We start from the raw sequence: 132,852 nt of genomic DNA, 5'->3' as shown, positions 1-132,852 counted from the left end.
GTTCTAAACTCTTTGACCATCATCTTATATTAGTTCTCTATGAAACTTACACTAAAACCAGATTTTCATATTTTTGATTTTTTTTCAAAATCCGTGGGTTAACCCCTTTCAAATAAATGAGTTTTCGGTAAATGTTTCTATATACTGAAGTTTATACTCTTTACTTTGTTTAAAATTTCAAACCACTTTCTACATTTTAATTAATGCATTCTAAACTATATTTCTTGGTATATAGGAATCATTCTAATTTTTAAAATTTATTTTATTAAAATTTTATATACTGCCTAGATTATTGGATTACCAATATAAGATCTTCATTATCTAGAGAAACGGAGACACATGGGCTCTAAACTCTTTGACCATCATCTTATGTTAGTTCTCGATGAAACTATACACTTAAACAACATTTTCATATTTTTGAAAATTTCCAAAATCTATGGGTAACACTTCTTCTAAAATAATGAGTTTTCCGTACATTTTTATATATGCTGAAGTTTATACTCTGTACTTTTGTTTAAAAATTCAAACCACATTCTACATTTGAATTAATGTATTCTAATCTATATTTCATGGTATATAAGAATCATTCTAATTTTTTAAATTTAGTTTATTTAAAATTTTATATACTGCCTAGATTAGTTGAATTAGATTTAAAATCTTTATTTATCTAGAGCAACGGAGACAACAGGGGTTCTAAAACTCTTTGACCATCATATTATGTTAGTTCTCAATGAAACTATACACTAAAACCAGATTTTCATTATTTTTGAAAATTTTCCAAAATCCGTGGGTAACCCCTTCTAAAATAATGAGTTTTCGGGTAAATGCTCTATATACTAAAGTTTATACCCTTTACTTTTGTTTAAAAATTTCAAACCACTTATAAATTTGAATTAATATATTCTAAACTATCTTTCATGGTATATAGGAATCATTCTAATTTTTAATATTTAGTTTTGTAAAATTTCATATATTTCCTAGATCAAATGGATATAAAAATCTTCATTATCTAGAGAACGGAGACTACAAAGGTATTAAACTCTTTGGCCATCATCTTATGTCAGTGCTCGATGAAAATATACAGTAAACAAGATTTTCATATTTTTAAAAATTTTTCAAAATCCATGGGTTAACCCCTCTAAAATAATGAGATTTTGGTAAATCCCCTAACAATATAAATTCTGAATTACCCTTTACTTTTGTTTAAATTAATAAATTTCAAACCACATTCTACATTTAATTAATATATTCTAAACTATCTTTATGGTATATAGTAATCATTCTTTTAAAAATATTTAGTTTACTAAAATTTTATATACTGCTAGATTTGTGAATATCATTATAAAATCTTCATTATCTAGAGAAACGGGGACAACACAAGGAACTAACCTCTTTGACCATCATCTTATGTTATTTCTCGATGAAACTATACACTAAAACCCAGATTTTCATTTTTTTGAAATTTTCTAAAATCCGTGGGTTAACCCCTTCTAAAATGAAGAGTTTTCGGTAAATGCTCTCTATACTCAAGTTTTATACTTTACTTTTGTTTAATTTTTTCAAACCACATTCTACATTTGAATTAATGTATCCTAAAATATCTTTCATGGTAATAGGAATAATTCTAATTTTTTAATATTTAGTTTATTAAAATTTTATATACTGCCTAAATTAGTGGAATTAGCATTATAAATCTTCATTATCTAGAGAAACGGAGACAACAGAGGTTCTAAACTCTTGACCATCATCTTATGTTAGTTCTCCGATGAAACCAGATTTTCATATTTTTGAAATTTTTCCAAAATCCGTGGGTTACCCCTTTTAAAATAATGAGTTTCGGTAAATGCTCTATATACTGAAGTTTATTACTCTTTACTTTTGTTTAAAATTTCTAAACACATTCAAAATTGAATTAATGTATTCTAAACTATCTTTAATGGTATATAGAATCATTCTATTTTTTTAATTTAATTTATTAAAATATTATATACTGCTTAGATTAGTGAAAATTATCATTATAAAATCTTTCTTATCTAGAGAAACGGAGACAACAGAAGTTCTAAACTCTTTGACCATCATCTTAAGTTAGTTCTCGATGAAACTATACACTAAACCAAGATTTTCAATTTTTTTGAAAATTTTCCAAAATCCGTGGGTTAACCCTTTTTAAAATAATGAGTTTTTGGTAAATACTCTATATACTGAAGTCTATACTCTTTACTTTTATTAAAATTTTCAAACCACTTTATACTTTGAATTAATGCATTCTAAACTATATTTCATGGTATATAGGAATCATTCTAATTTCTTAAATTTAGTTTATTAAAATTTTATATACTGCCTTGATTAGTGGAATTAGCTTTATAAATTCTTCCTTATCTAGAGAAAACAGAGACAACAGTGGTTCTAAACTCTTTGACCATCATCTTATGTTGTTTCTCGATGAAACTACACACTAAAACCAGATTTTCATATTTTTGAAAATTTTTCCAAAATCCGTGGGTAACCCCTTCTAAAATAATGAGTTTTCGGTCAATGCTCTATATACTGAAGTTTAATACTCTTTACTTTTGTTTAAAATTTCAAACCACATTTTACATTTAAATTAATGTATTCTAAACTATCTTTCATGGTATATAGGGAATCATTCTATTTTTTTAAAATTTGGTTTATTAAAATATTATATACTGCCTAGATTAGTGGAATTAGCATTATAAAATCTTCATTATCTAGAAATAGAGACAACAGAGGTTTAAACTCTTTGACCGTCATTTATGTTAATTCTCGATGAAACTATACACTAAAACCAGATTTTCATATTTTTTGAAATTTTTTCCAAAATCTGTGGGTTAACTCCTTTTAAAATAATGAGTTTTCGGTAAATGCTCTATATACTGAAGTTTATACTCTTTACTTTTTGTTTAAAAATTTCAAACCACATTCTACATTTGAATTAATGTATTCTAAACTATATTTCATGTTATATAGGAATCATTCTAATTTTTAAAATTTATTTTGTAAAATATATATACTGCATAGATTAGTTGAATTAGCATTATAACATCTTCATTATATAGAGAAACGGAGACAACAGAGGTTCTAAAATCTTTGACCATCATCTTATGTTAGTTTCTCGATGAAACTATACACTAAAACAAGATTTCATATTTTGAAAATTTTCCAAAATCCGTGGGTTAACCCCTCTAAAATAATGAGTTTTAGGTAAATCCCCTATATACTGAAGTTTATGCCTTTACTTTTGTTTAAAAATTTCAAACCACATTCTACATTTGAATTAATGTATTGTAAAATATTTTCATGGTATATAGGAATCATTCTAATTTTTAAATATTTAGTTTTCTAAAAATTTATGTACTGCTTAGATTAGTGGAATTAGCATTATAAAATTTTCATTATCTAGAGAAACGGAGATAACAGAGGTTCTAAACTCTTTGACCATCATCTTATGTTAGTGCTCGATGAAACTATACACTAAAACCAAATTTTTAATTTTTGAATTTTTTCCAAAAATCCATGGTTTTCCCCTACTAAAAATAATGAGTTTTCGGTAAATCTTATATACTGAAATTTATACTCTTTACTTTTGTTTAAAAAATTAAACCACATTCTAAAATTTTAATTAAGGTATTCTAAAATATCTTTCATGGTAATAGGAATCATTCTATGTTTTTAATATTTAGTTTGGTTAAATTTCATATTACTTACCCTAGATTAGGGAATTACCATTATAAAATATTTATTATCTAGAGAAACGGAGACTACAAAGGTTCTAAACTCTTTTGACCATCATTTATGTTATTTAATTCTCGATGAGATTATACACTAAAATCAGATTTTCATATTTTTGAAAATTTTCCAAAATCTGTGGGTTAACCCTTTCTAAAAAAATGAGTTTTCGGTAAATGTTCTATATACTGAAGTTTATACCTCTTTACAATTATTTAAAAATTTCAAACCACATTCTACATTTGAATTAATGTATTCTAAGCTATCTTTCATGGTATATAGGAACATTCTAATTTTTTATTATTTAGTTTACTAAAATTTTATATAGTGCCTATATTTGTGGAATAACATTATAAAATCTTCATTATCTAGAGAAACGGAGACACAGAGGTACTAAACTCTTTGACAATCATCTTATGTTAGTTCTCGATGAAACTAACACTAAAACCAGATTTTCGTATTTTTTGAAATTTTCCCAAAATCCGTAGGTTAACCCCTTTTAAAAATAATGAGTTTTCGGTAAATGCTCTATATCATGAAGTTTATACTCTTTACTTTTGTTTAAAATTTAAACCACATTCTAGATTTGATTAATGTATTGTAACTATCTTTCATGGTATATAGGAATCATTCTAATGTTTAATATTTAGTTTATTAAATTTTATATACTGCCTAGATTAGTGGAATTAGCTTTATAAAGTCTTCTTTATTAAATCTTCATTATTTAGAGAAACGGAGACAACAGAGGTTCTAAACTCTTTGACCATCATCTTATGTCAGCGCTCGATGAAAATCTACACTAAAACCAGACTTTCATATTTTTAAAAAATTTCCAAATCCGTGGGTTAACCCCTCTAAAATAATGAGTTTTCGGTAAATCCCCTGTATACTAAAGTTTATACCCTTTACTTTTATTTAAAAAATTTCAAACCACATTCTAACTTGAATTAATATATTCTAAACTATCTTCATGATATATATGATTCATTCTAATTTTTTAATATTTAGTTTACTAAAATTTTATGTACTGCCTAGATTAGTGGAATTAGCATTATAAAATCTTCATTATTTAGAGAAACGGAGACAAACAGAGGTTCTAAACTCTTTTGACCATCATCTTATCTTAGTGCTCGATGAAAACTATACCCTAAAACCAGATTTTCATTTTTTTGAATTTTTTCCAAAATCCGTGGGTCCCTTACTAAAATAATGAGTTTCGGTAAATTCTCTATATAATGAAATTTATACTCTTTTACTTTTGTTTAAAAATTTCAAACCACATTCTAAATTTTAATTAAGGTATTCTAAACTATCTTTCATGGTATATTGGAATCATTCTATGTTTTTATATTTAGTTGGTTAAAAATTCATATACTTCCTAGATTAGTGGAATTCCATTATAAAATCTTTATTATCTAGAGAAACGGAGACTACAAAAGTTCTAAACTCTTTGACTATCATTTTATGTTAATCTCGATGAAACTATACACCAAACCAGATTTTCATATTTTTGAAAATTCTTCTAAAATCCGTGGGTTAACCCCTTCTAAAATAATGAGTTTTCGGTAATGCCTCTATATATACTGAAGTTTATACTCTTTACTTCCTCAAAACATCTTTGTTTAAAGGTTTTTTTATATTTATGTCTCTAATAACCCAATAATTTTTTATCAATAATTTTTTTTATCATTTAGAAATCAGATACACAACATGATGATCATAAAAAGATTTGCACACGACATATAAAGGTTTATAAGATCAACAAAGAGGCAAATGCTGATCAATCAGAAGAAAAATTCCTTGTCAACAAACCTTTTTATCATTGCCATTATCTTGCCGTGAAGCCGTGCCATTAACCCTGCCATTACGTATCATTGCCATTACCTTGCCAAGGGTTTGCTTGCCAACGGTTTGCCATTAGCTGCCAATTATGAAGGGTAGCGCTGGTATTTTGAAAAAGGGGACCTCGTTATACATTTTCCTTTCATGGGGTACTGACTTCACATTGTTCCCGAAAAGTGTGGCACATCGGAAAATTCTTTCATTTTATATACTGCCTAGTTAGTGAATTGCATTATAAAATCTTCATTATCTAGAGAAAGAAGGAGACAACAGAGGTTTCTAAACTCTTTGACCATCATCTTATGTTAATGCTCGATGAACTATAAACTAAAACCAGATTTTCATATTTTGATTTTTTGAATTAAGGTATTCTAAACTATCTTTCATGCTAATAAGAATCATTCTATGTTTATAATATTTAGTTTGGTAAAATTTCATATACTGCTAGATTAGTGGATTTACCACTATACAATATTATTATCTATAGAAACGGAGACTACAAAGGGTTCTAAACTATTTGACCATCAATCTTATGTTAGTTCTCGATAAAACTATACACTAAACCAGATTTCATATTTTTGAATTTTTTCCAAAATCTGTGGGTTAACCCCTTTTTAAATAATGAGTTTTCGGTAAATGATCTATATACTGAACTTTATACTCTTTACTTTTGTTTAAAAATTCAAACCACATTCTACATTTGAATTAATGTATTCTAAACTATATTTCATGCTATATAGGAATCATTCTAATTTTTAAAAATTTAGTTCATTAAAATTTTATATACTGCCTAGATTAGTGGAATTATCATTATAAAATCTTCATTATCTAGAGAAACGGAGACAAAAGAGGTACTAAACACTTTGACCATCATCTTTATGTTAGTTCTCGAAGAAACTATACACTAAGACAAGATTTCCATATTTTTGAAATTTTGCAAAATCCGTGGGTTAATCCTTCTTAAATAATAGTTTTTTCGGTAAATGCTCTATATACTGAAGTTTATACTATTTACTTTTGTTTAAAAAATTCAAACGACATTCTACATTTGAATTAATGTATTGTAAACTATCTTTCATGGTATATAGGAATCATTTAAGGTTTTATATTTAGTTTATTTAAATTTTATATACTGCTTAGATTATTGGAATTAGCATTATAAAATTTTCATTATCTAGAGAAACAGAGACAACAAGGTTCTAAACTCTTTGACCATCATCTTATGTTAGTTCTCGATGAAACTATACACTAAAACCGTTTTTATATTTTTAAAAAATTTCCAAATTCCGTGGGTAATCCCTTCTAAACTAATGAGTTTTTTGGTAAATGCCTCTATATACTGAAGTTTATACCCTTTACTTTGTTTAAAAATTTCAAACACATTCTACATTTGAATTAATGTATTTTAAACTATCTTCATGATATATTGGAATCATTCTAATTTTTTTATATTTAGTTTAATAAAATTTCATATACTGTCTAGATCAATCGAATTAACATTATAAAATCTTCATTGTCTAGAGAAAGAAGGAACAAACAGAGGTTCTAAACTCTTTGACCAACATCTTATGTTAGTGTTCGATGAAACTAAAACTAAAATCAGATTTTCATATTTTTATTTTTGAATTAGTATTCTAATATATTCTTTCATGGTATATAGGAATCACTCTATGTTTTTAATATTTAGTTTGGTAAAATTTCATATACTGCCTAGATTAGTGGATTTACCATTATACAATATTTATTATCTATAGAACGGAGACAACAAAGATTCTAAACTCTTTGACCATCATCTTAAGTTACTGCTCGATGAACTATACACTAAAAACCAGATTTTTATAATTTTGAAAATTTTCCAAAATCCGTGGGTTAACCCCTTCTAAAATAATTATTTTTTGGTAAAATCAATTTATATACTGAGGTTTATACTCACTTTTGTTTAAAAAATTCAAATCACATTCGACATTTTGAATTAATTTATTCTAAACTATCTTTTCATGGTATATTGGAATCATTCTATTTTTTAATATTTAGTTTAGTAAAATTTCATATACTGCCTAAATCAATCGAATTAACATTATAAAATCTTTCATTGTCTAGAACACGGAGACTACAAAGGTTCTAAGCTGTTTTATCATCATCTTATGTCAGTGCTCGATGAAAAATATACACTAAAACCAAATTTCATATTTTGAATTTGTTTCAAAATATGTGGGTTACCCCTTCAAAAATATTGATTTTTCGGTAAATCCCCTATATAATGAAATTTATACTCTTCACTTTGTTTAAAAATTTCAAACCACATTCGACATTTGAATTAATTTATTCTAAAATATCTTTCATGGTATATTGGAATCATTCTAATTTTTAATATTTAGTGTAAAAAAATTTCATATACTGCCTAGATCATTGAATTGGCATTATAAAATCTTCATTATCTAGAGAAATGGAGACAACAGAGGTTCTAAACTCTTTGACCATCATCTTATGTTAGTTCTCGATGAAACTATATACTAAACCCAGATTTTCATATTTTTGATTTTTTTTCCAAATCTGTGGGTTAACCCTTTCTAAAATAATGAGTTTTCGATAATGTTCTATATACTGAAATTTATACTCTTTACTTTTGTTTAAAATTTTCAAACACATTCTAAATTTGAATTAAGATATTCTAAACTATATTTCATGGTGCATATAGGAATTATTCTATGTTTTTAATAATTAGTTTGGTAAAATTTCATATACTGCCTAGATTAGTAGAGTTACCATTATAAAATCTTTATTATCTAGAGAAAAGGTGACTAAAAAGTTCTATAATCTTTGACCATCATCTATGTTACTGCTCCATGATATTATACACTAAAACCAGATTTTTATATTTTTGAAAATTTTCCAAAATCCGTTGGTTACCCCTTCTAAAATAATGAGTTTTTGGTAAATCCTCCATTATATTGAAGTTTATACTCTTCACTTTTGTTGAAAAAATTTCAAACCACATTCTAAATTTGAATTAAGGTATTCTAAATTATTTTTTAATGGGTATATTGGAATCATTCTTTTTAATTTTTAGTTTAGTACAATTTCATATACTGCCTAGATTAAATGGAATTACCATTATAAATCTTTATTATCTAGAGCGGAGACTACGGTTCTAAACTCTTTTACCATCCATCTTATGTCAGTGCTCGATAAAAATATAAAAATAAACCAGATTTTCATATTTTTTGATTTTTTTTTCAAAATCCATTGTTTAACCCTTTTAAAAATATTGAGTTTTCGGTAAATCCCCTTTATACTGAAGTTTATACTCTTCACTTTACTTTAAAAATTTCAAACCAAATTCTACATTTTGAATTAATGATCTAAACTATCTTTCATGGTATATATGAATCATTCTAATTTTTTAATATTTAGTTTACTAAAGTTTCATATACTGCCTCAATTAGTGGAATTAGCATTATAAGATATTCATTATCTAGAGAAACAGAGACAACAGATGTTCTAAACTCTTTGGCCATCATCTTAGCTTAGTGCTCGATGATACTATAAATTAAAACTAGATTTTCATATTTCTGAAATTTTTCCAAAATCAGTGGGAAAACCCCCGTCTAAAATAATGAATTTTCGGTAAATGCTCTATATACTGATGTTTATACTCTTTAATTTTCTTTAAAAAATTCAAACCATATTCAGCATTTGAGTTAGTGTATTCTAAACTATCTTTAATTTTATATAGGAATCATTCTAATTTTTAATATTTTGTTTAATAAAGTTTCATATACTGCCTAGATTAGTGAAATTAGCATTATAAGATCTTCATTATCTAGAGAAACGGAGACAACAGATGTTCTAAACTCTTTGACCATCATCTTAGCTTAGTGCTCGATGATACTATACATTAAAACTAGATTTTCATATTTCTGAAATTTTTCCAAAATCCGTGGGTGAGTTTTCGGTAAATGCTCTATATACTAATGTTTATACTCTTTACTTTTCTTTAAAATTTTCAAACCATATTCTGAATTTGAATTAATGTATTCTAAACTATAATGGTATATAGTAATTATTCTAATTTTTATATTTAGTTTACTAAAATTTCATTTACTGCCTAGATTAGTGGAATTAACATTATAAAATCTTCATTATCTAGAGAAACTGAGACAACAGTGGCTCTAAACCCTTTGACCATCATCTTATGTTAGTGCTCGATGAAACTATACACTAAAACCATATTTCATTTTTTTGAATTTTTTTCCAAAATCCGTGGGTTAACCCTTTCTAAAATAATGAGGTTTCGGTAAATGCTCTATATGTTGAAACTTTTACTCTTTATTTTTGTTTAAAATTTTCAAACCACATTCTAAATTTGAATTAAGGTATTCTAAACTATTTCTAATGGTATATAAGAATCATTCTATGTTTTTAATATTTAGTTTGGTTAAATTCATATACTACATAGATTAGTGGAATTACCATTATAAAATTTTTATTATCTAGAGAAACAGAGACTACAAAGGTTCTAAACTCTTTGACCATCATCTTATGTTAACGCTCGATGAAACTATACACTAAAACCATATTTTCATATTTTTGAACTTTTTTCCAAAATCCGTGGGTGAGTTTTCTGTAAATGCTCTATATACTGAAATTTACTCTTTACTTTTGTTTAAAAATTTCAAACCACATTCTAAATTTGAATTAAGGTATTCTAAACTATCTTTCAATGTATATAGAAATCTTCTAATTTTTTAGTATATAGTTTGGTAAAAATCATATCCTGCCTAGATTAGTGGAATTACCATTATAAAATCTTTATTATCTAGAGAAACGGAGACTACAAAGGTTCTAAACTCTTTGACCATCATCTTATGTCAATGCTCGATGAAATTATACAATAAAACCAGATTTTCATTTTTTGAAATTTTATCAAAATCCGTGGGTTAACCCTTTCAAAAATATTGTGTTTTCGATAAATGCTCTATATACTAATGTTTACACTCTTTAATTTAGTTTAAAAATTTCAAACCACATCCTACATTTGAATTAATGTATTCTAATCTATCTTTCATGGTATACAGGAATCATTCTAATTTTTTAATATTTAGTTTACTAAAATTTCATATGATGTCTAGATTAGTGGAATTAGCATTATAAAACCTTCATTATCTAGAGAAACGGAGACAACAGAGGTTCTAAACTCTTTGACCATCATCTTATGTTAGTTCTCGATGAAACTAAACATTAAAACCAGATTTTCATATTTTTGAAATTTTTCCAAAATCCGTGGGTTTAACCCCCTTCTAAAATATTGAGTTTTCGGTAAATGCTATATATACTGATGCTTATACTTTTTACTTTTGTTAAAAATTTCAAACCACATTTCTATTTGAACTAATGTATTCTAAACTATATTTCATTGTATATAGGAATCATTCTAATTTTTTAATACTTAGTTTACTAAAATTTCATATACTACCTAGAGAAGTGGAATTAGCATTATAAATTTTTCATTATCTAGAAACGGAGACAACAGTGGTTATAAACTTTGACCATCATCTTATGTTATTTGCTCGATGAAAATATACACTAAAAACCAGATTTCCATATTTTTGATTTTATTTTCAAAATATGTTGGTTACCCCTTCTAAAATAATGAGTTTTCGGTAAATGCTCTATATACTAGAAATTTATACTCTTTACTTTTTGTTTAAATTTCAAACCACATTCTAAATTTTATTAGTATTCTAAACTATCTTTCATTGTATATAGAAATCATTCTATGTTTTAATATTTAGTTTTGGTTAAAATTTCATATACTGGCTAGATTAGTGGAATTACCATTTAAAATCTTTATTATCTAGAGAAATAGATACTACAAATATTTTAGACTCTTTGACCATCATCTTTGTGTACTATCGATGAAACTATACACTAAAACCAGATTTTTATATTTTGAAAATTTTTCAAAATCCGTGGGTTAACCCTTCTAAAATAATGATGTTTTGGTAAATCCTCTATATACTGAAGTTTATACTCTTCACTTTTGTTTAAAATTTCAAACTACATTCGACATTTGAATTAATCTATTCTAAACTATATTCATGGTATATAGGAATCATTCTAATTTTTTAATATTTACTTTTACTAGAATTTTAATATATGCGTAGATTAATGGAGTTACTATTATAGAATCCTTATTTCTAGAGAAAAGAAGACAACAAAGATTCTAACTCTTTTGCAATCATCTTAAGTTACTGCTCGATGACTATACAGTAAAACCAGATTTTCGTATTTGTAAAAAAAAATCCAAATCATGGGTAACTCTTTCTAAAATAATGAGTTTTCGGTAAATCGTTCTTTATACTGAAGTTTATACTCTGTACTTCCGTTTAAATTTTCAAACCAAATTAGAAACTTGAATTAATCTATTCTTAACTATCTTTCATGGTATATAGGAATCATTCTAATTTTTTAATATTAGTTTGGTAAAATTTCATATACTTCCTAGATCAAAGGAATTGCATTATTAAAATATTCATTTTATCTAGAGACAGAGATTACAAAGGTTCTAAACTCTTTTCATCATCTTATGTCATTTCTCGATGAAACTATAACTGAAGTTTATACCCTTCAAATATATATAGTTTTCGGTAAATGCTCTATATACTGAAGTTTTATCCCTTTTACTTTGTTTAAAAATTTCAAAACACATTATACATTTGAATTAATGTATTCTAAACTATTTTTCATGATGTATAGGAATCATTCTAAATTTTTAATATTTAATTTATTAAAATTTTATATACTGCCTAGATTAATGGAATTAACATTATAATATTTTCATTATCTAGAGAAACAGAAGAGAACAAAGGTTATAAACTCTTTGATCATCATCTTATGGTACTGATCGATGAAACCATACACTAAAACCATATTTTCATATTTTTGAAACTTTTCCAAAATCTGTGGGTTAACACCCCTTCTAAAATAATGAGTTTTTGGTAAATGTTCTATATATTGAAGTTTTACTCTTTATTTTTGTTTAAAAAAATTTAAAACACATTCTACATTTGAAATAATGTATTCTAAACTATCTTTCATGGTATATTGGAATCATTCTATTTTTTTAATATTTAGTTTCCTAAAATTTCATATACTGCCTACATTAGTGGAATTACCATTATAAAATCTTTATTATCTAGAAAAACGGAGACTACAAAGGTTCTAAACTCTTTGACCATCATCTTATGTTAGTGCTCGATAAAATTATACACTAAAACCAGATTTTCATGTTTTTGAAAATTTTCCAAAATCTGTGGGTAACCCCTCTAAAATAATGAATTTTCGATAAATGCTCTATATACTGAAGTTTATACCATTTACTTTTGTTTAAAAAATTCAAACCACATTCTACATTTGAATTAATGTATTATAAACTATCTTTCATGGTATATACGAATCATTCTAATTTTTTAATATTTAGTTTATTAAAATTTTATATACTGCCTAGATTAGTGGAAATAGCATTATAAAATCTTCATTATCTAGAGAAACGAAGACAACAGAGGTCTAAACTCTTTAACCATCAACTTATGAGTTACCATTATAAAATTTTTATTATCTAGAGAAACAGAGACTACAAATGTTGTAAATTCTTTGACCATCATCTTATGTTACTGGTCGATGAAACTATATACTTAGACCGGATTTTCATATTTTTGAAAATTTTCCAAAATCCGTGGGTTAACCCCTTCTAAAATAATGAGTTTTCGGTAAATACTCTATATACTGAAGTTTATACTCTTCACTTTATTTAAAAAATTGCAAACCACTATCTACATTTGAATTAATTTATTCTAAACTATCTTTCATGGTATATAGTAATCCTTCTAATTTTTTAATATTTAGTTTATTAAAATTTTATATACTACATAGATTTGTGGAATTAGCATTATAAAATCTTCATTATCTACAGAAACAAGGAGACAACAGATGTTCTAAACTCTTTGACCATTATGTTATGTTAGTGCTCGATGAAACTATACATTAAAACAAGATTTTCATATTTTTGAAAATTTTCCAAAATCCATGGGTTAACCCCTCTAAAATAATGAGTTTTCGGTAAATGATATATATACTGAAGTTTATACCCTTTACTTTTGTTTAAAAAATTCAAACCACATTCTACATTTGAATTAATGTATTCTAAACTATCTTTCATGGTATATAGGAATAATTCTAATTTTTTAATATTTACTTTTACTAGAATTTTATATAATGCCTAGATTAGTGGAGTTACCATTATAAAATCTTTATTTTCCAGAGAAAATGAGACAACAGAGATTCTAAACTCTTTTGCAATCTTCTTATGTTACTGCTCGATGAAACTATACACTAAAACCAGATTTTCATATTTTAAAAAAATTTCCAAAATCCGTGGGTTAACCTCTTCTAAAATAATGAGTTTTCGGTAAATCCTCTATATACTGAAGTTTATACTCTGTACTTTCGTTTAAAAATTTCAAACCAAATTAGAAACTTAAATTAATCTATTCTAAACTATCTTTCATAGTATATAGGAATCATTCTTATTTTTTAATATTTAGTTTGGTAAAATTTCATATACTACCTAGATCAATGGAATTAGCATTATAAAATCTCCATTATCTAGAGAAACGGAGACAACAGATGTTCTAAACTCTTTGACCATCATGTTATGTTAGTGCTCGTTGAAACTATACATTAAAATAAGATTTTCATATTTTTGAAAATTTTCCAAAATCTGTGGGTTAACCCCTCTAAAATAATGAGTTTTCGGTAAATGATCTATATACTGAAGTTTATACCCTTTACTTTTGTTTAAAAATTTCAAACCACATTCTACATTTAAAATTTTGAACTAATATATTCTAAACTATCTTTCATGGTATATAGAAATTATTCCAATTTTTTAATATTTAGTTTACTAAATTTTTAAATACTGCATAGATTAGTAGAATTAGCATTATAAAATCATCATTATGTAGAGAAACGGAGACATTCGATGTTCTAAACTCTTTGACTATCATCTTATGTTAGTTATCTATTAAACTATACATTAAAACCAGATTTTTCATATTTTTAAAAAAAATTCAAAATACGTGGGTAACCCCTTCTATTGTGAAAAGAGTTTTTAAAATAAATCTAAATCATTAGAGTATGAATTATTTAAAATTTTGAAACCGTAAATAAGATTATTTAATTGAGGGTTGGGGCGAATATCGTTCAAATTGATAAACAGTAATTGGTCTCATACCAAAAAAAGAAGATTTTAACCAAAAAGGTATTATTATTCTATTATGTTTTCATATGATATTTTTTTGGTCAAATCATATGATATTTTTTATGAAAGAAAACCAATTGAAATTTGATAACTAACCGTGTGGAGTTCTAAAAATTGTGTCAGAAGTTCTGCAGTTAGATTTCATTTCTATTCTCTCTCATGATTTTTACATTTTCTTGTTTTCTTTAATCTGAGATATTGTGTTAGAACTCGTTAATGGAGGTGCTCTAAAGAAAGGTGACAACTATAAATCACCAACAAAAGAAAAGCAAATACGATAGTGTGCTGGATTGAACAGAGAAAAAAGGGGCGAGGAAGAATATTCTCTCCACAATGTAAACATTAGAAGCTTGAAAAAATTCAAAAGTCGAAAGGATTGTCATCAAAGGCAGAAATATCGTCCATGAAAATAAAACTTCCAGGTGAAAATGGAGGAAACTGATACGCCCATAACTGGTCATCATCCACCAAAAAGCTCGTTAATGTCAAATTCCAGGTTCGTGATTTGGTCCGTGTCTTGTTCGATGGTAATTGCTTCTTGTTCTACTTAAACGAGCTGAGGCATAGTAACAGGGTCAGGCATGGTGGCTTGGTCTAATGTGTCGAACCGAATCATCTTGAAACAGATTGCAATATCGTCATTAGGCTCCGAAAAAGCATCAACTTCACAGACGTGTTTTCCGACATAAGTTGTCCTGTAAACGGAAGGAGTGTCTTGGATCTGTTGCACCCGCTTCGTAGCGTTGCAGTTTCTGTCTTTGGAGTAGGCGCAGCGATAGTAACACCAGTGTATTGGTTGGAATTGTTTTTTTTTTATTTACTTTCGTCTTAAATTGTTATTTAATACAATAAAGTTGAGAAATCTGACTCCTTATGCTGCCACCTCAGCAATAGGAATGGGGCATTTTGTGACACGTCAGCAATGTTGTTTTTATGTATTTTTCATTTGCGAAAGTGAGTTTCGTTCTTGAACTTTATTGGGCTATGTTTGTTTAGTATACTTAAATCTCTGGAAACAAATCAACAAAAAAGGCCGACTAATACATTCCATCTAACCTAACGCCTTCTTTCTTCTTCCATCTTCGTGTCTGTTGAATGTTTTCTGACTTTTCCACTTCTTCTTCCATCTTATTCTCCTATTAACTCAAACCATTATTTCATTCATCAAAACAAAACAGCTTAACTCACAACACCCTTCCACTTCCCTATCCCACTTTATATAAAATGATGTCACCATATGAAGCCCTCACACTGCTCAAACCACCACGAAAAAAACACCTTAAGCTACATTGGCGAACCCATAATCTTAAAGTTCCACAGTTACATGTGAAGAATTTATGTCCAGGAGAAGCGACTGGTTCGTTTTCCCCAGAGCTCAGGAACGGTGATGATCGTAAAGAATTACTGGTACTTTTTAACAGTTCCTACAATCAATTTTTTCTCATTAATTATTGTCGTTGATGGCTCTGTTTGCCTAAAATATATATGCCCTATGACAATTTTACCTTCTTAATGAACTCTAGAAAGAACCACTCTTGATGTCTTCTTGCGATGATTAACTCATAAGGAACTTCATGCAGGTGTCTGATCCCGAATCTTTGCAAGATGGAACACCTAAAGCCTTCCGACAATTGGGTACTGGTAAAAACTCTTTCTCTGGCCTTTTTATCAGTCTAATCCCTTAAATTGGATATTTTCATCTGTCAGAATTATCCGAGACCTTTGTTAAACATGTTCACTTTTCTTTGGCAGTTGAAAAGACTACCGCATAGCTGTTTTTTCCCCTAGCATATATCACCAGACTCCATTCAGTAGGTATGTGAACATGCCAATGCAAACATCAAGGTAAACAGAGCTATGATCCTTCATTACAACCAAGTTCATTGATGCTGCTCGCATATCTGGCAGGTGATCACGATGAACCTTCATGCTCAATTTATCTGTGAATTCTTGAAAGAGGTTCAAGAGCACGATGAACCTTCATGCTCCTAGAGTAATCTTACAGAGTTCTCCATGTCGTTACCAATTCCTAATACTCTTGCTTGAACCAAGTACATGGAGTATGTTCTGGAATGAGACTCAAGAACTTTCTCTAGAGTTCACGGCTGGGAGGTAAATTGCCATATTTTCACCTTGTGTTTTAAAAAAAAAAAAGTTTAAACAAAGACAATTTAGAATTAATCTGTTTAGTCATATTTTTTATAAACAATACAAGACATTGTTGTGGCGGATCATGTGGTTTTTCGCCAACGATGGAAAGGTGAAGAAGTACCCAGTCATTCATCTCCCAAGGAGAAGCGGTTTTAAGAGGCTATGATCTCAAAACCAGAACCTGGGGAAAAAGATAACTTGGAGATTAAAGCAGTGGGAACAACGGAGGAACGTAATGCGAACCTTAATTATGCATGCGGTACACCTACTTCTATTAATCTGCTCAACCCAGTTTTTTTCAAGACTAAGTATAAACAAACACACTACGACGATCTCCCCTCCAAATGTGTTTCAAAGGTACAAGTTTAACATCTTCTACCCGGATTTGGCGGACAAGATAAAGGCTCCCATTTACAATCTAGAAAAAATATGAGACCAGCGCTGAAACTTATATAAAACGGTTCCATACTGGTGCACTTTATGGAGACATTGTGAGTATTCAAAACCACTAATTCTGCTTTTTCATCATAACCCATGTGTTATCTTGGTGATCAATTTTTCCCCTTTTGTGCAACTGAGTTTTGTTTGTAGCTTCATTTGAGTTATTGGGTTAGGTTTTACATACTCAATCTGGGGTGGCCAAACATTAATATAGTTTTGTATTCGCTGATAACTGTTAGAAATTTATAAATATGATGGTCAAAAGCATGTTCATAGCCACTGCTGTGAATCGTGAGAAAGTTTTGTTGCATCAATTGTTTACTCCAACTGCAAAAAGTCAGTTTTCAATAAACTATAAATGTATTTAAAGATATATTTTTAAATACATTTATAGTATCTTTAAAAAGAAAACAACGTATCTGTCATTTATAGTATCTTTAAAAATGTATCTGTCATTTTTCTGTCATTTGTTGCATCAATTGTTTACTCCAACTCTAAAAAATCAGTTTTCAATAAACTATAAACTTTAAAAAGATACATACATTTATAGTATCTTTAAAAAAAATTAAACCAGAAACTACTTTAAAAATTGTTTACTTTTTGTTTTTCAATAAACTATAAATGTATTTTTTGAGATTAACTATTTTCTATAGCTTTTAACCAATAAAAATTCAATAAACACTATTTTTTTTTTGAAATTTACAATTTACCATTATTATTTAATAAAAAATACATAAAGATATAAAATATATATCTTTTAGAAACAAACATTTTCTCTAAAACGTAGACTTTTTGTAACAAAAAAAATACGTACTATGAAAATGATACTTAATAGTATATTTATATTACCTAAATTAAATATATATATTCACTACTCAATCCATAACAATCTCATCATCAGCGCACAAGCCAAAATGTTGGCTGCTGATTTTCATTAACTAAAACAACAAATATTAACCTCCATAATATATAAAAAATTGTACAACATAAACAAAACATTTTATAAATACAATAGATTGACCTCCGCGCGTAGCGCGGACAAACGCTAGTTATAAAATAAAACAAAACTACTAGACCATGTGGGCGGCGAGAAGAACTAGCTAGTGACGCCAGTGTTTACATCACTTCCTCACAGAAAAAAATATAGTCAACAGACAAATATTCCAGGTGTTTATCCATTACGATTTTAAGACAAATCTTTAGGTCAGATTTATAGGATTTCCTCTAAATCTCTTTCCCACACAATGATTTTCGTCTAATTAACAAACGAATTGATAAAGAGAAACTCGAAAATCACTTCAAGGTACTCATCATTTCTCTATGCATCCATATGCTTGTTATAACACAGTATCAGTTTAAGATAACACTAATATAAAGCAGAATAAATAAAACTTTGTGACACCAGTAAATACTATAACCAATTGTGCTGGCTGTGTGCAAAGTGTTATATTTTTTTAGTAAAAGAAAAATGGTAAATCATTCTCCAGAGAGAGAATGTGAAAGCCCCGGTGACCACGCATTGTAGAAATGTGGTGTAGTGCGGATTCGAATTCGGATCCTTTAGAGATCCATGGAACGTCTTGACCACCCGACCACAGACGCGTGGTTTAGATTTTTTGTATAATAAAACTAGGTAGAATAGATAATTGAAGTGTTTAATTTCATAATGTTCATTATAAATTTTCATAAATACTAGTAGCAAATGATCCATTCATTTTAATTATTCAATAAAAAAAATTAGGGATGGGCGTTCGGGTACTCATTCGGGTTTCGGTTCAGTCCATTCGGGTTTCGGGTTTTCGGGATCAAAGATTTCAGCCCCATTCGGATATTTCTAAATTTTGGTTCGGGTTCGGTTCGGATCTTTGCATGTTCGTTTCGGGTTCGGATAACCCATTTAAAATGTTTTTAAATTTTCAAAATTCATTATATACTTTAAATTTTCAAAATCTATAAGAAAGATAATATATTACATATAAATTTTCATAACATATATGTCAAAATACCTTAATTTAACATATACATTGGTTTTCTTTGAATATTTGGATAAAAAATCAATAGATATTTAACTATTTTAGTGTTTTCAGTATACTTTAGCTATTTTAAACATTTACTTTTGACTATTTGCATATACTTTAATTTGTAATAACAAATATGACATTAATGACTTTTTGAAGCTCTCTAAAAATGTGTATTATCAAAAAAAAATTATATGGATTTAAGCGATCTTGTATCATACATATTTTTATTGGTAAATCATACACATATTCTTCTCTGTTACACCAAAAGGAAAAAAAAACTTAGTGTCTATGCAATCGTAATATTGGTTGAAGATCTAAAGAGAAAAATATATATGATGAAAATTGATATATTTTTCCTATAGTGATTATATTGATTTAAGTTAATGGGATTACATTGCAGATAATACCAAAATACAACCACTAAGGATGAAACATACCACATCTATGCTCCATACAAACAGTTCGGAATTGAGATGATGAATGTTATTACCGACAGAAGATCTTTAACATGTCAGGTGAAGTCAGCAGGCCATTTGACAAAAAAAAATTGAAAATTGATATGATCTTATAATATTATTAATTTTTTTTTTTAAAATAAGTTCAAACTTATTAAAAGTGAGATGCAATCAAAACAATCGTGTCTGTTGACGCCAGCAAGAGTGCTCAAGAGAACACGAGCCTTACGTAATGAAACGGATGTCATTCCAACAAGTCAAATCAACAAATCTTATGAATATGCTGTTGATGGTTTCTTCTGCTTTACTGGCCTTAAAACTTTTACAAGGCCCAACCTATCCCTTGGTTGGTGTCTAAGTTACCGTAATGTCAAAAATCTATTTAATTTGTAATCTCTATTACAGCTTGATGCAAATTGTCAATAAGTGTTATTTATTATTTTGTTAATCAACAGTTGTGTGGTGTCTAAGTTACCGTAATTTCAAAAATATATTTAATTATACTTCCTTGTAGTTTCAGTCTTTCAGACAAGGTCATTTACTTTGTTCCAAGTTTGATGATATATATCATCAGATGTTTGACAAACAAAAAAAACGATTAAAACCTCAATAAAAAAACTTGAAGGTTTGTTTGATGATATATCAATTATATGTTTGAGAAGCAAAAAAGTAAAGACTGAATTCATTTAATTGAATTTTTTTTAAAGAATCGTCTCCATATATTAAAGAGCAAACGGTACAAAACTTCCTCTATGAACTGTGATAGATTTCCAGTCTCATCTATCGAATTGACAGCAGTATCTTTTGATTATCTCACTATACAAATATACTTATACAAGAATCTATTAATAATTTTACTTCCCTCCCGACCATTAAATTGCATAGTGCGTATAAATGTATATATACATCAGAAGAAACAAAATACGAAAATAGTAAAATCATTATTCGAGGAAATTAATTACTTAATCATGTAGTAGTTGTTTTGTGCCTATAAAATGCTTCCGAACACACACAATTTTCATACAAAACTCTATTATCTTTCGCCGTAAAATGGAAAACACCGTTGATGCTAAACGTCTCCAACTTTCATTTCCGTTAAGGTCCGGCGTCGAAACCCATCAAAGCTTAGAAACGTATGGGTTATACAAAGATACGCCGTTAGTGTGCATGCCCTTTTCAGGATCTAAACCTCCGTTTTCAAATCTCACGGTGACGGAGCCCTTTAACGGACCTGACACGTTCGATATCTCTTCTCTTTTCTCTCCTGACCCAAAACCCGTACCCGCAAGTCAGCGTCGGGTTATGGATGATTCCATCGCGGCCATAGTGGGTGAAAACGTACTGTTCGGTAGTAACAACATAAAAGTCTCCGAGCAGCACTTCGCGGCGACGGAGACCGAAGACGGCGTGAAGCGGTGGAGGAAGATGCCGGAGAAGAACGGAGGGTTCAGAGGAGTGAGAAAACGTCCGTGGGGAAGGTGGTCCGCGGAGATAAGAGACAGGATAGGGCGGTGCAGACACTGGTTAGGCACGTTCGACACGGCGGAAGAGGCTGCACGTGCGTATGACGCGGCGGCGATGAGGCTTAGAGGGACCAAAGCCAAGACTAACTTCGTGGTTCATCCGGTCTTTCCGGAGGAGATTGCTGAGACTCAGTCCTCAACAACGGAGGAGGATAGGAGGAGGAAGAAGAAGAAGAGGGTGAATGTGAGGAAGTGTGTTAAAGTCACATCAGTTGAACAACTGTTCAGTGATACCACTAGGAACTTAACTTCGTCTAGTAATGATGGAAATGTGATTTGTCCTTTTAACAATCTTAAAAAATGGGCTTAGAGGTTGATTTGAAGTTGGGTTTAGGATTATTTAGAAACTCTTAAATCATTTATTGCTTAATAGTTTCGTTGTTCAATGTCTTTTTGTTGTGTTATTTTATGAATATGAATCTGAATGAAGTATTTTCTTTTGATCGTTTGTGAAATGTAGAGGATATGTTCTTGGTCTGTTGGACATATGATTCTTAACTTCTTGTTATGTTCATGCATTATCCCTTTGTTTTACTTTCGGGATATGACTATTCATTGAGGTAGTATTAAATGAAACTGACTAACTAAAGTCTAAAGTTCCAGTGTCTATGTAAAATATGAATTGTTGGGTCGGATAGAGGTAGTTATTAACATAGGACATAGAAGCTGGGTGCATAAATCATGGGATCAGTGTAGCTTTTTGTGAATAGTTATATAGGTTTTGTTTCTTCTACAGAGGAACTTTGGAATTGGGTATTAGCTTTTAGCTGAAAGTATGAAATCTAGAAAAGCTGAGCAAGTAAAGACTAGTATGGAACTTCTCTCTACGTCTATACAGTTATGCGTGTGCATAGTGTGTGAACCATTGAACATTTTGTTTTGTCAACCCATTGAACATTTTGTTTAGTTCTGCATTTGTATTGGGTAATGAGAAAGTCTTATCCAGTCTCCATGAAACCTGGGTGAAATAGGAAAGTTCTTTTGAAAAGTATCCTTAATTTATCTTTAAGAGTTTCTCAATATTTTGTTAGGAATATAAGATTTACTGGTATTTATCTAATACAATAAAGTAGACATATCTGCCTTCTCAATGTGTCCACGTCGCTTTTGGAGGCTGGGGCATTTTGCAACACGTGTCGATTCGCTGGGCTATCTGTGTACTTCACGCGTTTACTTTTTTCTAGCCATCTCTTTCCTTCTTCCTCTTCCAACGGCGAACTCCTCGACGAGATTTGCGATAAACTTCAAACGAGCTTTGATATCCGTAACGTCTCACCAGTCCTTGAATTCCCTTGATTAATCCACTCCTCCCACTTGAAGATTCGATCTACCTCTTCGTTTTCCTCAGTAACCGCCTGGAGCTTCAGCTATAAATCAAGGGAAGGACCTTCCTCAGTATTCAATCAAAGGATACCATTTTGTCATCTTATTCGTACACTATAAATGTAGATCTGAAGAGAGAAATTTCTTACTCTCGAATTCTAAACTCAGTAAGAGCCTCTTCGATTATGGCCAACCCTCATCTGCTTCTGTCTGATTTAAAGGTTGGTCGTTGGAGGGAGGCCGTTGTGACACGGGTCCTCCGTTGTTGGAAAGCAAGGAACTTGAAAAAGAGTGGAGATAGACATAGTTATGAACTTATGATAGATGAGAAGGTATTTGTTCATCTGAATCTATGATAGCTTCAAGGCTTTGGCAGCAATTATGATTAATGCAAAATGTTTGATTGTATTTTCTTCATTGCAGTCGTTATAAATCTATAATCAACTGATGATACTAACAAACACCCTACTACCTTTTTTGTTCTTAAGTTTCCTAACACACTACTCAATTTACTTACGTATGTTTTGCAGGTACACTTTTCTAATGGCTTAACCTTATATATTGGATATTGTAAGAGAGATTATGGGAATCAAAACCACCTAGAATGATGAGATACAGTTAATTAAGCGTAAAATGGCTAATCTATGAATTGACCGGTTAGTTTAGTTCTCTGTTTTATTATTATAGATGAGTAGCTAATTTATATATCCCCATTTCTGAAATGTCTCCCTTCACATTCTGTAGTGACCTACATTCTGTGTCACTATTTTTGATGGCCTCTGCCAACATACTTCATGACAAATTTGTGGTTAATGGTGTTGAGCATAAGTTCATAGTAGCCACGACCATTAATCCTAAGTTAGTAGGAGGTATGGGTCTTCTTAACAACTAAGTCCAGTTAATGAACTTTGCTTATTTAATCTGTTTGTGTATATGTTTTGCTTACTCCCAGGCCGGCTATTACTAAACTCCACCCCAGTCAGTCATTTTTACTTTGACAAAGAAAGTGTTGTTGGGCAGACCATACTTGATGCGTAAATTGAGTACTTTCATACATTTACTCAGTAAAAAAATAGCTTTATACCCTCCTAACCCTCTTAAATGTTTCATTCAGCAGGAACCGTTTCAGTGATGATGCTTCTTCCTTAGGTCCAACAAAATATGAAGATATTCAAAAACTTGAAACCGTTACGGTGGCTTAGCTAATGCTTGTGTTCTCAACTCTGATCCCCAGGTCCGGAATAAACCTCATCTCTTACTGCTTAATCTCTCTACAATTAAGTGGTTTTCCATGTATTGTGTGGACAGACTGTGAAGTTTCTCTGCATATGGGTGGTGCTACACCTCAAGTTTAAAAGCACTAGAAAGGTTCAACGTGGTTTCTCAACATCCACATGTGCAACATGCAAGAACAGCAATGCCGTTGGGACTCAAAGGTGATCCTTCCCAGGCTCCTGTTTACTGCTATTTGAACTGCAATTCACAGCCATTTTTTACCAACCACCGTTCGCTAATGTCAAGTCTGTTAATGATGGTACTGTGTCCAGTTGTCTGTCTCAGATGGATCAGAAGCGGCTTTGTTTGTACCTTTTGATGGTCAGATTACAAAGCTCACCAATGTCTGTGCTGGACCTGCTGGTGATATTGTACAGCTAATGGTAGTACTGAGAAATAAACATTTCAATGAATGTGTTAAATTCTTGACAAGCACAACCACTGAACCCTAAGTTTGTTTTGTTTGGCAGGAGCAAGGTATAGTCCTGCAAGCTGGAATGCTCAGCTTCTTTTTTTCAAGAAATGACACATTCAGGACACTAGGACAGCTCAGAAAGTTCAGCAAGGACACAAAATTTGTGTCTAAGGTTAGTCATTTGGGTGGCAACAGAGGACCAACAAAAACTTAATTTATGTGCAGATGATCGATGCAACATGCAAGATTTCAAACTTGAAAACTTATAAAGAGGAAGATATCCAGATATATAAGATCAGTTCAACATATCTAATTCAGTTGACTCTTAGTTTAGCTTTAGTCCGAAGTAAACATTTGGAACAAGTTGTCAGGCTCATTAGCCCAGTACGACATCCACAAAAATTAAGGAAGTGCAAAAAAATTTACGTTTAATTATATGATTAAATCAATCCCAACAGTTTCATAACGTCCAACTCTGACCAACAAAAAAAAATCTACAACCTTCTACACCTTTAGGATATGAGACAAATAAAGTTGAGCTTTTCATAAAATTAACACATGTGCCTTTGCCTTGGCGATAATATGGTGAAGAGAAATCATATATTTCAGGCTAGAGGCACACTCCTAAACTCCAAAGAACCAATACGTTGAGGAACTCAGCAGGGACGCATAAACTCACCATATCTAACACGAACCTGGACAGAAAAAGAAGATACTTTTTTGAGATTCATGGTGTGACCAGAGAAGCCCCTCAGACAGACGGTGGGATTGATGTTGTTGATGGTTGAAAGAACTGCAGCTGTCACTCCAGCTTTATCAGAGCATAAGTTATTTTTTTTATATAAATAAATCATATTTATAGTTAAAAATTTATTTATTTATATTGCATTACGTAAATTAGTAAAGTGAATCATTTAAAGCACACAAAATAATTTTATTTATACGATTAGTATATATCTTTAGTATTTTTTGTCAGAAATATATATGTTTTTTTGTTGAAATAAACCAAAATAAGCTAAATACAGATCTATAAATGAGTTTCAATAAACACAAAAATACAATTACATAACTAAATAAACAGAATTCCAATATAAAAGTATTAGCAAGCTAAAAGATATAAAGAAACAATGAGCCAGTTTGTAAATAAGTATATCAACAGAATAATAAATTGCAACGAGTTAACCTTTCAAACTAAAATTAACTAAATAGCTTTCATTAATTGAGCAACAATCTATAATATCCTTATTTAATTGTAATCAAATTAGAACAAATAATAAAATTGCAACTACAAAAAAAATATTGAGATGACGACAACGAAACGACTAAAGAAACTGTGATTCTCACATTGTCGACAAAGTGAGCTGAATTGGTACGTTTCAATCGTTTCATCAATTGTGTGTGAAGAAAACTTAATAATACATGAAGTTTTCGAATTAAAATTTGGAAGTTTCGTGTTGTTGTTCTTCGGATGATACATTTGAGCTTGCTTTGTTGTTTGAATCCAATATGGAGTGAAGAATCAGAAACACAAAGCAGAAATTTCAGGAAGCTTTACTTACTACTTACGGATAAAGATGAACTAATAATTAATTTACTTTTTGGTATTAAATTTAGATTAGTTTCTAAAATAAATTTCAAATTTTGTTCCTTCTATATAATGTCTACATGATACTTAATAGTATAAGTATGTTATTTAAATAAAATATCAACTTCACTATATGTTTAAATTCCAAATAAATTAACTTTGTTACAATAATGGTTTTTTATTCTACTTTTATTGAATAGATTAGTCATAACCAATTATGCTATTCTATTTTGAACTAAGCAACTACAAAATAACGTAATATATTATTGTTGCTAACCACTATTAAATAGATCGGAAAATATCATTTTCTTTTAATATATTTTCATTTTTATATTTTTGAACATATATTTTTTACTAAAACTATTAAATAATTTGTAAATTTATATAAAAATACAAAACACGAATCCGGCGCGTAGCGCCGGAATACCACTAGTATATCAAAATGAGGTTAGAATGGAAAACTAAGTAACAGACATGATTACGCCACGACGACACGCCTTTTTTTATCGTCAATAGCCAATAAAATGGTTCACGGAACCTTGTTTGAACCGATATAATGCATGTAATTGAAGTGGGTGTTTTAGGTAAAATATATGGGACAAGACTTGGGCCCCTATGGTGAACCTTTAAATTCACCACCTCCTTAATAACCAACCAAAGTGTCAACTAGATTAATGATAAAAAATATTAAATAATTTTTTAAAAAACCAAAATAATTAAAAAAAATAAATAGTGTCAATTTTAATAATGCTAATGTCACTATCTAATCTATAAACTCAAACTCTATACCATAAATTCAAATTCTAAACCCTAAATTCTAAATTATAAACCCAAACTCTATACCCTGAACTCAAATCTTATACCCTAAACCCAAATCTTATACCCTAAACCCAAAAACTTTAACTCTAAACCCAAACCTAAACCCTAAACCCAAATCCTAGACTCTAAACCCAAAACGTAAATACAAAACCCAAACCCTATACCCTAAATATTTAGATTAATATTGATGTTGTTCTTTTGAAATTTAAGATTAAGAATTAAAGTTTGGATTTAGAGTTCATGGTTTGGGTTACGGTCTAGGGTTTGGGTTTAGGGTCTACGGTTTAGGTTACGGTCTAGAGTTTGGGTTTAGGGTCTACGGTTTGGGTTTAGGGTTTTTGGTTTGGGTTTAGAGTCTAAGATTTGGTTTTAGGGTATAGTTTTGGGTTTAGAGTTTAGATTTTTTTTTGTTTATGATTTATGGTTTGGGTTTAGGGTTTAAGATTTGGGTTTAGGGTATAGAATTTGGATTTATAAGTTAAAATTTAGGGTTTAGAATTTGAATTTAGGGTATAGAGTTTGAATTTAGGGATTAAATAGGGACATTAGCATTATTAAATATGATATTATTTATTTTTTAAATTATTTTATTATTAATTTAGTTAGCATTTTGATTGGTTATTAGAGATGTGGTGAATTTAAAGGTTCATCATAGGGGGTGAACCCAAGTCTTGTCCAAATATATGCATGGACATGTTGCCACCCACGTATAATTCAAAATTCGTTTGATTGTTTTTTCTCTTTGATCAATATTAGTTGGATTGTTTTTTTTATCAATATTAGTTGGATTTTTTTGTACATATAAGTGTGTTCATAGAACATGCTTATATGTATAATTTTCATGGGGAAATTTATATTGTAGAATGACTGAAATGGTGAGATCAATATTTGTGAATTGTGATTGTACAGTATGCAAAGTATGCATTACATTGACATGATGATGCTTAAAATCTGTGAGATGTCCTATATACATACATGTATGATGTATTTTGATATTCATAATATCATGTATAAAAACATATATTTGGTACTTGAAAAGTATTGACGAAAAAGAAAGATAATGCTATGTTTTTTTCTTTGTCTACTCGGATAGATTAGGTAATGGGTCCATGTCCATCATCAAGCAAATAAAACAAATTTGTTAATTTCCTAAGCTGTCGAAACTTGACAAAAGAGGGTAGAATTCAATAATATAATTCAAGTGTCTGTTTTATTATTAATTGCCTTCGAGATCCAGCGAGAAGGTCACTAGCAAAGTCATGACTAGCACAGAAACAGGCAGCTCCATAGTATTACGAGTACGGTAGTCAGCATCTTGACTCTTCACTCGTTTGTAAAAATTCCAACAAGTCCATATCAGTTATCATCCATTAGTTTTTTTTTTGATCAAATCATCCATTAGTTTATTTGACCTAACGACAGAAGTAAGCACATAGCGAGAGACTTGGAAACCTTCCATTTCCGTTATACATTCAACGCTGCAACAAGCAAATGTGATAAAATTAATGGAATAAAATGAATGTAATATAAGAAAAAGGGAATAGATTTATTTTATTTATTCATCATCAAATTTGTTGTTTTCTTCCTATTTTATTTATTTACTTATAGAATTGATTGAATAACGTTTTTATTCTATTCGATTTAAATAATAATATCTAACTAAATTAATAAAATAAAATATTAACATTGATGAATTTTGTGGTACATTTGAAAATGACGAAATAACAAGTTTTTAGCAATATTGATGTTAATCTTTGAGAAGTTCTGAAATTAGCAGAAACAAACTTTTTACCTCTTATTCCAAGAAGTTTGGTGTTTTACAGATGAATCATGGAAAGACAAATAGATGTATTCGGGACAAGATCGGTAGTACACTACAAAGTTTTGAAAGACTAATAGAAGTAAGGAATACTAGAGCAAATATTTTACTTCTACAATCAGAGAGAGAAGAGTCCAGGCGAATGAGAATATGAAAAAACCTACATCAATATTATTACATTAATATTATGTTAATTTTGCGACGGATTGTATTCAATTTGTGAAAATGGTTTTTAGTTAGAACATAAGAATTTGTGAACTATTTAGATGATGTCAAATTTTTTCGAGAAAGTTTACAAGTTCAGATATCATCCATATACAAAAAACGCTAAATATCAAGGCGGACACTCAAATAAGAAATGCCGAAAAACAAATGTCTTTCGTTATTCATGTAGATGCAGAACTACCAGTGTAATTTACAGAATTTTCGTAGAGTCTGTTTTAAAATGTCGACAAAAAAAAAAATACATTGATCATTTTCTTCTAAACATCGAGTTGTAGTCTAAATGTAGTCTCGCCTATGGATGTGATCTTTCTATAAATCATTTTAATTGAATCAAAAATTTAGTTTCATTTTCAAATGTCGGCTTGAAAACTCATTTTCTGTTATATTCTATAGAGCAATTCTCAACGAATATAATCTAGACTAGTAAATTAGAGTCAAATGACGCGTTTGACGTGCTATATAAACACTCGATATAACGTTATATCATTCAAAAGATAAACAGTAGTTGTTTACAATATTTGAATCAAGCGGAGACAGATACGTCTCAACGCTGACGTAAAAATGGTGACGCGAGAACGGTGTCACCATTCATGAATCTAAACACACTCAAATATAAACTAAATACAAAATATAGCAAGTACCATAGTACGACATAGGGGAAAATGGCTTATTTCTCTACAAACTAGTTGTTTCCGGCTTTTTCACACACGAACTTTTAAACCATGCCAAAAACCACACGAACAACTTAAATATTGCTTATTTCCTTATAAACTAATTATTTCCAGCTTTTTCATACACAAATTTTTAAAGTTTGCCAAAAACCACATGAACTACGCTATTTTTTTAGTTACATACACAAACTATCAATTTTAAGCTAATTTCTCCTAAAATCATAAATTGTGTTATTTAAACATTAACTTAGTTTATGATAGGTAGATAGCCGGTTTAATTTGGGTTGATAAAAAAGATAATACATCGTTTTGTTCTTTTTTGTTTCTTTTTGTCAACTGCTCTTCTTCTTCAAAAATCGTTTTATTTTTCACCATCAATTAGGAATAAAATTTATTATTTTGTAAAAGATTAAATGTTTTACATGATGCATAAAAAAAGAGAGCAGCAACTACTAGTTTACCAATCTGCTATGTTGCTGCTCTTCTTTCTTTATGCATCATGTAAAACGTTTAATCTTTTACAAAATAATAAATTTAATTCTCAATTGATGATGAAGAGTAAAACGATTTTTGAAGAAGAAGAGCAGTTGACCCAAAAAAAAACGATGTATTATTCTTTTTTATCAACCCAAATTAAATGGGCTATCCACCTGTTATAAACTAAGTTAATGTTTAAATAAAACAATTTACGATTTTAGGGGAATTAGCTTAAAATTGATAGTTTGTGTATGTAATTCAAAAAATAGCATAGTGTATGTGGTTTGTGGCAAAGTTTAAAAAATTGTGTGTGAAAAAGCTGAAAATAATTAGTTCATAAGGGAATAAGCAATATTTCCGTTGTTCGTGTAGTTTTTGGCATGGTTTAAAAGTTCGTGTGTGAAAAAGCCGGGAACAACTAGTTCGTAGGGGAATAAGCCATTTTCCCGTACGACATAGTCTACCCTCTATGTGAACATAAGAAAAAGCTTGAAAAAGGTGCTTGTTCAAAGGTGGAAAGGATTGTAATCAAACTCAGAAAGATCGTCCAAGAACATAAAATTTCCAGGAGAACATGGAGGAATCTGATACCCCCACAACTGGTCATCATCCACCAAAAACTCGTTACTACCACATTCTAGGTTCATGTTTTGGTCTGTGCTTTCGATGAGAATTGCATCTTGTTCTACTGGAACAGGTTGAGGGATAACCGAGTCAGGCATGGCTTGGTCGATTTTGTCGAACCGAATCATCTTGGAACCGTTGCAAATATCGTCGTTAAGCTGGAAAAAAGCATTAACCTCACAGATGTGTTTTCCGACATAAGTTGTCCTGAACAAAGAAGGACTGTCTTCTATCTGTTGCACCCGCTTTAAAGCGTTGCAGTTTCTGTCTTTGGCATAGGCGCACCGGTAGTAACACCTGTGAAAGTTACCAATAATGCTTAGTTAATAAAACAGAGCATCTTAAAACAGAACAATACTCTGTTTTTATTTTTCTTTTTTCTTTTTAACCTTTGGTGGGAAGAGGTTTTTATAGTTTTTTGTCCGTACTTCCTCCAAGAAAACCCGTCGTTGTGGTGCGGATTTGGTGAATCATGACTGTATTGCTCTAAACCTTCTTCTCCGTGGCTATTTCTGAAATATTAAAACGATCAAATCACTCATCCCTTAATCATATAAGAGTTTTTTTTTCTCATTTCTTATCGTTGATTGCTTACTTCTTGGGCGATTTTCGAGCCACCACGGGGGTTGGCTTCCTCTGAGAAGACTCGCGGTGTGGTGGTTGAGTGTTAGAAGATGAAAAAAGAGAGAGAGCAAAGGAGAAGGAATGAAGAACGCTATCGAAGAGAGGCTCGGTTGGAACTGAGCTTGCGTGTTCGAGCACCGTCTTCAAGCGGTAAGCGCTTTCTTGGCCACGAAGCAACGCCTCGACCGCCTTGTCAACACCGTGAGACATTTTGAAGCTTGTGGAGGAGTCTCAAGACTCGAAGAGCAAGAAGAGTTTTGTTTCAAAACTTGTTTTCTGTTATTTTTTTGAAGCTTCGTTGCTTTTATAGACGGGGGAAAATGTGGAGGGCGGACCATTGCGAGGAACCTACCTGCCTATATTTCTATTGGGTGGGATAGATTTTTTGTTGGCGTTACTTTTTTGTTAAGTTGGTAATATAAAAATAAAACTCTTATGCCGTTGGGCGGTCAGAAGAACTACTACACGCCGTTATAATTTAGCAATAATATATCATACAAAAAAAAATGAGTCTACAGAAATATTCAGTCAATTTCTCCTACACAATAATTTCCTCTAGTTAACGAATGAATTGATAAAGAGAAATTCGAAAATCACTTAAAAGTACTCATCATTGCTCCTGGATGATGCATCCTAAAACATAGTAGGAATTTAAGATAGCACTAGACTCTGACCCGCCCTAAATTTTTATATGTGTTTTCTTTATTATTCGAAATTAAATTTTTATACAGAGGGGGGGTATATTTTTGTGTTGTATATATTATTTGAAACTAAATTTTTATATGTGTTTTCTTTATTATTCGAAATTAAATTTTTATACAGAGTGAAGATGTTGTAGTCATATTTGTGTAATTTTTTTAAATATTAGTAACAGATTTTGAAAATTGTATTGAAATTGATTATACTTTAAAAATATACATTTTTGTGTCAGTCTTTTGACACATTAATATGGTACTTTATTTTCAAATAGTTTTTTTTAAATAACAAAGTATTGTTACAATTTTGTTTGGTAATAAAATATTAATTAAATAGATAGATTAAATAGATAAAAATATATGTGTTCACAAAATTGACATGATTTAATTTCCTATAAAATTATAATATCATTATTATTACACATAATATTGCACATAATAATTTGTATAGCAATTAAAATGGGTTATATAAATCAAGGTCCATGGCCCAATTTTAACGGATTTTGTAAATAAATGTCCATGGCCCAAATTGTTTTATCCCCGACAAAAAAACTTATGTGAGCTTCTAGTCACTACAAGAAATATCAACATTGTTAGCTCACGATAAACGCTATCGTAGGGTTTTCATAGCGTTTTACGATCTGCTATGTCATCGGCAGCCATCATAGGTACCCCTTCTACGATAGCACTTTTCAATGACGCTATTTAATGTTTCATACGATAGCGATAGTTTAATGCTGTTATTAACTTTAATATAACATTATTTTTTGTTACAAATTGATTACGATTCATATATTTGTGCTATGATAGATCTTTCTATAATAAATCAAAAAATAATTATAATTATAATAAAATAAAATAATTGAAAATTAAATCAAAAATTAATTTATACTGAAAATGAAATAAATTTTATTTATAAATTAAAATTGGGTTACAAATTAACTTGGGTTTACATTACTAAACCAGAAATTAAAAATAAATTTAGACCACTACAATTTCCCCAACCCGGTTTACACTAAACCAAATTTAAAAAGAAAAAAAAAACTAAACCTAAAAAACTAAGACTGCAGCCGCCGCCTCCTCTACGGCCTTGCAGCCCTTGCCCCTCTTCCAACAGTCATGAGTTTGCCTCCTCCTGGCCGCCGTCCTCAAGCCGCCATGAACCTTGCCTACTGCAGCCACCAAGATCCTTGACTCCTCACCTATCTTTACCAAAAACAAAATAAATTCAGATTCATAAGAGGAAAACAGATACGAAAAGGGAGAGAGGGAGAGAAGGCGAACGTGGCGGTGGTGGGAGGGCGAACGTGGCGGTGGTGGGAGGGCGACCGCGGTGGTGGTTGTGGGGGTGCGATGCGATGGGAGTGATGGGAGACGAAGAGAAGATGCGATGGGAGAAATATGGGAGAGATGAGAGAGGCGTGCAAAGAGATAGGAGTGATGAGAGAAACAGTAAGCTTGGAGAGAGATGGGAGTGATGAGAGATATGAGAGATGAGAATGAAGAAGATGAAGTTTCAGATCTGTCGTGGAGAAAAGAGAGATAGGGGGAGAAAAAATAAAAATTAAAAGGAATAAATCTCAACCCTTAGATCTAATTTAATCTAATGGTTCAGAAGTGTGATCCGTGTATCTCAATCTGATTGGTCAGAAAATTTTGTTTTTTCTTTTTCTATTTTTGTTTTTGTTTTATCCTTTAATATTTTGATAATTTGTTTTGCAAATAATTTTTCTTAGTTATGTCTTATTTCAGGTCGGGTTGTTCGTAGCCAAGTGGCTGCTGAGCTCTGCCTTCGGGCCCTGACGTCGGGGGTTCGAACCCCACTTACCTCAGTTTGAGGATTAAAGGTCCAAAAGTGACCAGTTGACAAAAAAAAAAAGTTATGTCTTATTTCAGAATTTATATTTTGTAGGTTATAATTTAAATCTAAAGTTTATTTTTGAACATAGTAAATTGTTATTTATTTAGGAATTGATGTATAATTAAGTTCGAATATATATTAGATTAATATCAAAATTATGATTTTGGTGATCATTTTAAAAATTTATATGCTTAATTAAGTTCGAATATATATTAGATTAATATCAAAATTATGATTTTGGTGATCATTTTAAAAATTTATATGCTTACACAGAAATCTGATATATAATTCATTTATAAATTTGTTTGTTTGATTCAAAAGTTGAAATTTTTTAAATTTAAATTTTATGGTTTATAAAAAACATTATGATTAAGAGTAAAGTTTAGTTTTGTGATTTAAGGTTTGGATATTGGAAATGAGATTTAGGATTAAAATTTAGTATTTTGGATTAAAATTGGAAAATAATAGATTTGAAGACTAGATACAATATTTATAGTCAAATATTTAACAATCTAGATTATAGGTTTATATTTAGAGTATTGAAAGTATAGTTTATGTTTGAAGTTAGGAGTTAGGATATAGAATTTGATTAAGGATTAAAGATATGTGTTTAGGAGATTATAGTTTTAAAATTAGAAATATTAAATTATGAGTTTAATTTTAATATTTGAAGTTATAATATGAAAATATTAAATTTATAAGGGTTGTCTTAAGAGTTAAGGGTTTAAAACTATGCTTAGGGTTTAAAACATGTTTAGGGTTAGGAGTTCGAATAGCTTTTCTTAGCATTATAAAAATGCTATTACATGTTTTTTATAGCATTACTAAAGTCGTTTCAATATTATCTTTGGCGCTTGAATCTCATTTCCCGGTAAATATTGGTGGAATCGGTGACTTTAAATTCCCGCTCATTTAATTTTCAAAATAACATTAGTTAAGTGTTATTTTAGGTTTCGCTCTACCATTGCGTTTATCTAACGCTATTATAAAATATAAAAATATTTAACTTATCTACGATAGCAGTTCAGTAAAACGTGCTATAAATCTGCTATCAATGTAGACTTTTTTTGTAGTGAGTGTCTTAATCACGTTTTTATTTTCTCGGCAGATGATGAAAAAAAAGTGAAAGCTCATTTTTTTTCTTAGAAAAACATAGAAACCGGTGTAAGCTGAATTGAGTGAGTTTAAAATCTTCATTATCAACCCGTTTTGGTATTATCTTCTGAGCATATAGTAGAATAATTTAAATATTTACTAAATGTTAATATTATTATCAATTTACAATATATATATATATATATATATATATATATATATAATTTTTTTTTAATATTATACCTTTAAAATCTTCATTATTATCAACCCGTTTTGGTATTATCTTCTGAGCCTTTTGAATTAACCTTCTCCATTGCATTCTCCTTCTGGCTTGCTTTCTCTATCTTTGGCTTTGGAATCCTATTTACCTTCACCTACATATAATTTTTATTTAACCCCAAAACTTAAATGAAAAACCCATTTTTGCTGACGTTAATTATTTATCAAACTGATTTCGTGTGTACCTTCATCTGACGAACACTACTCCAAGTAGCAGTCCTGTTACAAAGATTTGTCATATTAACTCTTTCTAATTTTAAAGACATAAAAAAGGTAATGAAGCAACATTCATTTTTTTCTGTTCAGCTTTATTCTTTGAGACCTGAATAAAACAACACAATTTAGCATAAGCTCACCAAGAATTGTTAAAGAGAACTGTGTGTTTTCACTTACATGAGCAAAACAACCTTGTTGATTTTTTTGGTTTGAAAGCGAAGTTTAGTAGTCTCCCACTCTTTTATGATCTGCATTCTACAAATGTGTTTGAAACTCAAACTGTGTTAGCTTTACAGCAAGACTATGTAATGTCAGCCACAGTGTACCTCCTCTCTCCGGTCAGGTATTTATGACATATTCAACTGCTACAGGTCGTGCTGTAAGCTCATCCGATCTATACAAAAATATGTATTACATTTTTTTATTAAATACTTTTTAGCAAGCAAGCTTCAATACAATCAATATAAGCAGAGAACAAACCGCAAATATATGGGACTGCCAGTGACTTTTAGTAAGTCAAGCCGCTCCTGAAACTCTGTGGCATTAGCATCCTCACCGTCCGTGTAAAGCCAATCTTGCACCTGAAAGCACACAAGACACCATTTAGTGTCAGACGCTATCAGATTATCATTAGAACCCAATGGTCTATATATAGTTCAAAAGAAAACTAATATGTGCCTCATCAAGCTTCTCAATAAACGCCTTGAGCTTTTCTTGGGTGTAAATCTTTTTAAACTCAGGTGTTTCAGGACCAAAAGGAAAACCAAAGCATTGAGTGTTTGAGTAGAATGCCAGCTAAAGACACATTATTATAGAGAAGGCCAAAACTATATAGCAACAAAAGAAACATAAAGTAACGGAGGTAGTGATCTAGATAAAGCGCACACCCACCTTCTTTTGGGTAGCATATATATAAGATTCGAGGTTGTATTTTAACTTCAGCAATAGACTCTTTCATAAGGGTGCTCCTGAAGAGCACTCACCCTGATCTTGGGATCGCATATGTCAAGACTAACGGCTCCGCCGGTGAAATCTTATGATCATTGGTGGAAAAACTCCGGAGGAAGGGTGTGACAGAGGAATATATTAGCCTCTCAGCGTTTCGTGCTAGATCAATACAGTCGCCTCTTATATATATAAGTAAGGATAGGTAGGTTAATGAAAATTGTAGGATACGTTTCAATTTTTGTAGATTAGTATACATTATGGATATTCCTTGCGAATTGGTTTATAGAATCAAAGCGTAAATAGGAAATAGAATATTTTGAACAAACTAATATTAATTGTATATAAAAATATAGAAAATAGGAGATATTATTTATTTAGTTAGGTAACAGCTTTAAGAATTTGCGTGATCGATGGTCAAATGGATGGACTTTGATTCTTGTATAGGTTGTTATATATTCGGTTAGATTGACAAACCAAATTACAAACTAAATTTGTTTAAAAAGCGTGTATATAGGAAATAGAAGATTTGGAAGGATCTAAATTATATTGAATAAACTTAATATAGGAAACTAAATATCCAATGTCAAAAAAATTTCCACTTTTTAATATAGATTTACTACAGATTTCGAAATTTAAAGCTAAATACCCAATTTTCTTAGATATTGTATTTAATCTTCTAAAAATTAAAGCATCGATTTTTTAATACATAAATGCTTTAAATAAAAACAATAGCACTATTATTATTTTTTCCTTTTAATGAAGGTTAAAACCGTATTTTTGTAATCGTCTCCTTCATTTAGACCTCGTATTTTTCTGAGCGTAATATTGACGGCAGCCATTGTTATCACTAACTTAACTCTTTTTCTTGTTTTTCTTCTTCTTTTATTATTAAGTTTGTAACAAAATAATGATAAATCCAACAAATAACACTGAAATTTAAATTAAAATGAAAGAACTGATGATTTTTCTCATAGATCCCAGTTTAGTTCCGAGCAGACCAAAATCGGGACGGTAAGAGGCCGCCAAGCGCTTCCGGTAAGTGGTGAAGCTTCGGTGTCGATGGAACATTATTATCAATATACTGTATAAGAAATAAAAATCAATGTTATAGCAACTGAAGTTTGTTTTAATCTTAGGTGATGATATGTAATGATACATTACGTTTCAATAGGAATGTTTCGATAGGAAGGCATAGTGAATCAAGTGTTGTTCTTTAAATAAAAGGAAAAAGGATTTTGTGCTGTTTAAATAAAAGGAAATTTAGAAAATACATAATTTAATTAAAACCATATATTTAAATATTTCAGTGGCATAGCATGGTAAATATTGTTGAAACAAAAGGGCACTTCAAAAAAGGGCCTTGTATTTTAATAGTATAGATTAATATAAAGCATAATAAATATAACTCGGTGACCACTTGTGAATTTTCTTTAACCATATGATGCATCCTAAAACATATTATAAATTTTTGCAATGTCTTTTTTGATAAAAGCAGAGTAAATAATTGAAGTGTTTCAACTGTTCATATTTCATAATATCAATACTATTAATTCAGGAACCCTTTTATGAAATTACCCCTACTCTTCCCTAACATATTACTTTTTGTGCCATTACATTTGTTTTAAAAAACAGATTTCATTAATGGTATTATAGGAAACAAAAGATGGCAACCTCATAGTCCACAAATCACGCCAACATTATATTAACCTCATATCGAATATATGTGACCAGATATATGTCATATTCATTTGATACATTAAAATATTACATTCAAGAAAGCAACCAAATATATGTCATATTCATTTGATACATTAAAGTATTACATACATACGTTTCATTGTATCGAACCTTTGATATTAATAGTATTGATAGATGTTGTTTCTTTAATATTCTCAGTCGTTAAGTCATACACACACAAAGTAAATGATATGGCAAGTTCCTTATAGTACGTCATAGTCTGCCCTCATTGTGATAATGTGAACATAGTGCCATCCAAATTTTTACCTGACCTAAAGCCTGTCAGAAAATATGGCCCTCAAACATAACTTTTATCTAAAATTATTAAAAACAATGGTAATAGTAATATTTTACCAGAGACAAGGAAGTTGAAATTTACATGTTTAACTATCTTATATACAAACAACTGAGTAGTAAATTGTAGCCTACAATTTACTTTATATTATGTGGCCTAAAACTAATGCTTCATGTGCCTTAGCAGAGGGACGGGCCAGTGAACATAAGAAGAAGTTGAAAAAAAGGGTGCTTGTTCAATCAAACGTGGAAAGGATTGTAATCAAACTCAGAAAGATCGTCCAGGAACATGAGATCTCCAGGAGAAAACGGAGGAAACTGATACGCCCATAACTGGTCATCATCATCCACCAAAAGCTCGTTAATGTCAAATTCTAGGTTCATGATTTGGTCCGTGTCTTCTTCGATGGTAATTGCTTCTTGTTCTACTTGAACGAGCTCAGGCATAATAACAGCGTCAGGCATGGCTTGGTCGAATGTGTCGAACCGAATCATCTTGGAACCGTTTGCAATATCGTCGTTAGGCTCCGGAAAAGAAGTAACTTCACAGACGTGTTTTTCGACATAAGTTGTCCTGTAAACGGAAGGAGTGTCTTGGATCTGTTGCACCCGCTTCGTAGCGTTGCAGTTTCGGTCTTTGGCATAGGCACAACGATAGTAACACCTGTGAAATATTGAAACTCATTATTTAGTTGCCAAGAGTACTCAATAAAACAGAGTAATATTCTGTTTTGGATTTTATTTTTTTTCCTCTAACCTTTGGTGGGAAGACGTTTTGATTTTCTTTTGGCCGTACTTCCTCCAAGTAAAACAATCGTTGTGAAGCGGAGTTGGTGAATCATCTCTGTAGTGCTCTAAACATTCTTCTTCATTGCTGTTTCTGCTACGTGGAATATTCGAAACAATCAGTATCAAACGTCCATTAAATCATAAAACAAGCATTGATTTTTCTTTTTTAGTCAATTACTTCTTGGGAGATTTTCGGGCCGTCACGGGGGTTGATTTGCTCTGAGAAGAGTCACGGTGTGGCTGAGTGTTAGAAGATGTAAAAAGAGAGAGAGCAAAGGAGAAGGAATCAAGAAGGGTATCGAAGAGAGGCTCGATTGAAACTGAGCTTGTCCTCTGGTGTTCGAGCATCGTCTTTAAGAGATTGGCGCTTTCTTGGCCACGAAGCAGCGCCTCGACTGCTTGTCAGCGCCTTGAAACATGTTCGTTTAGAGTTGTGGATGAGAGTTTAGAAGATAGAGAGCAAGAAGAGGTATGTTTCTAAAGTTGTAGCTATGTTTTTTTGAATGTTGGGTACGTGATTTCATTATTTATAGATTTTACAAGAGTCGGTGTTGGGTTTATATTAGTGGTATGAAACAAACTATTTAATTACATTTGGTAATACACGAAGACCTTTTCCCTACATTTTTTTTTTCAATATCCCTTATATTATGACATCATCGACCTAAAACCCGACTTGTATTTCAAACAAAAATTGATTAAAGAAGACAAAAGATAGCGACCCCACAAAACCTTTGATTTCTTTCGTAAACTTTTGACGTTATTTAAAGTCCATCATGCTGGCTTCTATTACATTGCGTAAATGTAAACCAGAAACTGGCTCATATGCCTACACTGACCGTCGTCAGTCGGTGAGTCAAACTGGCTCACGTTCTGGCTTCTAGACGCACGTTTTAGATTTGATCGTGGAAATTTCTCGGACTATTACAGCATAGACATCAGCCAAAAAACTTAGAATTAAACCATGTTTAAGAAAGCGTTAGGTCTTAAGCAGACGGCTTGCCCCCTATGAGTAAGCGAACATTTAAATTATTAGTTACCGGTTTAGATGCTTATAAATTATAACAATATACTAAATATATATTGATATTAAATATCATCATTTACAAATGATAAAGTCATATTATTTTATTTTATAAGATTTTATATTATGATATGTTATTTATTATAATTTATGAATAATAAATACTATATATTATTTATTATTGTAGTATTATAATTGTTTAGATGGTTTAGAAGATAATCGGCCTAAGATCTAGCACTTAAGCGGCACGTAGTAGGCCGCCTAGACCACTTTCTTAAACATTAGAATTAAGTCATTAACATTTAGTAATTATTTATGAAATACATCTATAATACATTATTGTTAACAATAACACATCTTTATACATTTAGAGAGAATGTACTTTTCACTGCACATATATATTTTTACCTCAAATTATATTATACAGTACTATAACACATCTTTATACATTTAGAGAGAATGTACTTTTCACCGTACATATAAATTTTTTACCTCAATTATATTATACAGTCTAAGACACCAAAATCTTAATCCGAGAAATTTCAAAAAAAAAACTGGTAAAAATGAAGTACACATTCCGAAAAAGGAAAACAAAGTTCTCAGATAAAGAAATTTACATTCTCCTGATCCACATCTTCTCTGTTCTGCACAATTTATCTTTCACAGCTCAAGTGGCTCCGGGTCCACATTTTCTGTGAGTCACAACACGAAGTGACTGATCACTAACTTACATGAATTACCCTCTTTGTTGTTTTTCAGTCAAGTCCCTTTTCTCACCAGGAAAAGTCGAGCGCCGCGTACAGAAGAAATAATTCTTTTTATTCTTCCACCTCTGATTCTTTCGTCTGCAAATCATGTCAACAACATTCAACATATCACATGGTGTCTTCATTTCAAGAGAAACTTGGCATGCACGAAATCGCTTCTCTTAAATCTTCAAGACTAAAAAAATGGAACGGCTCACCTATAGTATGGCAGCTTATCACTGGCTGATAGAGTAAATCCAAGATACTAGAATTTTTGTTTGTTTGAATATTATTAATACCCTATCAAAAAAGAATTATACATATTTAATCATGAAAGAACCAAAAAACATTTTTCAAAAAAAAAAAAGAACCAAGAAACAGCAGTTATGAATTGTAACAGGCAAATTTACTGATACACACTTGAGCTTATTTAAGAAAATATAGAATTTAAAAAACACAGTTCATAGTCGTCGCCAAACATTAATGTTCAACCTCAATATTCAGTCAAGCGCAGTTAAATTGTGGGACATAATCTCAACCGCACGTTCTATTTCCTCCTCCGATATAATCAACGGCGGAACAATCCTGACGACATTCCCTTTCCCTGCCGTCAAGATCAGAAGACCAGATTCACGACAAGCATCCACATATGAGCTTGCCGGCACATCAAGCTCCACTCCAATGATAAGCCCTTCTCCTCTCACTTCCTTCACGTGCAAGTTTCCTCCTAACTTCTTAACCAACAGATCCCTAAAGTATATACCTTTGCTCGAGACACTGGCCAAGAAAGAGGGTTTAGATACTTTATCAAAAACACAGATGGCTGCACTGCACACAAGAGGGTTCCCTGCAAATGTGCTACCATGATCTCCATATTTGATGGTCTCAGCAACTTTTTCAGTTACAAGCACCGCTCCAATTGGTAAACCACCGGCTAAAGGCTTTGCAACCGTCATTATGTCAGGTGTTACACCAAATGTTTCATATGCCCATAGATTACCAGTCCGACCCAAACCACACTGAACCTGGATAAATAGAGAGACCAAAAGAACAAGACCAAAATCAAAAATAGTTCTGGGCATAATATCAAAAACCGGAACCATAACCGAACCAAAAAAAACAAAACCAGACCAAATAGGAACCAAACTGAAACTGAACGATACCAAAATATATGAAATATAATAAAAATATCCAATAAACTTTAGTTACCCCAATTACACGAATATTCTTGTTGTTCTTTTTCACCTTTTCTAGGTTTAATTCAGATTTTCTGGGTTCTTCTGTTTTTTTCTTTTTAAAAATTTGCTTTAAACCCGAAACCCCAACTATTTCTAATTTGGTTCTACTTCGGGTTTTATAAAGAAATAGAAACCCCATCCGAACCCCGAACAGATCCGAAAATGGTCGGTTCCTAAGTCCTAAACACCCCAACCCGAATAACCAGAACCGAACTGAAAACCCGAGTGCTAGTCAAAGACTTTCAAGAATTACACTATGATATGTACCTCATCGAAGACGAGAAGAGATCCAGCAGCATCACAAGCAGAGCGAAGAGACTGAAGAAACTCTTTTGTGGCAGAGTAAACCCCACCTTCTCCTTGTATAGGCTCCACAAACACTGCAGCTATTTTACCCGAGCGGATAAGATCTGTGGCGGCTTGAATGTTACCGTACTCCAAGAATGTGACGCCAGGCATGATGGGTTCGAAAGGAGTTCTGTACTGTTCTTTGCTTGTCAAGGCAAGAGCTCCTAAGGTTCTCCCATGGAAACTATTCGTAAAGGCGATGAAGCCTGTGGCGACTTCCTCGTCTTCAGGGTGGGTGAATCTCTGGAACTTTCTAGAAAACTTGATGGCTGCTTCGTTGGCTTCGGTTCCAGAGTTACAGAAGAATACACGGTCCGCGAAAGAACTTGCCACGAGGCGTTTTGCTAGTTCTATCTGCAAAGGAAATAAACAGTATATGAAAACTGAATCCACGTATAAGGCCTAGACACAAGTCAAATTCAGACCTGAGGAATGGTGTAATAGACATTGCTGACGTGTGCAAGAAGAGCAGCTTGGTCAGTGACAGCTTGAAGCCAGTCAGGATCTCCATGGCCCAGAGCATTCACAGCGATTCCAGATGCACAATCAAGATACTCTTTCCCTTCCGCGTCCATCAGTTTACAGCCTTTCCCACTCGAGAGCACCACTGGAGCACGCGCGTAGGTTCCCACGAGAACTCTCGCCTCCTCTTCAATCACCTTCTGGCTCACGCTTGCTTTCACCGAAACCTCCGCTTGTCTGCTCACGATCCGGCCGTTGAACCCGATTAGGGTTCTGATGGGTTGATCAGATCGACGGCGTAGGAGGCTCAGCTCCAATGACGGCGCACGCGGGAACGTGATTTGGCCAAGAGACGCCATTTCCTGTTTTTTTCACTTTTGGTCGGAGAAGGAACGGTAAAGAGTTAGTTAAGACAGTGTAAGCTGAAACTGAACTTAACTCTAGGGTTTTAGCTTTAAAATCAACTGGTAATAAGTAATAACCCTAGACCCTAGACTTCTTAATAATTACAATTTAGGACTGATTGTTTTGGATTATACAATGCGATCCTAAAATTAGCAAGATGGGGTTTTAAAGACGACGGTTACATTTGATCAAATTACAAAGTACTCCCTCTGTTTTTTAAAGATGTATGTTTTGGTGTTTTCACACATATTAAGAAAACACATTAACTATACATCATTTTTAGAAATTATCAAATTCCAATGCATTTTAACCAATAGTCTTTCAATAAATTCAATCAATTTTATTGAAATTTGCAATTTTTGTATAGGAAACATAAAAAATACATCTTTGTGAAACAATTTATTTTTCTAAAACATCTATCTTTAAAAAACAGAGGGAGTAGTAAATAATTTTTGGAACGTGTTACATTTGATAGAAACGGCCATGCGATCTTGCAATACATCTTCCTAAAGATAATAAGAAATATAGAAAAGTGTATTATCTATGATGGTAATTACATCTCACATCATGTGAAAGTGGGAGAATGACAGAGCAAAAAAGAAAAAATCATACTACCGCCTAGAGAAGAGGATATATCGAGAAACATAAACTCGAATGACCTCTCCTTGAAGCCAATATTCTACAGAGGCCACGGGAAATGGCCAAAAGGGTTATATTAATCTACATTGTTCATACTCATATAGTTACAGTTAAAAACATATTTGTGGGTAGGAGGTATAGTGGTTTGCGTGTGATGGGAAAAAAATTAGGAAATAATATACTCATGGGCTCGTGTCGGTATCTAGTGGCATGTTTAGATCAGGGAGCAAGAAGGAGGAGCCTTGCTCGAGTTTGCAGGACAAGGCGGATTGTGATTCAGCCTGCATACATATGGACAATGGTCTACTTGATCAGTCATCAGTTTCATGATGACAAGTAAATGTCTAGAGAGTAAAAAAAAAATAGTGCTCACCTTCATTTTCTTTAAAGCATTGTTTCTTGCTCTTTGTTGCTCGACCAACTCGCGCATACTTGCTAATTCCTGATTCGAGAAAAAAAAATAACCAATACTAATATTTAGCACATTAGACTTAATAAATAGAGAGATACACAGAAGAAAGTAAAAAAGTATGTTTCTACATTTTTCAGGCCATTGCTTTCCTTCAAGAGCATGACTTCTTCATGTTTAAGCTCCGCCAAAGTCTGTCCACAATGACGCATTTTATTAGAGAAAATCGACAGATGAGATATGTAATGATATTCCTTGGCAGAACTTAAAGAGTATATGTATAAACATATTCATATAACCCATGAGTGAGCCTTGTAACATAGTGCCAGTAAATGAAGAAACAGCCATTTCTGTGTGTTTACCTTTTTCTTCCTTGATCTCTTGAACAGAGTTGTTGGTATTGCACTCGTTTGAAAAACCTGTACACCAAAAAGCCAAAACTCAGATCAGATTATGGCGTATGACTTACGACACCACCAGATAAAAGCCAGCTCACACCAAACTTATACCATAAAAAAACAATTTAGTTTTGTTTCCTATAGCATTTATATAAAGATACCACACACCTACCATTCAAGAGAGAGACTTTTTGTGGCACGATAAGGTGGAAATAAAAGAATCAGCTCTAGTTAGCATTAACAAATAACAACTTTGAAAACTTCTAAACCGTGTAAATTCAGAATCTTCCTGGTCAACAACATATGCCCTCGAAAGAAAAAGAGAAAACATAGAATCACGTGAGTGGAGCGTGAGTTCTTGGACTTAAACGCGTGTGTTTGGTCGTCACATTCACACGTCATGCGTTTTCCTCCTCAAAACCAAACTAGTGTCACGTATTATATTCTCCACAGCCACCACTTGTCCTTATTAATCGTTTTTTATATTTCTCTAACAAAACAAAAAATTCCCCTTCTTTTTTTAGTTGAAGACTCTCTCTACTTTGGCTCTCAAAAGAAAATTATAACCACAGATCAAAGTCAACTTAAAAATCAGACAACAATCTTAGCTAGGCCTGGGCACGGATCGGATATTCGGGTTTTTGAAGGTATTTGTGATTTGCTTCGAATGTTACGGATATCTGATTTTTCGATTTGCTTTGCTTCGGAAAAATACGGATATTCGGAAAAACGGATATCCGGAAAATAAATAGATATTTGCGGATATTCGCGGATACTTACGGATCTCTCATTTGTTTTGATTAATACAAATAATCTTAAAAATTTGATACAAATTTGTTTTGTAAAATATATTTTTTGCATGATATAAAAGATAAAAATTAAAAAAAGCAATGAATCTTCATATTTTGTAAATTTTTAAACTTAGTTAAAATTATAATAACACAAAACTTAAAAAAAAATTATAATTATCGTAAATATTTTCTCTTCCTTTTATGTAATACTTTTATATAAGTAATAATATGAATAGAATCTATCAAATAATATATTAGAATAATAATTATATAATTTTATACATTTAAAACTTTAAATATAATCAAAATATACATGTATTTATATATTGACGGATCGGATCGGATATTCGCTTCCCAAAATTTTAATATTTGTGATTTGCTTCGATTTTGACGGATATTGAATTTTAGTATTTGCTTTGCTTCGAAAGCTTACGGATATTCGGAATTTTCGAATCGAATAGCAACGGATAACGAATCGAATCAAATTTAACGGATAAAATGCCCAGCCCTAATCTTAGCTAAGCTAACTAATGTTTTGTTTTACATAAACTGGCTAACTCAACTGCCTGTCAGCAATATAATTTGACGGACGAGTACCCAATCACTTGCAACAACTGACTTTTGACCACGGACAAATGCGCCACATCTGATAACTGCCCTCCACAGTCCCCACTAAACCCTACTACCACACACGTACCTAATCCACTCATACTCTTAAACGTAGATTCAATTCCACGGTAACACCTCCTAAACCAAACGACAATCTCTCGCGCTGACCGGGACAACACTTTACCGTGTAAAAAGAGCTCATCTGCTGACAAAGGGGGTGCTTTTGTCATATAAAATTGTTAATGAAATGTGTGATTTTGACAAAGAAAAAACACATCCCTTGATGTGAGGACTTTTTGGTCTTTCCGTAAAAGCAGAAAGAGAGATGACTGGGATGCACCAAAAGTGGGAAACGTGACTCTTAGATTTGAAAAAGAGCAAAAAAAAAAAAGCAGAGATCACCGAGTTTTAAAACTCAAATCAAGAAGTGTTTCTAAGATGACAACCAAATCTACATATCGAGAAAGATAGATTTAGTTTCTTGGAAAAGAAAGAAAGAAAACACATCATCAAGTTGCCTAATATTGAGTCCACGGTGGGGGTATTTTAGTCAGCTAAAAGTCGGTGTACCTACAAGATGATGATCATCAAGAGTAGACCGATCGTGGATCTTAAAAGGTCTCGTCGTGTTGGCCGTCTATGTAAGGTCAAGTGTATAATCGACAATAGATAAGCTCAAACAACAAGGGAACTCGTTATTACAGAACAGGAAGAGAAAAACGCATAACAAGACATGACTGTTTGAAACGCCGCATCACGAGGGATATGTTATACGTCACAGACGCATAAAACAGTACCTACCTAACGAGTCTACGTGCCACACTTAGTTTTTTAAAATCGGAAAAGACAAAAAGACGAGTGAAATGATGAGGACAAACCTTAGATCTAAAGGTCTCAGAGGTTTTGACGGCGGCGCTGGACTCCTCAAAACCTTCCACGGTGGTAGCACCACCGCCGCCGCAGCCGCTGAGAGACGTGGCACCGCTCAAGGAAAGAGGAGTTGTGGGGCTGGCTCGCGTTTGGTCTCCTTTCTTCGATCTCCGTTGTCGCACGCTCCATTTCAGCTTGATGGGAGATGCGTCGACTTTCTTCGGCGGTGGTTTTGGTTCCGAGTGGCGGAGCAGGAGCAGCGCGTCCGCTACCAACGAGTCGTCGGACATGGCCACTCGAGTCCAGTTTTCGCCGAACATAGTCTGAATCTTGAAACAGCTTTAGAGAGAGAGAGGGAGAGATGGTGGCGAAAAAGTAGAGAGCAAGATATCTCTGTGTCAAATTTAATGGGTGGATTTTGTTATATAAATATTTATATATTGAGGAGTTAGATTGAATTGAAGAGAACTAGTTTTTGTTTTTACCTTTTTTTTCTTGATAAGTATGGGACCCACTTAATTACATACGTGGCATAGACCATTTGTGGCAATGTTTATTATTCCATCGTGTGTTGGAATAATAGGAGAAGTAGGGTAACGTCGCGCGTATGGATATGGACTGAGGAGATAGTTATGGTAACAATTAACATGACATGAGTTGAGAAAAAATAATTGCCATGGTACATAAAGAAAAAGGAAAACTGAACTTATTTCAGTGTATCAATGAGGAACTATATGACTGGAGTATTAGTATTTTGAAATTTTTTGCCATCTTATTCATTACCATTCAATTTCTTGGTCACGTCAACTACTTGTGTAACGGCCTTGAAGTATGGAGATAGATGACCGTCATAATCTATGCGCCGCGCCCGTATAAAACGAACCTAATTATGTTCCTCGACTTTGTTACGGTTGACGTTCACAATGACTATGTTATTTCACATCAAGTATAACTTTAAAAGAGCTTGAGGTCCCTTTTCACCTTGGATTTTTGGAAGGGGTTTTGAATATTTTGATACAATAGAGCTAAAACTGGAAAGTATTAAATTGGAAGAAGATACAAGGGTTAACTATATGTTTGGTACTGAATGATTTCTAGACACGTTTCAGTTGCAAGGTAGTAGTACTCCTTCGTGTGTTAACAACAAGTGTCATGACATCAACGAATTCGTGCAAAACACATCCTTTGCTATGCGTGGATCTTCATGTGAGTCGACCGCAGACGTCTCTCTCTCGAAAATGTACCTTATCGGCAGGGAACTACCATTCAACCTTTTTCTCAATACAGTAAACATATTAATAACATTGGACACTATACCTATCATCTACACTAGTTCATAATTCATAAACCATTGGCTTCAAAATTCATTCCGACCCATTTCATAAAAGATAATTTCAATCTCACTACTATATATATTTGAAACTGAAAGAAATGTTGTACTATTTGAAAGGACGATGTTGTTAGAGATGGATTATGTCCATCCATGGGGTTTATTATGTAAATGAATTTGACCCAATAACAAAAAGAGAAACCATTGAAAAAACTAAGTCAGTTACAAAAAAATATTCGGCGAGTTCAGTTTATAAATATAGAAAAAATCGTAAAAAAAGATAAGACCGTATATAAGTCGGCATAAGTTTCTATTTTTTTTACTATTTTTGATGAATTATATGTGTCCCATTTATCGATTTCATTGTTATTTTCTTGTATTTAAAACAAATTATTATCATAGTTGTTAAAAAAAAATTATCATCAAATTCAAATTCAACGAAAGCTATAAGACAATTAGACATAGTAGCGAATAGGAACCTTCCGACTTCCGAGTCTCTGACCTCTCAATAACGTAGGATTTTAGTTTTCTGAAGTAATGATGTGGTTTAAAGCTTGTCTTCTCACTTTTACCGAAAGTTAACAAACCGTTCCCCCCTCACCCTCTAATCCGGTTTTCAAAATCGCAATTTTATAATTTCCGGTTTACAGATAACCGTAACGGAGTCCATCAGTTTCATTTCCACTTGAACACCTCTCTCACTCTCTCTCCACCAAAAACCCTAAAACCACCTGGAGCCGCCGAGATCAGCTCGCTTCAAATGGCGCTTCATCTCGCCAGACGCAAACAAAGACTACACTCCAACCCATCTCTGATTCATCTCTTCTCCACCACCTCCACCTCCTCATCTCCCCAAGACGGCGACGAACAACCACCGTCCGATTCCAAAATCTCCTCCTACTTCAGCGGCATTAAGAGCAGCCTCAAACAACAAGACGGGAGGAGACAGCTCGCCGGATTCGATCCCAAAGGTCAAACCTTTACCCCCGGCGGCGAGGATGCGAGGCGCAATCTCAACGAGTTCCGACGCCGATCGGCGTCTCCTCCGCCGGCGAGGGGGTTGCAGGATCTCTACAAGCAGACCGTGCTCTCGAAACCCAAACTCGAAAGCTCGTCTTTTGAGAGCCTAAAGCAGAACTTAAGGCAGATGAGGTCGCCGCAAGAGGCGACGAGATCAAGCATTCAAGGGATTACGAAGACGAAACACAGTGAGGGGTTGCCTGTTTCGGTGTTTGGTGAGGAGCTTGAAGAGAGGAGGAGGAGGAAGGGAGATGAGACGGAGGAGGAGGAGATGAAGTCTGAGTTTTTAAAGAGGTACGACACTGAAGAGCTGGGGGAGAGGCTTAGAGAGTATAGACCAGAAGGGAAGAGAGAGGAAGGTTGGTTCTCGTTGCGGGAGCTGAACCAGAGGCTTGTGAAGCTGAGAGAGGTGGAAGAGGAGAAAGCAGTGGGGACGAGGAGGATGAGGGGAGGGTTTCAGTTCGATGACTTGAGGTCTGGTATTCAAGAAAAGAAAGAAGCTGAAGATGCCAGAAAATCACTTGCACGTAAAGATTTGTTGGTGTTTTTTTTAATTTTGTTTGTGATATTTTTTAATTTGGAAGGTTGATCATGTGATGTGATGTGGTTGTTGCAGTTCAGAACGTGGATCTTTTCAGCGTTTTCAGTGATACCTCAAAGTATTTGCTGGAGCCTCCCAAAGAGGAGCTTGTTCAAACTGTAAGCCTCTTTCCTTTTGTTAGTTTCTTGAATCTTGTAAGCTTTTTTAGGCAATTAATTTATATGTTGTTTTGAAATCAAACGCAGTATTTCCACCCGGATAACATGTCATCTGCGGAGAAGATGAAAACTGAGCTTGCAAAGGTCAGGGAAGAGTTCAAGATGTCTGAATCCGATTGTGGTTCTGCACGTGTTCAAGGTAAAATTTTGAATCCTCTAGTTTTGATCAATGTTTGCATATAGCTAGCTATCAATACAAGGCTGATCTGGTCGGTTAATCACATTTCATTTTGGTTTGTTATATTATTGGTTAGTGATCTTTATGGTCTTTTCTTTGTAGTGGCACAACTGACTACTAAGATCAAGCATCTATCCTCTGTTCTACATAAAAAGGTAAGCTTTCAATCTTCTTTTTTTTTTTGTTTTCCTCTTCTGAAGCTAGTAGTGGCAGTCTAATCGCGTATCATATACAACGTAATCCAGGACAAGCATTCGAGGAAGGGACTTATAGCAATGGTGCATAGAAGGAAGAAACTGTTGAAGTATATGAGACGAACGGACTGGGACTCTTACTGCCTTTCGCTCTCAAAACTAGGTCTTCGTGACAACCCTGATTACAAGTTTTAAAACAAATGAATCTTTATTGATCTATGTAACTCTCTTTTTTGTTCTTTTCTTTTTGGCAAATGAGATAATGTTGGTCTCTCTTATCCATCATTTTGGGCATAGAAACGCTGTTCTAGAGTTTATTGTTGCAGGCTATATAGGCAAAGATACTTAAGAGTTGTGTGGGAAGTTTGATAATAAAGTTAAATTCTAGACAATGCATCTTTTCTCATACATGAATGAGTTTTACTCACCGTTTCTTTTCTTAATTGGACTGAAAAATTATTTGGATCACGGTTATTTGTTTCAATCGGATTAAAACAATTTGTTTCGGATTAAAACTGGTTCAATAATTTGATTCGATATTCCCTCAGATTGTGGTTTCCAGAGATGTACAAAGACAGAAAGACTTGACCCCAGAGCTGACATCTTGCTGGGTGCCCACGTTTGATATCCAAAAGGCTTCTCTTTAACATCCATTGGGCCTGTTCTGGTTCATTATCTTCTTAGGCTCATTATTCTTGTAAGGCCTAATCAGTTTATTTTTGGAAGAAAAAAATTGTTGAGATTTGTCAACTGTACAGCTGTGTGTAAGTGGACACTTGTGTAGATAATTAAAGTTGAATAGGACAGACATAGAAAGTTCACATGAATAATGTTCAAAACTTTTGGACTCTTTCTTCTAATAACAAAAGCGTATTTATTTATTGGATTCAGTTGTTTCAACCATGACTTGTCCTCTTGCTCACTAAATCCGCATGAAATGAATTATGCACAGTGACCCAATCGAATCATTTGGAGTAATGTGCCTCGATGCAAACAAACCTCTAGAGATTACATAATCCATTACATATTCCTTTTTTCCTTCTCTATCAAACATCACACACCAATAAAATATAACTTATATACTTATTTTTGGGGTAAAATCCTGAAACAAATTATTTCTTTCAAATGCAGTATAAATTTATCCACACAAACATAAATGATCTAATCCTTATTACCTTGACCTCTGAACCTTCTTAAACTTCAAACATACAAAACTTCAACAATTTATACTAGTATTATTTTTGGAATCTATAATGCTGCAATTAATTGAGTTGGGTTAGCGTTAGAAACGTTATTTTTTAGCTTTACGTGTGAAAGGTATAGTTAAATAGACACAATAAATAAAGGTTCTCTTCTTTAAAAAGTAAAAAAAACTATCACACGGGCAGAGTAGGGCATTATCTTACATTCTTGGTATGTTAATATTGTTTGTATTAATATAGAGTAAAATACAAATTAATGAAAGAAAATGGAGCTTGAATGAATGAGCATGATATTCTCTCTCTTTATCAGTCCACAATTCCACGTCTTATCAGCCCACGTCCGGTCTCTCTCTCTCCACAAGGCGCACTCTTTTTTTTTTTTTTTGGGTTTGGTTTCAGCTTTTTCCACCTTTTGATAACTGCCACATGAAAGACCAAACCAATACATTGTCCTTTCTCTGTTTCCCAACGCCATCAGTGTCTCTCTCTCTTGTCTCCATCTTCAGACAAGATAATCTCAAGATTTTCTCCCCATCTTCCATTAAAAGAACTCAAAAAGAAGGAAGGAAGCTTCATAGTTCCATTACCTCTCTCTCTCTCTCTCTCTCTCTCTTTCTCTCTCTGCATGTTTGTGAAACACCAAACAAAAGAATGTGTCTCCTTCGTCATCTGCTCTTGCCCATTTGTCTTCTTGGCTTCTCCTTCTTCTCCGTTGTTTTGGTCTCTGCTACTCCCCAAGAAATCCCTATCTCTCAAGCTTCTCCTAGAACCGGAGGAGCTCAATCCCCAGGTTAAAATTCAACTTTAACTGAGTCTTCTTGTACTTGCCTAAATGGGTTTGCTAAAGGAGACCAAAAGGAATCGACTTTACTTGAAAATTGATTCTATTTCCGGAATAAAAATGGAAACTTTTTTTTTTTTATCTGAACCCATAAAGAAAGAAAAAGTTGACCTTTTTTTTTTGTCACAGGACCTCCCATTGTTAAAGTGGTGATTCGCCAAGACCTGAACAAGAAGATTCTAATCGCTCTTATAGTCTCATCAACACTCCTCTGTTTCACAGTCTTGCTGCTTCTCTACCTCTTGCTATGGAGGTACAGAAGTATGAATAACAGCTTCAATGGTATCAAGGGAAAATCTGGTAATGTTTTAAAAAGTTTCAACACTTGTTTTGATAATTTCTTTGTTGTGTGCTTATTTTTGGTTTCTTTGCTTATTATCTGAAGATTCTGTGAAGACTAGTAGTGTATCCACAAAACCGACTGTACACAAGGTTGAGTCTGTCACCAAAGGAACCATCCCTGTCTATGAATACCAGCTGCTGGAGTCTGGAACAAACAAGTTCAGCGATGGTAATGTGTTGAGCAGAGGTGGTCGTGGATGTCTTTATAGCGCTTGTCTTGATGGAAAGTCTTATGTCACCGTGAAGAAGCTTGATGGTGGTGGAGAGACCGACATTGAAAAACAGTTTGAGGTTTTTGATCTACATGATCAACCACATTTGATTCCTTTCCAGACTATAGAACCATCTCCTCCTTCATAACTAGTTTTTTTTTGTTGTTGTTGAAAATGCAGAATGAGGTAGATTGGTTGGCTAAGATCAAGCATCAGAACATAGTCTCCCTTTTGGGGTTTAGCGTGTACCGCCAAACGAGATGCATTGTGTATGAGATGATGCAGAATGGTTCTTTGGAGAGTCAGCTGCATGGTAAGGGTTTTATGCACTCTTTGTTCAATCTTTTTGATTTTTTTTTTTACTTACTTCTTTTGGATATACTTGAAGGGCCTAGTCAAGGTGCAGGTTTAACTTGGCAGCTTAGGATGAAAATTGCGGTTGATATTGCACGGTAAAAAGTCAATTCATCCATTTTAGCAGTTTTTTTCCTATGATCTCCAAGCACATTTGTAATGCTTCTTACAAAGTTTTTTTTTTGCTCTTTTTAAATAAAGAGGATTAGAGTATCTTCATGAGCATTGCCATCCTCCGGTAGTTCACAGAGATTTGAAATCGTCTAACATCCTTCTTGACTCTGATTTCAACGCAAAGGTAAAAAGATAGAAGAGATTGACATACATATATATATATAATGTAACATTCTTCTTGTAGTGATCTGTTTGGTTTCTCTTTAGATATCAGATTTTGGGTATGCCACAGTGTTGATGACTCAGAACAAAAATCTGAACAGACCTTCAGAGTATCTTCTTGATGGTAACTGATAAGCAACAACTACTAGTCTCTCACTTTTTTTTTTTTTGATCTGAAGCTCAGATTGTTTGTTCTATGGTGTTTTTCATCTCTCATGTAGGCAAAGTAACAGACAAGAATGATGTATACTCATTTGGGGTGATTCTCCTACAACTTCTCCTAGGGAAGAGATCAGTGGAGAAACCATCAACTGAACCAGAATCTGTTGTCACTTGGGTACATACAACTTTTTCAAGAGAAACCATCAAAACTAAAACCAGAATCTGTCTTTATGATTTTTTGGTAATCTCTATTTGTTGGTGGAACAGGCTGTACCAAAGCTGAGTGACAGAGCAAATCTTCCAAACATATTGGACCCTGCAATCAAAGGAACAATGGATTTGAAGCATCTTTATCAGGTAGCAGCGGTGGCAGTGTTGTGTGTGCAGCCAGAGCCAAGTTACAGACCGCTAATAACCGATGTGTTGCACTCACTCATCCCTCTTCTACCACTAGAACTCGGCGGATCATTGCGAATTTTATGAAACCCCACATTTTCATTTCCTTATTTGTAATCTTTTTACATTTTGAAAAATTGAATCTTTGTTGGTTCTTTCGTTGTGCAAATTCCACTTTTATCTGTTTTATTTTTAATCGTTGGTCAAGTACAATTAATTAGGCTTTTGACTTTCTGACAGAAACACAAAAGAAGATAAAAAAGCTTTTGACTTTTGGGGACCAAACCTAAAGAAGAAGACAAAAACACTTATATGAGTTGTAATTAAATTGGTCATAAAAAAAAAAGAGTTGTAATTAAAGTTAACCTTTATCCGTTTAGGGAACCGAGAAACTCTTGACGAATTGAGTTATGAGAGAGAGAGAAGAAGATGGAGGAGGATCAGGAATCGAAGCGAAACACATCAAGAAGAAGAAGATCTGTCATCATCAGCCTCAAAGACATTCCTCCTCTCGATCCTTCTTCTATCCCAATAAACTCCTCTCTGGTAAACCCTTTTTTTTTTCCATTCAATTTTACTCTCAAAGTCTGTTCTTTTTGCAATACCATAGAGAGGACTTTTACATGAAACAATAAAGAGAGGAACTTTTTTGAATTCTGTAGGGTTTCTAGGTTTACAGACAAGAATACTATCTGTGTTCCCATTGTTCTGTCGTTAATTTGGCTCTTTTTATTAATCTGTCGGAAGCAGTGATACATCTTAGTTTCTTTCAATTGTTCTGTGTACATTTTTTGTCAGAAGCCAAGGACAATGATGGTGCCAAGTACATATAATAAAGTGAATGAGGTTGAAGAAGGCAATGCCATATCTTCCTTCTCCAACATTCAGATCGATCCTAATAGCACAAGAAGCGTAAACACCACCACACAAGAGACTCAGCTTCTTACTAAACCCCAAGAAGAAGACGCCAAATCAGTATCTAAAGGTTGCTTCATTCACCTCCCTTTAGTTTTCTATTTAAGTAACGTAAGAATAGCCATCTTCTTGTTTTAACCTAGAATCTTTTTGATTCATTGTGTGAATGCTTGCTTGGGATGGTGTCCAGATGAATCCAAGAAAGGTTCAGCGAAAATGGTGTTACAGGAACTATGTATATCCAAGAGATGGAAGCCTCCGGTTTATGATTGCTGCAATGTTGATGGACCTTGTCACATGAGATTGTAAGTGTGACCCCCATAACTTATCTGCATTTCCCTCCTAGCTACTACAAGAGTTGAGTGGACCTTGTTTTTGTTTTTGTTTTGGGGTTCAGATTTACATACAAAGTTGTGGTTGAGATTAGAGACTCTTCAGGAACAACTGTTTTGGAATGTTTTGGTGATCCCAAACGTAAGAAGAAAGCTGCCGCTGAGCACGCAGCTGAAGGAGCGCTCTGGTTTCTTGACCATGCAAAGCGAAACCACAGACAAAACCTACATCAATAAATTATCATCTACTCAGATGAAGAAGTCACCAGAGAGTTTAGAAGAGTCTTTATACATTTCTTTTTTCTTAATCTAGGCAAGTCTTAAAATATATCTGTCCTCATATCTAAAATCATTGTACTGTTTTATAAAAAAGTTTGTAAAGGGAAAAAACCAAAAATATCTCAAAAGTTTTTCATTATGTTTTAGAGACTAGTACTTGAGACAAAGCAATTCCAAACTGAGCCAGCCAAAAGGAGAACATCCAAGATAGAAAGACAGATACTTTTACTTGATATGAAAGAAAGACTCTTAACATTATTAAACATTATTAAGACAGCTAAAAGCATTATCCACTCTCACTGAAAGGCTAATCTCATTTTCTGCCGGTTGCTACTCTTGGCTTCGCCTTGACCTCACTTTCCTGAGGCATGTGCAAGAAGATGCTGCTTTTAGCAGTTGCCGGGTTGTGATTCTCTGCACCTTTGCTCCAGTCATAGCACGACTACAAATCACACACCAAATGGTTCAGAAAAAAGAAAAAACATTACTTTTTTTTTTTACTTATCACATCATAGTAATAAAGTGAAAACAAAGAAGATTGAAGCATACCGCATATGCAAATATCGACCCATCGTGGTTAAACGAACTGCAAGTAATTGGCTGACTGCACCTTGACATTGCCTTGATGTAACAATAATGTTCACAACTGTTAGATATCATGTATTAATGGAAAAAGCACAATATGTAAACATGATAATACCTTGAGTCTTTGTTTGCTATCCTTGTCCCAGAAATTGAAAGCCCCATCTGAGCCAGCAGTAGCAAAAGTTCCTTGTACCTTCATATTACACAACTCAAAACCATTAGCATCCGTATATTCTACTTTCATAGTGTTTGAAGTTTAAGACTAGAGAGAGAGAGCTTTTACCGGGTGGAAGTTGAGAGAGTTGACAGAATAGATCTCATTCCCATCTCTGTGGCATTTGAATGTGAAGTTCTTGTTCTGTTGAGAATCATCCAGATGATGCACACCAACCCGCCCCTCAATTGAACCAACCTATAGAGAGAGAAGAGAGCATGTGATCTGGTTAATACATTGAACATTTTTTTGTATAATTAAAAAAGCACAAAACAGGGAAGGCAACGCAATGTTAGGCATCATCAAACAACCAAGATTCCCTGTGCCCAATGAATTACCAAAAATCCTTGCTGATCAGGGAAGGCAGTAACACACCTCGTCTGGTACTTGAGTGGGGACACCACTCTCTTGAACTCAGTCTGCAGTTTTTTTGCCAGATTAATAAGTAGAGAGGTTCATTACAAGACTAGTTATTCTTAGGATAGACTACACTACACTACACTACACTACAGGCTTATTCAATTGATCCATATGATGCTCGCTCAGAAACAAAAACCTGAGGATTTTGCAAGTTGTAGACAATGAGATTCCTATCAGCAGTTGCGACAACCATGAGAGGGTGTTTCACAGACAAAGAATAGCATTTATCTGGAAGCTGTTGGGTATGCACAGGTGTTTGCTGCCTTGTATCCCAATACCTGAGAAAAAGAAAAGAAAAACCCCAACATCAGACAGTTCTTCTTCTATCAATTTACATAATAGAATATATTATAATGAAACAGAATCAATCAATCTTTATACCTCAAAGTCTTATCCCAGCTTCCAGTAACGAGGAGATTCATCCCAGGGATCCAGCCCATGTCAACAATAGGAGCATCGTGCATAGCAACAGTAACAGGTTGACCACCAGACAACAAGGGCCACATTTTGGCTTGCTTATCACAACCACCACTAAAGACAGCGGTTCCATCATCTTTCCAAGCGGAACACAAGACGGGCTGATCATGGGATATGGATGCTTTAGGAGCACTTGCTAGATTGTTCCCACTACGGGATATCTCCCAACACCTCACCTGATTGTCCCAAGAAGTGGCGACAAGGATATCGGCTCTGGGGCTAAAGGTCAAGCTGCTGATTGAATCTGCTGGTGACGGAGTAACCTTAAGACATAGAATTTAAAAAAAAAAAAAAAATTGGAGCTTTAACCTTTAAGATAGGGCAATGTAAGACATCGAGTCTAAAGGGTTCAGTTAAGATCTTGTAAATGTTAAAGACACACAAAAAAAAAGGATCGGACTTTGGCAAACAGTAAGTAAATCAAACAAAATGGCAATAGAAGAAATTACCTCAAAGGATTTGTTGGGATTAGTATTAGCCGTCGCACCGAAGGTAGCCATTTTCACGATTCAAGAGCCCGAGAGAGAGAGAGGAACGTTCGTCTGGAGACTAGAATTTTCCGACAAGAGGAAGATGAAGTGAGTGAGAGAAAAAGAAGATGCTAGAGACAACACGAGTTTATAAACATCCCCCGACCGAAGCGTTTATCGGACGCTAAACTTGTACTTATAAATTAATTAAAAGAAAAAGAAAAATGGAACACAAATAAAAAAAAAAGAGAAATTGCACTTTTTTTAAACACCAAATAATATGTTAATTTGCAGATATGGAACATTTACTCTTTAATTTTCTAAACGGCACTGACACTCCTTGATATGGCAATCAAGGACCTGGACCGCGGGCCTGGTCCGTAAAAGCTTGTTGTGGGATGAGATTAGGCCTCCATTTGATAAGTCCGCAAAATTGCAGAACAGACTCAAAGCGGGACAGGTTCAAAGCGGGATGGGCTCAAAACGGGACGGACCGAAAGTGGGATGTATTAAACCGCGGGATTTTTGAAGACCCGCAATCCTAAGTCTGCATTTCTGCTTTCACCTGAGAGAGAGAGAGAGAGAGAGAGAGATTAGACATTATGAAGCTCCGTTGATGGTTGTTTCAGAGTCGATGATGCTTCTGTCTCCCAAGCGCCTCTGATCTGCCGGTGGAGCTTCTTAAAGCCATCATAAATGATAATAAAAACATTTGTTTTGTATAAGTTTAATGTATTGATCTTGTAAGAGTATACTTGATCATGTGCAAGCTGAAACTCAATTCTTGTCTATGTTTGTTTGTGCATGTAGAAACAAGCAATGTAATATTCGATGTCCCGCGGGACAGCTCGCGAAGTCCTGCATATTTCGCGGTACGGGATTGGGCAGCTAGTTTTAGGACCGCATCCCGAGCGGGACAGGCCCGCCATGTACCGCCAGAAGCCAAACCCGCCATTTTTATGATATCAGTTGCTCATTCATTGTTTTTTGTCAGGTAAGCTTTTCGTTGCCTTATCTGCAGACCCAGTGCTACTGGAACACAATTTCTGTGAACTGTATGAAGGATCTGGTTTGGAGTGATCTGTTTTATTTATTTTAATAAATGCAGCTAACCATTCAGAAATATGGAGAATTGCTACATCAATGGACGACCGCAAGTCTGAGATTGAAAACTGGGATTTGGATGCTGGGATTTACATGTCGTTTTATTTACTAAAGAGTTCACTGGAAGAAGATGCTGATACAATGCTAGAACTGGTACGTCTACTTCGTAATAATCTAAAATTTGAGCTCTCAAAGTTGCTTAAACCTTAGTTAGGCAGCTGTTGACCAAGCTGGCTGTACAATATATGATATCTTGTACTGATACTCAACGAAATTTGCTTTAAACTCTCTATGATCATGTGCATGACATGAACAACAAAACTTTTGCTTCGAGAGGATTCCCCTGAAAGTAGAAACGAGTCGTGCAGAAGTTTTGTCGGTCGTTTAAACGAGTCGTTGGCTGTTTGGGGTGATAGATTACCAGTTGAAGCCAGGTAAGTACTCCATATGTCTCACACTTTGACAATAGCCGTAGAATCGTTAAGAACTTAGTCATTGCTTGCATGCACTTACTTGTTTGATCCTTTTTTTTTGTTCATGTCGTCCACTGAATTGTATAAGATTCTAAATCAAATCCTAGGATAGGACATTACTCACCTAGAAAGTTAAATACATAATGGAGCAATTTTAGATGGATCCTTCTAAATTTGGTGGCATTCTATAGTAATTGCTCCTAAACTAAGGCAGTTGGCTTCTGATGACTACATAGCTCAAGTTTGCTGTGTGGACAGATACGGGTCAAACATCTCTCACACACATTCTAAGTTGATCACAAAAAGCTTTTTTAGCATTTTATTAAATTTGGTTACAACGACACACTAACCGTACAAACTCTCTTTTCTATGGCTGCAGAGTCGCATACACAAAGATGGCAGAGGAAATCTGCGAGTTGCTTCTGTCAGGTCTGAGTGTGTATCCTGATAGAGAGTCACAGCTAAGGTGTTTTATGACAGCTTTCAAAGCTCCATTACCAGAAGATGTAAGATCATCACATCTGCAAGATGCTGTCTCTCTCTTCTCCCTATATCTCTCAGAGACAGGCAACCAAACATCAGCTTAGTGACCCATTCATTACTTATTACTCTTTGGGGAGGAGGAGGGTCTTTGTGTTTACTACTGGTCAGTGGAAGAGATTTAGTTGGGCTTTGTCGTCTGTAAGAACCATGAATGGTTTTGATTTGGTCTTGTTGTTTTAGAAAATTCACAAATCTTATTGTTACAATATCAGATAAAAAAAAAGATGTAAAAGGGAAAGTATTTTCTTAAAGAACTGAAAATAGCAGATTTCTCAGTGTTGTTTTTAAATGATGTATAAATTATAGTGTACTAGTGATTTTCCGGCGCTACGCGCCGGGTTCGTATGTTATAATTTTACATAAATTTATAAATTATTATATAGTTTTAAAATAAAATATGTTAAATATGAAAATAAAAATATATTAAAATGATATTTTTTTATCTTTTTTATAGTGGTTAGTGACCGTAGTGCATTACTTTGTTTGAAGTTGTTTAGTTCAAAGTGTAATAGCATAAGTGGTTGTTACTATATATGAATTATAATAGTTATATTATTAATTATTAAAATAAATATATATAAACTATAAAACTTTTACTAATATATTTAGTTCAAATAATAGAAAGATGGAATACATTTCAAATTTTATAAATTTTATAAAAAATAAGGGTGAAGTGTCAATTTTTGGTAAAATAATTGGTGAGTATCTAATATTATATTTTTAAAATTACCATGTTGACTTTTAAAATATAAAGATGGAGTTGTGTGTGTTACTTTAGTTTCAAGGTCTCTCAAAAAGATGTATCTTCAAATAATAAACATAAAATTATCTTCTATATTAGTTTTGTTATAATGGAAGATTTTGTGTGTGTTCATAACGAAATTCTTGTTTGTCCACCCTTATTTAAAAATATCAACGAATCTTAATATGAATATAAATATGTTTTTTATCTAAAAACTATAAATGGTTCCTAAACTCCTCTATTTAATGGACAACTTCTATTATAACCGGAATGAAACAATTTCACCAAATATTCCTAGTAAAAAATCAATTTGTTAATTAGTAAATGAGATGTTAGCATCTATAACGATCATGAGAGAGACAATTTCTAACTATCTGTGATCTTGCTGACTTGTTGCATTTAGTATTGGTTTTGACAATAAATGGTTAGTGTGGTGCAAAGGATTAATGGTGAGGGTGGTGTGTGGTTTACATCAATTTTAAATAAGTTTAGCAACCAGGCAACGTTTTTAAATTTCTCTCAGATTGGAAGTAGATTTTTTTTTAGTTAAATTTTAAGAGTATATTAATCATGTTCACGGTTTTTAAAATGTAAACACGGATAACATGCATCAGAGAAGTTATTGGTTTTCTTGCACAGTGTAACATGGGAAGATACTATAGAGTTTATGTGTAATACCAATAGACCAAATGTTAGTCTTTTGGACTTGAATCGCCATCAATTACTAAACATTATTAGAGTGGGATGAGTGGAATTTCTAGATTGATTATATGACAGTTACGTCGATTGCGTTAAAGAAGGAGAATTTTAAAGGCTTCATTCTCCATCGTCAACATCAAATACAAAGAAACCCTATAAACCAGTGTTTTGACACCCGATTCGGACATTGAACCGGACGATTTACTGGGTCTCTGGATGTGGGTGAACTGTGGTTTAGTAAATGAATTAGTTTTATTATATAGTAATATATTAGCTATGAAAATAAATATATAAAAACTAAAGTTAATATTTTAAATTTTTTCAAACATAAAGTAATAGTTTGGATATGTATCTATTTTATGTTTATTTTTTTTTGAAAATACTCAACTTTAGTTTTCATTTTTGTATTTTTTATTTAACATACAAAATATTAAGAAATAGCTTAAAGTATTTAAAAAAATATGTAACATAAGAGTTTATGAAATTAAAAAAAATCAAGACATAAAATCTTAACTAATTAAACTTATCCAAAATTAAAACATCATTGTAATAAATTGCCAATATTAAAAATAAACTAACACCTAATCACAATTAAGACCAAAACACATTAAATAAAATTGAGAAAAAAAATTTAATTATTAAAAAGAGAATGCCACATGGCATTAATCCCCCCAAGGAGAAAAAAAAAGCCAACTTTATTAGTTAAGATTTTGTGGTTAGAAAGTAGATTATAAAATAAGTTATTTGAGATAACACACAAAAGCAAAGATATCTTATTAACATAAACTATCATAGAAACTCTACAAATTATTTCTATAATAAATCAACGTTCGATAAATTAATAATTTTTTTTAGTTTTAAATTAGACATATGTACAATATGACATGATTCGATAAGATAATAAGATAACAATATTTAAAAGAAAAAAAATAAACATATGATTCCACTAAAATCAGAATTAATAGTTACAATATAGAAAGTTTATATAAACATATACACAAAGCATTTTGTTGTTTATTTTCTTCAAAATGAATTTCATCTCTAATTTATATTGTATTTTATTGAAAATCATATAAATTTGTATTGTATTTTATGATATGTAGTCAACATATAAATATATATCAAACAATCTAGTATAAATATATGAAGTTCAAATCTATAAATTATTAACAAATGTATAATATTGAGAATGGAATATTTTTCACTTCTCTAAATAAAAAAATATTTTAAAATATAACTATAAATACAGAAATTTTATTTAAACTAATAATTCTATAAATTAATAAATTATCATAGTTTCAACATTATTAATTTATAAAAAAACATTAATTTATAGAGCTTTTATTGTATTTAGAAAATTGGTAAACTAACATTAAAAAGAAAAAAAGGTAAACTGACAAAGGAAAGGATTTTTATCAAAAAGAAAAGAAAAAGGAAAAATATTAGTTTAGAAAAAAAAAACTTTAGGAAAACATTAGTTTATCACATTAAAAAAGGAAAAAAAAAAGTATATAAAATCGTGTATATAAAGACCAAGAGAAGAGAAGAGAAGTGAAATCGAACATAAGCTATCTTTCTCTATTGCTTTGCGTTCCTTGACCTAGAAGCTTTCCCGTTGCTCTTTCCTGGTGCAAATCGCCTTGTTTCCGCTGATAAAGTAATTAATCAATTACTCTATATGTAGTTTATATTTATATATTTATTGTTCTGAAGTCTCAAGTTGTACGTGTGCACTTTGTTTGCGGTTTAATTAGATGCCTCGTACTGCTTCCAAGCCGACGAAGAAACGGACTAAACCTTATACAGTTCCCTCTTCAGACACGGATCCTGTTCCCTCAGGTATAACAAGAACATAAATCACCTTAGGGTTTTATATCATACAAAGTTTGAACTCGGTTGAATCTATCTAGCAAGTAAGTCAACATAATCTTTTGTGTGTTTGGTACAGCTTCGAGTGCAACTAAAAAGTCGTCCAAAGAGAAGGATGGAAAATATAAACTGTTTAATAAGTATGCTAATACATCTTCTGGTGTCATTGAGTAAGTACACACCATCACATTCCTCTTCTAATGCAACTCAGTTACGAACAAGTTCTAACACTTTTAGTTCTTGTTATTGCATCTAACAGTCCAGAAGGAATTGAGAAACTTTGCTCCAAATTGAAAGTTCCTCATACTGATATCAAGATCTTGATGCTAGCTTGGTAACCAATCAATCCACCAATATTTATTAATTTTCTTCTGTTATTTATATGTATATGCAACTCTTGGTTCCGAGCACAAGTGCTTAACCTTAATACCTTAATTTTTTAAACTCGTTTCTCACAGGAAAATGAAGGCTGAAAGACAAGGTTACTTCACCAAGGTAATAGCATTGTTCTCCCCTGTAAATTATACATATATGGCTCCATGATTCCATCAAACCATTGAATTACAATCCTTTTTCTTTTTATATTTATGAAATTAGGTTCTTGTTTTTTTTTTGTATGATCTTAACTCCGTTACACCTATAATAGACTGAATGGAGGAGAGCACTCAAGGCTTTAAAGTTTGATACGATAAAAAAATTGAAGAAAGCCCTTCCTGAGCTCGAGCTAGAGGTTTTTATAATTGTTTCGATATATTTTTTTGATTGACAGCATCTTCTAATTGTCCTTGCGTTAATGTTTCTTCGTTATTAACAGGTAAGAAAGCCATTGAATTTTGCAGACTTCTACGCTTATGCTTTCCGTTATTGTTTCACAGGTGAAATCATCTACTCCACATGAACATGATATTATATGATTTGTGTTTTCTTTTGGTGTGCTTGTGTGACTTTTAAATGATTTAGTATAACTAACATTATTATTATTATTATCCATCCAGATGAAAAACAAAATTGCGTAGACATTGAGACTATTTGTCAACTCCTAGATATGGTCTTAGGATCAACATTCCGTGACCAGGTTGATCACTTTGTCGACTACCTAAAGGTTTGACTCCACCATTTTTTTGTCTTTGAAACATCTTCTTCCAAATTGTTTATCAGTTGTAAATGGTATCATCTCACTGTGAACAGATCCAGAATGATTACAAGGTCATCACCATGGACCAATGGATGGGTTTTTATAGATTCTGCAATGAGGTACTTTCCATATATCTCTATATTTCCTCCTCCTCCTCCTCCGTGGCCATCCTCTTTAACAAAATGTTTTTTGCACCTAATGTGATTTGTTCTTTTTTTGACATTACAGATAAGTTTCCCGGACATGACCAACTACAGTCTAGAACTTGCTTGGCCATTGATTCTTGACAACTTTTTTGAGTGGATGCGCGAAAAACAAGCGTGAATTAGTTTCCATATTTGTCAAAATGTTCAAGTCTAAAGCTTCAAGAAGAGGCCTCCATGTTTCACAGTCACCATCAAATAACTTCAAATTTGATTAGTGTTATTCTTGATGCCCAGAATGTTTTCATATACAAAGCTTTGGTGTTTTCTGTTTTTTCGTCATTAAATTTTTGTTTGCAAATGATATTTTCTTACTTTTAAATTTATTGAATAGATACTGCCAAAAGTGATATATCAATCTAAAACGTTTATGGAATATATTCTCCTTTAGTTTCATAAAAGGAAACTCCATAGATTGATTCTTCTTCTTTTACTTTTTTTTCTTTTCCTGTTTCTGATTAATACTGCAGAGACTTGATTTGATGTATAATTGTGTAAGAAACATATCCAAAAAAATGAAACAAAATTGTAAATAAGATCACAGGAAAAAGGTTTGTTCTCATCAGTACTGGTTCTCATTATTAGTTGCTTCTAGGCAATGGTTGCTTTTTGACTTGTTTTTCAGCTCTGGAGATTGTGTAAAAACTACTCCTTGGTGCATAATTACGAGCATGGACAGTCACATGTAAGCATTCTAGATATTTGTGTCTCGTTCATTATGTATGTGACTATGACTCCTTGTTTGCGAGATTGAAAGTGCTTTAGAAAGTTAAGCTTGTAAAATGATGACTTCTCGGGTAATTTTGTGTTTCCCTCTTAGGGAACTTGCTAGCTAATACTTCTGTCTGATTTGGTGACTTCCAAACCAATTCTTAGTGTTCCTTAACAGAGGAGCAACTCCATGATTTAATGACATTTTTACCTTTTAATTATCTAGTGCGGATTGACTGTGAAACGCCAGAAGTTAAAAGGGACAAGCCAGCTGAATTCATTTAATTAAACATCAAAGATATTATAATATGATGAAAAACAATCATATAATATAATGTGGATTTTTTTCTATTTGTTGGTCTAATTATCTCTCTTTGTGGTGACATTATATTATGATGAAAATAAACATATGTAAAAGAGAATGAACATGTCCTTTTCTAGAGAATTTTGGATCTTTTTCTATCGTAAATTACTCACTCCGTTTCAAAATAATATATATTTTAGAGTTTTCACATTTTTAATAAAATATATTAAAATTTAGTAATAATGCATATTTTCTGTAATTTTATATTTTCTATATTTTAAATCAATAAGATTTTACAAAATATAATTAAATATTTTTGAACTTCATACTTTTTATTATTAGTTGACTAAAATGCATTAGAAATACATAAATATTTCATTATTAATTGACAAAAAAATGCATTAGAAATATAAAAGAAAATTATTTTTTTGAAACATAATTTTTCTCTATCATATGTATCTTTTTGAAACATAGGGAATATAATTTTTTTTACCATGGGTATTATCATCTTGGATTTACTATGAATTTTTTTCCTAATACATCATATGGATTGGTATCTACATAAAATCATAATCGATGTGATGTATTAGACAGTGTGTGGGATTAGTGAAGAAATTATGGTGCATAACAACATGATTCCGAATCGTTAACATCTTCATTAGTGGATAATATTGATTGCTAATTGCAATGATTAGCATTATTATGTGATTAGAGCTTTAATGTAAACATCAACTTGATACAGACCCCACCCAAAGCAATCTTCACAGAATTTTTGGGTTATAATCCAGTAAATCCAAGATGATAATACCCACATGGTCACATATCATTCCAAAAGCTAGATAAATCGTGAAATGTCAATTAGAAAATTTGATTATTACAAATATTTGCAATACTACAGATTATTTTTTCTTTGGTAATCGATTATAATAAATTGTAATAAGTTTATATATTATGTAATGGTGATGAAATTATGAAATAATAATAGCGACGTGAAAAGATTAGATTAAAAGGATCATCTGAAATTTTAACTTTAACAGTCACATGGCGATGAAAACAACAAACCTCTGACGAACAACTCTTCATTATAGATTAATGTCTGTGTCTTTTAACTACATGTAGGACCTCTCTTCGATAATCACAGTGCATCCACTCTATATTTTATTTGAGAAGCATAAATCTTGTTTATGGTGTTTTATTTTGTCATTTGATATCATATAGATCCTCCACTGGACTATCATTGAATTTATACAAAAATAAATGGCATGTATATTAATTCATATTGCTATATGGATATCAATTGATTGACTAAAGTCAGTTCACGCCTGATAAATCGGTGCCAATTTAGTGGGCAATAATGCGTATAACGTAAATCTTCAAAAAAAATAATGCGTATAACGTAGGACATATTTTGTTGCTTTTAATGACTGTACTCCACAGTTTTTTTTTTTTAATTCCATCATTTTTTTTGGTACACTGATTATTATGTAGGTTTAGTTTCACTTGAACTTTAATAGAGAACATATTATTTGCTGTGAATATGAAATGTGTTATACATGTGATATCCCTATGTTCATTATAATACTTTCACCAGCCTAATAATAGAATACCTAACATCGTAATCCAATTTGATAAAAGCTTTTAAGTACTATACTACGTACATAGGCTTAAAAGAGACCTCAAATACTGCACTACAAAACAATATATAATGTAAAAAGGTACAGCTTGATTAATGAAACTCTAAATGCAAATATAATAATCATACGACAGTAAAACCGAAAAAGTTATAGCTAGTAATAAAGACTAAAAAGAAGATGACATTATGAGAATAAGAGATCACAGCTTAAGAGTCAAGTCAATCTTCTTAAACTGATTATGATTTTCTTGCTTGTTCTTGATTATAATATTACTGTTATAACTGCTGCCGAGTTCAACGTGAAATTTCTCTGGCAGCATCTTTTGGATGGCCGGTCTCTGTTGAATGTTCTGTTTGAAAACATGACTTAAACTCGCTCTTTGTCTTCCTAAAAAGGGATTATGGATCGTTGAATGGGCCTGAATCCCTAGCGTTGATCTGTTACTCATCGAGCCATGTAACGGTAACGATGCCATGCTTGCTAATCTGCTGACTGAACCATGGCCAAACGTGAACGCTGAGGAAGGAGGGGAGGAGGAGAGACTCATCTTGTAGTAGTACTGTCCTCGTTTGGCTAAGGTGCGTTCGCGCTTATGAGCGTTTTGGTGACCGCCTAGTGCTTGTGAGCTATAGAACTTTCTTTGACAATAGTTGCATGAGAACACTCTCGGCTCTTCCAAATGTTCTTGATGATGATGAGAAGTCGACGAACAGCTAGTTTTGAAAGAACCGATGAGATTGAGCTCTGATGAAGTCGTACCACGTGGCAAAAGGGTCAAGCCTAAATCGAGATCTTGATGACGTCGTTTCTTGATTTTTAACATTTCTTGATCTTCTTTGATGGAAGGATCCATGTGTATTTTTGTATATAGCCTATAGAGAGTAAAAGTAAAATTCCGATATAGATGTGAAGTGATGTGGTCTTAGGAAGTGAAAGTGTGAGTTCTATTTATGGAGTTGGACGGACATGTTACCTTTTATAAAAATGAATGATGTTTAAAGAAAAAGGGCTCTTTTGATGTGTGCAATCTGACCTAGAGCTACAGAGCCACACATGCAATTGTATAGTAGTGGACACTTGAAAATATTATTTATGATTGTAATTATCTGAATTATTGATTATTTCGGGAACATGAATAATGAGTGTTCATGATTCCATGGTATACCTATTGAGATAAATGTTATAAGTAGCTCTATCTTAATCAAATGAGTTTGTCTTTGTTGTCACCTCTTTTTTTGGTAACTTTCTAATTGTGTATCTTTTGGAAAACGTTTTTTAGGATCTAAACAAGTATGTATATACCATACCGTATGTAGTAGTCCCGTTTATTAATTTAGGGTTTAGGTGAGACGTTTGATTCAGAACCCTGAACAAAGAAGCTGTCATTATTTGTTTAAGTGTTAGGTAAGTTATCACTTTGAAAAGGATTAGAAGCCAATTAAATCTCCCCGACAATCCCTTTCGTTTCAATCTTTTAAATCCGTTCTCCTGTGTTTTGGTTCAATGTCCGAAACAGGAACATCCATTTCACATAAAATTGTCACTAATCATTGTATGATTATATATTCGTTCTCGTTAACTTACAAAACCATACAAGCAGTTGACATAAGTCAAACTAAACAGTCAAATCAGTTAATTTTGTATCTTTTTGCTTAAGCTGGATTTGTTGTTTATCCACCATAAAAGTTGAATTTACAGGCACATTTATGCTTTGTTTAGACATGATTATTTATAATTAGTTACGAATAAATTAACAAAAATATATATGGTTTATATACACATGTAATAAGCTAATGGTTATATCATAGTTTATAACAAGGTAACGTTCAATTTGATACTCGGCAAAATGCATTTGAGTTTTTTTTTGTTTGTGTTCTGCAATTTCTAAGTAGTAATGTGTTCATGAAATGTTATATTTTGGCCGGGCACTGGTTCATATTACGGTTTCCTTGTTATTAGAAACCAACAATTAATTAGATCGTGTAACAATCAAACTATGTAGTCTTACCGGTTCAATATTTAATAAGTCCAACTAAATGTGATCTTATCACCAACATATGATTCCCCAACATGTACTATTGATTTCTTTTAAAATTTAAACCCACCATCTGCTGAAAAAACCATAATAAAGGTGTAGTAGTTTCAAAAGTACTTTTTGCTTTCATCCTAGTGACTTGTGAGGTGATGCATTTTGTTTTTTTTTTTTTTTTTTTTGCTTTGTCTAATCAATCTCGACAGTATATCTCGCTCCTAGATTACCTTGTCTGTACAGCCTCCCCACCAAAAATACATTGGACCAACCTCTCATTCTTTTTCAAAACCAAAAAAAAAAAGAATGTATAGAACGGCTTAAGAACATAATTAGTGATACGACTTTTGAAATGAATTTTCCAATACTAACTAGAGAGGGCGGGTATATGTTTTGTTTTGTATGTTTTTTTGAAATTGCATTTCTAAGTATATGCTTTTTTGTTATTATATATATATTTTGTATCAGATATGTGTGTTTTGGGCAAATCTTTATTTTTATTTCTAATTTTACTTGTGTATTTTTTTCTCAAAATGATTAGTCTTCTTATTTTGAACATTGAAATGAAATTATTATTGGACGAAAGCTTACAAAGAAATAAAAAAATCCCTAAAGAAAAAATAGTAGTTCAAAAAAAAAGAGCATTATGAGCATTTTCAAAAGTTGGATACAAAACTCCATTAACAGTTCGTAAATCTGTGTAGTTGATTAAGTTTTTGTTATGGTTTAAAAGAATGTATCACGATTTTTTTAAATTGGATATTAAATTTAATTTTTGATATTTATTTTTTCTTTCTGTTTATATTTGTATTTTTAATCATATTTGTGTATAAATAATCAGCCCGTTTCTTTGTAACATTTTCTGTAATTTGTTTTGTTATATATATATTTTTCCACGTAAATTTAACTGCATATTTGTATTTTTCCATGTAATCATATTTGTAAAAATTTAATTTATCTTAGAGTAATTTAACTGCATATTAGTGATTTGACATAAATATTTTGTAATTTAATCGTAAACAAAAAAAGTATATATTATTTTTTTAAGTATAGCGAATTTTAAAAAATATTCTCATTGTAATTAAATAGATGAGGCTATATGTTTTTCATTAAATTTTCATGATTTTGATATCATATACAATTATAATAATGTTATTATGTCACAATAATATTTGATGCAATTAAGAATAACTTTTGATGCAATTAAGAAATAACTTTTGAAAATTTGCTCTCATTGTAAATGGAAAGGTCCACTTGAATTTTTAAAAACCAATTATATCAATACAATTAAATTAGGATCCTTTTTTTAGATTTGCCCTCACTTTTACCTGGCATATTACTTTTCATGCCATTATGGATTTGTCTATTTTTAAAAAATTCAGTAAGGGTAATTTAGAGAAGGAAAAAAAGACCAACTTAACTACCTATATGAACGATTATTTACATATGTCTCATCATTATAGTTATTATCAACCAACGACTCTTTACACAGCATATGTATTTTTTTGCCTCAGCTCATCACCATCTCTCATTACTCATCGCCAGCTTTGCCAAATAATCAATAAAGCTTTGAAACATTACCCTATACCAAAAAAAAACAAAATAGCAATTACCATATGTTAATTGTAAGTAACATTACTCTATACCCAGAAAATATCAAAAAAACTAATTAACATATGTTAATTAGCATATCAAACCCCAAAATGTATTGGATAAAATCCCTAAACACTAAAAATATCAAACATTGGATATATCAATTTATAATGAACCACCACATATACCAACAAAAATATTATCATCACACGTTACACCACATATACCTAAAACGAAGTTGAACAAATAATCTTACAAATCCCTAAACACTAAATATATCAAACACTTAAACACTAGAAAAAGTTTTCTCTAATCATAAGATACACTTATACAATGAATAAAATTAAGAACCAGACATCTTACAATAAATAAATATTAAATTCGTTTAATATTTTAACCAAAAAACTGAATATAAAAAAGTATATTCCATAACTTCTCTCCAACAAACTATTAAAAAATAATAAGAAAACCAAAAAACAAACTCTCCTCCGATTTTTATGTTGCCACGTACAATTAAATTAGGATCCTTTTTTTAGATTTGCCCTCACTTTTACCTGGCATATTACTTTTCATGCCATTATGGATTTGTCTATTTTTAAAAAATTCAGTAAGGGTAATTTAGAGAAGGAAAAAAAGACCAACTTAACTACCTATATGAACGATTATTTACATATGTCTCATCATTATAGTTATTATCAACCAACGACTCTTTACACAGCATATGTATTTTTTTGCCTCAGCTCATCACCATCTCTCATTACTCATCGCCAGCTTTGCCAAATAATCAATAAAGCTTTGAAACATTACCCTATACCAAAAAAAAACAAAATAGCAATTACCATATGTTAATTGTAAGTAACATTACTCTATACCCAGAAAATATCAAAAAAACTAATTAACATATGTTAATTAGCATATCAAACCCCAAAATGTATTGGATAAAATCCCTAAACACTAAAAATATCAAACATTGGATATATCAATTTATAATGAACCACCACATATACCAACAAAAATATTATCATCACACGTTACACCACATATACCTAAAACGAAGTTGAACAAATAATCTTACAAATCCCTAAACACTAAATATATCAAACACTTAAACACTAGAAAAAGTTTTCTCTAATCATAAGATACACTTATACAATGAATAAAATTAAGAACCAGACATCTTACAATAAATAAATATTAAATTCGTTTAATATTTTAACCAAAAAACTGAATATAAAAAAGTATATTCCATAACTTCTCTCCAACAAACTATTAAAAAATAATAAGAAAACCAAAAAACAAACTCTCCTCCGATTTTTATGTTGCCACGTTCATGTGAAACCATCAGATAATGGGCAAAATATTTTAACCAAAAAACTGAATATAAAAAAGTATATTCCATAACTTCTCTCCAACAAACTATTAAAAAATAATAAGAAAACCAAAAAACAAACTCTCCTCCGATTTTTATGTTGCCACGTTCATGTGAAACTATCAGATAATGGGCAAAGCAGTTCCAATATAAGTGGCAAACAAATTATCAAACCAACAACTAACAACAAGATATTCAAAAATTACTTCTCAATCAAAAACTGAAATCGATATCACATAATGTAATCGATATCTTCTCAATCAACAATATTCTTTAAAAATCAAAACTGAAATCGATATCACATTTGGCATATTCTGCCATAGATACCTTTTTTTTAAAAAAAAACAAATATTTTTTTTAAAAAAAATTACCACCTACACATTTGTATTCTTCACTTTATATACCACCCTTACTCAAACGACTAACTCATCAAAACAGTATTCTTCTCTTTAGTAAAAATGAAACCATCGCAAAAGATATCTTACCTTTCACAGTTGAAGCCTCGCAGAAGCGACTGGTGTATTCAAGTGAAAACGATCCACACCTGGAAACAAATCAACCCTGCATTTGGTGAATCTCTCGAAATCATCTTTGCTGATTCAAAGGTAAATACATTATTAATACTTCTACACTTTCTTATTTTGTATCAAAACTCACATACTAAAGCTCTATTATATATTTTTATTGCAGGGTGATAAAATCTACGCAACATGTAGACAGAATCAGTTGATGAGTTTGGGTAGTAAATGTGTGATTGGTGAGTGGAAAACCATTGAAAACATGTCGGTGACTGCTGCAAAGAACAATTGGAGAGTAAGCAACCACAAGTATAAGATTACGTTCATTGGCCAGACAAAAATCACAAACTGTGATATCGAGAATGATGATATGTTTCACTCATTGATGGAGTTCGATACCATATTGAGTGGGACTATGCAACCGAATTTACTGTTTGGTAACTAATTCTATATTCAATGCTTTTGTTATATATTACTTTGTATACCTGCTTTAAACTTATGTCATATTCTTTTTTGATGAAGATGTTCTTGGGCAAGCAATGAATGTTGGAGATCTACTAACTATAAGGTGCCAAGATGGAGAGGAAAGAAAGAAAATCGATTTCACCCTGAGAGACATAAAGTTAGTTCTTTTATATATTTATTATGAGAATTTTTTTTAGTTTAATATTCTCTTTTTCATATCTGAGATTTTATTTTTTGATCCACTCTTTACAGTGATCAACGAATTGCCTGTTGTCTATGGGGTAAGTTTGCTGAGATGATGGAAACCTATAGTGAAAAAGCACACAAAGGAGTTGTTGTTTGTTTGCTCAGGTTTGCAAAGCTGGGATCATTTAAAGGTAAAATCAAAACTCTAAGGTTTTAATTATTAAAAATAATTATTGTTAATTTGTTAAGAGAATAATTTCATATGGCGCAGGAGTTCTTCAAGTCTCCAATGCATATGATATGTCTCAAATGTTGATCAATCCTGAAATTAAGGAGTCCTCTGACTTAATAGAAGCGTACGTTTTAGTTACTTATTCCCTACATTATATAAATATGTTTATCACAACATGATATGTCTGGCCTGTGTTACAGTTTCAAATATGAAGAATCATCCATGTCTATTATTGCAACCAAAGAAGATGATAATCAGGTAGCTAAAAAGGATAAAACAATTGTTTATCAAAGTCAGAGCTGGAATGAGTTTGAAGATAAAACCATTGCTGAAGTGTTGAAGACTACTCAGGTTTGTAATTTATATTACTCAAAGTGTATCTCAGTAACATTATACTCTTAATTTCTAATCCAATTCATTTGTAATTTTACAGATTGGGAAATGTAAAGTAGTGTGTACAATTGATGCTATAGACATCGATTATGGTTGGTTTTATTTTGGTTGTAATCTCAACCATAAAACCTTTGAAGTGGCAAACAATGGCGACACAAAAACACCAGCTTTTTGGTGTGAGAAGTGCGACAAGTTCGTGACTAATGTCGAGGCTAAGTATGTATACTATTTAGAATTATTATATTGATAACTAAACTCTGTTTCCTTACTTATATGGTTTTATTTATGTATTTAGGTTTAAGCTTCATTTGATCCTTAAGGATGATACTGGCACAACCAAGTTCATGCTGCTTGATACCATTGCAAATATGATTGTAATGGAAAAGGCATCGAAAATTGTGAATGCTTCTATGGAAGAGGTAAAAATATTTCTTGATTATTTATATATATATATATATATAGCTCATATATTGTATGGAAATATGACTAATATCGTTTGTGGACTATAGATTGATGATCCAGAGTTGTTGCCTCAGCCAGTTAAGGACATTGTTGGAAAGACATTCAAATTTGGTGTTTCTATTGAAAAAGAAAACGTTTCTTATGGAGGCGATACCTACAAGGTCTTAAAGGTTTGGTCAATGAATAATTTGTTAATGGCAAGTTCTCAATCAGAAAACTTTTCTGCTTTGGAGACTACTTTCACAAGTGGTGGAGTGGTAATTATTCATACCTAACTTATATTTCTATAACCTATTTTCGAACTTCAAGTTGACTAATATTTTGACATAACAGGGATCTTACTTGGATGATGCTGAAGCGAGCTCGGGAGTATTGAAAACACCTACATCAAAGCGGACTCAAGATGATCTAGCTGATCTTCCTGACCTCACATCTGCATCAAAGAAGATTTGTTCAAAAGCAATTAAGATAGAGAAGATTTCGGAAGAGGAGATGAAGAGCAGGAAGAAAAACTGATGAACTACTTCGTTGTCTTTCAGCATGTTTTCAATTTCAGAGAATAAATGTTTTTGTTAGCACATTCTTTGTTTTACAAACTTGGTGCGTGATATTGGCACAAGTTTAGATTTGCTGTTTTTCTTAATTTATTAATATAATAATAATTTTGTTTCCAAATTAATAAATTAATAAATTATATGGTAAAAATAAAAACAGATATACTCAACAATCATTATCATAATGATATCACAATTCATTGTTAAATATATAAATATACTAATATTTATACCTAAACTTGAGCTTTGAAAAACTACGTATCTAGGTCTTACTTCATATCTATTAAGATATTCAGCGAAATAATGAAGACGACTAAGAGGAAGAGACAACTATCTGAGGATCGAAACCAGAATTTACAATCAAATTTGAATACACAGGAGATTAAGACTTCAATTCCTTTGTCTTCTATATTCAATAGAATCTTACAAGATGTTTCAAAAATTAAGAACAAGTCAGCTCCAAACAAGCAACATTTACAATCACAGGTTCCATGTAAGTACCATGTCAATAATAATACAGATTTACCCTAATATATATAACCATAAGTTTTCCTATTGTTTATAAGATCTAACCAGTCGATTTAACCATTGTTTTTATTTCATGCTCAACTCCTTTAACACCAAATCTACAGTTGATAACGTTTCTGACTGCAACAAAGGAGTCGAGACGTCTGATACTCTTTGGGATAATGGTATATGTTTTACAAATTTATAAAAGATTTTTCAATGCTATTATTACTGTTTTGCCTAATGCTATCAATTTTAGATGGATTTGAAGGACATTCTCAAGCAAGTTACGACGTTTTCAGTGACGGAAGTGATACAGAATCTGATGAATCAAACCATGGCCAAGAAACATTAGACAGTTTGGTGTCACAAAAACATAAACTTCAAGTGAAGAATATGGCTGATATGATGAAAATGTTTTTTGGTGACACTGGGAATACCAAACCAAAAACTGTAGCTAAAGAAACACGTAAGTTTCACATTACAATTTAAAAACATTATTATGTCTTACGTGTGATATGGATTATTAGTCTGACACTATATTTTAAATTTCAGAATACATAGACGATGGTAATCCTACGTTCAAGTGTGAATATTGCAAAGCTATTTTTTGGTATGGTGAACGTTTAAATCGTAAGAAAAGAACCAGAAAGGATCCCCAGTTTTCTCTGTGTTGTGGCCAGGGACAAGTTAAGTTGCCTCTATTAAAAGAGAGCCCGATGGTTATTAAGAAACTGCTTTTCGGGAATGATTCCAAGAGCAAATATTACCAAGAAAATTTAAGAGCACTGAATATGGTCTTTTCCTTTACTTCTCTTGGTGGTAAAGTTGATCGTTCATGTGGGAGTGGCATACAGATGTTTCAACTACAAGGAGAAAACTACCACCTAATGGGAAGTTTAAAACCTGATATTGGTGAATCTGCTAAATTTTCACAACTATATATTGTTGACACTGACAGAGAGGTCGATAACAGGGATTCAGTCATCAGGTATTTATGCAATAATTATTATTCCGATTTTTAAATATTGTACTGTGACATTTAACCTATTTTCTTTATATTTATGTCTCAGCAAATACAAGAAGAAGGCAGATAAAGCTAAAAAGCATTCTTTGAGAAAGGAAATTATTGAAGATATTATTAAGGTGTTAGATGATGTCAATCCCTATGTCAAGCAGTTTCGATCTGCCCGAGAAAGATTTGAGGGTTTAACGGACGATCAACCTTTCCATATGAGGATTGTAAGTAATCGGGAAAAAGATGGACGGAACTATGATACACCAACAGCTTCTGAGGTTGCAGCTCTAATACCAGGTGATTTTAACATGGACATGGACCATCGTGACATTGTCTTACAGGAAAAACAGACTGGGTGGCTTAAAAGAATAAGTGAGATACATCCGTCATACCTTGCTCTTCAGTATCCTCTTATTTTTACATATGGTGAAGATGGTTTCAGACTTGGAATTAAAAAAAGAGCAACGCCAGCAACTGAGAAGCTAAAGAGGGCTCATATTAGTATGAGACAATTTTTTGCTTATCGAATTCAAGAGAGAGATGGCGAGTGCCATACCCTTCTTCATTCAAGAAGACTGTTTCAACAGTTTCTGGTCGATGCATTCACTACCATTGAAACGAACAGGATACGATTTTTGAGGCAGAATCAGAAAAGCTTGAGGTCTGATACTTATGACTCGATCAAGCAAGCGGCTAATGAAGGGAAAATAGATATGAACGATCAAGGTAGTGAGTTTATTTTGCCAGCTTCGTTTGTTGGGGGTCCAAGATACATGAAAAACAACTATCTAGATGCAATGGCGGTATGTAAATACTTTGGTTTCCCAGACCTTTTCATAACATTTACGTGTAACCCGAAATGGCCAGAGCTTACAAGGTTTTTGTCAAAACGAAACTTAAAGGCTGAGGATAGACCAGAGATTATTTGTCGGATTTTCAAGATGAAGCTAGATTCTCTTATGACTGATCTAACCGACAATGAGCTCTTAGGGAAGACAGTGGCATGTAAGTAAATAAATTTGTGCCTTATTTAAATATTTTTTTATGAAGTTGTTAACGTTTACGTACTATGTTTTCTTTGACAGCAATGTATACTATAGAGTTCCAGAAACGTGGTTTGCCTCATGCTCATATATTATTGTTCATGCATCCAAGCTCTAAGATACCTACAACTGATCATATTGACAAGCTAATTTCAGCTGAGATTCCAGACAAAGATGAAGAACCACAACTGTATGAAGTGATTAAAGACATGATGATTCATGGTCCATGTGGAGTTGTTAATAAGAGTTCACCATGCATGGAAAATGGTAAATGCTCTAAAATGTTTCCAAAGGTGTTTGTAGAAACAACAACAGTGAACAAGGAAGGGTTTCCAGTTTACAGGAGAAGGGATAACAACCGATTTGTGGAAAAGAATGGCTTCAAGTGCGATAATAGATATGTTATACCCTATAACAAAGAACTATCACTTCGCTACAAAGCTCATATCAACGTTGAATGGTGTAATCAGACAGGATCAATTAAATACTTATTTAAGTATATCAACAAAGGTTCAGATCGTATTACAGTGGTTGTTGAGCCAACAGAAAAGGGAGGAACATCTACTGACCGCGTGAACGACAAGAATTCTGATCCAGAAAAGAAAAACGAAATAAAAGATTTTTTTAATGGGAGGTACGTTTGAAATAAAATATTTCTTTAAATGTGGCTAATAGTATTTTAGGATTATAGCTTCATTGATTCATTTTTTTATTTTTTTTTAGGTATGTTTCAGCATGTGAAGGTGGATGGAGGACTCTTGCATTTCCAATTCATTATAGATCAGTACCTGTGGAGAAAATTTCTTTCCACTTACCAGGGAAGCAAATAATTATTTTTAAAGATGATGATACATATGAGGAAGTGACAAGTCGTGTGTTAATTCAGGATACAATGTTCATGGGCTGGTTTGAGCTGAATAAGGTTAGTGCAGTTGCAAGAAAACTAACTTTAGTACAGATTCCAACGAGGTTTACTTGGAATAAAAAAGAGAGGAAGTTTCATGAAAGAAAAAAAGGTTTAAGCATTGGGCGGATTAACTATGCACCACGAAAAATAGAAGAAGCCTATTATCTGCGTGTGCTGCTAAATATAGTGAGAGGACCAACTTCCTTTGAAGATATTAGAACCTACAACAATGTTCTTTATCCATCTTACAAAGCTACATGTGCTGCTCGGGGTCTGCTAGAAAATGATCAGGAATACATTGATGACCTTATCACTACAAGCTTTTCAAGTTCTGCATCCTATCTGCGTCATTCTTTTGCTCTAATGCTAATGTCTAATAGTTTATCAATGCCTGAAAACGTGTGGAATGAAACATGGGAATTGCTTTCGGAAGACATTCAATATAACCGCAGGAAACGCTTAAACAGACCAGGTAAAAAAAATTCGAAGTCTGTTTAGTTCTTTTTTAATTATTATTTCATATATCTATTAATTGTATTTGATTGCATAAATCGCATTTGTAGGATTGTGTCTTAGTGATGCCGATAAAAAAGATGGTGCTCTTACTGAGATTGAAAAGATTTTGAAGATCAATGGAACCTCTCTTGATAATTGGGATTCTATGCCAAAACCATTTCGCGACGGAAGAGACACTCAAAATGTTCTGATCATGGATGAACTCAGTTACAACAGAGACGAGTTAAGAAAGGAACATGAGAGAGACATCTTAAAGTTGACCGAGGAGCAGAAAAAGATTTATGAAGAGATTATGGATGCTGTGTTAGGAAAACGAGGTGGAGTATTCTTTGTTTATGGATTTGGTGGAACCGGAAAAACATTCTTGTGGAGACTGTTAGCTGCTGCAATAAGATCAAGGGGCGAAATTGTTTTAAATGTTGCTTCGAGTGGAATAGCGTCTCTTCTATTACAAGGAGGAAGGACTGCACATTCAAGATTTAGTATCCCTATAAATCCTGATGAGTTCTCGCTATGCAATCTGATAGCAGGTTCAGATGCTGCTAATTTGGTTAAAGAAGCTTCTATCATAATTTGGGATGAGGCACCAATGATGAGTAGACACTGCTTTGAGTCATTGGATAGAAGTTTAGCAAGCATTATGAAGAGTAAAGAGAAGAAGCCTTTTGCTGGGAAGGTTGTAGTTTTTGGTGGAGACTTCAGGCAAATATTACCAGTTATCCATGGTGCTTCAAGGGCTGAAATTGTTTTAGAATCTCTAAATTATTCCTATTTATGGAAACATTGCAAAGTACTAAAACTAACTAAGAATATGAGGTTGCTTTCAAGTGGTATGACTGTTGAGGAGTTAAAAGAACTCAAGGAGTTTTCCCAGTGGATTTTGGATGTGGGAGACGGAAAGGTTGGTGACGACAAAGATGGTGAGGCATTAATCACTATTCCAGATGAGTTTCTTATTATGGATGCAGATGATCCAATTGAGTCGATAAGCACAGAAGTCTATGGAGATGTTTTAGATTTGCAACAGAAAAAAGACCCTAACTTCTTTCAAGAGAGAGCTATTTTATGCCCAACTAATGAGGATGTCAACAAGATAAACGAGCACATGTTGGATAAGCTTCAAGGTTTCAAAATTATTATTTCATTATTCATTCATCTACTGTTGTTTCAGAACAAGTAATTATAGTTTTAAAATGTTTTTATGCAGGAGAAGAAAAGAGTTATTTAAGTTGCGACAGAATAGACCCATCAGACACTGGATCTGTTAATGATCAAGCTCTAACTCCAGATTTTCTCAACAGTATCAAAATTTCAGGTTTACCTAATCATAATCTTAGATTGAAGATTGGATGTCCAGTGATGTTGCTCAGGAACATTGATCATGACGGAGGATTGATGAATGGGACAAGATTGCAAATCGTAGAGATGTATGATCTATGTGTGAAGGCAAGAATTATAACTGGAAAGAAGATTGGGGAGGTTGTGTTGATTCCGAGATTGGCCATAACTCCATCAGACAAGAAATTGCCTTTCAAGATGAAGAGGAGGCAGCTGCCACTTGCTGTTGCTTTTGCTATAACCATTAATAAGAGTCAGGGACAGTCACTCTCACATGTTGGTATATTCCTACCTAAACCAGTCTTTTCTCACGGACAACTTTATGTTGCTATCTCAAGAGTTACCTCGAAGAAAGGTTTGAAGATTTTGATTGTTGATGAGGATGGAAAGCCTCAAAAACAAACAAAAAATGTTGTTTTCAAAGAGATTTTTCAAAATCTCTGAATTTGTTTTAATTTCCGAACTTATGATTTTATTTTATACAATTGCAGTTTTTACACACAATCACTTATGATTATTTTAGACAATTGCAGTTTTTACACACAATATGCGTGTGTGTTTACGCTCAAAAAATATAATTTTGAACTTTGGAAAAAGTTCATGTCATTTTAACAGACCAAATTCATGGATATATACAAATAATTCAAACCAGGATGAACTTAGCTATCTTATCTAACATAACAGGCAACATACAAATCATTCAAAGAATTTTGTTCTAAGTTTGAACTTGGCATCCTTATCTAACATGTCATGATTCGTTCTAGACAACCTATTAATTTGTTCTCTGACCATCATCTGTCTAACTATCAGGATGAGCTTTGTTTCATCAACTAGCTATGTATAAAGCTAAATGTCTTATGAGATTTACTTACTCAGTTTTAAAAGATGTGACGAATGGCCTTTGGTGCTATTGTCAACCACTGCTACCATTGCTGGTGATTAGAACGAATTTCCTATTATACGAATGGCCTTTGGTGCTGTTATACGAGAATCCTGCCATACAAATATGATGCAAGTCCAACATATACATATTAGTATTGTAAAATTGTATATAACCTGAAGTCATTAATAATGTTATGATAAAGATAAGCTTTATTAATGACAGGACTTGATCTTCAGTTTATTCTAATTCTGAAACACATCGTATATATTGTTGCATGTATAGGAAAAAACTGAGTTAATAGCACAGACACAAAAAAGGCTTATCTTTTCATTGTAGTAGAAACACTTTCTTCGTCTGGTTGTGCTATAAGTCTTCGCCTTTCATCATCTTTACATAAACGAGCTTTGCATGAATCTTGACCATCGGTGGTTTTGTATTAGTGACCATCTAATACAAATCGGAAACTCCATCCTAAATAATATCTCAAGAATAGAAAAAAGAACTCAGTAAGAGCACAGATAAAAAAAATTACAAAACGATTTTGCAGAAATCTTTAGTCAAAACAAAAGCTTACCGATTTTAGCTTGGATTTGATGCACAAAACGCTCATAGATCAAAGAACTATGAAAAAATTGGCTCATAGATCGAAGAAACTGAGTAAGAATTCGACTTCTTAGTTTCGAACAGAGAAGACATTGATGCATTGGTAAGAGAAGTCATTGATGCTTTGGACATATCGAAACTTCTGTCGGTTCATTTTTTTTATTTCATCAAGACATTGATGCATTGGTTTTCAGACCACAAAGTATTAAATGTTTTATTTAGTTTTTCAAAACAAATCGACCAACATTTCAATACTGTTTTATAAAGCCCATTTTGTATTTTACATTTGAAACCCAACAAAACCCAATAAGTAATGTATATTAACTAAATTTTTATTCACTAACCATTGTTATTAATGCATTTAAATGTATTTAAATACAATTACGAAATGAAGAATGAAAAAAAAATTGTAACCAAAATTTAAGAAACCTAGATAGTTATTATTTGTCATTTTAAAATTACTTTATACTGAATATAAAATAAAAAATGTTCACATTATTAACATTGTTGACCAAACAAAACCGCAAAATGAAAAAAAAAATATGAACCGAATTTATAAACCACTAAACAGTCTATATATATCTTCGAACTAAAGATCAATTCATCCAAAAACTAATATACATGTCTACACATATTTGACAATAACTTAAAAATAAAGAAAATAAATTAAAATGAAAATATACCCGCCCTTCTTAAGGGCGGGTCAGTATCTAGTTTCTTTTAAAAGCTCGTGACATATCAAGGCCCATATCCAAATTTAAAAACTCGTGACATATCGAGCAGTTATATAAACTCGTGCATAAGCAGTTACATATAGCATTTGTATTTTTTTTTGGACCTATGCCATATCAACTGGTCATGTTGAAGAATTAATAGAATATATACATTAATCATTTAAATAATTCATTTATATAATAAAAATTTAGTGCACAGTAAAATATACAAACTAAAAATTAAGAAATGGCATATGAGTCTCTTAATATTTTTTGGAGAGACTTTTCTCTAATAATCACTTGGTTTAAATATTTTTCCACTCTCTTTTATACTTTTTCATATTAATTTTGATGAAAAACTATTGCAAGAGATCATGGATGATGATGCTTAAGTTCCTCTAAAACTGCATACTTAGTAATCAAAATTAACATAAACAATTTGTTTCTTGGGTTTGATTTAGGGCCACACTAAGAAAGCCCATCTCTTTCTTGCTCGGATAATAACGTAATAATGGGCGAGCTGGGAACGAGGCCCATAAAACCATAAATAATGGGCTTAGAGCCTAGAATTGTATAGGGTAGGCTCAGACCGTAACTAGGTCTGGTGTGAGTTAAGTTGATAAACCCTAGAAATCTCAATCAGTCAGCTTCTCGGCCAACTTCGATTGCTTCGTCGCCACTGGTACTTTTTGCTCACTCTCGTTAATCTTCTTGTTGCTTCGTGTTTTGTCTCTCTCTAGCCTCACTTATAGGGTGTAGTTCTGTTTCTGTTTCTGTTTGTTTTGTCTCCTTTCATTACATTTTTTTAATAAGAATCTAAGATGTGTTTGTTTTTTTTTGTAGAGAGAAATAAATAACAATGGCTGAAGAAGAAGCTAAGGCGATGGCTGTAGAAGAAACTAAAGTGATGGCTGAAGAAGAACCTAAGGGGTTAGACTACATACCTGAGGTTATACTGAAGAAGAGGAAGAAGAGAGATGAGCTTGCCTTTATCAGGAAGAAACAGCTTGAGCTTGGAAACTTGGGCAAGAAGAAGAAGAAGAAAGTTGCTGATATCAAACGTCCTGAAGATTTTGTCTTAGAGTACAGAGCTAAGGTACCCTCTTCTCAATCTCCTTTGTAATACCAAAAACATAACTCAGCTCATCCTTTTTAGTCAGGGTCCATTAGTAGGCTGTTGTTGTTTGTTTTGTAACCTGAATGTTTTAATGTTCATATAGGAAGTAGATCTTATCAGGATGAAGCAAAGGGTTAAGAGGCCAAAGTCATCTCCTCCACCAATCAATTCTAACCTTGTCTTCATCATACGCATACAAGGGTACTTTATACTCTCCAATCGTTTTATTATATTTCCATTTGGTATTTTTATAATTTTATCTTTTGCCATATACTCATCATACCTACATTTTTTTGCTTTGTGGTGAGCAGGAAGAATGATATGCACCCAAAGACCAAGAAGGTTCTTAACAGTATGCAACTAAGAAGCACTTTCACTGGTGTCTTTGCCAAAGCAACTGACGGTTTGTTTCAAAAGCTTCTCAAAGTTCAGCCTTACGTTACCTACGGGTGAGTAATCCAAAATTCAATGCTGTTTTGCTTGATTGATTCTTGTATGAGCTCTGACCAATCAATGTATGTATGCCATTCTTGAAGATATCCGAGTGATAAGAGCGTTAAGGACCTCATATTCAAAAAGGGATACACAATCATACAAGGCAACCCTGTTCCTCTTACAGACAACAACATAATCGAACAGGTAAAATTAGTAGCTTCCTATTCAATGTATACGAGAGAGCTTATTCTATAGATTAATGACCATGTTGTTCTTTAATCAGGCTCTAGGAGAGCACGAAATCTTCTGCATAGAAGACCTTGTGAATGAGATCTCAAGGGTCGGTGTTCATTTCAGACAAGTTATGAGATTCTTGGGACCTTTGAAACTCAACAAGCCTGAGGCTGGTGTCTTGCATGGGAAGAAACAGGTTTTCAGTGAAGGAGGTGATACAGGAAACCGTGAAGATAAGATCAACGATCTCATCATCAAAATGAACTAGAGGAAGCCTGTTACTTACTATGTTTTTCTTTTTTTTTAGAAAAATCTGTATTGAGACTTTTTTTTTTTTGAAAAACGCGATTAAAATAGGAAAATCATTCCCCAGTTTGATTCTGATATTGTTGGCTTCAGAGCTTATATTATACACATATGTGACAGAAACAGAGTAACATAGCGTTTTTGTTCACTGATCATCTTCTGAAGCTCCTCTTTTCTTTGGGTTCTTCGTCTTCCTCTGGTAGCTTCACGACTGTGTACGTTCCTGCTCCGATCAAGGCTCCAAGAATTGGAGCTGTAAGGTAAACCCAAATGGCTCGGTAATTGTTTGCTGCAATGGCTGGACCTAGTGTTCTTACAGGGTTCATCGAAGCAGAAGTTGCAGGTCTGTGTTGATCATGGTTAAAAAAAACATAGTTATATATCAAAGAAAGAAGAAGGTAAATATTGATTTTGATCTATTTAGAGTAGTCTCTCCGTTCTGAAATGTAGATTACAAATTTCTCTTACTTTTTGATATTACAATATGTAATAGTCTCATATTTTTTAAGTAAATTTAACTCATATTTTACTATCTATTTTGTTAATTGATTAATTAGTTTTTAATTTACAATTTTAAAATATTTAAAAATAAATATAAATTTTAAATATGCATGTTTCTATCGAAAACATCTTTTATTGATTTTTTTACCTTCTAAGACACATTTCAACTTTAGTATTACACGTTTAGGCACTTTATGCCTGAGACACACTTTCTATGTGTGTTTTGTCATATATACCCTCAAACTTGAGACTTCAACGAAACATGTGACTTCAAGTCAACACTTTTTCCCAACTCTTTTTCTCAAAAATCTAATTTTGAATCAAAAACCAGAAACCTTTTCATCCCTTCCAAAACTTCAAGACTTCCTAATCGATGAAAAACAAGAAACTCAAATTACCAGCAAAATATTATAAATCTGGCACCTGTAAGTCGTCAACGATAATCAAGGTCAGATCTTTTTTGTCTCCATCTCTTCCAATTTCATACCTTTTTCGATTTTAACTGATTTTGAAGTTCTTCTCTCTCAAATAGGTGACAAACAATCAGATCCAGATTTTCCTACTATGAAGAACAAGAAACCCCGAATCGCATCTGAGGATCCTTCTGACAACCAAGGTCGGATCTTTTTTGGTCTCAAGCTTACAACTCTTCTTTGCGATGGAGGAACTAAAGCTCTGTTGCCAAGCTCTGTTTCGATGGAGAAACTAAAGCTCTGTTTCCAAGCTCTGTCAGAATCTGAAATTTGAGCACGTCCCTTATGGTTAGTCAAATCTCTTGCTCTTATTGCAAATAAAAACTTAAAGATCGATACACTTTAGCTAGTGTTTTAGATTCGAATGGATGTGATTTAGTTTAAAGTATGTTTTTCTAAACAGGAAAGAAATATGGAAGTGTCCACATAGGCAGTGTCCACATTTGTTCACTCACATGAACTTGTGTCCATATTTGTCCACATCTTTTCTGTCCACGTTTTGTGTGTGTGTGTGTATGTCCAGTTTCTTCAATCCACATATTCCATTTTGTAAAGAAAACTCAGATGAGTGGTCAAACTACATTCACCTACTAGCATTTTAGATTCGAATGGATGTGATTTAGTTTAAAGTCTGTCTTTTTTCTAAATAGGAAAGAAAGATGGAAGTGTCCACATTTGTTCACTCACATGAACTTGTGTCCACATTTGTCCACATCTTTTGTGTCCACATTTTTTTTTGTGTGTGTCCATGTTTCTTTAATCCACATATTTCATTTTGTAAAGAAAACTCAGATGAGTGGTCAAACTACATTTACTTACATTTTCTATGATTTAGAACTTTGCCGCTGAAACATTTTCCTACTTCAAGTTAGAAATAAATAATAAATCATATGATTTGTGAAAAAGTTGTAAAAGCAATCTTTTGATTGTATGTTTATTTAACAAATAACAAAAGTTTAATATAAAATAAATCGATATATTTTATCCAAAAAAATAAATTCATGTATAATGTGACACTGTCTAATATAATTTGAAAGGAAACCATACATGATAACTTTTCAAAAAAGTAAACACTTCGTAAAAAAAGCAGAGATAAAGAGAGTCACAAAACGATACATTCTCTGTCATTTTCTCAGATCCACCAGCAAAGGACATTCTGGTCACAAATAAAGACAGCACATCAACAATGTGCCTCTCCAACAATAAGTGTCTTATAATGTTAAAAAAAAGAATAAAGTGTCTTATTTGGTAACTCACTCTTTTATATTTAAGAACATGGAGTAACATTTACCCAGCTATGAGTATGTTAAGCATGACCGTTGCTCCTACCGCTATTCCCGCCAACTCTCCCACCTGTAATTTGTGATTATTTTCAGACACAAACAAACCTGTGTTTAAAATGTTTTCTTCCTTTTTAAATTTAGTGCTAGTGTAGTTTTACAGCTCTAGTGTCGGTGGCGACTGCAGTGACAACAAACATGAGGTTGAAGCTGATAATGAACTCCAAAGCGAAAGCTTGGCTGAGAGCCACCGTAGGCACCGTCACGCCACCGCTCATTGTTGGTTCAAACACTGCTTTCAGTGCAAACGCCGCACAAACCGAGGCCAGCACCTGCGCTCCTATATACACCGGCACCTAATAGTTTTTTACACCAATTAATTATTTAGACACACTAATCAATAATTTCCACTAAAAACTATTCTAAATTATCTTTAGTTTAATAGAAGGTGCATGTGCATGTCTTTAATTCATGTGAGTTTCTCAGTAGCATCCAAAAATGTAAATTAAGAAATACAATTATAATACTAACGTGTTTCCATGGGAAGTGTTTAAGAGCAGCAAACGAAATGGTGACAGCCGGATTGAGATGTGCCCCGGAGATGTGACCGGTTGACAATATAACGATCATGACCGCCAGACCAGCCGAGGCGGCACACCCGATAAGTGTCACAGCTCCATCTGTTTTCTGATTCACAATCGCCGTGGCTGTCCCGGCGAATATCAGTATCAGTGTCCCAACAAACTCTGCTCCCAGCTGTACACATATAGATTTGGTTTAAGTGAACTTTAGTTATGTGCTTATAATATATGGAGGGCTAACAAATTTAGTTATGTACCTTACGGTAGAGGGAGACGTCAGGAGGAGGTAGAGCGCATGAGACAGGAGGGAGTCTTCCATCTTCAAGAGCCCACTCATTGTCAACACTGAAACATTTGCAGCTTTTTAGAAGTGACTTTGGTGTGTATTTACCACTATGTCCATTCCTCCTCCCTTCGAAACCTCCAAAGAGCGGTGCTCCTGGAGTTCCCGGTGTTGTAGCCGGCGTTGAGGGCATTGATGGAATCTCCTCGGGGTCCATTGTAGGGAGAAAGAGAGAGAGAGAGAGAGAGATGGGATCTTTAGTATATATATTTGTGATTGTTGTGTTGTGTTGTAGATAGATGAAGAGGATGTGTAGGGTACTTATAGGAGAAGATATCTGAGAGTTCACTTTTGAGTGAAGGATCCTACAGACATGAATGATACTGCCTCAGTTTAGAAATTTAAGACGTTTAATAGAGTTTTATGTGTTTAATATGTAAACTGTTTTCCATTGACCAAAAAAAATAATATATGTAAACTGTTTTCCATTGACAAAAAAAATGTAAACTGTTTTCATATTTTAGATAATTATACTTTTACTAAATAGTAATACGTGTGATCAGTATTATTTTATAGTCTATTTTGTATTTAGTTGAATTTTTAATAGGTTTTAATGATATCTTTTAGATAATTTTTTAATTGTATTTGCTTAATATATATATATATATATATTTAATTAATGTCAGATTTATTCAACCCAAAAAAACCTTTTTACAAAATTTGTGTTTCTTTCTTAGCAATCTAATATTTGCCAATTTGTATTTAAATTAACCCCGATCTATTCAGCTTCCATGTCTGATTCTAGAAGCGAACCAGATTTTTATGGCATCTTTGTATCTTCTCTTAAAACATATATACTCTCTCCGTTCCTAAAAATAAGATTTTTTAGAGTTTTTACGTTTATTAAGAATATAATAAATATTTGCAATTAGTTTACTATTTATCTTTTTTATACAATATACAATATCCAATAACTATATACCAATAAAATTTAAGCAGTCCAAATATTCATAATTAATGATCCTCAAAAATATATAAAAATACCTTAAAATATATAAAATATATTTTTGTGGAACAAGAACAAAATCTAGAAAATCATACTTTTAGGAACGGAGGGAGTATGTTTAAAATATATATGTTTTATATGTATATATATTTTAAACATAGTGAGTATATTTGTTTTTGAGTGGGGAGATGGTGAGTGGGTTGGTAATCCTCAATTTTCATTCATGTGTCCTAAGAAAGACTATCTCCATAACATGAATTTTTGCATGTCTTTATGAGAAATGAGAATGCGTTCTGTATATTATCTTTTTATATTACTACTTACATGATACATGTATCGTAGTGTACGCTAAAGAAGCTTTAAGCATGAAGGAATCACTTGGGATCTCTTTCACCCTCGCAACATGCATTATTTGCTAAATTTGTTCTTTTCAACGAGAATCGAAACTTGGGTGTTTGTGTGGGTGTGAGTTGTTTAGCAAAGAGAATGATGATAAAAGCGATGGCTCTCGAGTCTTGACCTTTCCTTGTCACGGTCGACTCTTTTTTTATTGGTAATCTTTTTGGTTAATATCTAATACATTATCCATAGATATATTAACAATGACTGTTTTCCTTTCATTGATTTTATGATGATTTTAGAGTCGCATTGAATATATATATTTCCAAATTTTTTGAAGCAGTGAAATATGTAACATGGAGGGTCCGATTGGTAACGGCTGTATCTTTAAAATTATTGCTGTAGAAAAAAAAATCTATAGACTTTTTGCTGTATTTTTAGATTTTATTGCTGTAGAATTTTATGGAAAGCACTAAAAAATTGCTTTGAATATTTGGCTCTGCAGAGCACTTATACAGCTGTAAATTATTTCAAGAACTCTGGTTATAAAAAATAAATTAAAGCTTGATTGCTCTAATTTTGGTGCTTTAGAAATAAATGAGGTTGTGGAGAACAAGCAGAGCAACTACCAATCACACCCGGAATAACATGTAATATATTTAAGTCAGTTTACAAAAAAAACATGTAATATGCTACTTTCTTCGTTTCAAATTAATCAATATTTTAGAAAAACAATATTTCAAAAATATGTATTTTTATTTTTCAATACAATATTTTGATTGTTTTAAAATTATGGAAAAACGTTAATAACAAAAAAATTATTCATTAATATAATATTTAATATAATTTATTAATAAACGTAAAAATCCTAAAATATGAATTAATTTGAAACAGTGTGAATATTTTACAGTAAAATTATATAAATTAGTAAATTTCTTCGATTGCAAATGGAGCCGATTCATAATATGATACAAAATGATTAAATAATAAAATAATAATATTTTGAAAAAAGTCCTATATAAATTAATATATAGTCTCATTAAATTAATAATTTATATATATATATATATATATACATTTTATATAAGTACAAAAAACCATTGGATTGTTTATATTCACAACGGAGTTTATTTCTACATTTATTCAAAATTAAATATAAATTAAACTATGTTTAAATTCAATGAAATATATTTTATATGCACCAAATAATACAATAAAAAACACATGAAATTCAAACTACTAAATTTTATAGTTAATGTATATATGGTAAAAAAATAAATGTTGTCCAAAAATGCTAAAATATATATATATATATATAATTAAATATTATAAAATATAGAAATCTAAAATAATTTTTTTAATACTTTCATAGTTTACAAATTAATAGCTTTATAAATTAGTAAAATATCATAATTTTAGTATTATTAATTTATAGAAGTTTACTGTATATTAATTATACCACTGTGTAAGATATATGTTGTTGATAATAATAATATAAAATAGGACATTCTTTCAAAAAGAGTCTAGGACCTTCTTGGTTTCACAAGTAACAATAAAAAAATACTTAATATTTATTTTACTTTAACAAAACTAAAAAGGGTTAAGGAAATAAATTTGTTTTATTATACTGCATGAAAATAAATGGAACAACAAAATTACAAGCATTCATATGTTAGTTAATTCTGCCATAATACCATTGAGAGGATGATACCTATTTTCTTGGATTAAAGTAAAACTAGTTGATAGACTATACTACACAACGCAAGTGTAGAGAGTTACAAACCCATCTATTAAAATCTCTCTATTTTCTACTTTATAATAGAATAATTCTATTATAAAGTGAATAATTGGAGCAAAACTACTTTATAATAGAATTACTTTATTTTTGTGGAAATTAAAAGGTAAAAAATAGGTTTGAGTTGGAGATGGTATGCAAATAAAACAAGATTAATCATGTTTACATGTCAAACTAAAAAATATACCTGAGATTTGTTGGTATTCTTATAATTCGCTTACTGGTCCTGTTTTGTGATTATTATAAAATTATTCATTTCATATAATTCTATATTTGATTTTTTTTTCTCCAAAGAATCTGTTTGTAGACCTTTATTCGCATTTATAACTTATTCCTAAGTATGCATTTTCTTAATTATGCCTAATTATACAGAACACACTATTTGGTAAGTGTTATAAACTAAGGAAATGAACGGTCTCAATTTGATTGAGAATATTATATATGCACAACTAAAGGTCTATACATTCGAAGAATTTATACCTCATAGGACTAAGATTAGCATTTAAATTTCGTCCATCCCCTTAAAGTTTAGTCACACTGCGTCGTCGAATATATGTGGTAAAAATGATTACCAAAAAGAAGAAGAATATATGTGGTAAAAATTGAATCATTATATATAATTATGCAAAAAAAAATATGTGTGGTGCTGTTGGATTATCGGGAGTGGAGGAAATAATCAGGACCGTTAAAAGATGGAGAAGCGACTGTTGGTTCTAAAGCCCGACGTCACATCGCAGGTTTTGCAGATATAATGATAGTGTCATCTATCTTATTAAAACAGAAACATTACAACTTCTTCTAGGTGGATTTTTAAATTGGACATCACATTATTATTCATACCTTAACCTTTCATTTAAATATTTTCTTAAATAACTATATATCAACCAACTATGTGACATCTTACACTTGATGTATAATAATTTAACTCTATTGACACTATACATTATACTAGGTGATAACCCGCGTCCTGCGCGGAGTGAGTAAATTTAAAAAGATTATTATTATGAATTAATAGATATTATAAAGATATATTGCATTGATAAAATGATACATATTTTAAAATTAAAATTTAGATAAAACTGCGCATTTCACTAACAAATCAATCATGGTTTTTTTTTTTAAGTTGTTTGTATTTTAGTTTAATTGTCCTATAAGTAATGGAAGACAGACAATAAGAACCATAAGAATGATCAAAAACTAATATAAAATCAATTACGAAGTAAAGATAAAACAAAACATAAGCAATCAATTAATAAAATCTTTCAGAATAAAAATTCTCAAACAAAATAAATTAAAATCGATAAAAACATCTGCAGTGAATAGTGACTTCAGAACTTTCCATTTGCAATCCTATTAGGATCATAAAAAGTGACAAAGCAGCGAAAGTAAACACATTATTTAAGTGAATCTGTGAAATAAACGCATTACCTCATTCCGAAAGCATCGATTCCTAGAATCATTGGGATCAAAGACAATTTTGGAAAAACCATTAATGTTAATAACATTCTTCAATCGACTTTTCTAGAATATAAAATAATATTACCAAAAGTAACAGATAATATCATCTACAAAATATATATACGTTCCTAAAAAATTACAATATATTACCTGCTCTTCAATAAATTTTCCAAAACTGTAAAACACAAAATACAATGTCTCCATCTGTAGAATTCCATAAATCATGGAATACATGAACAAGTGTGTTATTCTAAAAGCAACACACTTAATGACGACATTACTGTAATATAAAAAAATATTTCAGACCATACGCGGAGTGAATGATTAAAAGAGATTATTACTTTTAACCCAAACATATTATAAAAAAAAGTTTTAGTCATAAATATTAAATATAATGATAGCTGTCGAGATTATGTAGGTATATATATTGTAAGCTTATTTGTTTTTTTTTTTTTTGAAAAAAAAATCTTATGTGATTGTTAGATGTAGATGAAGTACAATTTATGGAAAATAAAGTAAAATAAGAGTATGCAAAAACTTAGATAAATTTATTATGAATTTAAGATAGAATAAATTATTACTTTTAACATAAATATATTATAAAGCAAAAAGTTTTAGTCACAAATATTAGATATAATGATATATATAGCTGTCAAAATTGTGTAGGTACATATATTGTAAGCTTTTTTTTTTGAAAAAAAAGCTTGTGTTATTGGTTAAGTGTAAATGAAGTATAATTTATGGAAAAAATAAAATAAGAGTATGCGAAGACTTATATAGATTTACTATGAATTTAAGATAAAACAATACATAGGCAATAAAATTACTGTTTTCATAATAATAATAATAATAATATTAAAAGAAACGTAGGTAATAGAAAAAGTAAAATACGAAAGAAACAAACTATAAGGAAACAAAAAAATGATAAACTACAAATGATGTGAAAAAATTCTTCAGAACTCCTACTTTGTAATCCTATAGAGAGAAATAAAAAAGAATCAGATTACGAAACTAAACACACTTATTTACCAAATTCACAAAACGAAATGATCTATTTCTTTCCGAAAACATAGATTTTTGGAATATTATTGGGTTCAAAAATGATTTTAGAAAACCCATCAATGTTAGTCAAGTTCTACAATCGATCTTATCATGATAAAAAAAACAATGTCAGCAAGACAACATATTTATATACATACAAAACCGGTTTATGGTTAATGTGATATCTTAGCAAATCACCAACATTTTTAAAAAATATTATGTAATTAAGAATAAATTATTTTCTCTCAATGCATATCACTTGAATGAAATTCATTCAACGCCGATACATTTGGTAACATAATCTAATTTCCTTTTTACTATCACCAAAATTAAACGGAATTTAGTTGGCTGTTTTGAAAAAAATAGAATCATAAAGATATAATTTCATTTAAAATTGATACCGAGATTATTGCTATGTCTTCAAGTAATTATTCTAAAATCACGTATTGTTATTTTAGGAAACTAAGATTGTGATTATTTTTAGTAAATGTTAATCAAGTTCTTCAATCGACTTTATCATGATAAAAAACAATGTCAGCAAGACAACATATTTATATAAATTAAAAAATTGGTTTAGGGTTAATGTGATATCTTAGTAAATCACCATTATTTTTTAAAATATTATGTAATTAATAATAAATTATTTGTTCTCCAATTCATATCACTTGAATGCTTTTTGTGTTGTAAACATATTGCAAATATTAGTTATACAAAAAAAATCCACTCATAAAGATTTAATTTCATTTAAAATTGATACCAAAATTATTTCTATGCCTTCAAGTAATCATTCTAAAATCACGTTTTTTTATTTTAGGAAACTAAGATTGAGATTATTTTTAGTAAATCATACAATCATGACTCAATCAATAATCATTTTTGACTCCTAAAATAAATTTATGCATTTATCAACGTACGAAAAAATAAAATAAAAATTGCATTAAGAACTATAGTATTTGACATATAAAAATTACAGTTTTGACACAACAAAATCGACATACAAAGGGGATCATCAAATAGGAGGAAGAAAGCAACTATAGTATTTGCATTAAGAACTCGAATTTAAAATATCAATCATTGCCATCAATCGATTTTGTTGTATAAATTGATATTTCATCTTTGTATGTATAAATTGAATGTTAAATGCACAGTTAAATATAGAATGTACATGGGATTTGGCACTAATTGACCCTGAGATTGATTTTAAAAAGATCATAATCTCGGAAACTAACCGATTTATAACAGAAGATCGAGAAATCAGAGGAACAATACCATTAATATATTCCATTAATTTTCTGAAACTTAAATATCATTAATTGTCATTAATTCGACCGTGGGGCATCTAGGAAGATTAAGGTTTATAATTTTCTGTTTTTGAACAAATTATTATGTCAATTTAATTATAGGTTAAAATATACCAATGGCACAATATGTAATAACTCTAATAGGCTAAGGTTTGTTTTAAAATAAGAGTGAGAGTGATTGTGAGGCTGCCACATAGGAAATGGCACTCATGTAAATCACACATCAAGTGAAGGTTATTTATTTTAAGTGTTCCTAAAATAATATATAGGGGATTATACATCTATTCGTAAACAAAAAAAAAATCCATTCTTTTTATTATTATACATCGAATACGAGTACAAATTTAAAATTTGTTCGTAAACAACTATAATTTTTATACATTATATTATACATCTGTTCGTAAACAACTATAATTTTTGCATACATTATACATTATATCATACTTCTGGACATTATATTATACATCTGTTCGTAAACAACTATATTTTTTTATACATTATATTATACTTGTGGACATTGTATTATACATCTATTCGTAAACAGCTATAATTTTTTGCATTATATTATACATCCTCTTTAGTCGACTGGGAGTCATTAACAAGTCATTAGCCAGTTATTGATTAATATTTAGTTTTTAAATTGCTGGATATAGATATCAGAATATATATATTTCTTGATACTCAAATAATATAAGTATAACATAGAACATTCTATAATTTAAAGGGACGGATTTGCCTTAGATATGCAATAACTAGAATATATTTCCGTATCTATATAGCAAAGAAAAGGACAATAAGATATAACATCTTTCATTTTTTCATGTACAATTGTTGTTACGGGTTATTAATTACATATCAAAACATGGATATTTACAATAAAATTTTACTTTATGGGCCATAATATTTATATTGTGAATAAATATAAAACATAAACATTGTAAGCATTTAACTTTATAAAAAACACATTAGTCATTTTCTTATTGAACTTTTTACATATATATTCAAAATACTATTTTATTAATAAAAACAAATTGAAACTATTTTTTTGGATTAGTACAGTTTCGTTTAAATTATTTAACCAAATATAAAACATTTATATATCAGCACGGTTAATCTTTGTTGATTTTTTGCATAAATATTTTTATTTGTCTATTGTATAAATTATAACTATTTTATTAATATCCTAAGAAAGATTTCAGTTATGTTAGTCTAAATTTTATTGGTTAATATTTAGATTATTGTTTTCACCTTTACATCTATATTACGAAGCAGAGAAACTCACAATTATATTAAACTACACAGTATTGAATTGGACATACTCAAAATTATTTAAAACTACACAATATAAAATTAGACAAACTCCAAATTATATTAACTACTATAGAATATGGATTATATGTTAAAACAAAAATGGAATCCGCGCGGTCGCGCAGGTCATGATCTAGTGTTGTATTATTGAATCAACTTTTAGTACTAACCGGATTCCTTAAGCATGTGTCTACTTACTCTCTTTTGTGGTAATTCTGATCAATAAGCTTTACTTTTCTATGCACAATCCATAATTACTGTATCGAGTCTCTTACTGTATCTTTGACAATAGTATATATTCAATGTGTGTTAATAACATCGTTAGTGAAAATAAAGTAGGACTAGTTATTTTGGTTGCGTATATATAAAAGAATAATGTTATGATTTTGAAGGGGATGTATCAAAGTGTAAAAGAGAGGAGACTAAATATAAATATTGTAGGGTCGAGAAAAATTATCAAAAGGTTCGGGCCAAATAATTTTGTCCCTCACTAATCGTGGCTACCATGAATTGGTCAACTCTAATCCATTTTTTCTTTGTTTTCTGTTTCTTTTTTTTGTTGTTTAAATATATAGCTGGCTCACTTCACTGTAGTTGTTGAGTCTTATTTGTCTCCTTTTCCGTTCTTCTTAACTTGTTTGGTTATCCTTTCAAAAAAGGGGCCTGTTTGGTTAGCATAATTGCTCGATGTATAATGATATCTAGTTATCTATCTGTGTATATGTATTTTTATATGAAATCATATGAACCACCGTATATGAAATCTTATATGGGCCAATCCAAATATTTTGAAGAAAAGATATTGGTATATGGTGTTATATACTTCATGAGAGCTTAGAAGCACTTTTTTAAGTTTTCTAAGTTAATTCGGACAAAACATTTCTTTAAAAAAGAAGTTGTATAAGAAATTTGAAACTCGTCCCAATATTGTTATTTGAGCAACCCAGTTAAAGCAACGTGCTATTTAATGCTAAAGAAAAGTTGTGATGACATTATTGTTTCGACTTTGGATTGGTTAATAATAATTGCAAGTTTGCAACTAAACTCTTCTCTGCAGTCTCATCATTCTCGGAAATTTCGTTAGAATATCTCCAATCGCATTTCATATCTATGCAAAATAGAATAAATATACAGTTGACCATATTTGGTGTGGTGTAAAATACTATTTACCGTAATTAAAATTAAAATGAATCATTTCACTAAAATACTTTTCCCTCAGTTTCAGAAAAATACATTTTCTAAGAAAAATTTTGGTTTCAAAAAGATGTATTTTTATATTTTAATGTATTTTTGTCAATCAATAATAAAAAATTGTGTGTTTCAAAAATATTAATTATATTTCTTGAAATCTTATTGGTTTAAAATATAGGAAATATAAGATTACAAAAAACTATGCATTAATAACTAAGTTTTAATGTATTTTTTAATAAGTGCGAAAATTTTAAAATATGTATTATTTTGAAATAGATGGAATATTTATTTATTTTATTAATAAAATATACAATTAAATAAATATACATAATATTGTAAAATAATTGTAGTGTATAGTTTGGTGATATGGTTGGAGAAAAAAACTTTTTAGTGTTAAAACTACACTAAATAATAGGGAAAATCGCATAAAAAACCCTCAAAGTGTTACTTATTAGCACTTTAAACCTTGAAGTTTTTCACTAACACTTTTAACCTTCAAATTGACATTTGTATCATAAAAAACCTCCAAAAAAAAATTGACCGGTTCAGCAGGTAATTTTTCAAAAATAATTATTTAATTAATAAAATAAATAAAATAAATAAAGAAAAATCCAAAAAATAAATAAAAATCGAAAATTTTAATAAAATTTACAAAAATAAAAAAAATTAAAAATTAAATAAATATATTAAAAATTAAATTATTTTCTAAATATTAATAAAAATAACTAAAAATTAATAATAAATAAGATTAAATTTAAATAGAGAAGAACTAAATAAAAAGTTCACAATTTTTTTTTAAAAAAATGGAAAATATAAAATTCAAAATTCACAAGTGACGATGATGGTTTCTCACATAACCATTAACAATGACGATAATTGTCATATCTCCAATGATAGTTTCCAACATCATCTTAAAAATGACAAAAAATCTTTTTCAAACTTTTGAATTTTCATTTTTTTGAAATATATGAATTTTTTATTTTCTGTTTTTAGTTTGATCTCATTTATTTTTGAATTTTAATTTTCTAAATAATAGTTAATTTCGGATTTTTTTCTAACTTTTTTGATTCTTATGTAATTATAATAAAAATCAGAAAAATAAAAAAATTCATATATTTCAAAAAAATGAAAATTCAAAAGTTTGAAAAAGATTTTTTTTTGTCATTTTCAAGATGATGTTGGAAACTATCGTTGGAGATATGGCAATTATCGTCATTGTTAATGGTTATGTGAGAAACCATCATCGTCACTAGTGAATTTTGAATTTTATATTTTTCATTTTTTTAAAAAAATTGTGAACTTTTTATTTAGTTCTTCTCTATTTAAATTTAATCTTATTTATTATTAATTTTTAGTTATTTTATTAATATTTTAGAAAATAATTTAATTTTTAATATATTTATTTAATTTTCTAAAATTTTAATTTATTTTTTTGAATTATTTTTCATTTTTGTAAATTTTATTAGAATTTTCGATTTTTATTTATTTTTGGATTTTTATTTATTTATTTTGTTTATTTTATTAATTAAATAATTATTTTTAAAAAATTACCTGCTGAACCGGTCAATCTTTTGATTTGGAGGTTTTTCATGATACAAATGTCACTTTGAAGGTTAAAAGTGTTAGTGAAAAAACTTCAAAGTTTAAAGTGTTCATAAGTGACACTTTGAGGGTTTTTTTATGCGATTTCCCCCTAAATAATATAGTTTTGACACATGATGTTAAATGTTGGAGATACCTTTATGTGTTGCAGGTTTTGAATAATGTGATGCCTAGATAAGAGAATCATTGGATCAATTTTCCACAATTGTTTAGGACAAATAAATTGTGTCTAACTGTGATATGCTTGTTCTGGTTAACACGGGTGAGTGATTAAATCCAAGTATTCACTATCACGTTTTAAACAATAGTCGACCAAGTACTCTAGAATCTAGATGTTCCAGGTGATTGTTTATAATCTTGTTCCACCAACAAAGAAGCTACACCGTCTAATTAAAACAGCGTCACTAACATCATCTACAACACTCCGTAAAATAACCACAGCGACCTCCTTTTAATTCTCCACTGTTATATTTGTCGGTCATTGACGTGCTTGACGCAGACGAAGAAACATGGCCAAAATTTAAGCAACGACATGGTAGATAGTATAAAGAACATGAGAAGGGAAACGTAAACTAGTTAACAAACGTAGGTTTTCTTTTGTGAGACACAAAAGAAAAAAGATGTTTCCATACCAACGGGCTGGAAGACGATGAGAAATTTAGTTAATACTAAGTAATAGGAATGTAGCAGAGTTTCAAAAGAGTACGTTCCGACAAAATGAGAAATACTGACAAGCAAGTAACAAAAGCCTTCACAAGAAAAAACCTACATATATAGCTTCTTGCTTATCAAGTACAAAACCGCCAAGACCACCCTATTTTTCGCCCTTAATTATTCATTCTGTTTCTTGCAAAACAAGAACACGAGCGCCTAGTATCATCAATTATATTTTTACAACACCATTAATTTGTGCAAAGCTAAAAACATAGAATGGAACTGACGCATTCCTATATTAATGTGTATATCTTAAACATAGGTATTAGATTAAAAATTGAAAAGATATGGCACATACCTATTAGGTTCGTTTGCGTTTGAGATTTTTGATCTGCTGAGTCATGTGAGCAATACCTTCTTTGAGTGTGGCTTTTCTCCCATGTTCAAAATTCCACAGTACAGGAATTGTAAACCTACCACTTGGGTTAAACTCGTTAAGCTCCTCAAGTGCTGTCTTCACTGCGTTCTTCACGTCTTTTCCCCACTCTTCACTCAATTTTTTAAGTTTCTCATCTTTATCATCCACAACTTCCTAGACCATACGACAACATTCGCTTGTAAAATAGTATATAGAGTATTGATAAAGAAAACAAATGGAAGAACATGAGGCATAACGAAACCTTCATATTTTCTCCAGTCCCCACTCGTTTAAATGGGTACCATGCTGGGTCCTTGAGGTTTTCCTGCCATTTTGAGCAGAGCATGGCATGCTGCAGCGCAACGTTTTCTCTAGTGGTGAATCTCTGCTGGCATACTTTCAGAAAAGGTTTTTCATCTACTTCTCCCATCCGCTTTACTCCGATCATGGATCCTTCACCAGATAAATCTCTGAATCCCTGCAAATACATAAATAGAAGTTATATCAGCAGCAATCAAGAAGATGAAAAATAAATCTTGAATATATAAAAGTTACCCTAATCAATTCTGTGCGTGCTTCTTGTATTTCATCAGTGCTTTGACGTTCTTTTATGAGCAGTGCCGAGTTTATTTTCCCTAACTCTTCTAATTCACAACGCTCATCCTCCAGCAATTTATCATTGTCATTTATTACTTTCTCAAGCTCTTCGTTCTTCTCCTTCATCACTCTCTTCAACATTTCATCCTTCTCCGTGATTACTTTCTTAAGCTCTTCATTTTTCTCTTTCCTTATTTTCTTAAGCTCTTCATTCTTCTCTTTCTTTACTTTCTTCAGCTCTTCATCCTTCTCTTTCTTTGCTTTCTTCAGCTCTTCATCCTTCTCTTTCTTTACTTTCTTCAGCTCTTCATTCTTTTTCTTCGTCATTTCGTTCGCCCGCTTTTCTATCTCCTCCACAATTTTCTTAGCCAGCCCATCTGCAAGTTTATCGCTTTCAGACTTTTGGTTAGGGTTCATCTCTTTTTTTTTTTGGGTTGCTTCCACCTCTGATGTTCCGTCTTCTGCTTTAAAATTTAAATAGATAAATTTTTGTTTAGTGGAACTCTGCATGCACAGATAACCTCCTGCATTGAGCCTCACAATTCATTATTAACAAGTCGTATCGACACTGATTTGATGTTAAGTAATCATAACTTTCGTTTCCCAGTTCAACTTATTGCACGGCCAATCTCTTTGATATCCTACAAGACCGAAACAATAAAGAATAGTACTCCCTTCCTCTATTTCACAATGTAACTTAACTAGTTTAGAGTCTAGACTAAAAATATTAAAATACTAATACTAAGAAAGTTGTTATTTTTAAGAAAATACTGTAATACTTAATTAATGAGGTCAACCAATTATAAAAAGTTGATATTATTTGCTTGGTTATATTATATCTAATAAATATTAAAATTGTCTAAATAGGTAGAAACTACGTATATTTTGAAACAAAAGAAATTCTATAAAACTATTTACAATAAGAAATTGAGGGAACAACATATAAGTAAGAGCATATATACAGTTGAATGGTTGATCATCTAGTGGATCGATAGAAGGCCCGTTAAGTTACTTATTTAAAAGGTCCGATGTAGTAGTTAGGTTTGTGTTTATCAAAAGTTGAGAGAGTATTATTTCGGATACTTGCTGAAGCTCCTGACGTGCCGGAACCTGCCCGATTCGCAGACGGGCTTCTTCGAGCTGATCGGTGTTTATTTCCCGATGGTGTACGAAATAAAGCACTTGATGAAGTTCTGTAATCGTCTTCACGGTGGTCTGAACAAGCTGGCGGAGTTGCTGGAGGTTGAGAGAGTTGGGATATCTCACCAGGCGGGTTCGGATAGTTTGCTGACGTCTTGTACTTTTAAAAAGCTAATCGTGTTACAAAAAAAAAAAAAAAAAAAATTCTTCAGTGGTCCGTTGCAGAAATATGCTTGGTGTTTTGTATGGATTAGGTGTTGAAAATGGTCAGGTTGCTCTCTAATATTAACTAAAAATAAAAACATTCCTTTAAAGTTCTCTGTTTCTTTTCATCACCTGTATCGTAATGAAAGGCAACTGAATCGTATTGATCCAGACTTTGAACATTAGGATTTAGGAACGAACACTCTTTTTGTCTGAATCAAAATGTACGAAGAATCTGAGTTGGACATGTCTCGGTTTTGTATAAATAGATTATGATTTTTCTGTGCGCATAATCTAAGGCCCATTAATTCACAATATTCAAGCCCAATAAGTTGTAATCAGTGAACAATGATTTATTTGGGTTCTGTTATGAACCACGTTTTCGGTCGGTTATTTTCATTTACCACGTGCGACTTTTGACTTTGGTATTGAGGGAAATCACTCGGAAACCTTGTGTATTTTACATTCAACGATCTTTCGACGGGACACGGTTTGAACTAGACACTCATTTTGTACAATTAATAATGATGTACTACTTACTTTTATGGGAAATTTGTAAATATAGAACAAAAAAACAACTACATTGTCCTTATACCATAAATTCAACTATACATTGTTCATATAATATAATATTTTGTGTTAACCCAATTAAGTTCTCTTAATTTATAATCCAATAATTAATATAATTATATAAAATATTTAAAAACTAACAATTTATAAAATTAAATAAAGATAAACACACAAACTAAATACTGTACTCAATACCTCTTCCGATGAACCCTAAGCCCTTTTTTATTACTGCAACTTTGATCACCACACCACCACCTCCTTGCTATCCAGTCCGGAAGTCTCTCTGAAACCGAGTTACTTGCATATCGATAACTTAAAATTCAGATATGTCACTAGTAACATCTGTCTTTTCTTTCTCTTTCTCTTATGTTTACGGTGGGTTTCCAGATTTGTGTGTAAACCATAGATTGAATTCAACTAGTAACATCTGTCTTTTCTTTCTCTTTCTCTTATGTTTACGGTGGATTTCCAGATTTGTGTGTAAACCATAGATTGAATTCATCTAGTTTCGGTTCCCATGTACATGAATCACACGCATTTTCACATTCTTTCGTGAACTTTTTGCATACTAATAGTGCATTGAGCTTTGGATGATTTTTCATGTTCTATGTGGTGAGCCACAATTAGCTTATATGATCTTATTAACATTTTTTTCTGGTTAAAGTCATCTTCGAAATTTCATTCTGTTGCTGCTTCACATTGAACAGTGGCAGAGTCTAGAATTATTGTTCAAACAAAAAGTGAAAATATGCCTTTTCTTCAACAAGAGATTCAAAAAATTTGGATGGTTTCAAAAAAAAAGTAGAGATTGATGGATGGAGGAGAAGAAGAACACGTTTTAAGAAAAAATTACTTAGGAAACACGAAAATTATGGAAAATATTGATTTATAATATATTCTCAACAGATTTTGGAGATATTTTAGGAAAAAATACATTTCGAGCTTGGTAAAATATACATTCTACGGTCGTAGATAATAAATAAAACAATAGGTTACATAACCTAGCAATAGAAGAGTAGAGTATTTTTGGTAGAAAATAGCAAGCATACATCCGTAGATATTTTAGGAAATATAGTTTATAAAATCAACTGAAATCCAGAAATAAGGGAAATGGCAGTTGAATGATTCTACCATCGTAGAATTGTATTTATTTGGCAACTGAATTATTCTACGGTAGTAGATTTGTATATAATGATAGATATGATAAATCTACCACATGTAGATAGCTATGTTATTAACCAAATGTACAATCTACGGCCCATAATTAGTAGATTATGTGTTCTGCCATTCGGTAGATCAAAAATGACATTGTGAAATACTAATATTTAGTCAACCAAAATATTTTTCATATATTTGTTTCTTGTTTATGTACATTTTAAATATTTTTCCATATTTTTCTAACTGTTAAAATAATTGATATGAATTTTTAAAGTTGTCCAGAGGTATCTAAGTTCAAAACAGACCAAAAAGTGATTTATGGTAAAGGGACAATATAGTTGTTTTATTATTCCGTTTTGGTAATTTTTTCTACTTTTATTGACAACCGAAGATAAACAAATCTTTCTTCATGAAGATACATCAAATTAATTGGTTAATGAGTTGAAATATGGATGCTCAATTGAGTCAAATGTCAATACTCTCAACCTCTCTTGCCACCACTTGGTTTCTAAAACAATATAATGATAATACACCAAAAGAGAAACCAAATTAAAAATTAAAAAGCAATGTTCCTAGATTTGTAAGGAAGATCTTATACGATTACTAACTTTTTAAACTCATCTCCAATTACACTTCGTATTAAAATGAAGTTTAAAGTAAGAAATGTTACAACATCACTCTATTTTTATTTCATAGTATAATAAAAATAAATTTATTCCACAAATGAAATCATTTTTTATTTTTATTTTATATTTTATATTTCAGTCTAAATTAGAGTATAGTTAAAATAAAATCAATTTCATTATAAAGGTTTTCTTTAAAAAATATTTATATCGGACTGCCAGAACTCCATATATCCAAATTATAAATTTAATAATTATTTAGCCAGCTGCCAAAAGAAAACTTATTTGGCAATGTTTAGCAATTTCGTATTTCTAAGTTTTTAAAGCTAACCAATAAATTTTCATTTGGAAAAAAAAGTCAGATTCACAACACCTCTAGTTGACGATTTCGTTTGGTCTTTTCTTTTCTGAACGCATTTACACTTATCAGTTATCACCTACAACTTCGAAGTTCGAACTATTATACTTCCTAGTGTTCTTAAATAAAATATAAAATAAAATAAAATATTAATCTTGGTAATCCTTCATTCCAGACAGTCCATAAATCAGTAAAAGAGAAAATATATTCAATCTTTTGACCCAAAAAGTATTAATTCAATCTTTTCGGTTTGTTCTTTTACAAAAATATATTATATCTTATGGAAACTCACCAACTCTTTACCATGGTTAGGTGAAACACGGCAAAGTCATAACCTCAAAACCGTCACTTGTTTTGAAGTGTTTATAAATACAAATCACTAAGTCTCCCTGTAACGACACATCATAACCCATAACATTCTCTAACCTTCTTAGCTATCTTTTTCTCAAGCAACAGAAAAAAGATGCCTGCCGACGGGAAACTAGTCTGTGTCACCGGAGCAGGCGGCTATATAGCTTCTTGGATCGTTAAGTTACTATTGGAGAGAGGCTACACGGTAAGAGGAACCGTACGAAACCCAGCTGACCCCAAGAACAACCATCTCAGAGAGCTTCAAGGAGCTAAAGAAAGACTCACTCTTCACAGTGCTGAACTTCTTGACTATGAAGCTCTATGTGCCACCATCGATGGCTGCGATGGCGTTTTCCACACGGCTTCTCCGATGACCGATGACCCCGTTAGTAAACTATTTTCATAAAATCAGTTGATCTATATATAACTCTGTTTTCTAAGTTTGAACCTTACTAATTAATGTAAATAGGAGACAATGTTGGAGCCGGCGGTGAACGGAGCCAAGTTTGTGATCGAAGCTGCAGCTAAAGCCAAAGTCAAGCGTGTTGTGTTCACGTCATCAATCGGTGCGGTTTACATGAACCCTAACCGTGACCCTCAAACCATAGTCGATGAAAGCTGTTGGAGTGATCTTGATTTCTGCAAGAACACAAAGGTATATATTTATCTATTTTTTGCAAGAAGTTTTTACTAAAATCTACCGACCAAAATCTATGTGACTTAGAGCGCTATGTGTTACAAGTTATTGAAATCAAATATGTGGTTGTAATAAGTTTACGTGTCTAGCACGAAAATTCAGTTTCAGAAACTTAACCTTTTTGTGCGTTGTAGAATTGGTATTGCTATGGGAAGATGGTGGCGGAACAATCAGCGTGGGAGACGGCGAAGGCCAAAGGTGTGGACTTAGTGGTGCTAAACCCGGTTCTAGTTCTAGGACCACCGCTCCAGTCAGCGGTCAACGCTAGTCTAGTCCATATCCTCAAGTACCTCACCGGCTCAGCCAAGACGTACGCTAACCTGACTCAGGTCTACGTGGATGTCCGTGACGTTGCACTAGGCCATGTTATGGTCTACGAATCACCTTCCGCCTCAGGCCGTTACATCCTGGCCGAAACGGCGCTTCACCGTGGGGAGGTTGTTGAGATTCTTGCTAAGTTCTTCCCGGAGTATCCGCTTCCCACCAAGTAAGTCAAACGTTTGTCTCTTTAACACTTTGCTCAAACTATCAAAATCAACATGTTGGTCTAATCAGTAAAACCTTGGATTTACAAACTATTTGAGTTTGATCTCTGATACTCGAATTAATCTAATTAAAATTATAAATAAGTTTTAATTTGTTTCAACACTCCATATAATATTGGTTGGATAAAGGGACATTAGTGGTATTTGGTATTGTGACTACCTAGTGCACACGTCGTGAAATTGGTGTGTACTAACTCTCAATTCACAAGGTCCACGTCATGCCTCACCTACTGCTGACGTAGAGATCCTACAAAACCATATGTGTAAACGTGTTTATGTTTGTGTTTTTGTCTTTGTGTTTATACTAAAAAGGTGTAGTCATGTTACGGGTCTAACTCCATTTGACAAAAAAAAACGAAGTGTGGATGTTTTTCCTTACCTACTCCAAAGTTTGGTCACTTTTTGCACGACTTGTGTCTCCTTTGCCTAGTTCAGTAACTGATACGTTACTTCATATATAGTGTTACACAAGAAATCTTTTCCACATTTCGTACGTTGACTAACATTTTTTTTTTTTATAATTCTTGTAGGTGTTCGGACGAGAAGAATCCGAGGGCAAAGCCTTACAAGTTCACTACACAAAAGATAAAAGACTTAGGGTTGGAGTTTAAACCCATCAAGCAATCTCTCTACGAATCTGTCAAGAGCTTGCAAGAGAAAGGGCATCTTCCTCTTCCTCAAGATTCGAACCAAAACGTCATAATCGAATCCTAGAACAGGAAACGGCCATAAACTCTGATCATACACCTACATGAAAAGCTTTATTCTAAAGTAAACGTTTGATTCAACTAAGTTATTTGTTTAGTACTTAAATCACATATATAAATATATATATAGCTGATTGATAGTTTTGTAATCTATAATATGCATAACTCATAGTGTGATATGATAAAGCAATTATTTTATTATCCGATGTTATTGTAACATTGTTCCTTATACAAAACTACGAGAATCTGATCCATTTTTTAAAAAGATGACAAAAACCAACACGTATAACGTCTACGAACATTTTAACTAGTACTACAGAGAGGTCTTTGTGGACTTGGTCTGAGTCCTATTTTATTGGAATCCTAAGTTTTAAGTTATGATTGAATAAGACTCAATCAAGATCTGATGCAGCCGGTTTACCATGCAACTGCATGTCAACAATGTCTTGTCTTGGAAGTGACTCCACTGTTTGTGAGTTTGTTGAAGCAAGAAGAGGACTAGCTTTTCGGTTCTTCCGGAAGACAAGATAAGCTATGGAGGCTAAGTAGATAGCAACGCCTGAGAACCCAAGAATTCCACAAAAGATGACAAGGGCAAGCTTCATGTGACTATGGATAAGCAGCTTAGTGAAACTGCTTACTATATAGTATATGTTTATCCCCATGATTAGACCACCAATGACCCAAGTCAAAACTGTAATCTGTTAGACAACAAAGTAAAAAAATGAAGTTAATAGATAATGGGCGGTTTTCGATCTTTTCTTTTTCTTTGGTTGAGTAAACACAAGTTTGGTAGTTACATACCGCCATATGGTTTACATGTAAAGAACCCATCTTGGTTTTGCAGCTAGTGAACTTGAGAAGAGGAACTAGCGCAAATGGGAGCTCAAAGGATAAGATCATCTGTTTAAAGTTCATTATTAAACAGATTTATTAATATATAATCATTTAATATGAAACAGAGGAGTATATGATTAGAGATAGGATATGATGTGTTACCGAGGCAATGATGATTAGCTTTCCAGCTCCAGCTGAACCACCAATGAGAGCAACTATTAGACTGGGGATAATAGCTAAGCATCTTGTTAAGAAGTTTCTTAGCCATGGCTCGAGTCTTAGATCAAGAAACCCTTGCATCACGTATTGTCCAGCATATGTTCCGGTTATCGTCGAGCTCTGCCCTGAAGCAAGAAGTGCTATAGCGAATAGCTTTGAGCTCCATTTACCAACAACGTTCTGTTTCGAAACAGAGGAAAGTAAACACAGCTTTAATGTTCTGAAACATCAGAGGAGCAAGTTAAGCAGCAAGAAAGAAACTTACACGTAGCAGAAAAGAAGCCTTGTTCAAGTCCAAATCCTCACATTTAGAACGGTCTTCAGGGGTTAGGTCCGGCGCATTACAAACAGCACCACTTACTGATATCACAGAGACGTTTATGAGAAAGGCTATCATTAGAGCCAATCCGCTTTCTATCAAGTAAAACCTGCAAGCCTCCTTGATTCCTGTAGTTGAACGTGGGATCTTCCTGGAGAGAACCAAGGCAGAGTGGAGGAAGAGATTGTGCCTGTGGAAAAATGGAACGGTTGCTTATAAAAGAAGTTCTTTGAAGATGGGCGAAGAGAGAAAGAGAGAGTGAGCTTACGGCATAACCATAGCTCCAAGCAGAGAGATAGCAAGACCAGTTGCACCATTTCCTTTGAGCTGTGGAACAAAGAGACCATGTAGGACTTCTCCTGGGTCTGGCTTTGAGTAGTGTAGCTCAATCACAAAGCATATAGCAATTGTGAACACAAGAAATGCAATCAAGAACTCAAGCTTTCTCACCTATAAGACAAACATCATACGAGTTTGACCGACCACACACAGCACCGTGAAACCAAAGATGGCTAAAAAAGAATAATACCCCGTATTGTTGAAGTGCGAGAAGCATCAGTGTACTTAAGCCTGTGAGAAGAACACCAATCCAAACAGGTATGCTAAAGAGCATGTTCAGAGCAAAAGCTGTTCCAATAACTGTAGAATGAAACCAATTAATAAGCACAAACGGAGATACTAGATTAGAGAAACGTTATTGAAACACAGTTGGTACCTTCTGGAATGTCACAAGCAACTACTGCAATTTCAGCAACAACCCATAGCAAAAAATTTGGAACTTTGGAGTATTCAGCTCTACAATGCTCAGCCAAATGTTTTCCTGTGATCATATAAGCCAAATGAATTTAGGAAAGTTGATGTATACAACTTAGAACCAAGAGTTGACTTATGTTAAACCTGTGACAACACCAAGATTTGCAGCCAGAGATTGAATAACCAAAGCAGCACAAGAAGCCACCAATATGATCCAAAGCAACTGTTTATTACAAAGAAATCAATATTTTTCCTTTAAAAAGAAAAAAAAAAAAAACTGAAACTATAAAAGAATTACACACCTCATACTTGTATTGTGCTCCAGATTGCAGATCAGTCTCAACTACAAACACAAAGAAAGAAGAAAAGAAACATTATTAATAATCTATATATAATTACTAAAATGATTATTAACATAGTGCATGTGCTCTATGATGATGATCTTACAGTTTCCAGGATCAATATATGCGATTGAAACAAGAAACCCAGGTCCTAAGTAGGCAAAAAAATTCTTCCAGCTTTTCTTCTGCAAATAATAGAGAAAGAAATCAAAAAAAATTATTAATCGAACAAACCAGTTGCGCAAAACAAAATCTGAACTGTTGACTCTGACAGCGATTTCTCGACTCAGAAACAATTTTTACTGTTTAATTGGTATTATTACAAATCAATCGAACACATGTGAGTTTTTAAGAAGATTATAACACATGCAAAAATCTACAAACTTGGTTATTAACGACATCATGATATTCAAGAGAGATAAATCTAGAGATTAGATAATTTTAAAGGGGATTATTAAAAAAAAAGAAGCAAACCTCGGGGACAATAATCTGATTAGGATCAGAGTTGTCGATGAGTGGAGCGTTGGAGAAGCTTCTGTTCCCACCGTTACCCGATATGAATTGAGGACGTTCAGATGCTGAAGCCGCCATGGCAGTAATTTCTTTGTGTAATGGTTTTTGACTCTTTTGAGTGATAAAAACGATATATATAGAGAAAAGGGAGGCGAAGTTCGTGGAGAGATTAGTCAAAATGGGATTTAATTAATGTATAATTTATTTAATTTGTGTAGAAGAAGAACCTTGGAATCTCAGAACAAAAGAAGGGTAGTAGAAACACGAAAAGGTAAGAGAGAGATCTCAAAAGAGAGCAGTTCAAAGGTTGTGACTGACAGACAAGACGGAGTTCTGTTTTGTTGGGGCCTCAAAGTACATTAAAACGATTTTGTTTTGTCTCGAGTGTTCTTCTTTTTTTTTTTTTGAAAAAAAAAAAAAAAACACTCGAGTGTTCTTCTTCTTTTCTCAATTTTTTTTGTTGCGATCCAATCCAACAAAATCGTAGGGTAATATTTTTTTTTTCAGAATATTCTAAGATTAAAAGCGTAGAAAAATACATACAAACCAAGCAAGTAGTAGTGTAACCAGGAAATCTTTTTATAGCCGGGGAAAAAAATATAAGGCTCTACCTAATCTCAAGATATCTATCTTATTAAAACAGAAACATTTTTTTGGACCTAACATTTATTTTGTAAGTTTTTAAATTAAATACATATTTATACTTTATAGTTAAACCTACATTAAATCACTAAAGTTCATTTCTTTATACTACTATCCATGTTTCCAAACAATATACTTATTTCTTTATACTACTATCAATGTTTCCAAACAATATATTTTTATACTACTATCAATGTTTCCAAACAATACAATAATTAATCTTAGTTATTTTATATCTATCATTTTCTCTTTAAAATTTTGTAGAAACGTTATAATTTCATAAATTGCAAAATAATGAACTTTAAAATTTGGATTATAAGACTACAAAATATGAAACTGTTTCAATTTAAATCCAATTAGATTACATATCGGTCATCCATCAGTTCAATCGGTTAGTCTTGGGTTTTAGTGATTTTTTTTAATATGAATATTTTAAAAACCTAAATTGAATTGTCAGATCTCCGGATTAACTGGTATAATCACAATCGGGTTGAATTTAAAAACACTGATTTAAATGCAAAATTATTTTAAATACACACTCTCTAAAAATTACCAAAATATTTGTTAAGTTATTAGTGAAATTTTTCATCCTAAAATATTCCGCGCTTCCAAAGCGCGGATCAAAATCTAGTAAACAATTAAACCTAAACAACTAGATGATGGGTCCCGGATGAAGCTTCGCGCGTGTGTGAAACGATTGGATCTCGATCTAGGTGGACCCATCCACTTTCAGTTTTTTTCTTCCCATAGATTCTCTGTGCAGAGGAAAAGTGTACTTGGATGGCTTTCCCTTGTCTCGTAATCAACAATCTTTCTTTCTATTAACAAAAGATAAGAAGATAAAGAAAATCAAGTTTCGAGAAAAAAGAAGATAAAGAAAATTTGAGAAAATAAAACAAAACTATATGAACATTTAAATTTGTTTTGAGGAGAACACTCTTTGTTTTTTAAAAATCTTAGTACTTGTTACAGAATTTGAAGAAGAAATCAAATTGTTATAGAATGTAAAACCCGAAATTCGTTTGTTTGAAATTTTATTACTCTATTAATTTAGATGGCTTAGATGCCTTGAATTTTCTTTAAAAAAAGGATCCTTGAAGCTACAGTTTGTTGATTGAGGGTTAAGAAAACAAAAAAAATTTATGATTTGTCGAGCTAGTGTAACAATTCTATGGGTTAAGTTTTTTTTTTATGAAGTAAATAGAGTAGCAGTTGAGTTCTAGGAAGAATAAAAAGAAGAAGAAAATTCATACGGAGTTATTTATTCTGAAGACGGAAGAATAAAGTTTTCAATCTGTGCTTTATTGGCTTTAGCCCGTACGCTTACGCTCTATAAGATATGAGAGCCACTGATTGCAATTCATAAAAAAGATAGAGCACAGTTAGATGTCAATGTCACGGACATTCGATCCCCCACAATCTACGGCCATTACTTATCAAGCCAAAAATGAAAAGAAAAGCAGCTAATTCGTAAAACCAAATTAAGATGGAAGGATATCAGCATAAAACTATACCATCTTTTTTTTTTTGCTTAAAAAACATACCATCTTTGGTTTTAGGATACCATATCTTGATTTGTAAAATCAATTAAAATATAATTAAACCCAAAATAAAATAAAAATACAACAAATATGTATAATGTAAAGCCTACATCGAATTGAGATGCTAAAGTCTTCTACCGCAATTCGAAAATAAATATAGGACACTGTTTACCAGTTAAGGCAAAACCAGTAGTTACAGTTATGCTTTTGGCTATATGGATGTTGACTTACGTTATACGTATTCATGCGTTCTTATCTTATTCAAGGTGCAATTATTATATTCTATTGGAAAAGATAATTACATATATTAGAGATTTTACCGGTTTCGATGTCTATGAACGATAGCGACGACCACCTATATACACTAAACATATTTAGAGAGTCTTGCGGTGTTGATGTAACGATCGCGACAACCTATATATATTGAACATATATAGAGATTCTACATGTGTAGATATATATAATAAATGATCGTGATAATCAATTCTCAAAGAAAAAGAAGATTGTGCTAATCCGTTCTGAAAAAGAAAAAAATGACCATGATAATATGTATTAATGTATGTACTAGGATAATACCCGCGCTTTGAAAGCGCGAAATTGTTTTTTGTTGACAAATTTATTAACATGTATATTTTTTCACTGATATTTTTAGTATGAACTTTTGATTTTGGTTCGTTTATGAAATGTATTTTCTGGTTTTCTGTGTTTAGCATGGAAAGTTGGTAAGTAGGAAACAAAATTCGAACTATAAATGAAAATTTCTTAAAACGTAGACAATTAACTTTTCGAATCTAACATGGTATAGGTAAGGTTAGGCAAAAAAATCCAAATCCAAAGAACCGAACATAATTTAATCAGAAAAGTAGTATCAAACCCGAACCAAAAGTGGTTAAATATCCGGATGGATTCAAAATTTTCGTATCTGAGAACCATAACCGAAACCGATCGGATTTGGACCAGCACAACCGTGCGAATATTTGTTTTATATAATTAGTATATATTTTTAAGGTTACTTATATATTTAAATATGTATAATAATTTTATATTTTTCATACTGTAAATTTATTAATTATTTTAAATCATCACATATATATTGATTTTAAAAAATATTTGTCCTATTGAATTTGTGTTTGATAGTAAAACTAATTTTTATTTTGTTTTTTTTAAATATCACATATAAAATAAATAATGATTTCTATTTTAATAGATAAGATAAGGAATAAAATATTAGTTTGTTAAGAGCTCTGGTTTTGTAGGAGTTGATGGTTAACTTAGGCGTGACATATTATTAAATATTTTTTTAATATTAAATGAATGATAACTGATTTCTACTTAGAGCCCATTTAAAAAAAAATCACACATGAATCAAGGTTGTCACTTCTGTTTTAATATATAAGAGTTTTAGGTATACGTTTCTATAAATAAATGTATCAAATAGTGAACCACAAATAAAATAATATAATTCTTAAACGATTTATGGTGATATTTCAGGTATTTCAGGTAAAAAATTTAAAATAATTTAAATGAGTTATCCGAATCCGCAAAGATCCAAACCCGAACCAAATTTTTTAAATACCCAAATGTGACTTAAAATTTTAACCTCGAAACCCGAATAGATCCGAAACAAATCCGAATGGGTATCCGAACGCCTAGATATAGATATGCAAGATATATTAGTGTATATTTGATCAAATAGATAAAAATGTGGTTAGAATATTCTGCCTAAATTATTGTATTATTGTATATAAGAGGTCCAAGTAAGAATAATTGTATAACTTGTATTATTGTTTTTAAGCAAAAAAAAAAACTTGTATTATTGTATATAGGAGGTCCAAGTAAAAATTGAATTGACATCGGGCCAATCCGCATCATCTTGTTGGTTTACGTTAAGTTAACCGGTTTATATATAAAGATAGCGTGTAGTTATAGTTAACTTAGATAACTTCATATGGTCCATTAATTATGTAACCACTAATAAAATTGAAACAGTCCAAAACTTAAATGAGAACATCTATTGGTAGATAAAAATTAGGACTCTATTTTAATAGAGTAGATGTGTGTTGTATATAGAATTAATATATTATAGATATTGATATTGTTTTAAAAAGAGAAGATATTGATGACATTTTTTGAGACTTTACGGGTATAACGATTTTTGAAATTCCAGATGATAAAAAGATATATGAAACAATGGCGACGATTTAATCATGTGTGTGATGGTGGTAGTCATAGACGAGTTCTAAATCGTTGAGGAACATGGATTCGAAAGTTGTAACCCTCCGATCGACCGTCCATGGTTAATATGCCTCTTACACCTGTTCATTTAATCTGTGGATTCCATTATGTCTGAGATGGCGCGTTAATATATTTCAAGGTTCGAACTGGCCCTGCAATTACCATATAATCTTTTTCTGTGTTTTAACTTCACTCACACGGTCACTGCCGGCTTAAAACTATATTGAATTCATGAACAATTTTTTTTATGTATTATATCTAGTTAAGTATGATATTATGGACCATTATTATAATAAATAGACATAAATATAGATTCTTTTTTTATCGTTAAATTTAGTTAATTTTAAAATGGACCCATGACATGTTTTATGTTTGCTATCCTCTATACTGCACATGGTATGCGAATCATTATTGAAATGTTATCTATCATTTTACTACTTCAACGAAATACACACGTTTAATTTTAGAATTTTAAATGTATGTGTGATGAAAAGATAAGTGCAATTTGATAATATAATAACCAAAATAAGTGTCGTTTTATGATTTTAATACAAAATTTATTAATTTTTTATTCTAATCTATTTTTCTATTGTCGAAATGTTGTTAGATGTATTGGTAATTATATTTTTATCTAGTAAATATACAAAATTAAATGTTTTATTAATATGTGTGTTGAAGATAGAACGACAATTAAAATGAAACGGAGGGAGTAGTTCATTTGAATATTATGAGATAACGTTCATACGTGGACTTCTAATTCGTTTATAGGTTTGAAAAATTTGGAGGTTAAAAAAAATGATGACGACGGAATGCATGCATATTATAGTAGTAGGATTCTAGATAAAGATAGGTCCTGATGTTTGACTGGATTCTAGATAAAGATAGGTCCTGATATTTGACTGGTATGAGATATGGAGCTGGGATTGGGTTATAAGTTTGATGTCAAATATAGGTTTTGAAAATATAACTTTTAAAGTTTGGGCTCTTAACAAGCTGTGAAAAAGTACAGTAGAACATGTATAAATTAATACTCTATAAATTAATAATCTCTGTAAATTAAAAAAATTTGTTGGTCCCAACTTGGACCGATTCAAAATTTGACACAAATCGATAAAATAATAAGATAATAACTTTTTAAAAAATTCTATGTAAATATATAGTCCCGTTTAAAGTATAAATTAATAATATATATATATACAATTTTATATAAGTAACAACCTATTGTTATATTGTTTGTTTTACATTTATAATAAAATTATCTTTATATTTCCTTAACACTTAATATATTTTGGTGAGATTTAGTAATATTATATCTAAAACCACATTTAAGTTCTATGCAGTATATATTATATACATCATATAATATAGTAAAGTTAATATAAATGTTAACTTTCAAAAAAATAAGTTATTTTATATACACTAAAATATAATAATTTTCTTATTTGAGAATAAATATATCCAAAAATAAAAAAATCTAAATAAAAAAACTTTCGTAAATTAATATCTCTATAAATTAATAAAATTTCAAAGTCCCAACATTATTAATTTATAGAGGTTTTACTGTATGGAATTTCATATACATCTATGATGAATGCGTGATAAATATAAGGGCTTTAGGAATATAAGTTCTTAAAAGATTTTTACATTAGTTAGTTTGGACAATCTATTTTCTGAAACGAATGATTTTAAAACAAATCATCTTTACAATTTTTATACGAATTATCTTTTTAGTTTTTGTTTTGGGTTTTGTTTGAATTCACAACAGTTTGTTCTATTCATACAAGTTTATTTGGTTCAGTCATTGAATTTTGTTAATTATACATTTTATACAGTTTATATGCAAGTTACATTCCGAAAGCGTAAGAATAGGAGACTTATAAAGTAACGTCATCTATTGTGGTCAAAACCAATTAAGAAATTAGAGTTTTCTTGATAAAGAAGACAATGAATGAGTATAGAATATCAACACCTCCCACCCACCCCGACGAAACTGAGGTCGTCCTCATTTTCCCTCCTCCGGCATCAGTCCCCTCACCCCATGTCTAAAGAAGGGAAATCTAAGCAAAACAATTCAAGATGTCCCCTCACCCTCCTTGGAGTTGGATCTACAGATATGGCCATTGACCTCAATCCGTGAAAGCGCATATCCACCACTAGAATTAACATTCTTCAACTTTGTTAATGTAAGATAAGCAAGCTACGCTATGTAGAACACACAGTAGTACAGGGTTATTCAAATCCAAGAAATACGACTATATTTATTCTTTCAAAAGCTCTTACAAGTTCTTCTTAAAAGCAATAAAACAAACAAGCTCAAGACAAACCTCGACTTGTTTGCTAGTCAACTCGTTCAGAGATTTAAGACAGACTCTGAACCACCTAAGCTCTTAACCCCTAGATGCTTTGCTTCTCCTTCTTAGGACGTACAAAACTCTCTATTGCTAAAAGCTCTCCCTGTGTGTTAACCGGCAACACAGTGCCAACGCTTCCTTTATATATCTTTGAGGAAGCCCTAGATCTAATCTATCTACCCAATGGAAACTTTCCATTTCTTCTACTTCAGCGAATAAGCCAATCTTCCTTTTCTCTTTAGATTGATTGCTTCTTCTTCAAGTCTTCCTTTAATGTTCCTCTTCATTAAATCTTCTTTTAATGCATCGGTCTTGATACGTGCTTCTCACGAACCACCTCTCTGATGTAGTAGTTCATGTCACACTTCATGAACTACTTCAGCTCTGCTACAGCATCGTCTTCCCATACACCTTCAATCTCCCCCTTTTTAATTCGTCGTCTCACAAGTACCTGAGATAGAAGACAAGAACAAACCACACACAACAGCACCAGTACATATGTCTAAACGTTAATTCAACCAACTCAAGACAATTAAGAACATACTTATATTATCCTAAAAAACGGGTTCAAGCAAATTAATACATAATATCAAAAGATAGCATATGCAAATGCTCCCCCATAATCTTAGTCAGTCTGAAAACGTGAATAACAAAGAATTGCAACAAGTGGTGCAATTGAAATAACATAGACATAAAAACAAAGCAACAGAACACAGCTCCCCCACAAACTTGGTCTTCTACATCCTAGTCTTCTTCTTCTCCCCCTGCTTGTGAGCACACGGATTAAAAACACCAAGAAAAAAAATACCTCACATATTCATAAGGATAGGGATACTAACCTGCTACAGCGCTCTGAAGATCCTGAACTATCTCAGCTAGCGCTTGAAGAGCTCGCGTTGTATCCTGTAGTGCCACTTGTAAATCAACACGGCTGAGTGGTCCTTGAGGGATGGCAACTGATCCAAGTTCATACAGGGATACACGACGTGGTGCAGTTCTGGAGCTTGGTGTAGCAGTTCGTAGAGCAGGAATCGGAGCAGGAGATGCCTGACGGGTTGTCCTTGCAGAGCTTCTCTTTGGTTCAGCTTTAGCTGGTCCCTTTCCTTTCGCTAGTCTCTGCTCATAGATCTCGCCCACTCGTTTATCCTTCTTGTAGAGAACCGGACGTTGGAGCTTGTCACTGGGATAGGATGGGACCGCCTGCTGACTTTGAAGAAGTGCCATAATCAAGCGAGGGAAGATCAACCAGCGGGCATCATTGACTTGAATCACTCCAAGATTAAGAATCTGTCTGAACATCATCTTGCCCAAATCAACACGGACTCCATGAGCCATCTTGTAGATCAGCCTTGCTCTCTCAAGTGAGACATATGTCTTGTGAGTCGAGGGAATCCAGTTGTATGCAGCTATGATCATCAAGGCACCGTAGCATGGAGTAAGATCCGCTGTAGTGAGACCATCCCATTCTGTCTTTGTATCTCCGGTGATGAATGAAGCCAACTCAGTTACCGAGATATCATCCAACGTTGCGGCTTCCTCCTCTTCTTCCTCAGTAAGTGGTTCCCAATCTATGGCATTATTGATGTGCGCAGGTGAGAACTTGTACTCTTGTCCTCTCACAGAGACAACCACTTCATCAACATCCGCTTCAGCTTTAGTACTCGGCAGACCTGCATAGAACTCAGCTACAACTTGCTCAACATACACTGCAAGACTCGAGACAGTTGATTCCATAGATCCTTTCTTGATAACGGCCAAGTAACCCCACTGATCAGCTTCCTTCATATCTACCGAACGCTCAGCAAGTACTTTACGCTTAAGGAACTGATCATACCTTTTCTTGATGAGAGGAGACATTGGTTCAGCACTTTTGTCACCAGACCTTCTCGATCTCAGCTGAGGCGAGGCTCCTGCTTCCTTAGCCAAATATGGAGACTTGGCTGCATCTTCTGGTGTGAGAAACTGAGATTGAGTTGGTGTACTCGACTCCCCTGTCTTCCTCTGTTTTGCGGAACGCAACCCTAATCGCTGCAGCACTCGTTTCTTTCTCACTTCCTTCTGTGAAGCTTCAACATCTATGGGTTCGTCATCCACCGTCTTGCCTGATTCAGCCTCGGCTCCACTCTGTTCCTTCTCTTCTTCAAAGACCACCAGCGGTAGAGGAGACTCATCCTTCTCTTCCAACGATTTATCAGAAACCGGCACATCTTGAATGTCAGCATTAGGAGATCCAAGTTGCGGTTGCGGATCTGCTTCAGGCACTTTTGCTGATGGTTCTTCCCTAAGACCCGGAGTTCTTTCATCGCTATCCTCTGAAGCAGCTTTCTCATTCGCGGTGTTGAACGAGTCAAGCTCCTCAGTAACCTCAGGTAGAACATCAGAAACGGGCATATCGTTTCTCGGCGGAGGCGATTCAGGTTCGCCATCAGTGAGTGACCTTCGACTTTCTTCAGGCGCTGCATGTGCCTCTCCCTTGGATGATTCGGCTTGTTGAGCTGCTTTCTTTGCTTTCACCATGGTAGATGTCGGTTTCTGTATGAGAATCGTGTGAGAGATGAAGAGAGGCTGCGAGATTGAGCTTCTTAAGCACGATGGAGATTTTCTAGGGCTTGTTCCCCACTACTTCCCTTAACGGAATAAAACTGAATCAACTTTTTCTGATATTGCAGATCTGGTCCCTGACTTTTTATCCTCTCCTTTGCATGCCTACAACATTTAATTTCTCTCATCCAAACACGCAAGCATTAGGCACATTCGTGAATTATTAATTTATCATCAGACTTTCAAGATAGTAATAAAACACGAGTCACAACTCACAATTGGCTGAATCAAGATTACTGTACAGCATTAGATCAATTCAGTTCAGTTACCATTTGTGTGAAGTGCTTCACGAGTTGCCTCAGTACTTGATTCAAGCTGCACATATAACTCTTCCTAGATCTTATATTCTGGTGCAGCCGATTGTCTTTTTATGGCTAGCTTTCACATTGATATGCCTTCATCAATGTTGCCGGTTTTCATTCTTTATTCTCGTGCTGTGAAACCCCTGTTGTTTCCCATCATGAATGTATCAAAACCCTTTTTATTTTATTTTCTGAGCATCTTTCTGTATCATTGCTGGCTCTTTTTATTGAGAGGGGGGGGCCACAGATTGACGTGAAACCTGTACCATTACAACATTGACGGCATATCAAGCAGCTCTTTTCCACAGCGTTCTCGGGTTCCAAAACCAATCTGAATCATATGTACATCCCGAATCAGCACCTGCACTACTCTCTGCACAACTTGACTCAACAATCAAGATTACACACACCAATTGCATTTCTTAATGTGATAAATCGATTAAATTCGAGAGATTTAGTGAATATATCAGCCAACTGCAAATCAGTGACTACATGTTCGATTACTACCTGATTGTCTTCAACTAATTCTCTGATGAAGTGGTGCCTTATGTCAATGTGCTTCGTCCTTGAATGTTGGACAGGATTCCTCGAGATATCAATTGCACTTTTGTTGTCACAATACACAAGAAAGGGACCCGATTGCATTCCATAATCAGCTGACATCTGCTTCATCCAGATAAGTTGTGAGCAACAGCTGCCCATGGCAATATATTCTGCTTCCGCCGTAGAGAGTGATACAGAGTTCTGCTTCTTGCTCAGCCACGAGATAAGATTGTTTCCAAGAAAGAAACATCCTCCACTGGTACTCTTTCTATCATCAGCACATCCTGCCCAATCAGCATCACAGTATCCCACCAAGTTTTTGTTGGAATTCTTCGAGTAATACACGCCCAAGCTCTCTGTTCCTTTGACGTACTTGATGATCCTCTTTACTGCATTCAGGTGTGATACCTTTGGCTTAGCTTGATATCGTGCACACACACCGACACTGAATGACAAATCTGGTCGACTCGCAGTTAAGTACAATAGACTGCCAATCATCCCTCGATAGAGCTTGACATCCACATCTTCTCCTGCTTCATCTCGTGCCAGCTTCAGTGATGTACTCATGGGTGTCTTAGAAGTTTTGGAGTTCTCCATACCAAATCGCTTTACCAAACTGTTAGCGTAAGCACTCTGAGAAATGAAGACACCTTTCTCTGACTGAGACACTTGAAGTCCAAGAAAGTACTTCAGTTCACCACACATGCTCATCTCAAACTCTTGAATCATATTCTGAACAAACTCATCTACCAGCTTCTGTGACGTGCCTCCAAAGATAATGTCATCCACATAGATTTGAACAATGATTATCTCTTTTCCAACTTCCTTGAAGAACAGCGTCTTGTCTATACTCCCTCTGATGTACTCCGCTTCTAACAGAAACTTTGTGAGTCGTTCATACCATGCACGCGGTGCTTGCTTCAACCCATATAGTGCCTTCTTCAGTCGGTACACATAATCATGATGCACTGGATCCTCAAATCCCTTTGGCTGCTCAACATAGACTTCCTCCTGAAGGACTCCATTGAGGAAGGCACTTTTCACATCCATTTGATGCACTTTGAAGTTCAGAATGCACGTCATTCCCAGAAACAACCGAATGGATTCCAATCTTGCAACTGGGGCAAAGGTTTCTTCAAAGTCTACTCCTTCAATCTGTGAGTATCCTTGAGCTACAAGCCTTGCCTTGTTACGAACTACTTCTCCATGCTCATCAGTCTTGTTCTTGAAGATCCATTTAGTGCCAACCACGTTTACTCCTTTAGGTCTAGCAACCAGTTCCCACACATCGTTCCTAGTGAATTGCTCAAGTTCTTCCTCCATTGCGACAATCCAATATTCATCACGTAGTGCTTCAGTGTGTGTCTTAGGTTCTATTGATGAAACGAAACATGCGAACTGCACTATTTCTTTAAAGTTGATCACCTTTCCACGCGTTTTTCGTCCTTCTTCAATCCCTCCAATCACATCAGACTTCGAATGATTGCGATGAACTTGCTGAATCACTGGTTGCGGTACTGTATCTGAGATCGGACCTTCCTCAATGGCTTCAGTAGCAGCTACGGATGATCCACCTTCTTCCTCTTCATCTGATCCCATGTCATCACCTACAACCACAGACAAATCATCAAATACAACATTAACTGATTCTTTAATTGATTCTGTCCGCTTGTTGTAAACTCGGTATGCTGAACTAGACTGTGCATAACCCAGAAAGAATCCTTCATCACTTCTTGAGTCAAACTTCCCAAGGTAGTCCTTGTCATTCAGTATGTAGCACCTGCATCCAAAAACATGAAAGTAACTAAGATTAGGAGTTTTGCCTGTCCACATCTCATACGGTGTCTTTGTTGTCCCTTTTCTGACATACACACGGTTGATTGTGTAACACGCCGTGCTGAGTGCTTCAGCCCAGAACCTCTTGGCTATCTTGTTACCATGGAGCATTGCTCTTCCCATTTCCTGTAGAGTTCTATTCTTTCGTTCAACCACTCCATTTTGCTGAGGTGTCCAAGGTGCTGCAAACTGGTGAGCTATTCCTCTTGATTCAAGAAAGGTAGTCATGGCTTCATTCTCGAATTCACCTCCATGATCACTGCGTATCTTCTTGATTCCTCCCTTTTCATTTATGAGTTGAAGTGCCCAGATTTTGAAACTCTCAGACACTTCTGACTTTTCTCTGAGAAAACGAACCCAAGTGAACCTGGTGTAGTCATCCACTAGCACAAACACGTACTTCTTTCCTCCGATACTCTCGGTTTGCATAGGACCCATGAGATCCATGTGAACTAGATCCAATGGTGCCTTTGCCTGAACATCTGGTACATTTTTATGTTGTATCTTGACTTGCTTTCCCTCATTGCATGCACCACACACAATCTTGTCATCGATCTTGAGTTTGGGTACTCGTCGAACCAAGTCGTTGCATACTAGATTCGTTAGATTCCTGAAGTTCATATGTCCCAAACGTCTGTGCCATAGATTAATATTTCCTTGAGCTGACAAGCACTTGACCTTCTTTTCCCACATGTAACAGTTATTGCCAGATCTCACACCTTGTAGCACTGTTACACCATGTTGATTTATGGCACGACAATCAATTGCTGAGAAGCACACCGTAAGTCCATCATCACACAGTTGACTCACGCTGATCAAATTAGCCTTTAATCCTTTGACAAAGTAGACATTCACCAATTTTGGTACTTCTGAGTTACACGTTGTACCTTTTCCTTGAATGACACCACAGCCTCCATCTCCAAAGGTTACCTTTCCTCCTTTTACCTTTGACACTTTGTCTAGATACTCAATGTTTCCCGTCATGTGTATAGAGCACCCACTGTCGAAATACCATGGTTCCTCAGATTCAGAATCACTTGACACTCGCGCCATGTTACATCGTATGGTACTTCTTGGGTCAGTCACTATCTTAGGATACAAGTCGGTTTTCTTCATCCAGCCTCGAGAAGTCTTCCCTATTCTCCAAAACTTGTGTTGTCTCCATACTTGTTTGACTCGTTCCAGATACTTGTAGCAATATCTCTTGTAATGACCAAACTTCCCACAGAAGAAACATCCACTCATCTGAGCTGGAGTAGTTTGTGTCTTAGTTTCTTCAGGATACGCAAAACCTCCAGACACAAAGCGCGTTGTACCTGTTGAGCTACTCTGTCTTCCAGTGTAACCAAGTCCCATCAATGAGTTTTCAGTTCTTCCACTGCTCAGAATCTTGTCAAGTTGCTTGGTTCCTGTGAGCATCTTAATCTTCCGATATTGCTGATCTAATTCAGCTTGAAGATCAGCTGCTTTCTTTCTTTCAGCCAGTAACTCTTCTCTGAGCTCATCCGCTTGTTTAGACAGAACCAATTTTTCTTTGATCAGATTCACAATTTCCTTAGCCAACTCAGCTTCTCTGTTGAGGTCATCCTTCAACACTTGTACTTCAACTTCCAGCCGTGCCTTCTCTTTAGCCAATGCCAAATTCTCCGTTCCCAGCTTCACTAGCGTCTCTCGAACTTCCTTGTAGCTTTCATCTAAGTCATTTTCTTGCTCAGCATCACTCTCAGATCCTGAGTCACACTCCACGATTCCTAGAAACGCCACAAAGTTGTTCACTTCCTCTTCACTTTCGCTGTCGGACTCGCTGTCATTGATTCCTATCATGGATTTTTCTGGCTTTCTTCTACCATCCGACTCGCACTCAGCTTGAGTGTGTCCATATCCCTTGCAGTTATGACACTGAATCTCTCTTCTTTTCACAGTGGGACACTCAGTTCGAAAATGACCATACCCCTTGCATTCATAGCACTTGGCATCATTCTTCCTGTAGTTCTTCTCTGGCTCAGACGTCTTCCTACCTTGGCCAAACTTCTTCTGCCCATTCTCCACTTTTCGTAGAGCTCTATCAAACCTTCTGACCAGAAGACTCACAGGATCGTTATCATCCGTATGCTCCTTTTCAACTGATGCAAGCGCAATTCCTTTTTCCTTCATTCCACCAGACACATCCATCTCATGAGCTTGTAACATTCCAACCACTTCATCAAATGTCATCTCGTCAGTGTTACAGGAGACGGTCATAGCTGCTTTGTATGCCATGAACTTAGACGGCAAGCACCTCAGGAACTTCTTCACAAGTTTCTTCTCTTTATATTTCTTCCCAAGCGTAAGTGCTTCTTGTGCCAGTGAGCTAATCTTTGAGCTGAAATCTCCAACAGATTCATTCTCTTCCATCTTTAGCTCTTCAAATCTTGTTGCAAGCATATCCTTTCTAGAACTCTGAACCTTTGAGGTTCCTTCAAAATGCTTCTGCAGAATATCCCATGCATCCTTTGCTGCCTCGCATCCTTGAATTAGTTCAAACTGCTTCCTTGCTACACTGCAATGTATGACAGTTAGTGCACGAGCATTGAACTTAGCCATCTTGTTCTCATCATCAGTCCAGAGCTCCTCCAGTTTTGGAACGTCTGTCCCATCCTCGGCTCTTGCAACAGGTGATTTCCAACCAGATTCCACAGCCTTCCACGCCAATGGGTCAATACCCTTGATTGTAGCCTTCATGCGCGCCTTCCAGAATCCATAGTTTCCTACTTCAAGGATCACCTTGGAACTTATCACCAACTCGCGATAGCTATCCATCTTACTCCGCAGGATCTACCTGTTTAAATAAACAAAGCACATATACCTGCTCTGATACCAATTGTTAATGTAAGATAAGCAAGCTACGCTATGTAGAACACACAGTAGTACAGGGTTATTCAAATCCAAGAAATACGACTATATTTATTCTTTCAAAAGCTCTTACAAGTTCTTCTTAAAAGCAATAAAACAAACAAGCTCAAGACAAACCTCGACTTGTTTGCTAGTCAACTCGTTCAGAGATCTAAGACAGACTCTGAACCACCTAAGCTCTTAACCCCTAGATGCTTTGCTTCTCCTTCTTAGGATGTACAAAACTCTCTATTGCTAAAAGCTCTCCCTGTGTGTTAACCGGCAACACAGTGCCAACGCTTCCTTTATATATCTTTGAGGAAGCCCTAGATCTAATCTATCTACCCAATGGAAACTTTCCATTTCTTCTACTTCAGCGAATAAGCCAGTCTTCCTTTTCTCTTTAGATCGATTGCTTCTTTTTCAAGTCTTCCTTTAATGTTCCTCTTCATTAAATCTTCTTTTAATGCATCGGTCTTGATACGTGCTTCTCACGAACCACCTCTCTGATGTAGTAGTTCATGTCACACTTCATGAACTACTTCAGCTCTGCTACAGCATCGTCTTCCCATACACCTTCAAACTTTACACATAATCTCTCACCTTTCGACCACAAAATCAGAAATAAGTTAACTATCTCCAACTACTGCATAACACATTGTTGTAAACTAGAAGTGTTCCTCACAACAGAAAAAAGAACATTAAGATGCCATACCCGATAACAATCAAATAAAACAACATAAACAGTATTCTGGACGAATCGCAGATACACGACTAGTTAGGTTATAAATCTAATAATAACGTATTAGGTGAGTTTCACATTATTATGTTTTAGACATAAACAAAATTTAGTAGTCAACTTAAAGTAAGGAAAATAGTATTTTAGGAGGTCTTATTCTATTGTGTATTTACATAGATTTATATAAATTTGGATTTTACAGTGATTCTTGTGTTATTCAAGTAAGATATTTCATAACTAGGTTTAAATCTGGTGTTGTTAAGTAATTGGAAGTATATAAAATTCTAGTCATTGGATTCTTTATTTTGCAAAACTCAACAAAAGTCTTGTATTATTCAACAAAAATGACAATAACTAATTTGTCATGATTTTAAAATATGTTGTTATTAGTTCAATGATTTTACATATTTTTCTTCACAGAATATTTTAATCAAAGCCTTGCACATTGATGAGGTGTTCTCAAAGTCTTCTTATAATGTAACAAATTTTAATTGTACGATATAAACCTAAACGCTTTTAATCGATCACCACCACAATGTAAACATTCTGAAAGAAAAAAAGGTAAGCATTCTGACTATATAATTTATATCTTCCATGTGTACAACGTCTCTTTAATTTCTCATTTTTTTGGATAAATTCTATCGGTTAATCTGGTCGATTTTTTGAGACGTAGTTACTGCTATTAAGTGGAATAGTCTGAAAGTATATCACGCTACATGGTCAAAATTTGGATGATTTTCCGACTAATGCTAGGAAGTGAACCAATTATCTGTTAAGGTCCATCAAATAAACCATTTGCGCTAAAGCTCAAGTGCAAACTGACCAAATAGTGTTTCTTTGGTTTCCAAAGAGAATCAAACCCAAAACTAATGCAGATATATACACCAAACTCCAAAACTTCATCATTAGACTACCACTACTTGGTTCTTTTTGATACTTTATTATATTTTATTACTAGTTGTTGGCCCGTCCGTAGGACAGGTGATTTTACATTAAAACTATTTTATATCCTAATATTTTTAATTTATAAAAAATGATATTTACTTTATTTTAAAATAATAAAAAATAATCAGTTTTTATTCTAAGATCATATGATGAATTTTATAAAAAATGTGTTGGTTTGAGTTGAAATACCACTAACATATTTTTTTTGTCAAAGAACACAGAATTATTAAATTAAAAACTAAACAAAATGTAATGATTATATTTTCTATTTATATAGTTGAAGAAAATCTAAAGTAAGAAAAATAATTTTTTTTCTGAGAGTATCAGATTTAAATACTATTACAGTAACTAATTTTCTCACGATGATAAATTAATACACCCACCTCCAAGCTAAATAAACTGAAAATCAATTGTAATGTGATAAAATTGAGTTATATTTTAAAGTAACATATAAATAGATTTAATATTGTCATAAATAATAATTAGTATATAGTATGTAACAACAAATGATGTTTTATAATATATGTTTGTTTCATTTTATATTAGATTTTCAATTGATAATGTTTTTTTTCCTTTAATTTTTAGCGTTCTGCTAATTAATGCTTTGTAAGTTGGCATTTGCTGATCTTTGTTTATAAAAGAGAGTTATTTGAAGGGAATTTCACCCATGCTATTCAAAAATATTTTTATAGATTAATAATGTTATAAATTAATAAGTAATATATCTCTGGAAGAATTTTACTTAAGTTTTATACTCTATCATATTAAATAATTTACTTCGAATCAGTTAGAGTGAATCAAAATTTATTTAACCAAAAAAAATTATTTAACCAAAATAACTTAAAATGTAGAGTAAACATTAATAATCTAGAAATTAAGATGAACCAAACTGACGACAAAAAAAACTAAGATGAAGTAAACTGCGTACAAATATTTTCTGAAAATTGTTCTCTTCAAAGACTAAAACCAAAAGAAGTAACTAAATGCCTAAGTTTTTCAGTGTTGGCTGTAATGAATAAACATATATAATTCCTATCTAATCAAATATTTCATTCTCAGTTTCAACATATTAACAACGATAACATCATAAAGCATATATAATCACATAATTAAATGGAACAAAAAAAAACATATTATGTAATTCTACCATCATCTTGCGGTAGTTTTTAAGTATCTATAATATTAAAACATGATCCTATTATAAAAATTTAGGTATGTACCCTTGATTGTTTACCATATTTACAAGACAATACTTCTTAATTTTAAATTAAGTCACCAATCAATACCATTTAATACAAATAATTAAACAATTTGCTGAATAAAAGTACAATATATGAAACTATATATATGACATGTCTATTATTTTTTTCAGATTTTAGTTCCTAAAATTATTAATTTTGACAACAATAATTATCATTTAAAGAGATTTTGGAAAATATAAATATATTTAAAACAAATTTTAAAATTATGGTCACTAAATTTGTCTCATCATTAAAAAATTACTAAACGAATATAAAAATGCAACATAAAAATATAAATATAACAATCTATATTCACGTGTAGTGCAGACAAAAGATTCAACTGCTACGTTAAGTAGATGCCAAAAACATTATTTTTAGGTACTAACACTACCCAAAATTCTTTAAAACTATAATGCAAATCCTACATTCAGAATTTCAGATATGAAAAAAAAAATACGAACAATGCAAGGAATACAAACCCAAAATCACAAGAACCGGAGTTGTTTTATTTTTATTTTAAGTTGAAAAAATGAATGACAGGACATATTAGATCGTCATGGTAACAAACATTAACCCAAAACTATGTAAAGGTAAAAAAAAAACAATTATTATATACTAAACATTCTAATGATTTTAAAAATATTTTTTTGTAAATTATTACTCAGAACGACACAATTTTAATTCACACCATGATTTATATTGTCAAAAGCTTCAAGAAGAACGAATAAACTAAACTTAGATACAGGAAGACAGTAGTGAATATAACAGAAGTTCATCAACCAAATAAAAATAAAGGGTAACCAAAAGCTACCACCAACTCACTTTTTTTTTTTGAAACAACACCACCAACTCACTTTCTTTGTCAAAAACATTTCAAGGCAACACTATTTCACACCAAAACATAATTAAAAAACTATTGCATATAATTGATAGAAAACATACACAATACACGTCTATTAACTTGGAATTTGTCGTCAATGAAATAAAATAAATAAGAGAAATACATAAACAATCATGCACAAATAGTTATTACTCTAATTTGCATAGATATTGTTCGGCTTGGAACAAATTCGAATATCCGCGATATCCGGATCCGGATACGTTAGATCCGTGATTTCAGTATCCGAATTCGGATTTGTGTCTTCCGGATATCTGGGTTTTGGATATCTGTCTAGATATCATGATACCCGCGAGTATCGTGATTCGGATCTGGATCCGTCAAAATAATTTTAAAATGTATTATTTTAAATACAAAAAATCTATAAATATTACATAAATTAAATATTTTTACAAAATTTATGAATGTATTCATTCATATAATATTATTAATATTCAATATAATACTATAAAACTTTTATGTATTAATATTAATAAATCAACTATAATTATTAATAAAATTTAATATTTAATATATTTAAAAAATCGGATTCAGATCCGGATATCCGAATCTAAAAAATCCAAATATCCGGATCCGGATCTGGATAGTAAAATGTCAGATATCATATTTTCAAAATGGATCTGGATCGGATCTCGGATCGAATCCGGATCTCGGATAATAATTCTCAAGCCCTAGATATTGTAACAGACAAAACTTAAATCTACAAACTCCATAGTATAAATAATAATATACAAAATAATATATAATAAAAGATAAAAAATAGAAAGAACTACCAGAATAAAAGAAGTTAGCACATAATGTAGAAATAACTATATTGTTATTTATCATAAAAACACTAATTTATAAAGATAAACATGAAAATGAATAAAAAATAAACAGATAAACGTCAATGGCTAAAACACCACTAAAAATTGTATTTTTATTATTTTCCAGAATTAATAAAATTATATCATAGTTTTCTATATAATTTTACAAAAATTGTAGTACGTCAAAATAATACTCTGGTCTTCCACTTCCAGTTTATCAAAATTGCATTCAATAATTCACATCAGTCACAAACCCCTGAGTTTGAAAACATTAATATTTGAAAACAAAGACATCAGAGATATGAACGTGACATGAGGCTGAAAGATCTAAAAAGTCAAAGCATATTAAGGCTTAATTTTTTTTTATATCTCAGTTAGTTGTGGTGCAAGAAGATGTCGTGAAACCTACAATTTAACATAAAAATTGGTTTTAAGAATAAGCCGGATTTGAGATGTAGCAATTGCAAACAGAAATGCTAAACTGATATCTACATAGACCATGGAGTTTAATTTTGCGTACAAAACTGAGTGGGCCTAATGCGTTTCGAACGATGTCATCAATCTGATTGTCTTCTCATCTCGCCTTTCTATGAAACCATACTCGATCGTCCTCGTCCACACTTCCAAAATCATTAGTTTATCCAGAACCAGAATCTCTGATTCTCCTTCTTCTTCCCTTTTTTGCTTCCGGCACCACCGTGATTTCACCAATGTTCAAATATGGAAACTGGAACCGTAGGACCGGAGAATGGAGTCGTTGACCACATGAGGAAGAAGAAAGGTTTCGATATCTTACTTAGGTTTGTAGAGAATGTCATCAGAAATTTTTTAGTAAAATAATTACACTTAAAATTTATTGATATATTAAACATTACATTTTAAATATAAATTGTTAAATAAAAACAGAGAAATAAAGTGTGTTGAGAAGAAGATGCCACCATATTTGTGATCCAAACAAGAGAAATTTCTTTTAATGTTTAATCTTGGTTTGGTGAGAAGAGGGAATATGACTGTTGGTTTGGTGAGAAGATATGACTTTGTGATTTGGCTTTGATCTTGGTTTGGTGAGAAGAGAGAAAATGATTTGACTTTGTGATAGAAGGATACAAATATAGAAAGGTGTTTTGTGAGAAGGAGAGATGATGACTTTATATAGAGAAGAAGAGAAGCTACAAGCTAAATTCAAAGAAAAATTTACATAAAAGATTCAAACCACAATATTCAAACCTTTCCATGACTCATAACCCTTTCTTTCTCCATATTTCCATACCAACACCATCGCCGTAAACCCACAACAGAAACTAGTATCCTCCACCTCCACTAGTATCATAGAGACAAGTGAATGTTTTTTTGCTTTGGTTTGCTGACTTTCACACTTGTCGTCCTTTAGTGTTGTATCAAAAACGGCAGCAGAAAACGTAGGCAATGGCTCTGCATTAGAGATCAATTTTTCTTTAATATCAAGCAGTTAACAACCTAAATCAAACATCTGAGTAGAACCAAAAATTCGACCAAACCATAGAGAGTTGCGGGATGATCAAGCTAACCATAGTCATCAAATCTAAAAGGCAATTGTAACAGGTCGAGTCACGAGTCAACGAGTCATACGAGTCTCCGAGTCATACGAGTCTACGAGTCACTCCGAGTCACGAGTCTACGAGTCACTCCGAGTCACGAGTCATATCTAATTCTTATGTTAGTTTTCCTTTTTACTATGAGTTTATCTATTTCCTTTTTCATAGTCGGTTTCATCTACTATATATTGTAAGTCTCATGGCAACTTTTTTAGAATACACAATCAATAAACTACTTTTCTCTCATCTTACTTATTTCTCAAGCTATCTCATAAAAAGCTCCTACACGAGCTTTTCATACGAACGTAAGGCTTCTAAGAAGATCTCTCTTGCTACACGATCATCTTCTAAGTTTACGTATCCCCATTCTTCGAACCCGCAAGTAGGGTTTCTAGTTCGGGAATCTATCCAACCTTACTACCGTCTCAGTACAACAACACAATACCGACCGCAACTACCACCACGGGAAATCAAAACAACAAACCACTTATCCGTAATGCACCTCAGAAACGCGTCTCTTTCGAAGAAATGCAGGAACGAAAGCGTAAAGGTCTATGTATGTATTGCGAGGAACCCTTCACCCCTGGTCATCAACTAAAGCATCGACGCTCTGAGTTCTTACTTTTGGAAGGTGATCCTACAGAGTTTGATGAACAAATCACTTTAGAAGAACAGATACGCGAGACAACTACCGAAGATCAAGATGATAAGGTCCCCACTATTTCTGTACACGCCTTGAATGGCTGCCCGACGTTCAATTGTATGCGTCTAATGGGTCAATACGGAAAGCGGAAACTTCATATACTAATCGACCCTGGAAGTACACATAACTTCCTCGATTTGCAGATGGCCAAAGGTCTAGGATGTTCTTTGACACCAATCAAACCAATGTCCGTTGTCGCAGCTAGTGGTGATTTGATTACAAAGTACAAATGCAGCTCTTTTATATGGAAGATGCAAGGCTACGAGTTCACAACTGAAACAAGAACCTTACCATTGGGATGTAGTGATCTAGTATTGGGTGTTCAATGGCTTTCCACCTTGGGCCCTATTCTCTGGGATTTTATGAACTTACGTATGGAATTCACCTTCAAAGGACTGAAACATGTTCTCCGAGGAACAACACCAAACATCTCTAAAGTCATCACTGGAAGCAGCCTAAACAAACTAATATTGCAGGAACCACAACTGGCTCTACTCCACTTACGAGAAGTCAATGATACCATACTTCCTCAACAACCACTTACACCCGATGCTATCTGCTACCATATAGAAGCCAGCGACCCACAACTTGATGAGAACGGTTCACTAAAACAACTACTCGACTCCTATACGGACGTCTTTGACTTCTATATTGAATGATTCCTTGAGTTAGCATCTCTCGAATCATTGTGTCAATCGAGTCTTTGTAAAGAAGAAAGATGGTTCATGGCGACTATGCGTGGATTACAGAGGTTTAAACAAACAGACGATCAAAGACAAGTATCCTATACCGC

The 132,852-nt window shown here is 32.5% G+C and overlaps 20 protein-coding genes, 4 long non-coding RNA genes and 1 pseudogene across 29 annotated transcripts; 12 read left to right on the top strand and 13 right to left on the bottom strand.

Moving 5' to 3' along the window:
• Positions 1–15,271: 15,271 nt before the first annotated feature.
• LOC108830530 (probable WRKY transcription factor 67) lies at positions 15,272–16,038 on the bottom strand (annotated as a pseudogene).
• Positions 16,039–16,156: 118 nt separating this feature from the next.
• On the top strand, positions 16,157–17,298 carry LOC130508328 (uncharacterized). The gene is made up of 5 exons (XR_008942807.1): positions 16,157–16,318; positions 16,492–16,552; positions 16,664–16,726; positions 16,820–17,023; positions 17,127–17,298. It is a non-coding gene; the product is annotated as an uncharacterized LOC130508328 (long non-coding RNA).
• Positions 17,299–21,023: 3,725 nt separating this feature from the next.
• On the top strand, positions 21,024–21,812 carry LOC108841560 (ethylene-responsive transcription factor ERF084). Its single transcript, XM_018614312.2, has one exon. The coding sequence runs from the start codon at positions 21,030–21,032 to the stop codon at positions 21,810–21,812; it is 783 nt and encodes a 260-aa protein (XP_018469814.2). The 5' UTR covers positions 21,024–21,029.
• Positions 21,813–29,423: 7,611 nt separating this feature from the next.
• Positions 29,424–31,656, bottom strand: LOC108839205 (probable WRKY transcription factor 64). The gene is made up of 3 exons (XM_056993596.1): positions 31,331–31,656; positions 31,125–31,247; positions 29,424–31,032 (listed from the first exon to the last, which is right to left on the bottom strand). Exons 1-3 carry the CDS (start codon positions 31,567–31,569, stop codon positions 30,618–30,620), a joined length of 777 nt encoding a protein of 258 aa, XP_056849576.1. The 5' UTR covers positions 31,570–31,656; the 3' UTR covers positions 29,424–30,617.
• Positions 31,657–32,946: 1,290 nt separating this feature from the next.
• Positions 32,947–33,818, bottom strand: LOC130499484 (uncharacterized). The gene is made up of 2 exons (XR_008938349.1): positions 33,339–33,818; positions 32,947–33,256 (listed from the first exon to the last, which is right to left on the bottom strand). It is a non-coding gene; the product is annotated as an uncharacterized LOC130499484 (long non-coding RNA).
• Positions 33,819–35,246: 1,428 nt separating this feature from the next.
• Positions 35,247–36,860, bottom strand: LOC108841565 (uncharacterized). Of its 4 annotated transcripts, none has more exons than XR_008938343.1 (6): positions 36,397–36,860; positions 35,986–36,086; positions 35,832–35,899; positions 35,683–35,753; positions 35,475–35,611; positions 35,247–35,384 (listed from the first exon to the last, which is right to left on the bottom strand). It is a non-coding gene; the product is annotated as an uncharacterized LOC108841565 (long non-coding RNA). The 4 variants fall into 4 exon arrangements; XR_008938340.1 differs by having other exon boundaries at positions 35,683–35,760; positions 36,397–36,859; XR_008938344.1 differs by having other exon boundaries at positions 35,475–35,508; positions 36,397–36,858.
• Positions 36,861–38,622: 1,762 nt separating this feature from the next.
• Positions 38,623–39,692, bottom strand: LOC108841953 (probable WRKY transcription factor 64). Its single transcript, XM_018614738.2, is given in 4 exon segments — positions 38,623–39,148; positions 39,242–39,364; positions 39,452–39,674; positions 39,677–39,692. Coding segments are annotated over 4 exon segments (786 nt in total). The 3' UTR covers positions 38,623–38,724.
• Positions 39,693–41,403: 1,711 nt separating this feature from the next.
• LOC108841954 (acetylornithine aminotransferase, chloroplastic/mitochondrial) lies at positions 41,404–43,888 on the bottom strand. Its single transcript, XM_018614739.2, has 3 exons — positions 43,055–43,888; positions 42,549–42,983; positions 41,404–42,068 (listed from the first exon to the last, which is right to left on the bottom strand). The coding sequence occupies exons 1-3, from the start codon at positions 43,448–43,450 to the stop codon at positions 41,544–41,546; spliced, it is 1,356 nt and encodes a 451-aa protein (XP_018470241.2). The 5' UTR covers positions 43,451–43,888; the 3' UTR covers positions 41,404–41,543.
• A 131-nt stretch (positions 43,889–44,019) lies between these two features.
• On the bottom strand, positions 44,020–47,637 carry LOC108841956 (uncharacterized). Its single transcript, XM_018614740.2, has 5 exons — positions 47,221–47,637; positions 44,907–44,963; positions 44,676–44,738; positions 44,509–44,577; positions 44,020–44,416 (listed from the first exon to the last, which is right to left on the bottom strand). Exons 1-5 carry the CDS (start codon positions 47,530–47,532, stop codon positions 44,318–44,320), a joined length of 600 nt encoding a protein of 199 aa, XP_018470242.1. The 5' UTR covers positions 47,533–47,637; the 3' UTR covers positions 44,020–44,317.
• Positions 47,638–49,188: 1,551 nt separating this feature from the next.
• Positions 49,189–51,085, top strand: LOC108841957 (probable 37S ribosomal protein S28, mitochondrial). Its single transcript, XM_018614741.2, has 5 exons — positions 49,189–50,089; positions 50,179–50,261; positions 50,349–50,460; positions 50,602–50,654; positions 50,745–51,085. Exons 1-5 carry the CDS (start codon positions 49,303–49,305, stop codon positions 50,886–50,888), a joined length of 1,179 nt encoding a protein of 392 aa, XP_018470243.1. The 5' UTR covers positions 49,189–49,302; the 3' UTR covers positions 50,889–51,085.
• A 1,173-nt stretch (positions 51,086–52,258) lies between these two features.
• Positions 52,259–54,751, top strand: LOC108841958 (probable receptor-like protein kinase At1g80640). The gene is given in 10 exon segments (XM_018614742.2): positions 52,259–52,541; positions 52,544–52,685; positions 52,866–53,036; positions 53,122–53,369; positions 53,471–53,603; positions 53,679–53,742; positions 53,846–53,942; positions 54,026–54,104; positions 54,202–54,317; positions 54,410–54,751. Coding segments are annotated over 10 exon segments (1,287 nt in total). The 5' UTR covers positions 52,259–52,520; the 3' UTR covers positions 54,626–54,751.
• Positions 54,752–54,823: 72 nt separating this feature from the next.
• Positions 54,824–56,210, top strand: LOC108841960 (ribonuclease 3-like protein 1). 2 transcript variants are annotated; one of them, XM_018614749.2, is made up of 4 exons: positions 54,824–55,084; positions 55,340–55,523; positions 55,644–55,758; positions 55,851–56,210. In XM_018614749.2, the coding sequence occupies exons 1-4, from the start codon at positions 54,968–54,970 to the stop codon at positions 56,020–56,022; spliced, it is 588 nt and encodes a 195-aa protein (XP_018470251.2). In that variant the 5' UTR covers positions 54,824–54,967; the 3' UTR covers positions 56,023–56,210. The 2 variants fall into 2 exon arrangements, with proteins under 2 accessions (XP_018470251.2, XP_018470250.2); XM_018614748.2 differs by having other exon boundaries at positions 55,337–55,523.
• LOC108843073 (protein RAE1-like) lies at positions 56,183–58,405 on the bottom strand. Of its 2 annotated transcripts, none has more exons than XM_018616162.2 (8): positions 58,210–58,405; positions 57,665–58,023; positions 57,420–57,561; positions 57,239–57,282; positions 56,933–57,061; positions 56,765–56,842; positions 56,614–56,685; positions 56,183–56,506 (listed from the first exon to the last, which is right to left on the bottom strand). In XM_018616162.2, the coding sequence occupies exons 1-8, from the start codon at positions 58,258–58,260 to the stop codon at positions 56,395–56,397; spliced, it is 987 nt and encodes a 328-aa protein (XP_018471664.2). In that variant the 5' UTR covers positions 58,261–58,405; the 3' UTR covers positions 56,183–56,394. The 2 variants fall into 2 exon arrangements, with proteins under 2 accessions (XP_018471664.2, XP_018471663.2); XM_018616161.2 differs by having other exon boundaries at positions 57,202–57,282; positions 58,210–58,404.
• Positions 58,406–59,240: 835 nt separating this feature from the next.
• On the top strand, positions 59,241–60,601 carry LOC108830533 (nuclear pore complex protein NUP96-like). Its single transcript, XM_018604129.2, has 3 exons — positions 59,241–59,487; positions 59,671–59,768; positions 60,187–60,601. Exons 1-3 carry the CDS (start codon positions 59,374–59,376, stop codon positions 60,392–60,394), a joined length of 420 nt encoding a protein of 139 aa, XP_018459631.2. The 5' UTR covers positions 59,241–59,373; the 3' UTR covers positions 60,395–60,601.
• A 2,722-nt stretch (positions 60,602–63,323) lies between these two features.
• On the top strand, positions 63,324–65,215 carry LOC108841212 (uncharacterized). Its single transcript, XM_018613992.2, has 10 exons — positions 63,324–63,448; positions 63,546–63,630; positions 63,740–63,830; positions 63,920–63,994; positions 64,119–64,155; positions 64,307–64,390; positions 64,475–64,535; positions 64,656–64,762; positions 64,849–64,914; positions 65,024–65,215. Exons 2-10 carry the CDS (start codon positions 63,546–63,548, stop codon positions 65,117–65,119), a joined length of 702 nt encoding a protein of 233 aa, XP_018469494.2. The 5' UTR covers positions 63,324–63,448; the 3' UTR covers positions 65,120–65,215.
• A 2,474-nt stretch (positions 65,216–67,689) lies between these two features.
• On the bottom strand, positions 67,690–68,611 carry LOC108840815 (zinc finger protein 1-like). The gene has a single exon (XM_018613634.2). It carries the CDS (start codon positions 68,498–68,500, stop codon positions 67,847–67,849), a length of 654 nt encoding a protein of 217 aa, XP_018469136.1. The 5' UTR covers positions 68,501–68,611; the 3' UTR covers positions 67,690–67,846.
• Positions 68,612–73,013: 4,402 nt separating this feature from the next.
• Positions 73,014–74,155, top strand: LOC130502898 (uncharacterized). Its single transcript, XM_056997657.1, has 2 exons — positions 73,014–73,243; positions 73,329–74,155. Exons 1-2 carry the CDS (start codon positions 73,097–73,099, stop codon positions 73,599–73,601), a joined length of 420 nt encoding a protein of 139 aa, XP_056853637.1. The 5' UTR covers positions 73,014–73,096; the 3' UTR covers positions 73,602–74,155.
• Positions 73,696–75,410, top strand: LOC130501554 (replication protein A 70 kDa DNA-binding subunit C-like). The gene is made up of 8 exons (XM_056996419.1): positions 73,696–73,778; positions 73,874–73,998; positions 74,079–74,163; positions 74,240–74,390; positions 74,473–74,648; positions 74,728–74,851; positions 74,942–75,151; positions 75,228–75,410. Exons 1-8 carry the CDS (start codon positions 73,696–73,698, stop codon positions 75,408–75,410), a joined length of 1,137 nt encoding a protein of 378 aa, XP_056852399.1.
• A 341-nt stretch (positions 75,411–75,751) lies between these two features.
• Positions 75,752–81,639, top strand: LOC108830543 (uncharacterized). Its single transcript, XM_056996418.1, has 9 exons — positions 75,752–75,941; positions 76,081–76,140; positions 76,215–76,424; positions 76,511–76,946; positions 77,029–77,978; positions 78,059–78,650; positions 78,740–79,395; positions 79,487–80,563; positions 80,647–81,639. Exons 1-9 carry the CDS (start codon positions 75,752–75,754, stop codon positions 81,219–81,221), a joined length of 4,746 nt encoding a protein of 1,581 aa, XP_056852398.1. The 3' UTR covers positions 81,222–81,639.
• Positions 81,640–83,516: 1,877 nt separating this feature from the next.
• LOC108827018 (60S ribosomal protein L7-1) lies at positions 83,517–85,146 on the top strand. The gene is made up of 6 exons (XM_056993556.1): positions 83,517–83,658; positions 83,820–84,072; positions 84,197–84,294; positions 84,405–84,542; positions 84,630–84,732; positions 84,812–85,146. The coding sequence occupies exons 2-6, from the start codon at positions 83,836–83,838 to the stop codon at positions 85,028–85,030; spliced, it is 795 nt and encodes a 264-aa protein (XP_056849536.1). The 5' UTR covers positions 83,517–83,658; positions 83,820–83,835; the 3' UTR covers positions 85,031–85,146.
• On the bottom strand, positions 85,111–88,498 carry LOC108827002 (aquaporin NIP6-1). Its single transcript, XM_018600347.2, has 5 exons — positions 88,161–88,498; positions 87,854–88,078; positions 87,484–87,678; positions 87,334–87,395; positions 85,111–85,413 (listed from the first exon to the last, which is right to left on the bottom strand). Exons 1-5 carry the CDS (start codon positions 88,401–88,403, stop codon positions 85,221–85,223), a joined length of 918 nt encoding a protein of 305 aa, XP_018455849.2. The 5' UTR covers positions 88,404–88,498; the 3' UTR covers positions 85,111–85,220.
• An 11,744-nt stretch (positions 88,499–100,242) lies between these two features.
• LOC130501508 (factor of DNA methylation 5-like) lies at positions 100,243–101,313 on the bottom strand. The gene is made up of 3 exons (XM_056996417.1): positions 100,855–101,313; positions 100,562–100,777; positions 100,243–100,473 (listed from the first exon to the last, which is right to left on the bottom strand). The coding sequence occupies exons 1-3, from the start codon at positions 101,311–101,313 to the stop codon at positions 100,243–100,245; spliced, it is 906 nt and encodes a 301-aa protein (XP_056852397.1).
• A 4,012-nt stretch (positions 101,314–105,325) lies between these two features.
• Positions 105,326–107,503, top strand: LOC108816249 (cinnamoyl-CoA reductase 2). Its single transcript, XM_018588824.2, has 4 exons — positions 105,326–105,685; positions 105,770–105,955; positions 106,132–106,484; positions 107,073–107,503. The coding sequence occupies exons 1-4, from the start codon at positions 105,413–105,415 to the stop codon at positions 107,254–107,256; spliced, it is 996 nt and encodes a 331-aa protein (XP_018444326.2). The 5' UTR covers positions 105,326–105,412; the 3' UTR covers positions 107,257–107,503.
• On the bottom strand, positions 107,427–110,576 carry LOC108816238 (metal transporter Nramp1). The gene is made up of 11 exons (XM_018588813.2): positions 110,193–110,576; positions 109,825–109,903; positions 109,680–109,720; positions 109,522–109,600; positions 109,340–109,444; positions 109,154–109,263; positions 108,893–109,074; positions 108,571–108,814; positions 108,249–108,485; positions 108,054–108,152; positions 107,427–107,950 (listed from the first exon to the last, which is right to left on the bottom strand). The coding sequence occupies exons 1-11, from the start codon at positions 110,307–110,309 to the stop codon at positions 107,642–107,644; spliced, it is 1,602 nt and encodes a 533-aa protein (XP_018444315.2). The 5' UTR covers positions 110,310–110,576; the 3' UTR covers positions 107,427–107,641.
• Positions 110,577–111,331: 755 nt separating this feature from the next.
• On the bottom strand, positions 111,332–112,828 carry LOC130507925 (uncharacterized). Its single transcript, XR_008942575.1, has 3 exons — positions 112,735–112,828; positions 112,127–112,222; positions 111,332–111,691 (listed from the first exon to the last, which is right to left on the bottom strand). It is a non-coding gene; the product is annotated as an uncharacterized LOC130507925 (long non-coding RNA).
• Between the last annotated feature and the right edge of the window lie 20,024 nt (positions 112,829–132,852).

This window comes from Raphanus sativus, chromosome 2 (genome assembly GCF_000801105.2).
Source record: "Raphanus sativus cultivar WK10039 chromosome 2, ASM80110v3, whole genome shotgun sequence".
NCBI classification, from domain to species: Eukaryota; Viridiplantae; Streptophyta; class Magnoliopsida; order Brassicales; family Brassicaceae; genus Raphanus; species Raphanus sativus.
This window is presented reverse-complemented; position numbering and strand designations above follow the sequence as displayed.

Excerpts from the sequence above, each read along its gene's own strand:
- LOC108830543 (XM_056996418.1), top strand. The coding sequence starts at position 75,752 with ATGAAGACGACTAAGAGGAAGAGACAACTATCTGAGGATCGAAACCAG. Across the intron at positions 75,942-76,080 it reads TTTACAATCACAGGTTCCAT|TTGATAACGTTTCTGACTGC; the intron begins GTAAGTACCATG and ends CCAAATCTACAG. Across the intron at positions 76,947-77,028 it reads AACAGGGATTCAGTCATCAG|CAAATACAAGAAGAAGGCAG; the intron begins GTATTTATGCAA and ends TTTATGTCTCAG.
- LOC108841957 (XM_018614741.2), top strand. The coding sequence starts at position 49,303 with ATGGCGCTTCATCTCGCCAGACGCAAACAAAGACTACACTCCAACCCA. Across the intron at positions 50,090-50,178 it reads TGCCAGAAAATCACTTGCAC|TTCAGAACGTGGATCTTTTC; the intron begins GTAAAGATTTGT and ends TGGTTGTTGCAG. Across the intron at positions 50,655-50,744 it reads CCTCTGTTCTACATAAAAAG|GACAAGCATTCGAGGAAGGG; the intron begins GTAAGCTTTCAA and ends AACGTAATCCAG.
- LOC130501554 (XM_056996419.1), top strand. The coding sequence starts at position 73,696 with ATGAATGTTGGAGATCTACTAACTATAAGGTGCCAAGATGGAGAGGAA. Across the intron at positions 73,779-73,873 it reads TTCACCCTGAGAGACATAAA|TGATCAACGAATTGCCTGTT; the intron begins GTTAGTTCTTTT and ends CACTCTTTACAG. Across the intron at positions 74,391-74,472 it reads AAGTGTTGAAGACTACTCAG|ATTGGGAAATGTAAAGTAGT; the intron begins GTTTGTAATTTA and ends GTAATTTTACAG.
- LOC108827002 (XM_018600347.2), bottom strand. The coding sequence starts at position 88,403 with ATGGACCCCGAGGAGATTCCATCAATGCCCTCAACGCCGGCTACAACA. Across the intron at positions 88,079-88,160 it reads ACGTCTCCCTCTACCGTAAG|CTGGGAGCAGAGTTTGTTGG; the intron begins GTACATAACTAA and ends ATATGTGTACAG. Across the intron at positions 87,396-87,483 it reads TCGCCACCGACACTAGAGCT|GTGGGAGAGTTGGCGGGAAT; the intron begins GTAAAACTACAC and ends CACAAATTACAG.
- LOC108816249 (XM_018588824.2), top strand. The coding sequence starts at position 105,413 with ATGCCTGCCGACGGGAAACTAGTCTGTGTCACCGGAGCAGGCGGCTAT. Across the intron at positions 105,686-105,769 it reads CTCCGATGACCGATGACCCC|GAGACAATGTTGGAGCCGGC; the intron begins GTTAGTAAACTA and ends TAATGTAAATAG. Across the intron at positions 106,485-107,072 it reads GAGTATCCGCTTCCCACCAA|GTGTTCGGACGAGAAGAATC; the intron begins GTAAGTCAAACG and ends TAATTCTTGTAG.
- LOC108830533 (XM_018604129.2), top strand. The coding sequence starts at position 59,374 with ATGGACGACCGCAAGTCTGAGATTGAAAACTGGGATTTGGATGCTGGG. Across the intron at positions 59,488-59,670 it reads CTGATACAATGCTAGAACTG|GATTCCCCTGAAAGTAGAAA; the intron begins GTACGTCTACTT and ends TTGCTTCGAGAG. Across the intron at positions 59,769-60,186 it reads AGATTACCAGTTGAAGCCAG|AGTCGCATACACAAAGATGG; the intron begins GTAAGTACTCCA and ends CTATGGCTGCAG.
- LOC108839205 (XM_056993596.1), bottom strand. The coding sequence starts at position 31,569 with ATGTCTCACGGTGTTGACAAGGCGGTCGAGGCGTTGCTTCGTGGCCAA. Across the intron at positions 31,248-31,330 it reads GCTCGAAAATCGCCCAAGAA|AAATAGCCACGGAGAAGAAG; the intron begins GTAAGCAATCAA and ends TTAATATTTCAG. Across the intron at positions 31,033-31,124 it reads AAAACCTCTTCCCACCAAAG|GTGTTACTACCGGTGCGCCT; the intron begins GTTAAAAAGAAA and ends TAACTTTCACAG.
- LOC108841212 (XM_018613992.2), top strand. The coding sequence starts at position 63,546 with ATGCCTCGTACTGCTTCCAAGCCGACGAAGAAACGGACTAAACCTTAT. Across the intron at positions 64,536-64,655 it reads TTTCCGTTATTGTTTCACAG|ATGAAAAACAAAATTGCGTA; the intron begins GTGAAATCATCT and ends TTATCCATCCAG. Across the intron at positions 64,763-64,848 it reads ACTTTGTCGACTACCTAAAG|ATCCAGAATGATTACAAGGT; the intron begins GTTTGACTCCAC and ends CACTGTGAACAG.
- LOC130502898 (XM_056997657.1), top strand. The coding sequence starts at position 73,097 with ATGAAACCATCGCAAAAGATATCTTACCTTTCACAGTTGAAGCCTCGC. Across the intron at positions 73,244-73,328 it reads TCATCTTTGCTGATTCAAAG|GGTGATAAAATCTACGCAAC; the intron begins GTAAATACATTA and ends TTTTTATTGCAG.
- LOC108841560 (XM_018614312.2), top strand. The coding sequence starts at position 21,030 with ATGGAAAACACCGTTGATGCTAAACGTCTCCAACTTTCATTTCCGTTA.
- LOC108840815 (XM_018613634.2), bottom strand. The coding sequence starts at position 68,500 with ATGGATCCTTCCATCAAAGAAGATCAAGAAATGTTAAAAATCAAGAAA.
- LOC108816238 (XM_018588813.2), bottom strand. The coding sequence starts at position 110,309 with ATGGCGGCTTCAGCATCTGAACGTCCTCAATTCATATCGGGTAACGGT. Across the intron at positions 109,264-109,339 it reads TGCTTGTGACATTCCAGAAG|TTATTGGAACAGCTTTTGCT; the intron begins GTACCAACTGTG and ends TTCATTCTACAG. Across the intron at positions 108,486-108,570 it reads AGGCTTCTTTTCTGCTACGT|AACGTTGTTGGTAAATGGAG; the intron begins GTAAGTTTCTTT and ends GTTTCGAAACAG.
- LOC108841954 (XM_018614739.2), bottom strand. The coding sequence starts at position 43,450 with ATGGCGTCTCTTGGCCAAATCACGTTCCCGCGTGCGCCGTCATTGGAG. Across the intron at positions 42,984-43,054 it reads TCTATTACACCATTCCTCAG|ATAGAACTAGCAAAACGCCT; the intron begins GTCTGAATTTGA and ends TTTCCTTTGCAG. Across the intron at positions 42,069-42,548 it reads CTCTTCTCGTCTTCGATGAG|GTTCAGTGTGGTTTGGGTCG; the intron begins GTACATATCATA and ends CTATTTATCCAG.
- LOC108841960 (XM_018614748.2), top strand. The coding sequence starts at position 54,968 with ATGGAGGAGGATCAGGAATCGAAGCGAAACACATCAAGAAGAAGAAGA. Across the intron at positions 55,085-55,336 it reads TCCCAATAAACTCCTCTCTG|AAGCCAAGGACAATGATGGT; the intron begins GTAAACCCTTTT and ends ATTTTTTGTCAG. Across the intron at positions 55,759-55,850 it reads GGACCTTGTCACATGAGATT|ATTTACATACAAAGTTGTGG; the intron begins GTAAGTGTGACC and ends TTTGGGGTTCAG.
- LOC108841956 (XM_018614740.2), bottom strand. The coding sequence starts at position 47,532 with ATGTTCGGCGAAAACTGGACTCGAGTGGCCATGTCCGACGACTCGTTG. Across the intron at positions 44,964-47,220 it reads CTGAGACCTTTAGATCTAAG|GTTTTTCAAACGAGTGCAAT; the intron begins GTTTGTCCTCAT and ends TTTGGTGTACAG. Across the intron at positions 44,417-44,508 it reads ATGCTTTAAAGAAAATGAAG|GCTGAATCACAATCCGCCTT; the intron begins GTGAGCACTATT and ends ATATGTATGCAG.
- LOC130501508 (XM_056996417.1), bottom strand. The coding sequence starts at position 101,313 with ATGAACCCTAACCAAAAGTCTGAAAGCGATAAACTTGCAGATGGGCTG. Across the intron at positions 100,778-100,854 it reads CACGCACAGAATTGATTAGG|GGATTCAGAGATTTATCTGG; the intron begins GTAACTTTTATA and ends ATGTATTTGCAG. Across the intron at positions 100,474-100,561 it reads GGACTGGAGAAAATATGAAG|GAAGTTGTGGATGATAAAGA; the intron begins GTTTCGTTATGC and ends CGTATGGTCTAG.
- LOC108827018 (XM_056993556.1), top strand. The coding sequence starts at position 83,836 with ATGGCTGAAGAAGAAGCTAAGGCGATGGCTGTAGAAGAAACTAAAGTG. Across the intron at positions 84,073-84,196 it reads TCTTAGAGTACAGAGCTAAG|GAAGTAGATCTTATCAGGAT; the intron begins GTACCCTCTTCT and ends ATGTTCATATAG. Across the intron at positions 84,543-84,629 it reads CAGCCTTACGTTACCTACGG|ATATCCGAGTGATAAGAGCG; the intron begins GTGAGTAATCCA and ends CCATTCTTGAAG.
- LOC108843073 (XM_018616161.2), bottom strand. The coding sequence starts at position 58,260 with ATGGCTACCTTCGGTGCGACGGCTAATACTAATCCCAACAAATCCTTT. Across the intron at positions 57,562-57,664 it reads AGCTGGGATAAGACTTTGAG|GTATTGGGATACAAGGCAGC; the intron begins GTATAAAGATTG and ends TCTTTTTCTCAG. Across the intron at positions 56,507-56,613 it reads GGTCGATATTTGCATATGCG|TCGTGCTATGACTGGAGCAA; the intron begins GTATGCTTCAAT and ends TGTGATTTGTAG.